General features: G+C 40.7%; 4 protein-coding genes across 8 annotated transcripts in view; all 4 read left to right on the top strand.

Moving 5' to 3' along the window:
• Window positions 1-44056, top strand: part of pias1a (protein inhibitor of activated STAT, 1a) — a 62888-nt gene extending 18832 nt beyond the window's left edge. Inside the window, exons 2-13 of the mRNA XM_039795828.1 lie at window positions 16997-17492; window positions 33158-33242; window positions 33349-33487; window positions 33724-33858; window positions 35318-35423; window positions 36726-36799; window positions 37083-37243; window positions 38421-38557; window positions 38957-39194; window positions 39713-39852; window positions 41006-41046; window positions 42962-44056. Of these exons, the coding sequence (XP_039651762.1) occupies window positions 16997-17492; window positions 33158-33242; window positions 33349-33487; window positions 33724-33858; window positions 35318-35423; window positions 36726-36799; window positions 37083-37243; window positions 38421-38557; window positions 38957-39194; window positions 39713-39852; window positions 41006-41046; window positions 42962-43324 (2115 nt within the window). The 3' untranslated portion in view covers window positions 43325-44056. The remainder of the gene's footprint in view (window positions 1-16996; window positions 17493-33157; window positions 33243-33348; window positions 33488-33723; window positions 33859-35317; window positions 35424-36725; window positions 36800-37082; window positions 37244-38420; window positions 38558-38956; window positions 39195-39712; window positions 39853-41005; window positions 41047-42961) is intronic.
• A 1562-nt stretch (window positions 44057-45618) lies between these two features.
• LOC120556401 (relaxin-3 receptor 1-like) lies at window positions 45619-50718 on the top strand. The gene has a single exon (XM_039795989.1). It carries the CDS (start codon window positions 49118-49120, stop codon window positions 50102-50104), a length of 987 nt encoding a protein of 328 aa, XP_039651923.1. The 5' UTR covers window positions 45619-49117; the 3' UTR covers window positions 50105-50718.
• Window positions 50719-58490: 7772 nt separating this feature from the next.
• LOC120556297 (mortality factor 4-like protein 1) lies at window positions 58491-70345 on the top strand. 3 transcript variants are annotated; one of them, XM_039795779.1, is made up of 13 exons: window positions 58491-58690; window positions 59149-59195; window positions 59302-59369; window positions 59517-59603; window positions 59851-59931; window positions 60141-60166; window positions 61170-61258; window positions 62390-62491; window positions 63004-63092; window positions 64147-64149; window positions 64384-64556; window positions 66457-66541; window positions 69785-70345. In XM_039795779.1, exons 1-13 carry the CDS (start codon window positions 58651-58653, stop codon window positions 69867-69869), a joined length of 975 nt encoding a protein of 324 aa, XP_039651713.1. In that variant the 5' UTR covers window positions 58491-58650; the 3' UTR covers window positions 69870-70345. The 3 variants fall into 3 exon arrangements, with proteins under 3 accessions (XP_039651713.1, XP_039651715.1, XP_039651716.1); XM_039795782.1 differs by lacking the exon at window positions 58491-58690 and adding an exon at window positions 58761-59065; XM_039795781.1 differs by lacking the exon at window positions 64147-64149.
• Window positions 70346-71761: 1416 nt separating this feature from the next.
• Window positions 71762-136758, top strand: uacab (uveal autoantigen with coiled-coil domains and ankyrin repeats b). Of its 3 annotated transcripts, none has more exons than XM_039795343.1 (19): window positions 71762-71967; window positions 102845-102975; window positions 108891-108979; window positions 110266-110330; window positions 111739-111796; window positions 112599-112669; window positions 113200-113306; window positions 114172-114353; window positions 114990-115027; window positions 115895-115951; window positions 116161-116268; window positions 116878-116910; window positions 118135-118227; window positions 119049-119079; window positions 119196-119245; window positions 119725-122439; window positions 122747-122899; window positions 124337-124402; window positions 136538-136758. In XM_039795343.1, the coding sequence occupies exons 1-19, from the start codon at window positions 71920-71922 to the stop codon at window positions 136604-136606; spliced, it is 4164 nt and encodes a 1387-aa protein (XP_039651277.1). In that variant the 5' UTR covers window positions 71762-71919; the 3' UTR covers window positions 136607-136758. The 3 variants fall into 3 exon arrangements, with proteins under 3 accessions (XP_039651277.1, XP_039651278.1, XP_039651276.1); XM_039795344.1 differs by lacking the exon at window positions 136538-136758 and adding an exon at window positions 127932-128592; XM_039795342.1 differs by lacking the exon at window positions 136538-136758 and adding an exon at window positions 125487-127239.
• Window positions 136759-144179: the final 7421 nt, after the last annotated feature.

The raw sequence follows: 144179 nt of genomic DNA, 5'->3' as shown, positions 1-144179 counted from the left end.
AAACAGTAAATTCATCAAAGTCAGTGTGCCCAACACTATTTTCCAATAAACTGTAGCTGTCAAATTTCACGGGACCCGCGTGAGTGCGGATTTCATGTCGCGGCTTTCGTCGCTGTTTATTACTTATTGAGTGAAGTAGTACTCGCCCTGTTGTTTATTTGGTTGCCATGACTTTGCGAGTGATGACATCCTGTCACTGTTCCAGTTGTTCTGCTCACCCTAGGGGGAGACAGAGCAAATGACAGTTCGCTTGAGTTCAGTAGAGCTGACAGCTCTACGACTTTATCACTTTTCATAAACAGCCGAAGGAACGGTGGTGTGTGGTGTACATAGCGGAAACCCTGTTGTATGTTTGTCCTATTTCTGATACCTTGGCGCTGGAAATTTTACCGTGGCGCACCGCCTCTATGCTATCAACATAGAGGAAACACTAGGGCTGGACCCGAATATTCGAATATTCGTTCGGTGGGTTGGTATTTGATTTAAAAATTTGACATTTGAATATTCGTTTTTTTTTATTTTTTATTTTGGTTTATTTATTTTCTGCATTTATCTCTCGTTCACACTCCAGTCCAGTTGGTGGCGGTAATGCACATTTAAGTTGGTTTGCCAACCGCCAATAAACTACAAAGAAGAAGAAGAAGAAGAGACTGTCGGTACACGATGACGCCCACTTCGAGCATTTAGCAAGCTGGGCAGAGAAGCTAGCGGCGATAAAAAGTGCGGAAATGGAAAACTGTTTCCCGTTTTTCCATTGTGATTCGGCCAGAAACTTCAACATTGTGAGGCGAAGAGATCGTTTTGGAATATAAAGCTTGGATATTACATTTCCTTGGACTCTTGGGGATTTATGAAAATCAAGTTTTGGTCAAAATACCACTTTGTTGCTGACAGGACAACGACAACAGGTATGCATGCACTCTTGGCTGCGCAGATTACGGCTGAGTTGTTTTATTTTATTTTACTTTGTAACAGTTGTGTACATGGCTGTATATTTTTAAGATTTAATGCTTTAAAGTTATAAAAACGCGCATGAGTGGAAGTTTTATCGAGGTGACGCCCCAGTCACAAAGTGTCCCGTTGACGGGAGGGTGATCCTTGAGAGGTTAAAAGTTTATTAATTCGGAACGCGTCTGGCCTGTCTATCTATATTGCACCAAATACGACACTGCACTCCCTTGTGAAGTCATTTGGATGAAAGGTTCTCAAAATAATCAACATGCAAACAGACAGACAGACACATAGAGATTCCTGCCTTTATTAGAGATAATAATATGTTCAGCCCCCTCTCTCCGAAGCTTCCAATATTCGATGCTCATTACTACCGAAGCTTCGAAGCTCAAAAAATGGTATTCGGACCAGCCCTAGGAAACACTGTTGTTGGTCAGACAAAACAAGACGTTTACAGATCTCACCTTAGGCTCTGGGAAACTGTTTTTTTCAAACAATGAATCAAGAAAATAATATAGGCAGTCCGATTAGTTTTGGATTCTGGCTACATTTGAGATGTTTTTGGCAACTACAGTGAGGTGTTTTGGTCCCAATGCATCGACGAAGCCTTTTGAATTTGGTACAGCTGTGATTTGTGCCTCCGACTGGTTTCCTCTTCATAGGTGGATAAGGCACATGGGTGTCTCATTTACACTATTGTTACCAGCCATACCAAACTGATGGCAAAAAGCTGTGGAGAATTTAATTTGGTTTAGAGGCTCAGCTGCTCTCTCTCTCTCTCCCCATCCCCCTTCTCTTTATCCCTCCATCAGTCATTCTCACCAGCTCTGGACTCAGCAAATGATCACCCTACACACCACCTCTTTCCAGTCTGACAAGAATCTACCATAGGCTACAGTACTGAGAGAGATGAGACTGTAGAACCATCGGTTAAGTCAAGCTCAAAGTGAACAATAGGACAATGGGCCTCATTCACCAAACGTTCTTAAGAACAAATGTGTTCTTAAACCCCACTTACGCAGTTTTCACGAAGATTCTGGCATTCACCAATGTTTTCTTATTTGGGTTTTGTTCTTAGGTAAGAACAGAATCTATGCATGCTCAAGAGCACTTTTTGCGCACAATTTAGAGCTGACGTGTTTGCGCAAAACAAGTAGCTATACCGTTTTCGTTCGTTCAAATTTAAAACAACATTTCTTTCCACTTTGTAACTAATTATTTTCCTTATTTTACACATAATTATACGTTTGTTTTAATAAATACACACTACTGCTCATTTGTAAAGCACTTTGAATTGCCATTGTGTATGAATTGAGCTAGGCCTATATAAATAAACTTGCCTTGCTTTGCCTTCAATTTACATCAATTATGTTAACTGGGAACCCTGCCATCCAATAATAAGTGATTGATCACGCTATCTATACGGCAAGAGTATCTTCTATGTTTTGAAATAATTTTTTTGGCCTAAATATTTCAGATCAAACCATTTCTTTTCTATTTCATCAGTTCTGCGCCCTTCCCCAGATACAGCGTTCACTGCATGAGTAACTGCGTTCCATGCATCGGTTTTATTTGCTGCTTAGTATGCACTACTGACGCTACTAAATATGATGTCTCGTTTTTCATTAACTTCTTGCATCAGTACCATACCCTTCAGAATTTCTAAAGTTCTTCTTTCTTTTGGGGTCGAGGCCTCCACCGACTTTGCCACGGCTTTTGGACATTTCTCTAAGTGTGCACACGACACGGTCCTGCCATCTCATGCCCTTTTATGGGAATTAACGGGGGGGAGCAACGGGCACAAGCTTTCAATTTACGAAGACATCGGGGATTCATCATTCTAAGAACACACCTGCGAACAATTCTGCTGTTTAAGAACACGTCATGAATCAGACTTAAGAACATTATATATATTCTTAAGAACATATTTAAGAGAAAACTTAACACCAAGATATTGGTGAATGTGGCCCATTGTTCACAGTAAACTGGCTTAATTACAAAATGCTATTTTGTAGTGCCTAAACACTACACTTTTTTGGGGTCATTTTTGTGAAGATATTTTTCCACACTGATGTTTAAATATCTTCCTCCTGTTTCTCTTTGCAGCAGTACAGTATGAAAGTGATTTGATCACCTCTCTTAAGCACAATATGTCATCGACTATATAGACATTCAAAATGAGTTAAAAAGACTTTACTGCCATACAGAGCTGACCACATCTTAGCAGGCTTACAAGTAGCTCCCCTTTGTTGAAACGCTCTGTTTCCTTGCTCCCACTAAAAGGCCTGTTCGGTTTAATCCTCTCTGGAGAGTTATGTCAAAAATACTGGCAAAGTATGAAACAGACGGCCACAACTGTGAGGAAAAAGGTGCATCTTTAGATTTAGCTGTCTTTGGATTGATAGTTGATAGATGTAGTCTTGAATATGGATAGCCACTAATTTTACAAAAAAGGTAAATCCTGATATCCTGTTTATCGGTCTGTAGGGTTGCACGATATTGACAAAATGTGATATTGCGATATTGATTATGAATATTGCGATATCGATATTAATTTAGATATTTTTAAACGTAAAATTAGAAAAGTTATGAGAAATCGCATCAAAATACATTCATAACAAATTAAACAAGTTTTCTTTACAACACAAGGTTTATTTCAACTGACTGTCATATTGGACTGGTACAACATGAATAAATAAATAAATAAATAAATAAGGACCATGTCTAACAGAACAGGACATGTTTTACTGGTTGTACAGTATAAAATAAATAAATAAAGAGTACAGGACACAACTTTTCTTTCTCTTCTCTGATTCGTTCCGTTTGGTTGTCTCTATCTATTTCTTCACTCACACCGTCACTCTGTCAAAATATGCACACACGTGGTACGCTCCATAGGGTTTGTCACGTAGTGGACCCGTGCGCTGACGTGTAATAACATGTGCAAGTGGCACGGTAACTGGCCAATGAAATGATGATCATTATAGCGTTTCAAGCGGGCTCTACATCAAGCACAACTAAGCCACACAGCCAATGGACGGGACGCATTGCTCCACAAAATAAACAAATATATTGCATACTTTATTGCGACACCTTGATATATTGCGATAACAGTATTGAGTCGATATATCTTGCACCCAAAGATATAATACTGCACAATGTGATATTGCGATAACAATATTGAGTCGATATATCTTGCACCCATATTGGTCTGTCCCAAAGTCGGCCTGCATCCCCACTAGCTGCTTCTTATGAAGTGTTGTAGTTGTAATGTAGAATTTTCTGTGAAGGATCAGCCGAGATGGAAATCTGGAATGATGAATGGAATGATGGAAATGTTAGTTCTCCTTAAAATCAAGGTTTGTTAGTTTGTACAATGTTTTTCTTAAAGTTCAGCTACAGATGTTTTGGGAAAAGGAAGCAACATGTCTCAGCAAGCATAAGAGACAAACAGCATGAGGCAGAAAAAACACTGCATCTAAAAAGCTTTGAAGGACCAAACTTCGTCCAAAAGTCAGAGCAGATATGAGACTTTTATGAACGTCTAATATGCCAGCTGTATGTCGGCACAGACCCACCAGAGACCCAAAGATGTAAAGTGTATGTTCATTCAGTTTGTTTTTAAGGTAGGCCTATGTCTTTTGTCTTTTACGTTTTACTGCTCTGCCAGTGGAGTCGAACAGGTGTTTGGTTTTCATCCTGTTCCATCTGTTCATTCCTCTATCTGATCACAGGATTTGCTCAAATTTTGGAAAGGTTACTTGTGTTGACTTTTGGTAAAAAAATAAATAAATCAAACATTTGGAGCTATCATACCTCCACAGCTGCATGGCGTTTGTGGAAGCACCCGCTCCAGTGTCATTTCATTTTCTTCTGCAGGTAGCAAGGTTATCAAAGTAAATAGCTCTTATTCTTACACACGCCTAGATATTTTTGATAAATTCAATGAAAAATAGAAAAATGCATTTTAGACTAAAATTGAAGAATAAAGTCTAGACAAGTTAGAGATGTCTAAAAAGTGGACTAAAGACCAGAATCAGTATAAAAAACAGCGAAGTGAAGAGGTTAGATAGATTCAACTTTTGGAGAAACGCGACGTCATCCTGCGGTGGCCAATCATGTAGTCTCACATTGCCAGACCTTCCTTCACAGCACTGCGGAGGAGGGTCTGGCTAGTCCACACAGCACTCCGGGATGGGAGAAAAACTTGCTCTGGTTTATTGGCATTTCTTTAAACCAATCAAAATCGTCATGGCCGGCGCTAAGTGCAGGACGGTACCTTTTTTTCCCGGTACTTTCCCTCTGCAATAACAAAAATTTATTTCAGTTGTAAAAATAATTCTGAACCTATTCATCCTATTTACTTAAACCATATTGTTATTTATGTCGAACACTAGTACAGTGCCCGTTGAAAATGTGCCTGTTTGGAATGGGCCAATTGCTTTGCCTGTGGTATTGCTGGTTGTGGAATTCTCCAAAACCAAAATGTAACCCAAAATGACTTACAGAAGGACCCCAAACCACTTAATATGCAACTCCACTGTATATCCTACTACTGACTTACAGTGTAGGCTATGTCTACATCAGAGGAAGACTTTGTACTACTGTATTTACCTGACAGAGAACGGGGCAGATTCAGAATGTAATCACAAAATATCACAATGAAAATGTGGAGTAATCAGACATTAGCCTCATGGACTCATGGCAGTGTGCTACCCACCCGGCCCTTTATGAGAGCTAATCAGCACCTATCTGCATTAATCAACCACCAGAACGTGTGTGTGTGTGTGTGTGTGTGTGAGTGTGTGTGTGGAGAGAGGGGTTCGAAAACATTTTAGTTGTCTTTTTCGTCAACGATATTGCTTGTTGATATCACCACAGTCAGCGCTTGATGACGGCGGCGTTGTCTCTTCTTATCGTTAACGAATTGAACACTTCAGCAGAGGTGTTAATTTCCATGCAGGTTTAGTGGCTTGACAGTTAACGTTGAAATAGCCTGTGGATTTGATTCGCCGGGGTATTTTGCCGACGGTAATGCTATTAGTATTATAAGTTAGCAGTAGGGGTGGTACGGTTCACAAAACCCACGGTTCGGTTCGTATCACGGTTTTAGGGTCACGGTTTTCGGTTCAGTACGGTTTCTTATTTTTTCTTTAACACTCCAGAATATACTTCAGCATATAGCTAAAATTAGCATATTGAATGCATGTTGCACAAAACGTGCACACAGTGGCAGTTCTATATTGTTTAATTTCCATATAGGTAACGTGAAATCCAAAATGTTCCCACACACCAGACTATAAACGACGCTGGCGCATCCTGCAGCTCCGGTCAGCCTCTCTCCCACTTGACATTTCTGCAGGTGACGTGACCTGCAGCGGCACCCCACTCCACTTGAGGAGCGGTCGGCTCGGTGTCTCTCAAAATCTGACGAAAATCTTTTAAACTGACCTTTGTCAATCTGAAATGAAGACAGATTCAGCAACTGCATGGCCTATTTCTCGCTTAAAATGTTTTCAGAAACACGTTTCGGTAAACTATTTTAGTACAATATGAGATCGTATTCTGAACGAGCCGCCATGACAGTCTGTTTTGAAATTTGGGACCAGCCAGACCCATGTGACGCAATCGTCCAATCAGCTGCCATGGGTTGCATTTGTCACGGCCATCCCGCTCGTCATTTCCAGTTAGTGTTTTAACATAGGTGTATAAAGTGGACACTACGGCAGTAAGAGGTTAGTGCAGCTTAACAGTGTACTGACGAACCGTGCGGTACACACACGCTCCGAACCGAGACTAGCGAACCGAGCGGTTCGGGTGTTTTTTCATGAACCGTACCACCCCTAGTTAGCAGTAGGCTACACTTAATTAACCGGACCCAGGGTGAGTGTGATGAAAACTGCGGTCTTTGGAAGGTCAGCTCCGAGATTGTCTCGCATTGCACAGCGCTGTGGAGGAAGCTCCGCGATTATTACGTTATTACGTTATTACGTTATGTTTTGCCTGTGGTGAATGTACAGCTCACAGCAACTTAATATGTTACAGTGTCTGGCTTTTGTTTGATATTTAGTGTTGGCTTTTTATTGAGTATCCTCTTAGTGAAATAATTGACACGGAAAAGCCAGTGTTACGTAGCACCTTTTTTTCCAACCTTATTCAACAGTTGCGATGTTCCTGTCAACTATCTGCTAGTGCTCCAGGAACGTGAAGAAAAGTTTGCTTGTTATATCCAGTAATCATGTTACGTTAGAAGCAGCAAAAAGTGAACCGCAGTCCAAGCCGGTAAACCTCCCCCACCCCCGCTGCTGTCCAGAGCGTGTCAACAGTCTGCTGCGTGCTGCACCAGCAGCTTACTGTTCGGCTGTTTAGTTTTATTTTTGATATCCAATATCCATTGCTGTCCAAATTGCTCCAAAATCCCAAACCCCAAGTTCAGTGGGTACCCAGGAAACCTAGTGTGAAGTAGATTGGATTGGAACGGTTCATGAGATATTTCAAAGACAGACGCACAGACACACACACACACACTCACACACACACACAGACACACACACACACACACACACACACACACACACACACACACACACACACACACACACACAGAGGCATCCCACTTTATTAGATTGATTTTACACACCACACAAAAGGACACCTCCTTCTCCCCTCCAAAACCCATCCCTACAACCCATCAAATCAAATAATTATTAATTTCTTACACTGCACTGAAACTTTAATTCTTGTATTTGTATCTTATTCTATTTTATCCTGTTTTTATTTTCTATCTCTTTTTAATTGCTCTTAAATTTTTTATGTAAAGCACTTTGAATTGCCTTGTTGCTTAAATGTGCTATAGAAATAAAGTTGCCTTGCCTTTCAATTTCCAGCCTGTCAGTCTTCAAAAGGTCATAGAGAACAATGCCTGTCTGTCAAGTGGAAGTGTAACCGCAGTGCGACTGCTTTCGGCTCGCCATTATATTGCAGCGAACGCCGTCTGCGTGGAGTTCTGAAAATTCCAAACACACTTGCAACCGCTTTACCGGCATTGCCATGACTCACTGTGACTTAACCTTAAACGGGCAATTCCGTCCGCACCTCTGCGTGTGGGTGTATCAGAGCGGAGCCCCACTCTCTGTCAGAGAGGACCGATAAAGTTGTGCTAATAGGTACCGAAATTTGGCACCGTTTGATTTAATGTGAATCGGTCCTCGGTAGTACCGACTTTATTCGGTTGGTACCCAAAAACGTGCCGGATTCGGTACCCATCCCTACAACAAACCCCATTTTTTGTTTGTTCAATTACATTTCACTATTATCCCAAGCCCTAATAGTCATACTGGTGATGACATGACCATGACAAATGGACTTAAAACAACATACTTGGCAATAAAGCCCATTCTGATTCTGATTCTGACATGTGCTTGCTTGCAGTCTCGATGGAGGCTCATATTACACCAGTCAGTAATTGGTCGCAAATTCCACCTGGCTGGTTCTGAGCGGTCAGAAAGTACAGGGAGGGACTTTTTGGGGGACAAGTAACACCGCCCAGAAACTAAAACTGAAACTTTGTGGGAAAAGCAAATAAAATTCCTTTGAGTTCCTCAAAAGGTTACCGGAAAAAGTAAACAAAAAAAAAACCCCTGAAAGTTAAAGAGGCGGCATGAGTTGGTGTTGCTGTTGTTTTCATTTCAAATTGAACTAATTGCAGTTCTGTTAATTAGAAACAAAGAAGCTTCTTCCTCTGATATTACGGAGTTTTTTCTTCTTCACCACAGCTAAATGACTGACAGTCTGGAACTCTGTAGTGAAATGGCCTGTCTTTGCGCAGTTCTGGTAGTGTTTTATTTTCTAAATGAAATTTTGGTGCAGTGGTTTACTTGCCCGAGGAAATGTCGTCATTTTGGGTTTCGTGGGTTTCAGTTTTAGCATCATATGTTGGTCAAAATGTTGCCTTTCCCGTCTGACGAAAATATCATTGTGTTGGACAAAGTGAATCCTCATCTTTTCTTTGGAAACCAACATTGTCTCATGTCGATATATTGTTTATTGACGCTAAATGTCACAGGCGGGTAAATTTAAGGCCGGAACTTTCTCTTCAGCTTTAAAAACCCACACAGGTCTGCATGCCGTGTGTGTGTGTGTGTGTGTGTGTGTGTGTATGTGTGTAGAAACTCCCCTGTTGCCACCAGCTATTCTGTTTGGGTTGTATCCCCTCTCTCTCCCTCTTTCACCCTCCTTCCTTTGTTGCAGCTTCCCGTTGCACCTACATGTCAAGTTGTTTCAGTAAAACAACACAATAGAGCACATTCTCACACAAACCTGCTTTGTTCAAACCTGGCTTTTCAGTTAAATCGAATTGATGATTGTGGGATTTTTGTGTGAATTAGCAAACATTTAAGTAATTATAAGATCATTTTCACTTTTATGTCCTCAAGAGATCAGTCGGCAACATCTAGCAACCTTGACTATTTGAATATCTCTTGGTTTTGGACTGTCAGGCTGCGAGTATACTCTGTCAGAACTGCTTGTCGGATGGTTAAATAGATTCAGAAACCACCACCTCCTCCCCTCCTGTTGACCGGGAAGATGGAAGTGTTTAGGGGCCACCTGTCCTGGTAAGAAGAAGGATTGGCTGATGGAGAGGAGGGCAGAAAAGAGGTGCTGTTCATTTCTTATCTCATCATCTCTCTCCCACCCGCTCCACTGTTTTCTCTCCTGTATTTGTTTTCCCTCTATTTTTATTTTTTATTTTTTTGAAGCCAGAGGAATGTTACACATCCGCAGTGTGGTGGAAGAGTGTGTGTGTTTTTTTGTGTGCGTCACATTTGTTTGAGCCAATGTTTGCATGGATTTGTCTCTCTTTAGTGTGTCTTTGCTTTGTGTAGAGAGAGAGAGAGAGAGAGAGAGAGAGAGAGAGAGAGAGAGAGAGAGAGAGAGAGAGAGAGAGAGGGTGGGTGTGTGTGTGTTTGAGAAAAATGGTGGGCAGCAGCTAGTGTCATCATTTTTTCACCCCCTCGTCTCTACAACATGCATATTTCATGGAACTGGTCATTTATGTTGCCAGCAGGAGTTTCTTGGCCAAACCAATACACTGCACGCATGCATGCAAGGATGTGTGTGCTGCCCAAGTCTAGGGATACTTAATAGAATAATATGGAGTTATCAAAATTATTGTTCTGTTAAAAGGTATCTCTAAATGTTTAAAAATCCACAGACAGACAGCTGCCGCCTGCATTGAGCTTCCTGCTGTACGAGCTGTCTGACTGATGTGTTTTTATAACTGCAGAGTGGTTCAGACCAAAGGCAGCAGAATTACATTCACAATTATATTTTTCCCTCCATGAATGTGCCTTTTAATGTAGCTATGTTTGTAGTGACAAAGAAAAAGAACAGGTCTATGTTCTCCTGACTGGTAAGTGTGTGTGTGTGTGTGTGTGTGTGTGTGTGTGTGTGTGTGTGTGTGTGTGTGTGTGTGTGTGGCTATACATATGCAACAGCACAAGATGCATTGTTTGGTCTATAAGCAGCAGCCTCTGCTCTGTCACTTTGAGCAGTGTGTGGAGCTTGTTTGGGGTCCAGGTTGTCTGCCATCTCCTCTCCATACAGGAACTTAACAACCGCTCGGATGATTGACAGAAAATCAATCTGCAACAATTTTATTTCTTTATTTTATTTTGAACAAAAAATAATAAATACAAAATTTAGAAACACAAAAATGAAAAACAACATCTATAAAATGTTACAAACAATATGTTCAACATGTCCGAAAAAGAAACGGGACAAACCCGAAGTTTATTTTTCCCACCCCTCATTCAACTCTAAATAGTTCCTGTATATATTATATATTTATGTATTATTATATAATTTTATTTCTACTTGAGGGTTAGTTTTTTATGTGTTCCAAATAACATAATCTTTGTTTTGCTTATAATTAATGACAATTTTTTTTACATCAAACCACCGTTTTAATGTATTCTTTTTCTGGTGTGATCACCTCCAAAAGCAGCTGTAAATTGTCCCCGGAACAGAAAATATTTGTGTCATCTGCAAACAAAGTAAACTTTAGTATGTTTGATACGCTGCATATGTCATTGATGTAGATTATGAAAAGCTTTGGACCTAAGGACCGACCCCTTTGGTACACCACATGTTCATGTATGTAGATTTGTGTTCACCAATTTTTAACAAATTGTTGCCCATTTCTTAAGTAACTACTCATCCAGTCCAATCCAACCCCTCTGATACCATATTTCTCTAGTTTATATACTAAAATGTCATGATTTATGGAGTCAAATGTTTTCTTTAGATCTATGAAAATTCCCATTACATGTTTCTTCTTGTCTATGCAATGCTATGTGATTTCCTCAATTAGGGGTTTTCACACCTATAGTTCGTTTTCTTTGGTCCGAATCAGTTGATGAGATTGTAAACTTCGAGCGATTTACCCTTGGTTTAGTTTGGTTTCACATCTGGAAAAATCCAAGCGTACTCCAAGCGTATCCAAGCGTATTAAAAAGAATGTTCACTCCTGTTATTGGTCGGATGTGTCTGGAGCGGGTGCAAGAAACTAAATACAGGAAGATTTGGTCCTGTTTGGACTAGTGCATATTTCTTGCATCTCCATGGTCAAACCAGCTCATTTCATTTAAATAATCCGACATTACGTTACTACGTCTGCTCTGGTCACCGAGAATTCCCTCTGCTCCGTCGGTGTCTGTCTCCAACTTTAGTGCCGGCTGGTTTGACCACGGATATGCGAGTGACGGAGGGCGAGCTCGACTGCTGTCTATTTCTGTGAGAGAAACATTGCAAGCTGCTACAGTTTGTATGTTCTGCTGCATAGCAGATTGCAAAGCACACCGGGCTACAGGAGCCATTAGCTCAGACTTGCGGAGTACAGTTGTTGCGGGACGAGGATCACATTCTCACCACAAACAATCAGCACCAGAGTTTGATTGAAAGCGTACCAAGACCACCTTATTGAGCAGGTCAAGTTACCGATACAAGTTAATGGTACTGCAATTTCTTCAATAACTTTTTATTATAGTCCTATCAATGTTATTCCAATCCGTGGAGGGTTTGCTTTTACACTTTCTTACCATGTTTATTATCTCATGTCTTTCCACTGCTCTAAGGAAAATAGAGCTAGGATTACTATTCCAAAGATCAGCATCCACCCCTTCTGTTGTTTCTGGATTGTTTATTAGTTCTGCCAGATCTGGTCCCACATTTACATAGAATTTGTTGAAACCATTAACTACATCTTCCATGTTATTTATTTTCTTGTCTTTTTCAATATCAAATTCTGGGTAACTTGTATTTTTATTTTTAGTTCCATTTCTAATAATACTATTTAGAATATTCCATTAACCTTTCATATTATTTTTACTATCATCTACTATTGATAATGAATTAATTGTTTAGGTCAAGCTGGTAGTTTAGGCATCTCAAATGGGAATATTTGGTGGCTGTCTTATTATTCTATAAGTAAACTGAATGTCTTTGTGTTTTGGACTGTTAGTTGGCTAAAACAACACAACATATTTTTAAAAGGGCATGTTTATGTAAAACGGGCTACAGCGAGGCCAACCTCATTTTAATGTACTGTTGGCAAGTGAAGTAATTGGTTCGACAACAGACCACAATGGAAGAAGTGGTGCTGATAGTTATTCACGTTGATGTGAAAATGAGATACAGGTTTATAAACTGCACTGCTGGGGACAACACGCAAGCTGGTGGGTCGGTCCTTTATTTTTCTGTAATCTGTCTGAAAGTATCTGGATCTTGCATAAACATGATACAAGCAGAATCTGTGACAATAGCTACATGATACACTATGTTTTTGTTATGTTCCTGTAGTGCAAAGGGTCTAAAAGTAGCTTTTTATCTTTGATAACCACAGAACAGCATCCTCTGGCTGAAATCTGCTTTTGTTTAAGTGACAAATGATGAGAGTTGCTGTACATTTTATTAGGGCAAAATATAATGATTTTTTAATTCATTTCTCATATCATCTGGAAAAGATTAGGTTAATGGGTCTCTAATTTCACTATTTGATTAATGAAAAGGAATAAATATTGCCCAACATATTACCAGAAAATGTTTTCAATGGCTTTAAATGTTGATGTTACTTGGAGCACGTATTGGTCTGCTGCACCTGCAGACACTGAGAACTAGATGTGCAAAAGTGGAACAAGTTTTACAGTAACCTGCAACACTTTTCGGGTTTCAGTTCCTTTCAAAAGTAGGCCTAACGTTCATCACGTCAGTTTTAGTGAAACAGTGCAGTTCTGTGGTTGGACCAGAGTGAGAGGATTTTATTCACATCTGGGCCACTCATCCTGAAAATTAAAAGTAGTTTTGATATGATGTTTTGGTTAAATGTTTACATTTAGATGATATTCATAGAAAAGTAGAACAGCAGTAGAATAAGCTTAAGTTTTGTTCTCATCAACATTGCAAATAACAAAGTGACTTATGACTAATGAGTGAGTTAAGGTGTATTTCTTGTGAGATTTGATTATTATGAATTCATTTTATTGTTTAAATATACTGCTACGGATGAACTATTATAAACAGTTGAGCCGTTAGAGACAGACAGATTAGACTGCTTGGGCCCAGTGTTAATTACATGAAATGTAAAAATTATTTTACATGAAATCTCTTTCAGCAATGAAAGTAGTGTCCTAGTGGTTTTGTTTTTCAAGTCTAAAAAGTAGCTGCTATGTTTAGGTCACAAAAAAATAGACCACAGCAGCCATATATGTCAATTGAAATGTAAATTAAATGCAAGACTCCAGTGTACACATATGTGGACAACACAGCACACATATTCTGTACAAAACAATTATAACTGTGTATATATAATTGATTAGCCGGAAATTGACACACTGGGCACTAAGAGCCAAACGGTGTGCTTTGTCATTTAAGGGGCGTGTGTTTGTGTGTGTCTGAGCTTTTATATCCCTGCTCTGTCATTAAAGGAGATAAAGGGAGGATGTTTGTCCAAGACATTCTTACAGGCTGCCCAGTAAGTAAGTGTGTGTGTGTGTGTGTGTGTGTGTGTGTGTGTGTGTGTGTGTGTGTGTGTGTGTGTGTGTGTGTGTGTGTGTGTGTGTGTGTGTGTGTGTGTGTGTGTGTGTGTGTGTGTGTGTGTGTGTGTTAGTCACAAGAAAGACAGCACTGAGTTCAATGTGTATACAATACGTGTCCTTGTTTTTAGCTTGTGTAATGCAGTTAAGATTGGCGATCTTTAGGTCTCACAGCTATAATTTGCCACATACTGTCCACATGGTTAATGTATGCTAATAATGGCTGTTAGATAATGAGCTGAGCTTTCATTTAAACTCTTGTTTATCAACCACCTCCACCTTAAGATAAAGAGATGCGTTACTCTTTCTATAGTCTCGCATTACCAGACCTAGCTCCACAGCTCTGTGTAGTAAGGTCTGGCTACACCACAGATCCATTCTGGGTTGTTTGCATTTCTTTAAACCAATCACAATCGTCTTGGGCGGCGCTTGGCTCCGGACGCAGCGACGGTGGCTCTGCAAAATGGTTTTGGGAAGGACCTTGTTTTGGTGGAAGATTTGCACCCCCAAAATAAAACGCCACGTGACAATTTTAAATGAAGTTAAAAAGTGTTGGTTTATTTTTCTTATGTTGCTAAGTATCTTAAACACGCTAAGACTCCAATGACTGTAGGTGGCTGATCATTTAATTCAAGGAAGTTTTGCTTCCTTTGGCTTCAACATGAATGATGACTCAATTCTGCAGCAGTCTGAGAATTTTTTTCTTTTCTAAAAATACATTCTTCCTGATCTTAGGTTTTTTCCTTTCAGGCCAGTTTTAGTTTGGTTTCTTGAATCTGTGTTTTTAAGTTGAGGTTTGGTGTGCATTCAAACTTCAGCAGTGCTGCTTCTAATTTAGGCTTTTAAATTCACACCTGGGATCTCCCCAGTCCTGTCTGTCCTCAGTCATCTGGAGAAACATTGAGAAGTGCCTTGTTTAAGGACACCCTTTAATAGTAATTACTGTACAAGTAGTAACCGTAACTACAGTCATGTTTCTCTATCTTAATCTAAGCTAAGTGTTTTATTTGATCACCTGAGCTGAGAAATTGAATTTCAGCATTTGGTGCAGCAAGTCATATGATAATTGATCATGACCTTTACATCTAAACAGCTGCAGGAAGTGATGAGTTACAGTCACTGAGGGTACAACTGTTTTTTTGGTTTTTTTTACATTTGGACAATTCGTTAGATGAAGAGCTGCTAATTCTTACTGTAGTTTGTGCCGGCCTGAAACTAACCCTTAAGTCAGTACAGGCAACACTTTTTCACATACTCTTGCTGCGGTTACTCCATCCCACGACCCCCCTGCGAGGTTCTGCCTCAGCCTCCCGTTGAGCCATGGAAGGTACGTTTTTCTCACTCCAGCACAGACAAAAACTTACCGCTGCTTCCTGGTGTCGGTGGTGTCTGTAGTATTTGCGCAGGTGCCGATCCATCTGACAGGCTCGTATACACATATTAGGAAATTAAGCTGTTCTAATACTGACACTTATGGTATGCACTGTAGTGCAATGAAAACTCTACAGTGTGTGTAGTTTTTTTTTTTCTTTTTTAAAGAAAGTGGCAGCTGTGCCGAGCTAAGGTATGTCAATGTAGGAGGGAGAGACTCTTGCTTAGAGGCAACACGCCAGCATCATCCAGATAAAAACACGGAATATAGTATTGTTGCAAATCATTCAATAATACATCTAAAATTAAACCCTCCTTTTATTTCAGTACCTCGTTAGGCTGTGACAGTGTCTTCTTCCACTGTAACTTCCTTAGCTTTTCCCTGGGGAATCACAAAGTGTTCCAAGGCCAACTGAGAGTTACGTTGCACTAACACAAAGTAGAAGGCAATCTCTGGCCTGTCGTACATCTGCAGCTCTTTGGATGCATTGCGCTGAGCACATCATTTACATACTGTGCTCCGACTGGACAGTTGTTTTCTGACATAACTGCTGTACTACGCACAAGGACGTTGTTCATTTCCTGTCGTTTGTTTCCTGAGTGTAGAATAGCTTTTTTGTTTGTTTGTTACAAGTAGTGCCATGTTGAAACAGTGTTAAATACAACAATGACGAGCAAGACTGATCGACATCGCGGTCCTGTATCTGTGCTGGAAACGATCCCCCTCTCCTCTTGTGGAGCAGACTAGTCAATCCAAGTCCTCAAATCAAAACGAGCGTGATTTGCTCTTGCCTGGTTCTTACTCAGAGGACATTTACATAAAGGTGAGCCTTTAAAAGTGTAATGGGAATTTGTCCGAAATAAGGCCCTAAGGCCTGTCAAATCTGACTCCAATTTATTAATTCCTGTGCCTTCTTTCATCGGACTTAAGTTTACCAGAACACAAGGATCAATCTGAGACGAAGAGTTCAGTTAAGAGTAGTTTACTGAGTCCAGCATAAGAGTTACAATTCAGCTGTGGGTTCACAAACAGAGACTAAGTTTCCCTAGCGACAGACATAAAGTCAGAGCTCGGTCCACCAAGTTGTCCTCTGATCTGTTCTCTCCCTCAAGCTTTTATCCTATCCTCACAGGGGGGCTTCTTGTTTCTAGGCAGAAACTGTTATCTTACATACACACACGACCAAGGTCAGGGCCTCTGTGTGGTGCAAGCTCCTCTTCTGTTCTCGCAACCTTCAAACCATGCACCTCTATACCATAAAAGCCTGAACTATTTTTGTGACTTAAGCTTAACTTTCTGTGCATCAGAAGTTACCCGGAGTACTTTCAACCACTTCCTCAATGACTAACGCAGCTCTTTTGCAACGAGCACATACACACATTTTGTTAATAAAATATTTCTACAAAAGTAAAAGGAACCCACCTTTGTGTCCTGGCTCTGCCCTTGGGATCTCTACACATCAATGACTGACTACTTCAATGATGATGTTGATTGCCAATAGAATTGGTACTTTATATCAGTTTTTTTATCCATTATGAATGGCATCTCAAAAGATGATTTCTCATCCTCTTTCTCATCACAGCAAATGGTGATGAGCCTGCGGGTGTCTGAGCTGCAGGTGCTGCTGGGCTACGCTGGACGCAACAAGCACGGACGCAAGCATGAGCTGCTGACCAAGGCGCTGCATCTGCTCAAGGCTGGCTGCAGCCCCGCCGTGCACATGAAGATCAAAGAGCTCTACCGACGACGCTTCCCCGCCAAAATGGTATCCCACTCAGAACTGGCCATGCCCGGGCCACACCACCCGGCCACAGCTGGAGTGGTTGGAGGAGGGGGCGCCGCACTGCCTGCTGGCCTGACACAGCTGGCGTACGAGGGTCACGCCGGCCACGGTGGAGCCCCGTCGCCCGCTGCCTTACTGCCCCTCTCACTGCTTGGCCCTGGGAAGCACGAGATAACGGGGCTGACACACCACCTGTCCAGCTCAGCCACGCTGCACCCGGTCCACCCAGATGTCAAGCTCCAGAGGCTGCCCTTCTACGACATGCTGGACGAGCTCATCAAGCCAACCAGCCTAGGTGAGGGCACGTCTGAGTGGGATTTGTGTGAGAGGTGGATTTAAGGGGATCGATGGTAGATGGATACATTTAATCACTATGTATGCTTTATATCTGCACTATATATCATCACACTGCAGGGTATAATAAATGAGTGCAAGCCTTGAATGGAGTGTGTGTCAGTTTAGCTGGGAGCAAGAATTTCCTTGTGAGTAATAATTCATTGACATTTTGACAGAACATCATCATCTTATATTTACGGTTCGGTGTATGTGTGTATGAGAGAAGTATTTTTTTTTTTTTTTGTAGCTTCACATAGCTAGAATTTACATGGATGCTTAATATGTCTGGCTGTGTAGCATCCCGTTGGCCTAGTGCTTAAAACACATAGAAATGCAGAAACCAATAAGGAAACTCCAAGGCACTCTCTTTTAGAAAAATACTAAGCCTTTATTTATGGCTTGGTCATCATAAATCTTAAAGTACTCCGACGCGTTTCGGCATACAAGCCTTCGTCAGGGAGTCAATCAACATAGCTGCAACTGAGCAGGGAACAAGTAATGCACGTCATCCCTCTCTCTCTGTTTCCTGTCCATATCTTCACTGTCAAACTATCCAATGAATGCAAAAATGCCAAAAGAATGATCTGCAGTGTTGTGGATATTTATGTCAATATATCATTCCCATAATAATCATGGCAGCAGTCACAGAAAACATTGACATTTGTATTTCGCTGCGGTGGAGAGGCTCCCTGCTGGTGTTGTGCTGCCTGCTAATGCATCGACAGGGCACAGAAATGTTACTGCAAAAATATCATTTGCAGATTTCCCACGAGAGTTTAGAGTAGACAGAGGCTACAGTTGGTTCGTAAGAGGTGTAAGTGAAAATATTTATAAATAAAAGCTGAATAATTTGCCTTCTCAGTTTCTCTTGTACTTCTACTTATCTAATAATGGTTGTACTTGCTCAGGTGTTTATTTCCATTCATGTCCAAGAGAGTCTGCATTTAGTCATAAGCTTGAAACCAACATTTAACAAATAGTCAAGGTTTTCTTTTTTGTAGATCTGAAGGTAATTTTGAGAGTGATATTCATCCACTGGATACATTTCAGCATGCATTATAGGTGAATACTGGCTCTTATTTGGATATTTATATTGTTACGGACTGCGATGCTGAAATTTGTTTTGGGTGGGACAAGCAACGCAGCCACATGAAGATGAACTGTTATCCTACTGTGATCGTACGTATATATTTCTTGCTGTGAGACCAATTTTACATCAGTGTGGAGCCACAGAATAGAAACGATTCTCTCCATGTACCATCAACAACATATGTTGACATTACTGCATTCATCTACACAAAGTCACACGTCTCCTAGGATACTACATTTATGACAGCCGAGACATTCATGACGAGGATGAGGAAAACTCTTTCCCGTCATTCTGTAGCACTGCTGAGAAAACAGTTCTGCACTGGCTCCGCACGACACCATCACATCTTTCCTTCCTGAACATAACTCACCTTTGTTCCCATGTGGCTACACACAGCTGTAGTAAGTCTAAAATAAGAAAAGGTCCTTGATCATTTTCAAATTGAATCTTTTAAATTGAATTTTATCTCTGGTTTCACTCAGCACTTGATTTTGTATACCAAAAAGCGTATAACATTTCTTATATACAGTAATTTTGATATAAACAAAGTGTTTACCAGTTACTGGTAAACAAGTTAATAATATTGTCAGATAACAAACTTTTGTGACTAAGTATGCAACAATCAAAGTTGAAGTTTGGAAATCCAACGTCTGCGGACAGAATTATTTCTTAAGCCTTTAACAGTCAACAACTCCGCTAATCTGCTTCATGGGGACGGTTTGGGTGTGGTTCGATCAGATTTTGTTCACAGTGGCGCGATAAACAAACAACCCACCAACTGTCATCAGCTTTTGATTAAAATACTGCAAAATCCTGATTGGTGCAGGGACATCACCTATTTGTGTCCCGCCCATTTCAAACCAACTAGAGGAACACAGAGAAAAACACAAATATACAAATCTTTCATGTAAAATAACTAAAACGGTTCCAACTTTGGCAGAAAATAGTGTGTTCATGTGCTTTAATTTAGTAACTTTACAAATATCCCAAATCTTCTCTTAATTTCATTAAGGCCCAGAGTGTAAGTCCCATGGCGTATATCCAGTCTGCCCTTTAATTCACTACTTCAGAGACTTTTAATCTTTATCTTGGTCAGATTTGTCGTTATATTAGGTGTGCATCCACCACCCGTCCTGCATTTAGCATAATAACAGCAGTCTTTGGGCTCTGGGATATATTGCAAATATATGGAAATGTCTAGATTTTCCTACATTAGCATTTTAATGGAGTAAGAGACCATCTCATGATTAATTTGCCTGCAGATGCATGTACAAACACAGCGCCTGCAGCTCTGTCATCACACCATCGTTCTCCTCTTTCCCGCTCACTGTCTCCTTCTATCCATTTCCTGCACATGTTCCATCCCTCTTGGCCTTTTTTTTTTTTTTTTTTTTTTTTTTTTTCCCCACCCCTCCCCCCCAACACCTCGTCTTCCTTCCTCACTCTGTCTCCGCGGCCATCCTCGGTCAAAATTTGCATGCAAAGTGATCATACAGGCGTACACCTGTGCCCGCAGAACACACCCTCCCCTTATTTGAATGTGAATCGCACATTCACATCATTCTCTCACACACTGATATACGCACACACGTCTGCGCATACAGTACTTTCAAAACACAAACGTACTTTCCAATAAATAATGCATGCTGATCGTATTGTTCTCAGAGAAGCAGAGAGAGCGAAAGGATGACTGAGGGGAGGAAAAAAAACCAGAGGAAGATGGTGCACATCTTTCACAAAGCTGTACATTTGAATTTGCTTATCCTTATATGAATGGAGGGCAGTAATGAAACCACTTGATTAATTGTAATCTCCCCGGGCAAACTGCGAGATTTTCTTCTCTTGCTTTAAAACTGCTGTAGTCTCCCCTCTCCCTGATCACACTTTCTCTGCTTGTTTACTTCGCTCTGATCTTCTGATTACTGATCAATCTCTCTCTCTTTTTTTTTTTTTTTTTTTTTTTTTTTTTTTTTTTTTTTTTTTCTCCCATTTTCACCCCTGTTGCCTTGCCTCCAGTTTCTCTCTCCCTCACTCTCTCATTTTTTCTGACTCCCTTCCCCCACTTGCTCTCTTGGTTCTTATGTTGGTTTTTTTTGCTGGAGAAAGCTGATTTCTTGGCCATGTATGTGCTTAACCAGGATCCTGACAGGGTTTATACAACAGTGCATGTGCATGAAAGACTTAAGTGCAGTGAAAGGAAAGATTATGACTTGTTTGGTGCGTCCTTGCATATAAAATTGGAATAAATAAGTCTGAGAAGGTCTGTTTTCACAGCTGAACTGCAGGTTATTTGTAAAATTCTGAATATAGTTGTGTGTGTTGGAACAAATGTTAAGACAAATAAAAACAGGAAATGAATGCCAAAAACAACTGTACAGTAGAAAACAGTACAACATAGCACAAGGGTTGGTTTATGCCAGTCCATTGAGATGGGCAAGATGCATATTATCTCCATATTTAAATATGGGGATAATGGAGCACAGTTTCACCGTCTCTCCTGAAAGACATGCATAGTGTTGCACTCGTCTGTACACATCTGTGTCAGAAATACTTAAATACTACAATACTTAATTCAGAATGGTATGACACATATTTTGCCTTTAACAAATATTTTGCACCCCTGCGATTTGGATATTGCGCTAGTCCATATTGCGATTTCGATAGAAATTGTGATTAATTGTGCAGCCCTAGTGTATAATGTAGTTTGATTTAATAAAGCCTTGTACATATTTGCACAGTAAGACGAAACTGTGTGCTCTCTCACTACAGAGCCAGTCCTCTAACTGTCAAACCACTCTTCAAGCTGCAGCAGCATATATCATTAATAAACTTCAAAATATGACAGCCTTTTTAGATCAGTTGGGGGGGGGGGAAGAATGTACATTCAGGTTCACAGTAACCGAAGAATTGCAGTGCATGTAAACGTTTTCAGATTTCCTGCCCGATTAATCACAGTAACCTGGTTTGCATGTAATCGTTGTTATTATCGCTCTCACACCATCTTCCTTCTCCTTTCCTGTCACCCCCCCGTGAAGTCTTGTGCTCTCTGCTGAGTCTTATCAGTTCATGGGATAAAGGTTAGTCAGCCCACAGTTTAGCCCTGCCAGTCTAAACTGGTCAACAGTCTGGGCTGCACCAGCTAGTCCTTTATCACCATGGCGACCTCACTGGTTGAACTCTCCATCATTATCCATCCTCCATAGAGAACTAGGCCTCTGTGCTCATTATGGATATCATTGTGGTGCACATGCATTATACATGATTTAATCAGCATATCTTCAGGAAAAGGATGCAAGGCCCGTTCACATTTGATGAGCGTTTCGTGCATAATGGCGTGTTACAGGGGAAGATTGCTGTGCTATTCATACAATGGAGGAAAGTCATGTGATGAAAAATGTTTAATCAGGTGTTTGGAACACAGTCATTGATTTATTTTTTTTATATTGAATCCTGAAAACCTCTGAGAAGCTAGACATCAGGGTTTCATTGTTGAAAATGGTTTTTTTTCTGCCCATTTAGGCCAGTAGGTCACAGTCATATTTGCCTTCGGTACATGTTTAAAGGCCCAGGGAAGAAAATCTATCTTGAGCTCTACATACAGTTTTGTGTAACTTCAGTTCACAGTGTACTGTAAGTGGCAGGCACAGGCAGATATACATAAACGTTAAGCAAACGCACAGCACTTTACATAAGACGTAGCTGGTCTTAATGTGAACTTTATATCTAATAATTGTGGTCTTCCTGAAACTTTCACTTATATAATTTGCTGATGAATGAGAGACTCCAAAATAGAGCTGCAACAATTAGTCGACTAATCGATTAATTGACGGACAGAAGTTTTTCAATTACAAATGCAAAATATTCCCCCGAATACTGCCTCACAAATTATGTGGATTTGATGCTTTTCAGTCTGATATGGTAGCAAATGCCAACGGTCTCCCCGAGATCTACAGCGTCGTGGCCACACACATTCCTGAACTACTGGCTTGTGTGAGTATGCTCAGCCCCACGGCACAACAGATTAACAAAGATTTGAACTTAATAAAAGCAGTGTCACACCCCAAGGGAAATATTTTAGGATTTTATTGCTTTTGTAATGGCTTTACATGTACATTTAATTTATGTTTAACAAAATGTTTTTGTTGGGCTATGTGGCCTAAGTACTGAAAGATTATTGTCATTGAGTAGGTAACGTTAGTTGTATAGCAGGCTAAAAGCGATTTTGAAGCGGTTATTTTTCATGTGAAAGAAGGATATTTTAAAGGTTGTTACATAAATTTGTATGATTGAATTTGAGGTCATTCAAATATATTGTAATAAAATAGTTCAGCAGTTCACTTATTTTTTTATAATGAAGATTTCTTTGTTTCCCTGTGACAAAAGGGGAAACAACAACAAAACATCAGTATCAGGCAAATTGTTATTTTAAACATTGGTATCAGCCCAGAATTTCACAATAGATGCATCCCTAAAATGCTAGCAGGATGTCAGAAATTGCATATCAGGTTGTTGTTTTTCGTCTTCATGACTGCAGTTGTCCTCCCTGCTGGAGTATCCTTGAGCAAGCACAGCTAATCAAGTTGTCCTGTATATCTTGTTTTGCCCTTGGATTGATAGGCAAATACGTGTCTCTTCCGGGAAACAGTGAAGATTGTTTCACATATATTATCAGCTACATACAACAGGTTATGGTGGTAATGTTCCCAAACAGCTACAGTACAGACACCAATTAAGCACCTCTTCACTCGACATCAAAACACCAGGCGAGATGTAGCCAGCTCATGATCTGACCCATGCATGATCCTGAGCAAAATCTTTATCTCCCTGTGAACAACTCGGCCTTCCCACAAGAAAATGAACATCAACAAAGGAGCCCTGGCTGCTCCGAACTATAAACGCGCTGCACAAAATGGCTTCCCTCTCTCAGAGCCTGCAAAACCTGCAGTATTTTCTTCAAGGTCGGTGCATCATCATGCCCACGAGTTGCCTGATTAGACAGACCAGAACCCTGACTTTAACTCTAAACATTTCTCGTCTCTTTTAGCTGATCTCAAACATAAGCAACACTGGGGGAGGGGTTTTCCACCCTTGTGAAACATTTACCATTGCTCTTTCGTGATATACTGACTTGGGCATGGAGTATAATGCATGAAGCCAATCTCTAAAGACACTGTGAAAGGCCTGCTACAGTATATACATTGATAGGGATAGCAGGGTTCAGCTGCCAGACTGAGAAGATGTAATGCCAGCCCTGAGCAGTCCTGTTAGCACACTGGAATGCTTTAATGAGCCCTGTCAGTATATAACTATACAACACACCTATGCCAATAATAAAGCATAATCACTGGGTAGAGCAAGTAACACTTCTGGAAAGTTTGGGTGTGGGTGTGGATGTGACATCCAGATCGACCTTTTGTTGCCGATCCTTCTAGCATTGTAGTTTTGAATTTGAGTGACGCTGAAAGGATTTGTGTTTTTGTCCTGCCTCTGTGTCTTTGTCCTGCCTCTGTCTCTTTGTCGTGCCTCTGTCTCTTTGTCCTGCCTGTGCGTCTGCGGTGTACTCCACAGAGAAAAAGTTGCGAAGCCACTAATCAGTTAATAAACTCCAGCTGGGCTTTGTTGTGCTGAAGACGGGCTACAGGGCCGAGCACATTCTCTGTAGCTTAGCTCACACATGCTCTCTTCTAAACAGAACTAAACCTAGCAACGAGGGTTTTCTAGGTTTTTACTGACTGAAGGGTCACAATCAGCATTGTAAGAATAGTCCTACTTTCCTAGAAACATTTTACTGTCCTCTAACAAGTGCTTTCAGACCAGAAGTGACCAAGCTAGGAACTAGTTCAAACGTAAATGTGCAGGGTACAAAGTCTTGTTTTATCTCTCATGTTACTGTTTTTTTTTTGCCTTCATTCATTACATGATTATCACTATTTGTATTTGTCCCCACAGTTTCTCTTGTGCTTCAAATCAGTATGCCTGCAGGGATAACAACTTTTAACTTTCCTTTAAGTTTGTAAAATGTTTAAACTTGTGCAAATGTATCTCAGTTTCACTTTGTCAACGTCACACTTAGTTGCCAGTTTAGCTCAAACTAAAGCAGACTGATGCAACAGTCCAGCAATTAATTCTACCTTCATGGAGGTTGTAATATTCAGTCTTTGTCCCAAAAAAAAGCTTTGGAGGTGTTTATTCAACTTTATGCTACTTTAAGGTGCTGTAGTTTGTGGTGCTTTACTGACAGGTGTTTCTTTTATTTTGTCCGCCCCATTTATATCAATGAGAGTAGACTAAATATTTGAAACACTTAACCCAATACAGTTCACCAGCACTACAAACTAGTGCAGCAACCCGCGATTATTGCATTAGAAATTAACCTGACGATTATTTTCTCTAATTAGAGTGGCCACATTTTAGAAACCTGTCAGACTATAGTGTCATACACCATACCTAGTAAAATGGCAACTGACTGTATGTTTTGCATCCCCACTGGAGGTCGTTTCCCATCTGTCACTCTTCTCACCACCATCTGTCTTTCCAACACATACATTTTACATTGTTAAACCATGTATAATGCAGCATAATGGTCGGTACAGCAGACAGCAGGGGTCTCAAACTGTGTACCATGAGGGACGGAGAGTCTGCACGTTTTCATGCCTTAAAGTTTGCTCCTTAGTTCCATGATAACACAATTAGCATCATTCCTGACAGTTGTAGCATGATGTCAAAACAGTTGATTTTGATTTAGTCAAGCACACAGACAGTCCATCTCAAACGTAGAAGTGTGTTCTTATTTTGTAGTCAAGTCTAGTCAAGAAGTTTTTCTATAACCTCTGTAATATCCACTTTCCACCCTTACAAACTTAAACCAGAGTGAGCTCTTATCAGCTGTGATGTACTCCATGATGCACAGTGTGAGATTTGCACTGATAGAAGCTCCTATTTGTTTATAGTAATTAGGGATGGGTGATATGGCCTAAAATCCATATTGCGATATACATTGCAGCCTCTTGCGATAACGATATATATCGCAATATATAAATTATAATGGAACCATTTCAGACCAGGTTACAGAGACCCTAAGGAAAACCAAAGAGAAAGAAAAGTAGTATGTAGTTTTGAGAACATTTATTGTTCAAAACTGTAATTATACAACATAATGTTGCAGTTATATAAAATTCAAGTACACTAGTTGCAGAGACTTTGACAAAGAAAAAGCTTAAAGTATTGGGTTTCTTTCCTTCGGTGCAAACCATTCTAAAAGGCACTACACTTAGTTAGTTTAAGTCCTTGGTTCTTAAATGCCACCCAAGATGCAGAGAACAGGAAAAACTGGTGTCTTTTTAGTTAAAGCTGCAGTAGGTAAGATTGTGAAGAGCCAGGACTTTGCCAACAAATTTGAACATCGACAACTTCTCAGTCCCTCCTCCCTTTCTGCTGCAGCCCAAACCGTCTCCTAAGCCCCTCCCACACAATGGAGTTTGACAGAACTGCCGGCATGTCAGACAACATGTTCAATAGCTAAACACTAACACAACGTTAACTTTACTCACCAACAGTAAAACGATGCTAACTAGCAGGCTACCGTTAGCCATTTCAGCATCATATCAGACCGACCACTGTGCTAACGTTACTATCATCCTCACCAACGTAGCTTTGTGGACTTTTGACTACTAATAACCAAGTGAAAGATAAATCATTCATGGTAATTATGTTACCTGTTGAGAGGAAATGCTACGTCTGCATAGTTCTTCAGATCTTTAAAATCCTGCAGCCACGCCACCTCTGAAAAGCCACTCCATTATTCACGGAGTTTTGGAAAACTTTTCTGCAGCTCGTGCCCGGGGAGGGGGGAGGGGAGAACGCTATATATGCATGCGCCTGAGCAGTGATTGACAGGCAGATAGACCACCGCTGTGGCCCTGATTGGAGAAAATCGACCGGGAGCGGTGGCATTTTGCCAATGGCACTACAGGCTGTAGGAGGTGCCAGAGGAGCTGTCTTTTTATTTTTTTATTTTTTTTTACATAATTCATGTAGTTCTACTGGATCATAGGGTCAGTTTCAGCAAATATGACAGAAAGTTAGTTTTATAAGACTTACCTACTGCATCTTTAAGGAACAGACACTGTACTGAAAATACTTTCAGTATTAGGCAAAGATGCACAGATACTTTAAATAAAAACATATTTCAAACAAAGTTTCTTACCTGCAGCCTTATATGTAACGCATTTTAGCGCGCTCGTGGGTACAAAAATGTACCATCCTGCATGTCAGTCTTGTGTTTTATTGATCAAACTAGTGCAGTGCCCGTTCAAAATGTGCCTGTTTGGAACAGGCCGATTGCTTGGCCTGTGATATTGCTGCTTGAAGCTTTATCCAGAACCACTGTACCCCAAAATTACTTACAGAAGGACCCCAAAGCACTTAGCAACCACACTGTATGCCCTGTAGCCTACTACTGACATACTGTGTACTCCTTCTTCAGAGAAAAACATTGTACTACCACAGTTATCTGACAGACGTGGCAGATTCAGACTTTACTCACAAAATATCACAATTAAAATGTGGAGTAATCAGACCTTAGCCTTATGGACTGAAGGTGGTGCGCCAATGCGCCACCCAATCTGGCCCGTAATGAGAGCAATCAGCAAATATCTGCCTTAATCAGCTACCAGAACCGGGCCGAGTACAGAGACGGACTCACAGAGACGGATTTGACTGTGCGTGCGTGCGTGCGTGTGAGCAGAGAAAGAGAGAGAGAGAGGGGGCGGAGGAAAAGGTGGAAGGCAATGCAAATAAAGAGAGCTTTTTCTTTAACTACATTTTAGTGTTGTCTTTTTTGTCAACGATATTGCGTGTTGATATCGCCACAGTCAGTGTTTAATGACTGTGGTGCTGTCTCGTCATATATTAGTGTTAAGTTAGCAACTGGACCTACGGTGAGCATGGGTGAGGGTGAGTCTGAGTGAGAAGGAATAAGTTCATTGGGTACCAAGGAAACCAAGTTTGAAGTAGATTGGATGAACGGTTCATGAGATATTTCAAAGACAGACCTCACACACACACACACACACACACACACACACACACACACACACACACACACACACAGAGGCTTCCCGATTTATTAGATAGGTGATCCAAAGTCATAGTCATACAGTATATCCAGTCCACACATACAGTACAGGCCAAACGTTTGGACACACCTTCTCATTCAATGCGTTGTCTTTATTTTTATGACTATTTACATTGTAGATTCTCACTGAAGGCATCAAAACTATGAATGAACACATATGGAATTATTTACTTAACAAAAAAGTGTGAAATAACTGAAAGCATGTCTTATATTTTAGATTCCTCAAAGTAGCCACCCTTTGCTTTTTTGATAGCGCTGCAAACCCTTGGTGTTCTCTCAATGAGCTTCATGAGGTAGTCACCTGAAATGGTTTTCACTTCACAGGTGTGCCTTGTCAGGGTTAATTAGTGGAATCTTTTCCCTTATTAATGGTGTTGGGACCATCAGCTGTGTTGTGCAGAAGTCAGGTTGATACACAGCCGACAGCTCTATTGGACAACTGTTAGAATTCATATTATGGCAAGAACCAATCAGCTAAGTAAAGAAAAACGAGTGGCCATCATTACTTTAACAAATGAAGGTCAGTCAGTCCGGAAAATTGCGAAAACTTTGAATGTGTCCCCAAGTGCAGTCGCAAAAACCATCAAGCGCTACAACGAAACTGGCTCACATGAGGACCGCCCCAGGAAAGGAAGACCAAGAGTCAACTCTGCTGCTGAGGATAAGTTCATCTGAGTCACCAGCCTCAGAAATCGCAAGTTAACAGCAGCTCAGATTAGAGACCAGATGAATGCCACACAGAGTTCTAGCAGCAGACCCATCTCTAGAACAACTGTTAAGAGGACACTGCACGAATCCACTGCTAAGGAGAGGCAACAAGCAGAAGAGATTTGTTTGGGCCAAGAAACACAAGGAATGGACATTAGACCAGTGGAAATCTTTGCTTTGGTCTGATGACTCCAAATTTGAGATCTTTGGTTCCAACCGCCGTGTCTTTGTGCGACGCAGAAATGGTGAACGGATGGATTCTACATGCCTGGTTCCCACCGTGAAGCATGGAGGAGGAGGTGTGATGGTGTGGGGGTGCTTTGCTGGTGACACTGTTGGGGATTTATTCAAAATTGAAGGCATACTGAACCAGCATGGCTACCACAGCATCCTGCAGCGACATGCCATCCCATCCGGTTTGCGTTTAGTTGGACCATCGTTTATTTTTCAACAGGACAATGACCCCAAACACACCTCCAGGCTGTGTAAGGGCTATTTGACCAAGAAGGAGAGTGATGGAGTGCTGCGCCACATGACCTGGCCTCCACAGTCACCGGACCTGAACCCAATCGAGATGGTTTGGGGTGAGCTGGACCGCAGAGTGAAGGCAAAAGGGCCAACAAGTGCTAAGCATCTCTGGGAACTCCTTCAAGACTGTTGGAAAACCATTTCAGGTGACTACCTCTTGAAGCTCATCAAGAGAACGCCAAGAGTGTGCAAAGCAGTAATCAGAGCAAAGGGTGGCTACTTTGAAGAAACTAGACTATAAGACATGTTTTCAGTTATTTCACACTTTTTTGTTAAGTACATAATTCCACATGTGTTCATTCATAGTTTTGATGCCTTCAGTGAGAATCTACAATGTAAATAGTCATGAAAATAAAGGAAACTCATTGAATGAGAAGGTGTGTCCAAACTTTTGGCCTGTACTGCATACCTGGCTTGTTTTTTCACCTATTGTATATAAGCATCATATTTGATAAGACCGCAGATTTTATCAGGTTTTAGAACATAACAAATCTGCATTAATATCATGATGACTAGCGTGTAACCCCTGATTTTTATATAAAAAAATAAGAGGAATCTGTTTTTTACTTTAAGATAAGATAAGATAAGATAAGCCTTTATTGTCTCCCATAGGAGAAATTTGTCTTGGGCACTCGAGAGAACAAGATGGCGACACATCACGCATAACACACAATAAACATACAGTTAACCAACTTACAACATAGTCACACATTTCCTCATGCTTCAATAAACAACGAATAACACACGAACAAACAACCCCCAACAACACAGCCTCCCCCTTGAATTACACAAATGTTTAGATAATGATTGCACATTTCCCGTTAACTCATGCTGTGGTGAATAACTTCTATATTGCACACTGCCCCATTGCATAATACCATGTCAAATATAACAGCAAATTATGCAACAGTACCCTATCATTGCACATCCTATAACCTCGATGTTCAGTACCAAAGTCTTATATAGTAATAGTCATACATAAATCACTGCAGCCAACAGACGCAGACACACACACAACACAGACGTACACACTCTATCTGTTATTATTCATTAATTTGATTGCAAGCGGCACAAATGAAAATTTGTACCTGTTAAGCTTACAGTTTGGTAACCTGTACTTTGCTGTACTTGATCTCTCAACTCTGCAAATCTTATCACTCAGATTAAGCAGAAATTATTTCTTTGATCACAGTTTAAATAGAAATAACCTTTGGCTTGCACTACCAAATATTCATTAAATTAATTCAGCAGACGATAGATTTCTTAAACATTAAATTGTGATTGGTTGAACTAATCAGGCCTATTCTGATCATTTGAATCATAGGCTGTGAAGTGTGCTCATGTGTCAGTGGAGGAATTGTTTTTATTTATTTAAGTGCTGGTAAACTTCGAAATTTACTCTGTTGTACATAATTGATAAAATAGTATGACAGTATTGTTAGTTTTGACTAAGGCTGGGTATGGTTTTAAAAAAACAATACCATAATGATAGTTTTTAAGATACTTTACATTGAGGAATGTAAACAAAATTCTATTATTTATTTATTTAACAGAAGCAGCCGAACTTCTCAAATGTCAAACTACTAGTTTGGACTCAACAAACAAGATCTGATGTGTTAATTAATGAGCTTCAGAGGAGCTGATAAGCAGATTTAGTTACCTTTCGACAGAGCCAGGCTAGCTGTTTTCCCCTGTTTCCAGTCTTTATGCAATGCTAAGCTAACCGGCTGCTAGCTGGAGCTTCATATTTAACTGTTATCAATCTTCTCATCTAACTCTTGGCAAGAAAGCAAAACAGCACATTTCCCCAAATGTCAAACTATTCCTTTTTATGTTGTGTAACATGAGCATCCATACAATAATTTTGCTTAAGTAAAATACAGGCAAAATTTGGCAAAATTTGCATTTGATGTCAGGTTTCAGGATTACAGTCTAATATCTAGCCTTGGTTTTAATATCACAATGTGTCAGATAAATAAAAACACTGCGTATACATCTTAAAGGTACCCAGGGCTCGGTTTACACCTATCGCCATTTCTAGCCACTGGGGGACCATAGGCAGGCTGGGGGAACGCATATTAAAACCTCATAAAGTGAAATTTTCATGCCATGGGACATTTAAATCACTGGAGTTAAGGAAGCCACTTTGGGAGTTTGTGTGTGAGTTGGGGTAAAAGTAAGTTTGTGTGTGTGTGTGTGTGTGTGTGTGTGTGTGTGTGTGTGTGTGTGTGTGTGTGTGTGTGTGTGTGTGTGTGTGTGAGAGAGAGAGAGAGAGAGAGAGAGAGAAAAAAAAAAAAAAAAAAAAAAAAAAAAAAAAAAAAAAAAAAAAGAGAGAACATCAATCAAAGCTCATTTCAATCCTTCTCATATCTGTCCTAACCACACACATTGAAACACCAGAAACAAATCCGCCTGCCAGAGAGAGAGTGAGTTATAGAGCGATAGAGAGATGATGGGGGAGAGGGAGAGTGATAGCTGGGAGGACAGAGTGAGAGAGAGTGAGAGAGCACTTTCTATTTATAGCCTGTGTGCCCGGAGAGGAGAAAGACTGTTGTTCGAAAGCACACTTGGTGCGTATGATTTTGTTCTGCAGTACACAGGCTGCCGCTCCAAAGATGGTGAAACAGAAACATGCCTTACAAATGATATACCATGTGGGTGGTAAGATGGGGTCATTACTGGGAAAATGGACGTCTGTTTGAAAGGCTGATGAAAGGAGGAACATGATTGGTCCAGTAATCATCCACTTTATCCCCCTCATTGCCCTACATGGAAAGAAATTACCTCTATGTGCTTTTTCCTGCCTGGTGTGTGTTGATCATGCAGGCACACCGATTCTCTGCTTGTGTTCCAAGCTGTCACTCACTGACAGTTCACAACATTTATTTTAAGTAATTAAAGCAACAATCAAGATTCAAGATAGACAATTCTGGAAGTGTTCTTCCACCTCACTTATGCAACCTTCAGTCCAAAAGGTTCCCACTGAGATTTGGCAATTATGTTTCACAAAATATAACATGCACACACAAAAGGAGTTCTATTTTAACAATGGTTACACTGGTCTGTTATGTTAACTTGCAGGTGTGCGGAGCACTCTTGTGGTGAATGCTAAAAGCTTTTGCTCAGCATAGAAGATTTTAGTTGGTTTCCCTTTTGCATACAACAAAATTGTTTCCTGCAGAGCCTGCGTTAAGTTATCTGTCTCTCAGAGCCGGAATAAAAAAAATATCGTTAGTGAAAGTCAATAGTTGCAAATGTGTCAGTAAAGTGATATGGCATGAAGTGTTTGCATTTTTAGTGCAACATGTTAATAAATGAGTTTTAGCAGTGCTTTTATGTTTTATTTTATTACCTTTGGACAGGAGCCAAGCTAGCTGGTTCCCCTTGAGTTCAGTCTTTATGCTAAGCTAAGCTAATAGCCTCCCACCTCTAGCTTCATCCTGAGCACAGACACAAGTGTGGAGTCCATCTTTCATCCAACGCTCAGAAAGAAAGTGAATAAGCATATTTTCCAAAAATGTTGAACTATTCCTTTAAGTACAAATTCAAAACACACTTAGGTTTGAACCCTCATAACTCCTTGTTTCATGCTAACCTCCTTCTAACATGTACACACACACTTTTCTTGCCTTTGCAAACTTGCTGTCTCTTTAATGGAGGCTGGGTTAGTACTATTTATTTCCAGCACTTCTCAATGGGCCTATAAATAGAGCAAACACACATTTTCTTCTTCTTCTTCTTCTTCTTCTTCTTCTTCTTCTTCACCTCTGTGTGAGGTGGTCTAGTTTTGACATACAGGTGCTTTTGTTTATTCCATGCCTACAAGGTCTACCCAAGAATGCTGTTTATGCAGGAGCCACTCACATTGCTGTGCCCACACACTTTTTGTCTTTGTTTCATGCTTATCTGTAGATTAAAACAGTGGTTTACTGCTTGGTCTTATTTGCACACACACACTTGGGGTCACATTTAGTTGCTATTAAAAACGTGCATGTATGTAATTTTCCAAGTTATTAAAAGAGTCTCTCCTATTAAAAACTTGGTGCATGTATGTCATTTTCCAAGTTATTAAAAGTCTCTCCTATTAAAAACTTGGTTTGTGTATGTCATTTTCCAAATTATTAAAAAAGTCTCTCCTTCCTTTGTCTCCCTCTCTCTGCAGCATCAGACAACAGCCAGCGATTTCAGGAGACGTGTTTCGCCTTTGCGTTAACGCCCCAACAGGTCCAGCAGATCAGCAGCTCAATGTAAGATGAACACTGCTCTGTCAGTGGAGGATGCTGTTTATGAATAATTCATAAATGTACATGGTTACACAGATTTGTGGTGATATATTTGTTTCCGTGCTCAAAGGGACATCTCGGGGACCAAATGTGATTTCTCAGTTCAAGTTCAGTTGCGGTTTTGCCTGTCGGAGACGAGCTGTCCTCAGGAAGACCATTTTCCACCCAATCTGTGTGTGAAAGTCAACGGGAAGCCATGTAACCTGCCGGTGAGGAGCTCCGCATTAATCACATAAGCAACCAGCAAAACATGGCTTCTTTGTTCTCCCACTGTGTAACTGAATCTGAAGAGTGACAGGCTTTTCACTTCTCTTGTTCCACCTTTTGTGCCTTGCCCCTCATGTTAGTGTTCAACCCATTTCAATAAGAATTTAACTTTAGAATATTCACAGCAAAAAGGCTAATTTTCATAATGTTCCTTCTAATTTTCATGTCTGACATCTAGGGTTATCTTCCTCCAACCAAAAACGGCGTAGAGCCCAAGCGGCCCAGCCGGCCCATCAACATTACCTCACTGGTCAGATTGTCCACCACAGTTCCCAATACCATTGTGGTGTCGTGGACCGCTGAGATTGGAAGGGTAAGAATCAAAGTGTCACGGTTTCTAACAAGGGACTCTTGACCTTTTCATAATCAGTGACGGTTTTGACAAGTAATACATACATTTATCAAGTACAATTACTAAACATTTGCTGACGAAAAAAAGTCTGAAGCTTTTGCTTGTTTCTTTTCCTTCTAAACTGAATATGTTTGTGTTTTGGGATGGTTGTGGGGACAGAATAGATACATTTGGAGATACCACTTTGGGCTTCGATGGTTTATGATGGCCTTTTTTTTGTCATTTTAAAGACTTTATGTTTAAAGAAAAATTGATCATACAAATAATTATTTGCACCCCTGATAATCATCTTTAATCTAATTTATCTCCTAATTATGCTAATTAGACAATACTATATATATATATATTAATTTATCTATATGCACATGTCTGTCTGCACATATGTCTCATTGTTACAGTATATAATGCAATATATTAATATGAACACTTAAAAGAAGATTTTGAGGAAAATCAATATGCCAATTTATACAAGTTGCTGCAAAATCTGATTGGATCTGGTACTGTCTATTGAATATCATCATGTTGTGCTTGAGTTATTGTGTTCTCGTCGAGGAGACAGACACACCGATGCCACCATGACCAAAAAAAAGTTCTACAAACCTGTAAAGAGCTAGAAAACTAGTCTAGTTTGAAAGGAATGTAGACTTACTGTAAAGCAGCATACTTCCATAATACAGCAGCTTTGAATTCAACATCTTGCCTACAGCACTTGACTGTGTGTGTGTGTGTGTGTGTGTGTGTGTGTGTGTGTGTGTGTGTGTGTGTGTGTGTGTGTGTGTGTGTGTGTGTGTGTGTGTGTGTGTGTGTGTGTGTGTGTGTGTGTGTGCCGCGCATCACATGCTTGTGTGTGGGTAGCAGTTTGATTTCTGGCTACCACTGTGTTGAGTTCTTAGAGCCAAAACAGCATTAAATGGTGGTGCAGAGTAAAAAAAAATTAAACCACAACTTCAGGGAAGATCCGTCCATATAACCCTGTATGGTCAAAATGCACACTGAGTGAAGACACTTATTGACAAAATCACCTTTTGATGAAACATTTTAGACCAAATCAATATGTTAATTTGTCTAAAAATAGTCTTTATTATTTAATATGTTGACTTATATTGAGTTGGGTGGAGCCTGACGTTCTGCAGATGGGCAGTAAAGGAACCATGGAAGTACATACTGGCCTCATATGTCATCCTTCCCTCTGTTCTTCCTAACAAATGGCTGAGCATACATGAGCATACATTCAGAGTGGTAGGATACATTACAAAGACTTCTTGCCTGCTGAAGTTACCTTGAGTAACACTGTTCAAGGACATTTTCGTACTTGGCCCACAACTCTGACAAAAAGGCAAAGCAAAACATGTCTCCAAGTGGGATTTAAATGATCAGTTGGCACATTATTACATTATTTTATGCATTCGTGTGTCCACAGAGTTACTCCATGGCAGTGTACTTGGTGAAGCAGCAGTCATCCACAGTGTTGTTACAGAGACTACGAGCAAAGGGCATCAGAAACCCGGACCACTCCAGAGCACTCAGTAAGGATGGTCAACCTTATTTTTTAGAGATTCTCTGACCCAATATGCCGGATCGATATTTACTTTATTAAGCTGATTGGGCAAATTCAGTGTTTTTACTAGTTTTTAGCACAACAATATCTGGCTTCATGTTATCTTACATATAAATTACCCATAATGAGTTTCACACAATGATGTATACACATTTTACATTTGGGTAAAAAAAGAGCACTGGTGTCAAATGAGGAATGGATATTAGTAGATGCCTTGAGTTGAGGAATTGGGGACAGAAAAAGCCATATTGTTGCATCCCAACGACCGTTCTCTGGGATATATTTTCATGCTAATCGAATGTGACCAGTGTTAGTGCAAAGCGCTAATTAGCTTGTAACGCTAGTTTGTAAAGATAGTTTATAAAGACAAAACGACGAACACCGTGTTTGAGCTATGTTACTGGTTGCACGGCGTTCGTCGTTTGACTGGTCATGACTGTTTTCCCAAGATGGCGCCTGCATGTATACGTGAACGGTACGCAAAATTACGAATCCCACTATGGCCACGCCAAGACCCGCCCCACGAAGCAGCTCGATTGGTTGGGGTTAGGCATTTGACCTTGAGTGGTTAAGATTAGGATAGCCGATTGGTCAGGGGATAGGACCTAAACAAATCAGGTTACGTTACTTACGTTCTCATGGATGCCTGGCCAATAAATACTATTGAAGGGCGGGTCTTGCCGTGGCCATAGTGGGATTCGTAATATCGCGAACGGTACTGTCTTCATAAACTATCTTTTTAATAAACTGTCTTTAGACTTACAAAGTTCTCAATGCTTCGGTTTACATGTAGGGACCCTCATTATGCTCCCGTGGAAGTGTGGTGCTATTTTGAGCCTTGTTAGTGGTATAGAAATAGCGATTTCTTTTTACTTTACCCGTGTCCTGACTACTAGCGTTAGAAGCTAATTAACACTTTGCGCTAAAACTGGTCACATTCGATTAGCATGAAAACATATCCCAGAGGACGGTCGACTCGGTACTAATGTGTTAATAACCCTTAGGTTCATTTTGCGCAGGAATTGTCCTTTAAGATGCTCGACACACATCCATTGTCATGTGATTTATACTGTATGGGAAGTGATAAAAGAAGCTTCAGGTGCAGAGGGGTCAGCCCCAGACAGCATGAGGAGCTCTTGAATACATCATTATTCGTGACCGTGATATGAAACGCGTAGTAAAGGAGTTGCAGTCTGAAATGAGAAACCGAGCATGTCTGCTGTTTGGTTCTCACTCACTCATATGTGTGTGTTTTGCTTCTTTTCTGCAGTCAAAGAGAAGCTAACAGCAGATCCAGACAGTGAAATAGCCACGACCAGCCTTCGAGTGTCGCTGCTCTGCCCGGTAAACACGCCCCCTGCTCCTCATGAATTTAAGTCAGTGTTTAGAGATTCAGGCATGCCAAGACGTGTCTGTCCATTCCTTTTCTTTGTATGTGTCTCAACATGCCGATGACTTCTGGTTGTGTTCATGTTCTACCTGTCAAATTGTCTTCTCAACCCCATGTCACGAGCCTTTTCCATGAGGGTTTGGCATGTTTGTGACAATTACGCGTGCCGTATACCCTCCATCCCTGCTCTGTGTGTCCTCCTCACGTCCTGACTAAATGTGTGTGCACACTGTGCAGCTGGGGAAGATGCGGCTGATGATCCCGTGCCGGGCGCTGACATGCTCCCACCTGCAGTGCTTTGACGCCACACTGTACATCCAGATGAACGAGAAGAAGCCCACCTGGGTGTGTCCTGTCTGTGACAAGAAGGCCCCCTATGAACACCTCATCATCGACGGGTAAGTCCCCCAGCCCGGCATCTCCCCATCCTACAGATGACCCGTTTGGAAATAGTACATTTTTACACTTTAGACGTAGAAAACACACACACACACACACACACACACACACACACACACACACAATGTGTTAATTAGTGAGCTTTAGAGGTGTTGGTATGTGGAGCCAGGCTAGCTGTTTCCCCCTGTGTCCAGTCTTTATGCTAAGCTAAGCTAAGCAACTGCATTCTGTTTCGTCATATTCGCAGACATGAGTAATTTCAATCTTCTCATCTACCTCTCAGCAAGAAAGCAATTACGTTTATATCCCAAAATATAGAATTATTATTGTTATTATTACTTTGTAAATGTTTCTATTTCATATGTATGATTCCTGACTTTTGTAGTTTTTTTTTTTTTTTTTCTTGCTAAATTTGTTATGCACCAAAATACCAAGGCTAATCCCTTGTATATGAAAACCTGCTTGGCAATAAACATGATTCTGATTCTGAAATAAGCTGTTGAGCGTAAAAGTTCATTCTTGACTTTGGAAATTGTAGTTTGAAGAAGAAGAAGAATTATCACAAAACAAACCTCAGTCAAGGTCCGATTAATCCCTTTTTTTCCGGAGCTTTCAGCTGCAACTTGTGGTCTTCCACAGCCTTTCTACTGTGCAGTCTGATGTTTCGTTTGTCAAACTCGGGTGTTAAACACCCTGACCTAAACTGACACCTTTCAAATTGTGTTTTATTTGAAGGGGAATTACTGCACTGATGCATCTCAAAATCTAGAGCTTCACAGAAGCACTTACACAACTTGTTTAAATCTCTTTGTGTGTGAGGATTGAAAATCTATCTCATGAACATCCTGTAGTCTTGAAGGTGGCTCGGAGAAGTCTGTAGCCTGCCCCTTTTGGGGAGGACAGCAGCTATAGTCATAGGCTTGGATTCATAGAAAAAAACTGTAGGTTACTTAGTTTGTAAAAGCTTTTCAAACCACTCTCGCGGCAAAATCCACTTTCCGTCATTGATGTGTATGTTCAGTATCTTCCTAACCCTGTCTCACTCAGCCACCTTTAAAGCCTGCAGGTAGTGGGTATACTATATAACATAAAAATATAGAGGTTTATTGCTTTAACTCAATGAAGCACAAAAAAATGCCAACGTCTGTGTGTGTTCGTTTTCTTGTTTATTCTCAGGCTTTTTGTGGAGATTCTCAACAGCTGCATGGACTGTGATGAGATCCAGTTCAAGGAGGATGGCAACTGGGCCCCCATGAGGTCTAAGAAGGAAGTGCAGGAGGTCTCCTCTGCTACCTATAACAACAGGCTGGATGGTGAGACATCAGGAGGGATGAATGGGGGACGGGGTGGGACAAGGAACAGGAACGGGCTGCTACTATATGAAGGCAGTGGGAGAAGCCTGGAAGTGATCAAATTTGAATTACAGAGACGTGGTGAGAAGAGAGGGAACGTGCATTTACGTCCCCTCTTTGCTTATGCATTGTCAGTTTTAATTTGGTGAGGCATCAATCACGATGCCACTGAGTACACCGCCTGTCTCCATAGTAACAAACATACTGTATCTCATGCGAGAGCAGGAAAAATGTGTATGTGTGCATTTTAGCACATTCAGCAGTGCTTTTTTGTTTTGTTTTGTTTTTTACTTTGCAGCCTCAGAAAATCATTATCGCGAGCACACAAAGACAAAGTAACTTGTCACCGCTGCTTTCCAGGTTCATGTCGGTCGTCCGCAGGCTCAGATCAGCGGAGCTCTTCGGCGTCCAGCCACGGTGGCAGCGACAGCAGCAATAGCAAGAAAGTGGAGGTGATCGACTTGACACTGGACAGCTCCGACGACGACGACGAAGGACCGGATTCACCACCTCCGCCGCCGCCGCCGCCGCTGCCTCCTCCGCCCAAAAGAGCGTGCCCCTCTGTTTCCCCGACCTCGCCACCCATCATCAACAAAGGGTCAGACACACACCCTGCAGTTTTGTATTTCATTAAATGGAAATGAGGCTCAATTTAGCCGCTCACGTGGGTAGTTATGTATAAACATGTTAAATGATGCATGAGTTCTGCACTCGAACACACAAGTTTCTTTAACTATTTCACATCAACCGCGGTCACAGTAGGAAGCCAAGAGCGCTGACTGAGAAAGCTTTGCATCTTAACTCCTTTTTGGAAAGTTAAGGTGGAAGTGGATGATTTCAAAATGGGTTACTTTCCAAAAGAAAACCTCTCAACGAGGATATAGTTGAAAAAGAAGAAAAAAACAGCAGCTGCCTTTTCTGACAAATTAAAATTCATTATGTGCATCTGTGGACCTGCTGCTTCATTTGACTTTAATGACTCCTGTGTTTGGAGGTGAGAGGAGCAGACAGCACGCCCCGTGACTTACCAAATGAATATGAGATGAGATAAAAAGCCTGATTATAGATTAAGTCTTCTCTTCATCTCTAAACCTCCTGCTATGTATCTGCCTTCAGAGTGTTGAACCTGCACCACCAGGCCTCCCCTGTGAGCCGCACTCCCAGCATGCCCGCCGTGGACACCAGCTACATCCCTCCTGTCCCCCCTCTCATCCAGGACTATAGACCCTACTACCACACCCCCAACGACCTGTCAGGTAATGACAAGCACACAAAATCAAATCAAGCTTTATTTGTCATTGCATAAATACAGTGTATCAACACAACGAAATTCAAGGTGCCGCTCCAGATCAGTGCTTTTAAAAAAAATAAAAAAAATAAAATTAATGTAACAAAGACCCCCCCATCCCCTACTTTTCACTCTCTCTTTTCTCTCTCCAACACACACTCACCCACCCACATATACAGCACATGTATTATGGGATACAGACAATTGAATGACACCCTCCCAGACAACACACACCCTCCCGCACACATACTGTACGTGTAAGATAGCAGCAGGTTTCAGCATAATAAAGAATGTTCACAAATGAAATAATGTCCAACGTGACATTCAACACACATACTAGTACATAGTAATGCACACATTTAAACCTAACTGTTAAAGTTTAGGTTTTAAACTTAAAAAAAAAAAAAAATCTTTAAAGAGGTCCATACTTACATCATTACACTCATGACACATGACCAAGTGTTGTTCAGACTCTCCTAACTTTATTTCGAATTCTACTGGACATCCCAATTTTTCTAAGATATGAAATGAATGAATTCCAGCTGAAAATTATTATTCAGTGTACTTATACATCCATAAAAGATCATTACAGTGACTTTATAAACAGTCAGAACAAGCAGATACACAAAATGTGATAAAGTCATACAGTCTAATTACTGTATTAATGAACGTTAACAGGAAAACAAAATGTTTAGAATAACAACTGACTTTTATTCTTATTTACTTTTTCTATATATATATAAAAGTTCTAATGCTATTTTTACCTCTGCCAAGGAGCTTATGTTTTCGGCTTAGTTTGTTTTTTTATTTGTCAGCAGGATTACGGAAAACCTTCTGGCCCGATTTTCATGAAACAAGGGCAAAGGAAGAACCCATTAAATTAGGCTGCAGATCCAAAATCATGGGGCGTATTTGTTAATATTGTGAGATAGAGCATGCCTTGGCGGAGGTCTGCACTCTCCAAGTGACCTTCTAGTTTATAAAATGCATCTGGCTGAAAATACCAATACACCCTCTAGCTGTGTAATAAGCCCATGGCTACGTATTTATTATGTATTTGCATCTGTGATATTGATTTTTGTTGTTATTCACTATTGACTCTGCTTGTACTTGATTTCTAGAGTTGAACTTCTTCTCTTTTCTTCAAGGCGACAATCACCAGGTACGTACAGAACAGCGCATCGCTCAATTTACCAGCTGAAACACTTGTTTTTAGCGAAGTCCTGAAAGCGTGTGACCATGGTTCATTTTAAAATAATAAAAGGGCTCTCTGACTTTACGTGGAACCAAATATTCTACCTATGCTCACCATTAAAAACAAAAGCAAAAGCTGCACTTAGTGTTCCTTGATGACAAACTTCCTCTGCGGTAAACAAAGATCACTCATGCAGAGTCAAACATAAAAAAAAAAAAAAAGAAAAGTGATATTTGGTGGAATTGTACATACAATTCCACGCAATCTGCTGGTACACAGTGTATCCGTGCCAGTGCCTGTTTCTGTCTCTGTGGGCTATTTAAGGAGACATGAGAGCAAGACATTTGACAAATGATGGTCGGCACCCGCTTACTGGTGGGTTGAATTCTCTGAGGCAGTCAAAGATGAATATAGACCTCTTCTGATTTCTGATACCCGCATTTTTTTGGGGGGGTTTCAGTAATTTAAAAATAACATTTTAAAGGGTCAGGTCTCCAAATTTACAAAAAAAAAAAACAAACATTTTCTCACTTACCTTGAAGGGTGCAATATCTAGCTGTTCATATAGTTTGGGTTTTGAGATACAGTCAGGGTGCGTGGGATTTTATATGCGCTTCACAAAGTATTGGAAAAAGGACATTTTAAAAAATTCAGCAGCAACCTTATTTCCAGAATCTGTACCCTGTTGCTCTGGTGAGACCACAGACCTCCCTGTGAACCGTTTTCATTTTCCTGAAGACTGCAGGCAGCATTTTCTGTGGATAAACAGAAAATATATATATATATATATATATATATATTTTTTTTTATATATATATATATATATATATATATATATATATATATATATATATATTGCTGCTGTTGAATTTTGCTGCTGTTGAATTTTTCATAGAGGTGGATATTTCACAACCCGGACAAATAACACCAAAACTACCTGCACAGCTGGACACCACTAGAGATTATTAAAGAGCTGATCTCAAGGTGACATGTTAACATTGACATCCTTGATGCTGACATTCATTGGGTACCATCAGGAATACTAAAGGATACTAAATTACACAAAAAGATCCTCGCTAAGAGTTTCCTCTTAATACCTGTTCACAAATCTACTGAGAGAACCCCTAAAAAATAAGAGAAGGGACCCCCGTCGCTATGGATGACATCCATTTTCGTGAGTGAATTCAATTACTATGTCCACAGTGACTGGTTGACAGAAGTCTGTGTCGGTAAATGCGAAATGAAACATGAATCAATACATAGAAGCAAAAATAGATCAACATTAACAAGTTGTGTAAAAAAACACTAACAAATGCATTGATGTTACAAAGTAAGATACCGACTCGTTAAACAGCGTTTATGTTGGCAGTGTAATATGCTTTTCCAGCTGATTGGACAAATCTTTGGGTCATTTTACATATAGCATACATTTTTACCCAAGCGGTTCAGTGATGGCCATGAGATTTATTTATTTAATTATAGCAGTTGGTGAGTATTTAATGTACACTTACTGAACTGTTAAACAAATTGATGTCTGAATAGACCCCATCATGTCTGGTTTTACTAGATTGTTGGGTTTATTAGCGAGCTGAGGGGATTCTTATTACCTTGGACACCATCATATATATGCTTTTAAAAAGTTCATTAATGGTGTCTCTTTTACAAAGCCCTCAGACTGCGGGGCAACTTTTAGTGCTCAAAATCCTCTGTGAACTGCTGAAAGACTAAAAACACACACTTTTCAGGAGTTGCTCTTCACTTTGCCAGCGAGGAGCTACTTTTAGTGTAAGGATGTTTTGTGAATACGTCCCGCGGTAACTTCAGCGGCCGCTACGTGTGAACTCACCCTTCCTCCTCTTGTTGTTTTTCTCCCGCGGTTCAGCATTACAACATGGTGATGGCAGCAGCGGCCGCCGCTTCGGCGTCAGACGACCACGAGCTGCTTCTCAACCGCTTCCTGCCCTACAGCACCTCCTCCTCCTCGTCCCAGCTGTTCCTCGACCAATCCGGAGCCTCCTCGGCCCCTTCGCTGACCGTGCCGACCAACGGGGCGAGCAACTCGGGGAGCAGCAGCAGCCTGGTGTCGTCCAGCAGCCTCCGCGACTCTCACTCCGCACACTCGTCTTCGCACTCGGGCTCCCACTCCTCCCACTCCCACCCCGGGGTTTTGGCCAGCCGGAGCAGCGCTGAAGCAGCAGTGGCAGCCATTTACGGCGGGATCCCCGACGTTATATCGTTGGACTGACTCGAGAAGAGTCAAGGCTAAACTTTGGGTCCAGCTGCAATCCAGTAACAGGCTTTTTGACTGCAGGGTAAAGTTTTGATCCAGAAACTAGACTGGGCCCCAAGTCATAAAACTCCAAACGTTTGTGGAGTCGTAATGACAAGACTGCCTCACGAAGAGCATTAATATTATAAACAGGCCTGAGGGTTCCCTTCACCAGACTGACCTGAGAACAGTACTGAGACATCACTTAAAAGGGTCAGCTGTGGACATTCTGTTTGTATACTGACTTCAGATCAGAAACCTGTCCAGCATGTGAACCCACGCAACTGCGATACTGGTACCAACCCGGCACAAGCGGCAGAGACGCTACCTGAACAAAAACACAAAGGAGGACGGCTCTTTTTTTTTTTTACGAAGACGAGGAGTGGCACCGTGTACAGAGAACAAAATATATTTTCCTCTTTTACTTTTGTATGTTAAACCGGGACATTTTCAGTCTAGTGAGCTGCTCCAATCGCTGTTTTTAAGTGGACAACTGAGGTTGTTTTGGCTTATTTTTTTTCTTCTATTATACATAGGCCTGTTGGCATTAGGGTTGCAAAGGGGCGGAAATTTTCCGGTAAATTTCCGGAAACTTTCCATGGAAAGTTTAGCTGCGGAATTTTGGAAACATTCTAATTTTGATTTACTATGGTTAGCGGGCTATACAAATAACACACATAGGTTAATAATAGCAATGGATTATGTATTTACCCCATATTTTAAAAACTAAATGTTGGCAAGTATGTAGTAGCCTATGCTGATTACTGCGTGCGTGCATATCATTGATGAATATAGGGAAGACATTCATCTGAAGTTGCATTAAATTTGGTTGTTTTAACAAAGATTATGCTGCTTTTTTTTTCTTCAACTACATTTAAGTTCCCTGTTATAGACTAACTAAGTATTATAACAAGCAATATAAAAAATTTCCCGTTACTTCCCATGGAAAGTTTCCAACTTTAAAAATTCCCAGAATTTGGCAACCCTAGTTGCAATGTGGTTATCTTTTTCTTCTCTTTTATCCAGCTTTACATTTTGATTGCATTTCTTCAATAGAAACTTTAATTCTCTTTTTCGAGCTCATTTTTGAAATTCATATTGTATTATTTCTCTGTCCAATGACAAGAACACTGAATTCACAGTTTATTCATGTCGTAATAATTTTATTAAGAAGCTTTTAAGTTATGTATGATATTTAAACTGTTATAAATATATTATATATATATATATATATGCATTCCCTTTGACCTTTAGGTTAATGCTGTGGGGAGTGTGTAGGTGGAGATTAGCCATTTCTGGTTTTTCATTTTCACTCACGACTTTGTCGGCATTCAGCATTTAGAAATGCAGACTTTTAGACTATTTATACTCGCCAATTTACAGTTTTGAGCTGGAAGAGTTTCTTTAGTTTTCCTTTTTTTTTTTTTTTTTTTTTTTGCACAATGCCAAAAATAAGATACGGTACCTATGAAAATTATCACAATAATCAAGAGTGCAGTTGAATCTGTGTGCCACATTGTTTTCAGTCCAAGTGTCCACATCCTCGGCTGGTGGATATCCAGACACTTAAACTGTGTGTCCTTCTGTCTCTGGTTTTCTCAGTTTCACTAGTTTTTTTTTTTTTTGCTTGTCTGTTAAAAAGGATTTACCGTGAAGGTCAAGCTGTCGTAGCATCGTCGGGCCTTTTACAGAGACGGCGTCCATGGCGTGTGACCGAGTTTAAACTAGTGCCTGTTTGTGTGCATGCTTCGCAGCGTGTTTTGGGATGTTTGGGTTTTCAGACTCAAAAAGAATGTCTTAAAGGGTCACCCACAACCTCTGTCCCACCTCTGTCCCAAGCTTGCTTTGAAGACTTGACTTGTGACTAGTGTCTTTGACGGTGTTGGTGTTATCTAGCGAGTTCTCTTTGGGGAAACTGCTCGCGTAAAAGCAATGAAGAGTGCCACAGCGAAAGAGGGAGATCTCAACATGCCAACTCAGACTGGGCTCAGAGCCAGCTGGTTTAAAAATACACGACCGACCTGTCTGTAGTTTGAGAACCCTACGAGCTCGTCGGTGGACGATGTGGAAGTGTCAAAGCGAGGCGGAGTACCTCGATTCAGCTGAGTTTGCTCATGAATGTATTGTACAATTTTAAGAGTGGACACACTTTGGGGAATTACGAGAGGTTGTCAGGGTCACGTTCCCCGGTGACGCTTCCCCTCCTCCTTTCCTTTTCTTCTAGCGTCCCCCCCCCCCTCCCAGTACCACCCCCCCCCCCCCCTCAGACGTCCTAGACAGGCAGCTCACTTTAAAGCCTAATTACCGACCCACCGTGAGATAATCGCTTCTGACAGCAACCCCTCTCGCCTCACATCCTGTCCCGTCCGTCAGCTACTAACTGGGAGACAACCCAAAATGACACCCGACCTCTCCTTCCCTCCCTTTCCTTTCTCTTGGCATCTTTAACTTTATTCCCCCGTTCTTCTCATGGGAACCAACCCCCCCGGCTCTCACACTGACCCGGGACAGGTCTTGCGTATTTTCTGTGTTGTGCAGTATTTTATTTATTTTTAATTGTTATTTCTTCTTATTTTTTAATTATTATATTTTTACAAATTGTTTGGATTTCCATAAACGGGCGTGTGAGTCACTGTCACTCGGGAGATGTTGTCATATGATTTTAATTTAATATGCATTTTTATTATTCTTCTCGGCCAGCAGCGCGATTTCTCAAAAAAGGTACAGTTCAGTTGTTTGTCTAGAAACGCCTCTGTGTATTTTCTTGGGAGCTGACAGGAGGAACACTTAATAATAAGGACAAAAAAACACACGGCTAATTAATATGGGCATGACTCCTGGCGATTTAATGTAGGAATGAATTCAGGGTGGATTGCATTCCTGTTCCTCAACACGTCACTGGCGTAAGTTCAAGTGATTAGTTGACGCATTACTGGATCATCAATTATTGATTAGCTCACAGGTACTTTATACATGAATTTATATACCATTAAGTTAGCTGGAATCCAGTTTTTTTTTTAATCAAACTGTTAGTCAGATAACATTGACGTGTTGCTGCAGAAATCATCTCTTGTATTGTTGGCAGGTCACAGATGGATCAGGTCAGTCAGTCGGTCCACTTTGGTCCAAATGTAATATCTCAAAAACTATCGGATGGATTACCATGAAACCTTGCACCGTCATGCATGGTCCCCAGAGGATGAGTCCTACTGACTTTGGTGATCCTCAGACTTCCTCTAGTGCCACCATCAGGTCAAAATGTTGGTTTGTCCAATACTTTAAGGCAGCAGAACTCATCACATTCCCATCAGCCTTAGCTGTACTTCATGTTAAGTGATAATTAGCACTTAAGCTAGCTAACATGCTAGACTAAGATGGTGAACATTATACCTCATAAACGTTAGCATGCTAGCGTTGCGAGCACGTTAGCACCCTGACGTGAGCATCGAGCTGGTCGGTAGAGTAAAACAGCTTCGTATTTCTATTAGAACAGGTGCTGCTTTGCTTTCAGAGCGGCTGATCAAATGCATGGGTCTGAAATGTCCTCTGCTATTATCCCTGTCCAAAGAAAACAATGTATATACATTTAAAATTTAATTTTCCTGATACTTTCATGGGTTGAGAGAAATCTCCTATTTATTACGCTAAATAAACCACTTGAAAAGCTCCGTTTAATTGGTGAAAATGTGTGGTCGCAGAGCAGAAAGCACGTTTTTCTTAGCTTGTGAAAAGTAGACATTTCAACGACGCGTGGTTTTAACAGAACAGCGATGCTACTGCACGGAACTGGATTCCAGCTAGCTCGGTGGCATCTGAATTTAACGTACGACCAAACTTTGAGTTCATTAACCGTTGATCCATTGAGTGTTCTCTCACGAACTCACAGTGACTTGATCATATTGAGGAAGAGGAATTCGTGGCCCATCCTGCATTCATTCATGCATCAAATGACCATGACTCATGTTATGTATTAGTTCTGCATTTACTTACAGCGTGTTTGTACCTCCATTATAAAGTGTCGCCCTGGCTTTCTACACCGATGATGAAGCTGTTGATCCTTTAGTTAACCATGGTGTTAGTGAACAATTGAATACCAATCACCAGTGTTTGGATGCTTGTTAAGGTGGTCACAGTTTTCTCAAACACAGTTTAATTTATTTAAGATTCTTTCCCCACGCTTGTCATGAGACGGTGCAGCAGATGAGGCACATGATGTGAGAGAGCGGACCGCGTTGAATGTGTTTCTGTTGAAGTGCTCTATACATACTGGGGTCTATATGGGATTGCCGAAAGTCAAACCCTCCCCCAACTCCCAAGTTCATAAAGTTAAGTGACCACAGTTCCACCCTGTGGTTCACAGTTGTTAGTTTTCCGAGGGAAAAGCTGGGGGAGTTTTTTTTTTTTTGTTAGAAAATATCAGATTGCATGCAGGGATGGATAAGCACAGGGCCGTTGCCATCTCAATTCCTCTCCAACTTGAGTCACACACAGATGTGAACATGTGCGGAGTATATGTAGAGCATTTTTGGCTGCAGCATATGTGTTTGCAGTTGTGAGGACACTGGGAATAAGGCCACTATTATCAGTCGTTACTCTTAAAGGTGTTTTCAAAAATCTCCACAGGCAACCGTGACGAGCAGCTCAACACTTGGCTGCCATGACCTAAATGATAGATAAAAGGGAAAGTCAACAATGTGTATATTATGTCTGTATGGAAACCTGAAAGTTCAGATCCAATCGTGGGTGTTTGATGTCCGTTTGTATGCTTTTTGTGTGTCGATTCAGAGCGAGAGAATAAATTAATTTATATATTTTTTAGAAAATGAAAGCTGTACTATTATTAAAGAAAAAAAAAAAAAAAGGACTGTGGCCAATAAAGAGTCTTACACGACAGAAATAATCTCAAAGTCAGACTCAAGTCGACATCTGCACTCACTGCCTTAACATATTCACAGGTTCTGTTTCACGGCTCCAATCCGAGAAAAATCATAAAAAGGCTTTTTCGAGGAGGGCAAGGAGAAGACGGTGTACAGTAGACCCTTGTCAGTTTGTACAAATATACTAAGTGAGAAAAAAAAAAATATTTATTACCTGCATTGGAAGACATTGTTTACTTATTGAATGTTACCTGTTTATGTAGAAAAGTTTAGATGTAATAAAATGCATTGTGCTATTTCTTTGTGTGTTTTCCCTTATTTGGAACGATGGGGCCTGGGGGAACGTGTTGACATTTTTTAACAGCCTGTTACACTTGGAAATGAACACTGGGTGGCAGTCGTTTTCATCCAACTTTCCCCCCTGCTTTGATGATACAAATCCAATTACGCACGCTCTGTCAGCTCTAGAGGGTGACTTCCTGGTTGTGACACTAGCTTTATATAACATGAACATCTGCAATTATTGACTACACTTTTATTTTTGGATTTAAAGTGATGGGGAAGCCTTGCGCTCCGAGGAGCCTGCGTTACGCACAAGCCATCTGTCCTAATGCGCGCCAATAAACACCTCAACCCCGCCATTCCTGTCATGCTGTCAGAGAAGAGAAGTGATGTTGGATGATGGTGCGCGTTGGAGAGGATAGGAGGGGAGAGGACAGCAGGGTGGGGTGGACACAGACGGAGTAGCCTAGATGGTATGGCATCATGTACTGAAGTGGCACTCCAAGATCCAGCTCTATTTGGACAGAAATGTTTTAATCTGTTTTAAGTATAGACTCCTCACTGACGAGATTATCTGTGTAAAGTGTAGCCAACGTGAGCTGCTGACATTATGAATGAAGAAAACGAGAGCGTTTGTTTGAACGGGTCACTGATGGGGCGGGAATGCTTCAGCAACCTGGAGGACATCGACGTGACCGCTGACGGGAGCCCGGTTCTGAGGTTCCTCATCTGCCTTGTTTATTCTGTTGTATGCGCTGCGGGTCTGATGGGCAACCTGCTGGTCATCTTCTTCATCAGGGTCAAACAAGAGAGGAAGAAGTCCACGGTGAACTTGTTCGTGCTCAACTTGGCAGTGACGGACTTGCAGTTCGTGCTCACTCTGCCCTTCTGGGCCGTGGACACCGCGCTGGACTTCAGCTGGCCGTTTGGAGACGCCATGTGCAAAATCATCCTCTCGGTCACCGTGATGAACATGTACGCCAGCGTGTTTTTTCTCACTGCCATGAGTGTGACCCGCTACTGCTCAGTCGCCTCGGCTCTGAAGAGCAGAACCAGACAGAAGTCCTGTCCCGCCAAATGGACCTGCGCAATCATTTGGACACTGGCGACTCTGGCGACTGCGCCCACGTCCATTTTCTCCACTGTCAGCAACGTAACTGGAGAAAAACTCTGTTTGCTGAGGTTTCCTGGTGGTCAGTACTGGTTGGCAGTTTATCACATACAGAAGCTACTTCTTGGCTTTGTGTTGCCGATGTCCATCGTGTCCATCAGCTACGTAATGCTGCTGCGTTTCGTTCGCAATCGGACTATGAAAACAAGCAACCCCAAACGGAGATGCCAAGTTACAAAATCTATCACCATCGTCGTGTTGTCCTTCTTCCTGTGCTGGATGCCGAACCATGCCATCACCTTGTGGAGCGTGCTGGTCAAACTGAACGTTGCAAACTGGGACAAAGCCTATTACATAGTCCACACGTATGTGTTCCCTCTGACCGTCTGTTTGGCTCACACCAACAGCTGCCTGAACCCGATTATTTACTGCCTCATGAGGAAGGAGTTCAGGAACAAACTGAGAAGTCTGATACACGGAGGATAATTGTTTCGGAACTTTTGAGAATGAAGTGATGACAAACAGTAACGCGAGTGCGCACGGCTCTGGAGTGAGAGAGCAGACCTGTCGCAAAGCACAATGAGAACAAGCACCATCACGTCAAGACTATTTACTCCATTCTGCTCATTGAAAAGTGGGACTTGCATCAGCGCTTCTTGTCTTTGGGGGCTTGCGTAATGTGGCTAATTTCAATAGAGAAACAGCTGTATCTGGTTTTGGGCTTCACGCGTAATTGCTAATTTTGTGTAAGAATATTACAATTATGCGCACCGTGGCACTGCGTGTTAAATAACCATTAGGTGTGGTGTGTCTCTAGGCTTCAGTAAGTGACTATGTGTGCGTAATTGCGCATTAGTGTGCTCGCGTTATAACCGAACCAGTGAAATGTTGCTGCGCGCTTTTTTTTTTTTTACACCCATCTATGAATGTTTTTGCAACCAGTGCTTGTACATTAGGTGTGTTTACCAGACAATCCCGGATGCAAACGCCACCTCCCTCCACCATCACAGGTCATGTGTTTAAGTTATTGACTACAGCGTGACAAAATCAATCGTTTGGGCACCGGAAACAACGAAATGTGTGAAATGTGATTGTTGTAAATACGCAAAAAAAAAAAATAAAAAATAAAAATGTACTCAAGTTGTCACAACGGTTAGTTTTTTTTTTTTTTTACAAATGGATTGTTCACGAGTCAAAAATATAACAGGTGGAAACATTTGTTCAGCAGGTGATAAGAAGCCATGATGATCTGAGTAACAGTGGAGGTTATGATACAGAACAAAAGTGTCTTTGACGTGCACGTTGAAACATAATGGGCTCAACCATTACTGGCATACAAAGCGGATGGGTTTTACACAGCGGGGTGTCTGTGTGTGAACACGTTCATATCAGAAACCAGTCTTTTACACATTACAGAAGCGTTTTGACTCCAGACTAACTTTTTGCCTTGGTTTCACTGGTGCGCCTAACTTTTTTTATTTAGGCGCACCAGCACAAAATTTAGGTGCACCCAAATTTTTCCTTGCGTCGCCCGTTAACGCTGAATGGCGATACACGATATATAGCTCTGTATTTTTTTTACAAAGTGGGCTAAATGTTCAGTTTTAAGTCAAAGCCACTTTTCACAAGCTCTTATTAAAACAGATTGTGATTAAAATAAAATGCAAAGACAGGGTTTCCTTTACCAGCTGCAACACATGTAAATTAAAGTTATCTGAAATAAATAGCCTAGTATATATTTAAAATATATATATATATATCTCTGAGAAAGCTCCTTCACTTCAACAACAATAACAGACTGATTAAAAGAGAAAGAGGACTCCCGGATAGCTCAGTTGGTAAATATATAGAGCGAACCTCTACTCTGACCCGCGGCCCTTTCATGCATGTCATTCCCCCCTCTCTCTCTCCTCATGTCTTCAGCTTTCCTATCAAAAAATAAATAAATAAACAGACAGACAGAAAGACATACGGAGAGAGAGGGAGAGAGGTGGAGTGCGATGGACTGAAGCGTATGCTACTCACAGAGTGACGGCTGACTCATTATGAACGGGTCCAGCACGGGCCGAATGCGCTTTGGCGGGTCGGCAGCGTTACACCCGTCTTGTGTAGGCTATGAAGTGTCTGTATCGTCACTGCGCTGCATTGTTATGAACTATGATAATGTGGCCATGGGTCACATCTCTCGCCCAGGTCCAGCAGGCTCCATCTCACACACTATTACTCAACGAACTGAAGTTAGTTGCATTTAATAACTTGTAATGTGTTTTTCGCCGTGGCGGCCGCAATAACCGAGAGTTACCAGCGGAAACACTGGTACCAATACAGGTTTCTCTCTCATACTTAACAATATACAGCTGTGTTAATAACAATTAAAACTGTAGACAAATGTCAATATGTGGACCGGCGGCGCTGCGTCTCTCCATGTTGCAGGTGAGCCGGCCGGTGTGTGAGTGAATGGGGGCGGGGCTGCGCGGAGGAGAGATCCAAACACAGGCACGGCTTTCCAGAAGGAGTGGGTCATAGCAACATTAAACCATATCGATAGAAATTACATCTCTTCGTTGGTGGAGAGGCAGCGGATGCGAGGACGTTAGGTGCACCAGTGCGACCTAGGACAAATCTTAGTCGCAGCCTTACAAATGTTGGTCGCATGTGCTCTCTAGAGCCCTGCAGTTTAACAGACCCCAGAGGTATACCATTTTGTCATATCTGACAGGCGCTTCCTTCTATCATTCCATTTTTTCATGAATTGTCAACCAATTTATTATACAGGAAAGGGAATGGGGGCAAGGTGGAGGGTGGGGGTGTGGCCTTGACCAACTGCCACTTCACTCGGTTGAAAGCCATGATGTCTCTCTCTCTCATGGGTGGGCCAAATTCTCTGGGCGGGCAAAGCAGAGAAAGGGGAGGTAACCTTGCTCCTTATGACCTCATAAGGAGCCAGATTCCAGATCGGCCCATCTGAGCTTTCATTTTCTCAAAGGCAGAGCAAGATACCCAGGGCTCGGTTTACACCTATCACCATTTCTAGCCACTGGGGGGGCCATAGGCAGGCTGGGGGAACGCATATTAATGTTAAAAAACATTTTCATGCCATGGGACCTTTAATGGTCTTAGTAATTCTTCCTGGTAGCAGCGCAAGGACGCAACAGCGCAAGGACGCAACAGTTCCCATTTTTGCAAACCATACATAATTACAAGGGAAAATATTACTGAAAATGGCTTCAGGTGTTTGGATAGGTCAGGAGGCTACAGTACAGTCCTCAAAAAGTCGCAGCATTCTTTGTGGCTTGTTGTGTTTTACACAACAATTCTATGAATCGTGGATGTGTTGATGACATAAATGAGGAAATATTAGAGTGGCAATGCACAATGCGCTCCTGGTGGAGCGGGTGGACGGAGATGTAGTGGGGTAGGAAGGGGCACAACAGGAGCAGGTGGTGCGTTTGGAGGCCCACGCTCCATGGCTGCAGCAATCCTCTCCAGACTTGAGGAGATGGGCCCGAGGAGCCGCAGCAACATCGCCACCCGGACAAGACGGGCATTTATTACTTTGCCGCATCTCGGACAGCTCCCGCTGGCGTGCGCCAGGCAAATCCGCCGTTTAATAGCAATCCGCCATGGAACAAGCGCGCCTGCTCTTAAAGGGAATGTGAGATGACGCTCTGATTGGTTTATTGCACGTTACGCCCAAACCACACCTAGCTACTTCAGACCAACCCATTTTAGATTTGCGTCGGGCGCAAGACTCATTTATCCCGCCGGTATAATAGCAACAGCGCCCGAGATCCGCCCACAAAGCTACTTGCGTTTCACGTTTGATACTTGTGTTTCAGATCGTTAAAATAGGGCCCTATGAGGTATTAAAAAGGGATTAAAAGGCAGTCTGTCAGCAGGCGTTTTCAATCAAGCTTTGATTTTGGTAAGTGTCACCTCAGTGCTTTTAGTCTTTGCTGGTGCTTCAATCAGGAGGAAACAAGGTGTTGTAAAGATGAGCTCCCTGAGAACACAATACATACAATTGCCCACAGTGAGAAAAACAACTTTCCAAGGACTGAGCTCTCCAATCAACCCCCACCAGTCCTCTTGCGTGGCACATTGTGAGTGTTTCTTGCCATTATGCCTTCCTTTTGAATAACTGCTTGTCATTGCTGCAATAAGCCTGAATGAATGAATGCAACAGATGAACAAGGCAAGAAACAGACTACTAAAGTCATGCCAGCAGAGATAAAATACTTTCTGTTTGTTCTTTTTTCCAGTTATGATGGTAAATTACAGTACACTATTTCCCTTTTTAAATGTAGTGGAGTATTATAAAGTTGCAGAAGATGGGAATACTTAAGTAAAGTATGAGAACCTGAAAATTGTACTTAACCACACAGTACTTAAGATATATTTTGTTATTTCACAGCAAGAGCATCTGCTGACTGCATCCAAGCTCCCAAAACTGATTACATTCTGTAGATGTCATACTCAAGATACATTATCAAAAATTGAAATAGTTGCACGCAGATTATAGAAATCATAACAATATATAAGAAATATTTAAAATATTCAAAATATTTAAATATTCATACATTATATTCATACATACTGTATTTAGGATATTAAAAAAAGAGCAGTAGCAGGGCACCACGCAAATAATTTTTACACTGAATACAGCAACGAAGGAAAAGAGTGAACTATGGAAGTCAATTTATCTGCACTATAGCGGACTGTAGGTCACAAACACACAGCTGTTTTCTCAGGCTTCTTCTTCAGTTCTTTCTTCACTTCATGGACCTTTTTCACAGCAGACATCTTGACTTGAGGACAGCTGAAATTGATAACCTTAAGGATGGCTCAGTTCCATCAAGTGTCCCAGTAAGTTATTTCAATGAGTCAGGATGCCCAATACCAGGGCCTTTCCTAAGTGGAATGCAGCCATCACTAATGGTTTTGAATACACCTGTGCTTTTCCTACAATGACATGTCAACATGACTGCTGTGAAAAAGGTCTATTGCAGGTGGCACTTTGTTTGTTTGTCTCTATCTCTGGGTTGCGTTCTGCTCCTGCTTTCAACAACACCTCCATTATCCAGCAGAGACTCAGAAATGCCACCACTTTCAAAACGCATTCTGCAATAGCTTTCAATAGAAAGCTCTTTGCCTTAACGTGCATCTTCTATACGCTTTGTTATGTTTGCATTTGCTATTTGGTGCTCTTTGGCTGTAACTGCTGGTATGTGTGTAGTCCTAATAGTTCAGTTGTTGTGTATCCTCGCATGTGGCTCATCAAGCTTTTTTGAAAACGCTGGGACTTCGTAACACCGAACCAGTGCGCTCCACTTGTTTTATGATTGTTCCTCATTATGTAAGTTTCAGACATATATGGAGGAAACTATTCTCAATAAAACTGAGAATTCTTAAGTCTAATTTGTGGAGGAAGGCATAACTACAATTTTAATTGAACACCTTGTTTTTATTGCAAATCACCAATGGGTGCATTTTACAAACAGATGCCTTTTCCAAGTCTAGCCCCAAAAATATATATATATATATATATATATATATATATATATATATATATATATATATATATATATATCTTTTGATAAAATTGAACTTATACTCCTTAATACTAACTTCAAACAAACCTCTGAAAAATTCTAACCTTTATTTATTTTGTCCATCTACTTATATTTTACTATGATCATTAAATATTAGCTACTTATTTATTTCTTATTCTATTTTTTGTGGGGGGTTTTGTGTAAGAAAGTGATAACAGTGAAGGGAAGACAAGTGCAGAGACACAGAAACAGCCAAGACAGAGACTTGATGAAAACACAGTGGATAAAAATAAAATACAAAAAAAAAAAAGGCAAACCATTTATTTCTATGTTTAATCTTATTACTTTTATTAATACTTGTTTGTTTCCTTTATATAAACTTATATGTTTATTTGCACTATACTTCCCTGTGTGTCTGACTGCTAAAGAAAATGTCCATGTGTTTGTTGTTCTTGGGGAGGTACTAGTTCAGTCCGTGGGGACTTGGCTCGGGAAACAGTAGGTCAACGGTTCAGGTCCCCGAAGGGACCAAGCATGGAGTGTGGACTGGTAGCTGGAGAGGTGCCAGTGCTTCCTAGGCACTGCCGAGATGACCTTTGGCACCAAACTTAATATTTATTAATATTAATAAAGTATGTCTTCTTTCTTCTTCTTGGTATCATTCTCTGTTTTCCCCTTGGTGCAATGCAAAAGTGCACTGAATCTGGATGTTCATAAAACAGGATTGTCAAAGAGGCAGAAAAGGAGTCATTAATGGAGATGCAGTAAAACACATTTTTTCGGAGTGAAATGTTAATTAAAGGGTCAAACATCTGTCATAAATGCTTTGGATATATTTGTTCTGCCTCTCTTGAGTCTTTTTGACATTGTATAATGATTATTTGCCTTTTCTCATGCAGTCCCTCGTCAGTAATCTCTACAGCAGGGATCTTCAACCCGGGGTCTGGGACCCCTAGGGGGTCCTCAGTGTCACTGCCAAAATTAAAAAATAAATCCTAAAATGAATCCAACATATTATTAGCAAATATAAATCTCCACTGGTGATAGGCTTACTGGCCTATGGGTAAGGTAGTCCCTAAGGCCATCCACAGATACAGTTCATCCTAAAGATTCACTGTGTACAGTATGTTTGACATTAAGATGATTTATAAAATCATGCCAACAATGATTAGGCTATTTTAACAGCTTAGTATACTAAGCAAAAAAGGTATGTATAAAGGCTTCAGGCTGTCCTACATGTTATTGTAGGCCCAGTTTAATATGTGACTTCATTTCATACATTATATGTATTAGGGGGTCCCTGCTCCGTCTCTCTTTCAGTTAAGGGGTCCTTGGATTAAAAACGTTGAAGACCCCTGCTCTACAGGATCATTTCATGAAGTGAAATATGTAATATTTTCCATTTTAACCGGGCTTTCCCTCCAGCCCAACTTCTAAAAAGATGTTTATTGGTCTTGATAGGGGACTTCATTATGACACTGTAGTCTGTCTGTCTGCAGCTGGTAGGAACTCAGTAGTTTTTTTTAGTATCTTGCGGAAAAACTGTACTCATCTACTTGCTGATGCAGTGATCTTCATTCTGACCGCACATCTTGGTATTCCCAGTCATTCCTGTCTTTGCTTCATTTGTCATACAACGGCAACACATAGTCAAAATGATATCAGCGCATGGATGTTAAATTTGATTTAATGGTGCAGAGACTCCCAAACACCAGTTTAAGACTACGGTGTCTACTCTACCACTCTAATAAATCATCATTTCGGCCAATTGGTGGTCTGTCATTGCTATTAAAAATACAACACAGAAGAGGGTCAAATATAAAATTCACATGACAATGAGACAGTTTACTAAGTTCAGAGTTCATGAGAAATATGTGACCTAAAAACAAGGTCAGAGGCCAGAAAAGGCTGAGAAACACTAGTGTAGTGACTCCACAAAAATGTCATCTTCATATCTGTCTGTTGCCCAACAACGTTAATTTACTAAGGCTAAAAGGCATTTGTGAATTTTGTGATTTTTTTTATATTGGCTCCTTCAGACAAATTAGGCCTACACAATGTGTGACAGGTAATATCAGATGGTGCACAGAACAGAGAAACACAAATTGAACAAGAACAAAGACCCTCTCCCACCCCCCCCCCCCCACCCTCTGCAGTCTCGAGGAAAACAGAACAAACAAACAAACAGAAGCCACACCTTGCCTAATCCCTCTCCTCTAGTTCTTGTGGGGCTGAGGTCATTCAGTCTGATAGTTGATGGTTTGGCTTTGTTAAGCGTTTGTGAATTTTGGAAACCTTTGGAAGTAGGATGATCTTACGCACAACTTCATATTGAAACCACTTTTTTCCTTGCAAGGACAGATCAAGGGTTCTGATTCATACCAGAGGGGTTGCTAAGTAGTGGCTGTTAGTAAGACCAGTAGAGTTATGACAGAATAGCCAGATACCCTCTGCAGGGCCTAGGCCTAATGATTTAACATGAATACTGGGCTTTCATACTGTAGGAATGCTCACGCAGCCTGTTTTAATGGAATCACAATCAATGGAGTTGCTAGCTGAGGCAATAAGTCCACGTGGAGCATGGTTTGCAATACATTTTAGCATGTTAACTATAACAAATTTTGAAGGTGATAATATGTATATGCAAGCTTGTTATGGTGTTATTCTGCCCCGCATTTACTTAAGTTCTGTACTTAAGTAGAAATGTTAGGTACTTGTACTCAAGTATTTTCTTTTCATGGTAATTTCTACTTATGGTCCAGCTGTAGTTTCTAGTAACTTTACATATTTTGCATACAAAACTTACTAAGCGCTTATAAAATAGAATGTTTCATCATAAACTAAACTACTTACTACTAGTACTTTAATAACATTTTCCTGATGACACTTACAGACAGTACTTTAACTTAATGCAATGTGTGTGTGTGTGTGTGTGTGTGTGTGTGGCCTTTTACTGGTAACAGAGTATTTTTTTACTCCAGCTTTTATTTTTTTGTGTTGTATTAGTAATTTTACTTCAGTAAAGGATCTGAATACGTCCTTTACCACATATATACTGTATGTAAACCATGGGGTTCTCTCCACCACTTATAGCCTACCAGACGATACCAGTGTGAGTACCAGTATTATACAATAAGCTACAGTTGAATACATTGCAATAAAATAAAATAAATAGCAATAAACTACAGTTGTATCTTTCAAATTGCATTGGGGCTTCTTCTTTTTTAAAGTCTGCGAGATATAAAACATCTAGTCTGCCAGAAAGTCAGAAGAAGAAGAGAGCTTGTCTGATCTTTGTTTTTCCGAGTTTCAGGAGGAGCACCCTGAACACACCACAGTCTCAGCGGCAGGCGGGCCATTCTTCAGCTTCTCCTTCGCTTTTGGCACCAATGTCGGAGGTGTTTGTTTGTGCCTGGAAGAAATGGACTCTGGCAATGCACGAATTTGATCATTCAGAGATCCGATCAGTTGAGTCTGTGAATGGCGCCAAAACAGGACCCTAAACCTAAATTTCAAGAAGGTCGGTACCGAGAAAAAACACGGATGTTACCGTCCGGAGGGGGCGGGTTTGTTGTTGTTGTTGATGCTGCGGCTGCTCTAGCTCGACAATAGTATTCTCCAGAGAGGCAAAAAGAGCTACAGAGCCTTTATTATTGGCCAAATATGTGGGGAATTCATTTAAAGCATAACGTTAACCAAAATTGACACATATTAAAGCGTAGCACCTTAACATGAAGCTGAAGGTGTAAAACAAACGTTAACGCCAGGCTAACGGCTAGCTAGCTTGTAATTGTATGCTATATACGAGCTAAACCTTAATTTACAGCCACTGACACACAAAATAGTCGCTAAAACCATGTCAGTATGGTTCAAAATCGATCTGAGGAACTCCATGGTAGTCTGCATTTGGATATATTGTGGTTATTTTAATGTTTTGCCCCTCTTGGTCCTCTCATTTGTTTTTGTCTGTTCTCGCAGGTGAAAGAGTCCTGTGCTTTCATGGGCCATTGCTCTATGAGGCAAAGGTTTGTTTCAGTACTACCGTTATTATGTGTTATTAGTTCATTATTAACTGCTAAACAAATGTGAGCCAACGCTTGACGCAGAACTCTGTGTGTTTTTGTGTTACAGTGCGTAAAGATCAACATAAAGGATAAACTGATTAAATACTTCATTCATTACAGCGGATGGAACAAAAAGTGAGCATGGATTTGATACAGTTTTGATTTTGTCTGTATTCCTCTTTAAGTGCTTGCCTTAGACCCCCTGCTGTAAATGAAGGCAGTGAGAACCTTCCGTTTGTACTGTGATGGAGTTTCAAGGTTTTAGGTCTTTTTCTCTTGCAGCTGGGATGAATGGGTTCCTGAAAGCAGAGTTCTCAAATATGTGGACAGCAACCTTGCGAAACAAAAAGAGCTTCAGAAGGCCAATCAGTGAGTTTCCCTTTTTGTGTAGAGGATAATAAAGAAGTATTTTTGTTAGACATCTGTTACTGTGTATTATATATTTCCCTCAAATAGCTTCAACTTTAGCAGAAGACTAACATAACTTGCACTTTGTCACTTTAACTTTGAACATGAATTTACAAGTTGAAGCATAGTGTTCTTGACAGTACAGTATATGGACTAAACATTTTAAGTGGATCTATCTAATAATCCTCACTATTGTTTTCTTCCCCAGGGACCATTATGTTGAGGGAAAGATGAGGGGTTTAGCACCAAGCAAGAAGATTGCTGCTGTGCAGCAGAAAAATGTTGATCTGTAAGTGTCCACCTTGTTTTCCCACCTGTAATAATTCAACATATTGTTAACATATCATGTAAGTAGACATAATGTTGGCCTGACAATGTATATTGAATGGAGTAATGCATGCATGTATATACTGAATGTAGTTACAGTGCAGCGGGACCACATAGGATATGTGTGTAATATGTTTTCACTTATTTTGCCTTTTTTTTTTGTCATCCTAGGAAAGTGAAAAAGGCAAAGCAGAAGAGTAAGTAAACATTTCAGCATCACATGTTAATGGGAGCTTTAACCCAAGTACATTTTCTTTTTATTATCTGAAATCAGAAATTGGGACTCAAAGAAAAGTTAGTTTACGGGTAAATCAAAAAGAAATCGCTATTTCTATAAGGTGTTGAAATTAATCAAATAATCGATGCATCGAATCGTGGACATGGACGATGCTGCATCGATAATCGGCAGGCTCATAATCGATTATTTCTGTTTACAATTTAATGTAGGCCTAACATTTCTTTTTACATATTCTGTTATGTTTTGCACATTCAGGAAGTGCCATGTGCTCAGTGCTGTAGTTTTATTTATACGATTTATTTAGTATTAGAGCACTGCAGAATGTTTTGTTTTTGAAGCTTGAAAAGCTATGAATTAAATATCCTACATAGCTTTAATAGAAAAATTTATTTGACGCATCGATGATTTGATGATGTATCGAGATATCGAATTGAATCGCTGACATGATAATCATAATCGAATCTGGAGATCAGTGAAGATTCACACCTCTAATTTCTATACCACTAATGAACGCTGTGTAACCAGTAACATAGCTCAAACAGGGCGCTCGTCGTTCGACTGGTCGTGACTGTTTTCCCAAGTTGGCGCCTGCCTGTATACGTGAACTGTACTGTCTTTATAAACTATCTTTTTGATAAACTGTCTGTACACTTACAAAATGCTTCAGTTTACATGTAGGGACCCTCATTATGCTACCATGGAGGTGTGGTGCTATTTTGAGCCTTGTTAGTGGTATAGAAATAGCGATTTCTTTTTACTTTACCCGTGCCCCGCCGACTAGCATAATAAGCTAATTAGCGGTTTGCACTAAAACTGGTCACATTCGATTAGCATGAAAACAAATCCCAGAGAACGGTCGACTCGATACATATGTGTTATTAACCCCTAGGTTCATTTTGCACCAGATTTGTCCTTTAAAACTTTCTACATAATTTATAAGTTGTAATGGGTGTCTTGTTTAGCCCCAGGGCCGGGTGAAGGCACCAGCAGCGGAGAAACGCCGCAGGGGCCGCGGAAGAAAAGGGCTCGGGTCGATCCCACTGTGGAGAGTGTATGTATCATCAGTAATTGGGAACCCTGTGGACACACATAAACATACCTACCTAATTACATAGCTTAAACGGTCCATAGGTTGACATTTTGTTTATGTACAAAGCTGGGGCAAAAAAAAAATGAACTACCTTTGTTTTAAGAAAGCCATTTTGACTATTCGGACACTGTACAGTCATAGATTCAAACCACAACTGATTATTTGACCCAAGATGCTTATATAAAACTACAAGCTGAGCTTCTTTTCTAAAGGTGTGAATGTGACGGCTGTCCCCTGTGGGCCACACTAGGGGACCACAGAGTTCTTTGTAGTGTGTCCACAGGTGAGATAAATTAATTTGTGCCTCAGAAAGCAAGAAATGTTGGCAACCTGCAGCCAGCAGTAGAATACTCATGAGCTGCCCTTATATGGATCCAGGGTCTAACTAAAACAGAATGAATGGTTACCGAGGACAACCGTAAATGTACCGAATGTAAATTTAAATCTGAATGTAACATATTGTGAAAATGTATTGCTTTATTAAAAATAAAGTTGTCCAAAAAAATAAATAAAATTGAAGACCTTTGAGGGTCGAGGCTGATTGCAGCCAAAAGAGCATTATTCTCTTCTAAACGGTCTGCTGGCAGTTTCCAGCAGCAAAAAATACGTGTTGGCATACGGGCGTATTATTGTTGAAAATAAAACACCACTTATTTATACAAGTTTATTTGGCATTCACTAATATGCATTGCATCTTTTTTGCTTTATAAATAAAGATCTTGATATAATTCCAGTATATTAAAAGAAATGCAAATATAATAGAGAAAATATCTTAAGGTGTCAAAATGATTAAAAAAAAACATACGTACACCTCCATTTAAAAAATATCAATAAGAACTAAAACTGCAATTTTTAATATTATGAAGTGAAGTCTTGGACCTGTTAGTGCTATTACTAGCGCTTTCACCCCTTTTAATTTCACCCTTAGAAAACAAGTACAATAGTTGTGGGACTAAAGCTGTGCAGTGTTCTTGTGTGTGTCTTTGAGAGGGAAATCTGAAATGTTCTCTGCTGAACCTTGGACACTGTAGAGGAGATGGAAAAATCATTGCTGCTCCCAGACACCCAGTGAAATAATCAATGTGTGCCCAGGAGGAGATGTTCACCAATCGGGTAGAGGTGAAGGTAAAGATCCCTGAAGAGCTGAAACCCTGGCTGGTGGACGACTGGGACCTCATCACCCGACAGAAACAGGTGGGGAAACACACACACACACACACACACACACACACACACACACACACACACACACACACACACACACAACATGTGATTGTTGTAGATTTAACGTAAATTTCTATATATTACAAATTCATATGGACATCTAGCTTTTAAAATCTACCTGTGATAAATTGAATCATGGAAATGACAAATTAACAACCTGTTTTTTGTTTGTTTGTTTAGATTATTTTTTGGGCATTTTCGGCCTTTATTTTTGACAGGAAAGATGAAGACATGGAAGGGGAGAGAGAGGGAAACATGACATGCAGCAAAGGGCCCACACTATTTTAGTTTTAGTTCTATTAAGACATTACTGAGCAGAATTTGCCATAGAAACTCCACTGCAATAGGTGGTAGAGTTGCAAGCTGCACATTGTTTTGAGAATATGTGGAGACAATTATGCTTTGCATTACCTTCAAAGTGAGGAACGCGGTGATGTTTTGTAAATGTTGCTGACTAAATAAAGGTTTTCTGTTGCTTACAGTTATTTCATCTGCCTGCTAAGAAGAATATAGAGACCGTCTTGGAGGACTATGCAAACTATAAGAAATCAAAAGCAAACTCTGACAATAAGTAAGAACAAGCACCCTAACTTTCTTCAAATGATGTAAAAGTAGAAAAACATCGGTATCCTGTGATAATCTGTCAAGCATCACTGCCTGTGTCCAACTCCTCATGCCACCTGTCTCACAATGTCGATACAATCTTGTGCAGTTTACCCAGGATGGTGCCACTAATGCATATTACGTACTGTTGCCTCATTAGATATCCTACTGAAATTGGACATATTTAAATACTAAATACTATAACTAAAGTATTTTCAACGTTTCAGCGAATTTACAGCAAATCATACATGCTGCTGGCCATTTTCCTAAAATATGCAGCATTCTGTAGATGTGTGGTTTCTGTCTTCCAGACTACCATTTGATTTTATTCATTACAGTAGGTTGTAAAAAATAACTTGCTAAGATTAGATACTTGCTTTAAAGGTCCTATGACATGCTTTTTGGATGCTTTTATATAGACCTTAGTGGTCCCCTAATACTGTATCTGAAGTCTCTTTCCCGAAACTCAGCCTTGGTGCAGAATTACAGCCACTAGAGCCAGTCCCACAATGAGCTTTCCTAAGGATGTGCCATTTCTGTGTCTGTAGCTATTGAGGAGGAGGGGAGGGGGGGGCAAGGTGGAGAGTGGGGGTATGGCCTTGACCAACTGTCATGCTTTGCTTGTTTTCAAGCCATGATGTCTCTCTCTCATGGGTGGGCCAAATTTTCTGGGCGGGCAAAGCAGAGAAAGGGGAGGTAACAAGATTCCAGATCGGCTCATCTGAGCTTTCAATTTCTCAAAGGCAGAGCAGGATACCCAGGGCTCGGTTTACACCTATCGCCATTTCTAGCCACTGGGGGACCATAGGCATATTAATGTTAAAAAACCTCATAAAGTGAAATTTCATGCCATGGGACCTTTAAATTCAAGAGTATGCAATAAAAAGCATAGCCAGTTTGATCTAAGTGGTGGTGATGTACGGTAAAGCAGTCGAAAAGACTACTGATTACTTATATTTTTCTTTTCTTTCATCCTAGTTTATGACAGTCTCAAGTTTCACATTTCCAAATTTCTTTCCTAGCAGGTGAACACACCAGACTGGCTGACTTTCAACAGTATTAACCTGCAGCACAGCACAACGAAAACCCAACGTTGACATAAACAAACCCAAACATGATGTTTGCTTTGATTGATTTCCTATCTCAGGAAAGTGTTTAAAATCTGTACCATTTGTGGCTCCTCAAAGCTGCGATCTCTGATGTCTCCATGGAAACTCTCTCCAGAGAAAAATGTGACTTTTTCTCTCCCTTCTACTTAGGGAGTTTGCGGTAAACGAAGTGGTAGCAGGGATTCGGGAGTACTTCAACGTCATGCTAGGCACCCAGCTGCTTTACAAGTTTGAGAGGCCCCAGTATGCTGAGATCATGGCTGAACACCCAGACATGCCAATGTCTCAGGTGTACGGAGCTCCGCACTTGCTACGCCTTTTTGGTAGGGACCCTGGACACACCGTGAAACACACACACACACACACACACACACACACATATGTACATTAGACATCGCCACATGCATACAGCTCACACACACAGGCACACACTGAGCCATCGCTTTGGACTGAGTGACTGTACTACTATTAAGTTATTTGTGATTTAATTCTTTAAAAATTCTTCTCATGCAGGTACAATGGCTGTGGGATTGAATTAAATGTTGCCGTTTTTTTAGTTCTTGTCCGTGAAATTTTCTCCACAGAAGCTTGAACACTGTGAGGCTAACAACCACTCGTATAAGTAATCACCTTGCCTTCTGTGTTGCAAGTTAAAAGGCTTGTGAAATTATGGGAGATTGTCTTCAGAGTTTCCACTATTATATCTAATGCTACATTCATTTTCTGTCCAAGATAATTCCCACTGTGGAAGCAGCAAATCAACCCTGGACCAAGCTATCATACCAATATTGTAGTGGCATTAGAGATGACACACCAACGGTTTCAATTAATACACTACAACAATTTAGTTGTATTGCTGCTCTAGACAGTGAGCAGCGTGAATAATGCATGTTACTTTCCTGTGTAGGAATAAGATACCCCACAGTAATAATCAGGTCAGCTAGTCAGTGCGACATTTTTGGGTGAAATAATCGATAATGTGTGTCTGTGGTTTTTACTGAGGTGAAATTGAACATGGCACACTAAGAAGACTCTGCTGTGCTCATAAGAGGACTTAGCTCATTTGATTACTGATGTTAATGTATAGTCAATAGTCAAGCATAATATAACAGCCCGCTAAAGAATGAATAACTGTCATTTGTGCTGAAATGTGCTTTTTACCAATGATGTCCTCATAGTGGGACAGTTATGTGAGAATGAAGCTAATCTGGGTTTCTCACCTAACCCCACCCATTTCCCACGCGCAGACGCACCCAGTGGAAAATCTGGGTGATACAGCATGAAGTATATAAAATAACACATTTTCATTCTTTGTGTCATACAATGAATTCTTCAGAGTTCACAAAAGAAATTAAACAACTGAAACATTCTAACAATGCTTATGTGTTGGTGAAGTGAGCTGATCACCACCTGCACTCTGGATTTAAACTCAATATTCTGTATGTCTCATATTGACATTCGACTCGAGTTGGGAAAGGAAAACGGTATCCTCCTCATGAAGTGTTTATTTATTTCCGTTGACACTTAATTCGATTTACTAGATTGTACTTACAAAACATACAAATAGACTGGATTATAATGACTGCTCTTATGTCTTCTGCATATGCAGTGACAAATGCAACTATAGTGGCCGACGTCAAATTGCACTAACTAGGGCTGAGCATCTTTACAATATACTGTATTCTGTGAATTAGAGATTTGCTATCTGGTAGAGATGTTACTCTATGGTGTCTAATCAGGGAGCCAGCCCTTTCATATCTCTGGTTGTATTCGGCACATACAGCAATGTTGTAAATCAATTACAAGGATGGTTCTGTGGCGATACATACAAGATTTGTGCATCAGTGCCAATGGAAACCTTGATTTGTCAGGTATTCTATTTTCTGTATTCACAAATAAACAGTAATTCCCCTTTTTGATATTTCATGTAGTTTTTCAATTGAATATCCCCAAAAAAATCTATGATATAATAATACATATCGCTATTGCAAATAAAAACAGCCTATTTTATTCATATTGACTACCTGGGCACTATTGCTTTGTTTAGGTCAAAAGCTGTGTTTAATGCAAAAAACACCTGTAGCCCTAAAACAGCTTTTACATTTACACAGTATTTAAAAATAAAAATATGTCCTGAACCTCCTTCAGCCTGCAGTCTCCTTCTGAATTGTTCCTCATGTTCTGTATGCTGTCGTCGTCTCTCCCCCCCCCCCCCACACACAGTTCGTATTGGAGCCATGCTGGCCTACACTCCACTGGACGAGAAGAGTCTGGCTTTGCTGCTTAGTTACCTCCAAGATTTCCTCAAGTAAGGTTCAACTCCCAACACACCACCAGAGACATGTTTGGCTGATTCTCAAATGTAATGTTACATCCACACACACATTAGTGCAGTCAGGCTTCCTCCCAACATGAAAATCGATTTAGTGCTCTGGAAAATATTTCCGCTGCGACTGATGGACACTCGACAGTATTTAAAGACGGACGGATCCAACGTTTAGGTACTTTTTTACTTAGAATGGTTTCACAGATGATTTATTTGTGATGTTTGAATTTTTTATTTGATAAATTATGGTGTCAAATCGAAATTCAAACAAAGCAGCACCGCAGACATATTAACAGACTGACATAAATGAGATTCTCAAGTGGTTAAATGGTGACATAACGCAACATTTAGGAATGGTTTCACATATGGAACAAGTTTTTAAATCAATCAGGATATATGGCACAGTTTGTGCGATTTTGTAAATGCAATGAAAAATAAAATGTATTCATCACGAGCAAAGGTTCTCAGGGAGCAGAAATTAGTGTCACGATTCTCAATGTTGTAAATGGAAATGAAGTCTTTTGGAGCACCAGAATAGAATTTGATATACAATTGAATTGAATATAATAGAGGCTTTCTTTTCTTCAATAATTATAATTGTATGTATGCGAGCATGACTTTGCCCTCTGATTAGTATCATTTATACTGTTAATAAACCAAAGACACCACATGCTGTAGCCTTAGAAAAGAAGGGATAAGAAACATTTGTAGAGATCAGTGTTAATGCAGTCTGCAGCCCTATATTCCCACATTTCTAAGATTTTTTTTCAAAACTAGGCCCTATGTTCCCACATTTCTTTTTTCTTAAATTTATATCAGATTTTATCCCCCTTAACCCTAAAAAATGTTGTGGGAGGATAGGGCTTAAATTGAAGGGAAATGTAGGAACACAAGACCTAATTTTGAAAATGTCCTAGAAATGTGGGAACATAGGGCCTAATTTTAAGAAAAATCTTAAAAATGTGGGAACATAGGGCTGTGGGAACATGGGGCTGTGGGACCATTGGGCTGTAGGAACATAGGGCTGACCCCAGAAAACCAGTGGCTTATCATGTCACAGACATATTTACACAGATGTATTCATTGTCATCATACACAGGTAAAGGCTATTTGGTTAAAACGTCTATGGACACCCTGCTAAATAAATATTGAAAGAAAGAAGTTTCTATACATTGTTCTATCGAGCTGTCTGACATTATGTCATTTCTTATAAAAACTTGTACATTTATTGAGGCAAACACTCAAAGTTTAGCTTTGAAATATAATAATGGGTTGTTTGTATTTCTTTAAACCAATCACAAACGTCTTTGGCGCCACTAAGTCCAGAATGCAGTCACGGTGCTCCGGCAAAATAGCGTCAAGAGAGAACTTGTTTTGGTGGAACAGCCTTGGCATTAAAATGGCTAAATCTCCGCAAAAGAAATTGCCCCATACAAAACATTAAAAGACACATACAGTGCCCTCCACAATTATTGGCACCCCTGTTTAAGATCGGGTCATGGACTTCTAAAAATTCTCCTTTTTTTTAAGCAACATAGAACCCAAATGCAAAAAAAGAGAAAAAATCCAACCTTTTTTTTAAGTACATTACTTTGGTGGTAAAAAAAAAAATCACACATTTAGAAAAAAAAAACTTGAAATCATGTGTCCCACAATTATTGGCACCCCTGATGTTAATACTTTGTACAACCCCCTTTTGCCAACAAGACAGCACTTAATCTCCTTCTATAACATTTCACAAGATTGGAGCACACAGAGAGAGGGATCTTTGACCATTCTTCTTTGCACAATCTTTCTAGATCATCCAGAGTCCTGGGTCCTCTCTCATGCACTCTCCTCTTTAGCTCACCCCACAGGTTTTCGATTGGGTTGAGGTCTGGGGACTGAGATGGCCATGGGAGGACCTTGAGTTTGTGACTGCTGAACCATTTTTGTGTAGATTTTGCCACATGTTTAGGATCATTATCCTGCTGAAAGACCCAGTGACGACCCATCTTCAGCTTTCTGGCAGAAGCCATCAGGTTTTTATTTAAAATGTCCTGGTAGTTCAAAGCATTCATAATGCCATGCACCCTAACAAGGTGCCCAGGGCCTTTGGAAGAGAAACAGCCCCAAAGCATCACAGATCCTCCACCATACTTCACGGTGGGCATGAGGTGCTTTTCGGCATACTCATCTTTTGTTTTTCGCCAGACCCACTTAGAGTGTTTGTTGCCAAAAAGCTCAATCTAAGTCTCATCTGACCAAAGCACACGATCCCAGTTGAAGTCCCAGTGCCGCTTAGCAAACTCCAGACGTTTACGTTTGTGAGTGTTAGTGAGAAAAGGCTTTTTCCTTGCATGCCTCCCAAACAGCTTGTTGGCATGTAGAGAGCGTCTGATGTTTTTTTTTGAGACTTCGTGACCCCAAGATGCCACTCTTTGATGCAATTCTGTGACAGTGAGCTTAGGACTTTTTTTTACTTCTCTTACCATCCTCCTCACTGTGCGTTGTGGCAAGATAAACTTGGGACCTCTTCCAGCCTTGTTTGTCACTGTTCCAGTTGTTTTAAACTTCTTAATGATTCCTCTGACTGTAGATACGGGCAAGTTAAGGCGAGTGGCTATTTTCTTGTAGCCATTGCCTGACTTATGAAGGTCGACACACATCTGCCTTACTTGAATTGTATGTTCTCTTGTCTTTGCCATGTTGACAAATGGGTAAGAGAATTAGGACTCTGTGTCACGTCATATTTATACCCCAGGGAAACAGGAAGTCATGAATTACTATTTAAAAGTTCCTAGATACCCTGACCAACTTTAGCAACTACAGAAAAATATATTTAAAAAAAAATCAATTAAATTTTTCAGCGGAATTGTTAGGGGTGCCAATAATTGTGGGACACATGATTTCAAGTTTTTTTTTTCTAAATGTGTGATTTTTTTTTTTACCACCAAAGTAATGTACTTAAAAAAAAGGTTGGATTTTTTCTCTTTTTTTGCATTTGGGTTCTATGTTGCTTAAAAAAAAGGAGAATTTTTAGAAGTCCATGACCCCATCTTAAACAGGGGTGCCAATAATTGTGGAGGGCACTGTATCAACTATGTGATACAACTTTTTAATTCTTAAAATAATGTTGTATATTTTTTAGACATTTGATGGTAATTGGATAGCAAGCATGACGCTTTCAGTAATCACCATTTCTGTCCCACGCCAAGATGACAATCAGTTTGACATTTTCTTCAGGTACCTGGTGAAGAATTCCTCCACCCTCTTGAGTGCCACTGATTACGAGGTCGCGCCCCCAGAGTACCACCGCAAGGCTGTCTGAGAGCTCTCCGGCACCTCTCCCACACCACATGTACTGTAAAATAACCATTACTACCCGAGTGCAAACTCGGATGAGATTTTTCACTTCAACTGATAAACTTTCACAAAGGTCTCAGGAGCTTGTCACAGTTAAGAAGTTCAACAACAACAACACATTTAGGAAACCTTTTTTTATGCTGACTCCTCTTTTCTCTCCCTTTTTCCTTTTTATTTCTCACTTCTTTGAAAAGACACAAAAAAATGATTTTCCGTCGACAAGTTTCCACAAGCAGCTGTTTGGTGTTTTTGTGCATTCCACCTGATAGATATTTGTTACTGTTGCATGTTTGTATTTATTAGTGTTTCTTCTGCCACATGAGGTGCAATTTATTGCTGGACCACAAGGTCAGCACTCAGCAGTTGATGTTTTTGTATCCGTATCGTTTTTGTATTTGTATCAATTTGTAAAAAAAAAAAAAAATGTTTCTACACAATCTCTTCATTGCTTACTGTGTTTTCTTCTTATATGCAATCTTGTACATTATTTGTTGTCATCACTGTTCTTTCAAGATGCATTTTGCAAAGTGCCATAAAATAATGAAGGAAAGTCTCACTGTGGCAACGATGTATATGGTTTCATATCTGCAAAAGCATCCATCTTCCATGCATGTGTTTAGTTAATATATATAATAAATATATATATATATATATATATATATATATATATATATATATATATATATAAAATATACAATTGTGAAATTGAGGTAAAAGTAGCAGTAACTCAGTTTAAAAAACACAATTAACTATTTAACATGTTCAGTTGTAAAAGTATAGAAATGTTGAAGTAATGGTCCCTAATCAAATTATTAAAATATTTGTACTTGTAAAGTACTTTACTTAAGTACAACTTTGAGGTAGTTTACTTGTACTTTATTTAAGTGTTTCCATTGTATGTTACTTTATACTTTTACTCCACAAAAATTCAGAGGCAAATATTGTTCTTTTTACTCCACAGCTTTATTAAAGCCTGCTAGTTATTTCAAAGATTCCGATTATTAATACAAATATATATAAATGAATAACTATATATATATATATATATATATATATATACACTTATAAATGATAACATATGATTAAAGGTTAAGCTACCAGCAGTATATATATATACGTTTATTAAAATGAGCTCTACCTTTACCAGCTGCAACATTAAAGTGATGTAGCCTACACTCAATGCATTAAAAAATATAATCCAGTAATAAATTATTCTGAAATGGGCCATTCTGCATGAACACTTTTACATTTGTACTTTAAGTATATATTTTGTAATGCAAATAGATTTGCCCTTTTTTGAATGCCAGACTTTTATTTGTAACAGAGTGTTTCTACACTGATATTGCTATTTTTACCTAGGTAAAAGATCTGACATATTTTCTTCTAAAACTTGGGTTAGACCATGGGTTGGACTAGTAAGTATTACTGAGTGTAAGGTTCATGACTACTAAGCAACCACAGTAGAGTAAGCTAGGTGATCCGTGGCACAACAGACAGGTAACTAGGTAACAGACAGTTATTAAGATAATGTTCATTGCAGGTGTTATTTCCAGGTTGCGGACAGTTCGGTAAATAGTTTACATTTAGGTATTTACTGTAAACAATGATACCAGGTTGTTTATAGATTTATAGGTACTTTTTCCAGGTGATTCGGTCTTCAGGTACGCCTGACGTCACGCCAGGTTTTTCCTGCCCTGTCTTGTACTGTCTCAGGAAGGATGGCTCCAACTTCTCCCAAACGACACTTTACAAGGAAGTCCCGCCTTCCGGCGTCGCCGATTGGATCAAAAGTACTAAAACCGCTTATGCTTCGGTTTGATTGGCTTCACTGGTTGTCAATCAACGTGCGAGCAGAGTTTGTGGTTATAGGCGTCAGGTGAAACTCCGCTCACTCTGGAAAAGAGGGGACAGATAAAACTTAGTTCGTCTGAACTTTTTGGAAAGTTTTATACTATTTATGAATTTAATCACCAAAGGATACTTATAATACTGGAAACCAACCAACACGTTACAAGATGAAGAGCCTGAAGTATCGATTGAAAAAGCACGAAGTTAACATCACAGTAAGTCGAAAACTATTGTTTTTGTATTGACTAAGTTTTGCTAACAGCCCCGTCTCTTATCATTAGATGTGTCTTGATCAACGATGCTAATGCTAGGCGAACAACCACGCTAACCACGGCGGCTGTGGTGTGGTCGGAAAATACATCGCCAGCAAGTTTAAGCACCTGCACCCCGCGCGTGTGGTGGATGTGGCCTGACACTGTTTTACTATACTGGATGCATTCAGGTTCTTTTTTTTATGTTTTTTTATGGCCTAAATGTAGAGCAGTTGACGGTTGTTATTCACAAAGCGCGGCAGGAAAGAAAGCTCCTTAAATCAGTGCATCAAACTCCTGCGGTTATCACTGGAACACTAGCTAACTGTGGTGCTTTTTAACCCAGGTTTCTATTGTGTTTTGTCAAGACATTGGGGGTAACCTCACGACCCCTTGAAGCTGGGGTTTCAAATTTGGACCTTTTCATGAACGCAGCTCACCTACGGTCGTGAGGATGTGAGTTCTCCATTCGGATGAAGGCTGAGTCCAAAATACATTCGGTTACCAGTTTATTCAGTACACCCAGCTCAAACTGATGCAGTCTCTCTAATACAACAGTGGTGGAAGGAGTACTTGGCTCATTTAGCCTACCTACAGTGCCACGGTCTAGAAATAGGCAGGGCTTTCAAAAGTTTACTTAAATAAAAGTACTAAAGTGTTAGCATTATTCAAAATACCCTTAAAGTACCAAAAGTAAAAGTACTCATTATACTCAATGGCCCATTCAATAGATTAACGTATGTATCACTTTAATGTTGCAGCTTGTGAAGGTGGGGCTGATTTGAATTACTTGTATAACTGTAGCTTAATCTATAATGATACATTATAATTTATGTTAATATTTTGTATTAATAATCTGAATCTCGAAAGTAAGTAGTAACTATATGTATTAAATAAATTGGAACTTTATAGTCTCTTTTCGGAGACTTTGCTCATTAATTCCAGAATGATTTATTCCACAACTGAACGGTTAATGCATCTTTTTTTTATATGAAAAGCTATAATTTTACTACTGTTAGCCCCAACCATCTTGACTCCCAGAATGCAGTGGGGTGAGTGAGTCACTAATCAGAGGCTGTCTTCCTGAAAGTGTCAGATCGATCTACAAATGCACTGTGCAGTGATGTCTGTGTGGATGTGACCCAGTGTCATTGCTGATGTACATCCTCATATCCTGTCATATCTATAGCCCGCTATTATATTTGGTAGCACCCAAAATGTGTTAGTTTCGCTACTACATATACTAAACATGGAACGAACGAGCCAAAATAATGATATAACAGCGTAAATGTAATCAATAATGCATAGATTCTCATTTGTGCGTTTGGATAGTATTGTAAGGCATGCACCAAGGGTCGCATTAAACATGGATGTTTCATTTTTATTGTGTTTTTACATATCTTATTTGACTTATTGACAGGGAAATGGACAGGGAGTGATGTCAGGAGAAAGGCAGCTCGCTTAGCCAATAGATAACACTAACCTGAAACAAGTGTGTGTGTGTGTGTGTGTGTGTGTGTGTGTGTGTGTGTGTGTGTGTGTGTGTGTGTGTGTGTGGTGTGTGTGTGTGTGTGTGTGTGTGTGTGTGTGTGTGTGCACAGTAAATGAGTGTGATTTGGCAGATGGATAGATAGATAGATAGATAGATAGATAGATAGAAACTTTATTTCCCACTGAATTAACATAAACTGGAAATTCAGTGTATGTATCTCATAGCAGACAAGAAATGCATTGGAGATGGCACAACTAACTTTTTGGATAAAAGTGTATGGATTTTTTCTGGGGGAAAAAAAACTAGATTTTTAAAATTTATATTAGTTACAGTCTTTGTTTTTGTTTCCCCTGATTGCCAAGACTTAGGAGAACAATATTCAAAAGCCAAACGTCTCGTTCATAATTGTTGTCTTTTTGATTTCAATACATTTCTGAGTTTTGATATCCGTTTAGTTGTTTCTTTTATCTTTATAGTCATGTAACAATTTATATTCATGTGATATCTCTAGCAGCATACATACCCTGATGGCCAAGGTTGTCCTGAAAAAGAATATGTCTATAACTTGATTGTGCACATAGGGTTAAGGTTATACAAGCATCATTACACAAGGAAACCAGCTGACACGAATATGCCATGAAACAAAACGGCTTGGGCCCCAGAGGGTTAATAGACAGTCATTGCAATTCTGCACAGTTCAACATGCAGTGGGTGTTTGCCACTGCACTCTGTTTTCAGCTTCCAGCAATTACCATGAGAAAGGCACAAAGCCAGAGGACCTGTGTGGTAAACTTCTCCCCAGGGAGAAAAAAAAGCCTTTCAGCAAAGAAATGGTATTGTATTGTGTTGATGGTTGTGTCAATCCTTAAGTCAGAGGCAGCCATTTAAAATTCATGCCCTAAAAAACCTGTTTTTGCCCTGCAGCATTTTCTGTACAATTTGTTTTCAAACTACCTCAGGGAAAGCTGGAGGTAAGCTGTGTTGAAGAAACATAGACATGAAAGTTACACAGGCCTAAGTGATGATTTGATAACATTCCTGTTGCATCCCTCTTTGCACGCAGATACCAAAGGAGAAACTAACAGATGGCAGCACCCTCACAGACATCACTTGTATAGGTCTAATCTCGTTTTAAATGTATTGAAAGCTATCTTAGTTCTGATTTGTGTGCTGCTAAAGGCATAGTTAGTTATCAATTATCCTTACATATCGGATCATCACCGCCTGTTAAAGCTCCAACCTGAAACCTTTTAATGTTCATAAAATCTGATTAATCGTCTCAGTCAGCGAGGCATTAGATTGACAGCATCGCATCTTATTGTAAATGTTTTTAAGTGCATTCTTCCCTGATTGGTACTTAATCCCTGGGAGGTGAACTCACTGAGACCTTCCTGGTGGGGTGACTAATAATTAAGAAAAACACATCTGTGTGGGAGAGAAAAGGGGAAATTCATTTCCTCCATACCAGCCGTAGATTAAAGGCAGGGTGAGGTCTGTAGTTGTGGCTCAGGGTTTTCAGGCAGGGCTCCAGTTTCTGTTATTCTCTCATGTAGAACACTTGTTTTTGTGTTATGGGTGAACTGAATTACAAGCCTTGTCATGTAATTGCCATACGTTACCGATGGAAAGAAAACGTTTGTGATTCATGATATGTTTTGACGGAGACAAATATATGACCAGGACTCATAACTAATGATTATTTTAATGATCAATTCATCGGTTATCGATTCATCTGTTGTCAAATGTGTTTCGTGAATAATCAGTTAATCGTTACATAAAAGTTAAAAATGTCGATCCCACTTTCCCACAGCCCAAGGTAATGTCTTAGAATCTCTTGTTTGTTCAACCAACAGCTCAAAACTCAAAGATATTTAGTTTCCAATTATATCGGTGTTTCCTTTTAGGATTTTTTTATTTATTTTTTTTAGCAGTGGGGGCAGGTCTGTCTGAACAACAACGTCGCTGCCGTCGCCACCCCTCCCCCCTGCCCCCCGCCCTGTCGGCAGGATCATTTAAAAGGCAACCGCGACTAAATTTTTTTGTACAGCCCTATTTCTGATACCGTGGTGGCAGAAATTTTGCTATGGTGGGCCACCACTACAAAAACAGAGGAAACACTGTATAAAACAGAGAAAAGCAGAAAATCCTTACATAAGAGAAGGTTGAACCAGATATTTCTTGCCTTTCGTTTTTTAATTACTCACAATTCATTGAATATTAAAATAGATGCAGATTTATTATCGATCAACTAATTGATTAACCGCTGCTGCTTTAAGCAGTAGAATATTCCCTATTTTTTTCTTCATTTCAGCCATTTAATGCACAAAAAAGGCGTTCATGTTTAACCATTATTAGTTTTATGAGTTTTTTTTATAGATTTTGGCAATACATTATATAATCAGAATATACATGGATATAGATAGGAAAATTATTCTTCTGCCAAGCAGATCTTTCAACATAAAAACAAATAGAAAAAAAAAAAACAGGAGAAAATGTCTAGATAAGAATGTCCTCGGCAAGATTAAGATCAAATGAATCTTAATCTGGTTGGACAGTTGGACAACATTCTTCAAACCCCTTAGCTGGCCACAAACCCACATTTTCCAAAGCAAATATGTTGAAAATGTTTCAGCCTTTAGCAAAACTTGGCGGTTATTCAGAGTTGTATTTACAGAGACGGGCGCACACAGTAGAGCTTCTGGAGGAAAATAAGAGAAACTGGATTTCCTGGTTTGTTTTGAGATTAGTCTGAGCTGTTGCACACCAATCCAACTTGTTGTCACAGCAAACATCTGTTTTGTTAGTTGGGGTACTCCACTGTGTTTTGTGTGTATGCCCCCCAAAAAAACACTAAAATAAGACAAATCAGCTGGTTCATGCAGTGAAGGAGTTACTGTACCTGTCAGTCATCTATTCAGCACCACATGAAATGATGAGGTCTTTCTAAAACGGATTCATCCATAGCCTTTCCAGAATACAATAAGAAGCAAAACTGTGGCCTGGCTTTGGAAAGGCTTGTGTTATGTAATTTCAGAATATTTTTCTCGTTCCCAAGGTCCAACTCTCAAGGGCCTTAGTTACAGTCTGGAATATGAATAGGCAGTTCTGCCATGAAATGTTTAGTATCAATTCCCCGTGCGGTATTGATTTGCCGAGTTTGTGTCCTACTTTTGATAAGAATGAGACAACAACAAAAAAAGAGTCTGGCTAAATGTCTATAAAGAGCTGCGGGTGAACGCAGTTATCATGAGTTAGTTTTGTTTTATATTTTGCACATCCACGTCATGCACTCAAGCACACAGGCCATGCAATACACATTTTTCCACTGGTTTCACTATTCAGTGAGTTTGCGGCAGTAGTGTGCAGAGAAGTGTAACTACTAGCTATGCGCCTGAAAGGCAGTCAAGAAGTCTGCAGGCCAACAAACATGAATGTGTACAACATTTGAAATATTGTTTTAAATTGGCTTTGCATATGTTTTATTTGAATGGAAATGCACTCAACGTGTTTGTTAGAGCTGGAGGCTGCACACAATCCATTTGGGTGCATAACACTGAATGTAAACATTACCTTGTTTACGAGAAAACTACACGGGATACATTTGACTTTTTCCTTCTAACATAGTGAAAGGGTAGTGACATTTGTTGAACAATTTGGCTAATAGGTGTGGGCGATACGATGATACATATGCTATATACGGTGAGGAAATACAAATTTGTATACCATTTATAACTTGGTTATTGATTTAAAAAACAATTGTCTTAAATATTTCTGGTTGTCTGAGATTATCGTGGGTAATGTTGCAAAGCAATGAGATGGACTGTTGGAAACATTGATATATCTGTGATCATCCTACCCTGGAAATCCAGAGTTCTGGCGACAGCACAATTTGAATTTGCCCAGCGAGTCACTCTGGCATTGAGTAACGTTGCTCATTAACTATGCCCTTGTAGCCGAGCTGCACCAATCACATTGGTGTACAGTACAGGCCAAAAGTTTGGACACACCTTCTCATTCAATGCGTTTTCTTTATTTTCATGACTATTTACATTGTAGATTCTCACTGAAGGCATCAAAACTATGAATGAACACATATGGAATTATGTACTTAACAAAAAAGTGTGAAATAACTGAAAACATGTCTTATATTTTAGATTCCTTAAAGTAGCCACCCTTTGCTTTTTTGATAGCGCTGCAAACCCTTGGTGTTCTCTCAATGAGCTTCATGAGGTAGTCACCTGAAATGGTTTTCACTTCACAGGCGTGCTTTGTCAGGGTTAATTAGTGGAATCTTTTCCCTTATTAATGGGGTTGGGACCATCAGTTGTGTTGTGTAGAAGTCAGGTTGATACACAGCCGACAGCCCTATTAGACAACTGTTAGAATTCATATTATGGCAAGAACCAATCAGCTAAGTAAAGAAAAACGAGTGGCCATCATTACTTTAACAAATGAAGGTCAGTCAGTCCGGAAAATTGCGAAAACTTTGTGTCCCCAAGTGCAGTCGCAAAAACCATCAAGCGCTACAACGAAACTGGCTCACATGAGGACCGCCCCAGGAAGGGAAGACCAAGAGTCACCTCTGCTGCTGAGGATAAGTTCATCTGAGTCACCAGCCTCAGAAATCGCAAGTTAACAGCAGCTCAGATTAGAGACCAGATGAATGCCACACAGAGTTCTAGCAGCAGACCCATCTCTAGAACAACTGTTAAGAGGAGACTGCACGAATCAGGCCTTCATGATCAAATAGCAGCTAGGAAACCACTGCTAAGGAGAGGCAACAAGCAGAAGAGATTTGTTTGGGCCAAGAAACACAAGGAATGGACATTAGACCAGTGGAAATCTTTGCTTTGGTCTGATGACTCCAAATTTGAGATCTTTGGTTCCAACCGCCGTGTCTTTGTGCGACGCAGAAAAGGTGAACGGATGGATTCTACATGCCTGGTTCCCACCGTGAAGCATGGAGGAGGAGGAGGTGTGATGGTATGGGGGTGCTTTGCTGGTGACACCGTTTGTGATTTATTCAAAATTGAAGGTATACTGAACCAGCATGGCTACCACAGCATCCTGCAGCGACATGCCATCCCATCCGGTTTGCGTTTAGTTGGACAATCATTTATTTTTCAACAGGACAATGACCCCAAACACACCTCCAGGCTGTGTAAGGGCTATTTGACCAAGAAGGAGAGTGATGGAGTGCTGCGCCACATGACCTGGCCTCCACAGTCACCGGTCCTGAACCCAATCGAGAAGGTTTCGGGGTGAGCTGGACCGCAGAGTGAAGGCACAAGGGCCAACAAGTGCTAAGCATCTCTGGGAACTCCTTCAAGACTGTTGGAAAACCATTTCAGGTAACTACCTCTTGAAGCTCATCAAGAGAATGCCAAGAGTGTGCAAAAGCAGTAATCAGAGCAAAGGGTGGCTACTTTGAGGAAACTAGAATATAAGACATGTTTTCAGTTATTTCACACTTTTTTGTTAAGTACATAATTCCACATGTGTTCATTCATAGTTTTGATGCCTTCAGTGAGAATCTACAATGTAAATAATCATGAAAATAAACGAAACTCATTGAATGAGAAGGTGTGTTCAAACTTTTGGCCTGTACTGTATCTGACGTAGGCGGGCCAGAGGTGAGCTAAACGGATGACGACAGTTATTACTCTACCAGTTAGCTCCGCTGGTAGCTAAGCGTACGGGGCTCTGGATACCACACCCCGTGTATTGTTGTGATTGGTCGTAGTGTTATGGTCGCAGTGAGATTTTCAAATGCATGCTTGGTGCCGCCCCTCGAGTTGGGCCATTTTCATTACTCAATACCAGACCCTTAATCTTTTGGATTTGGTCTGGATTTCCAGGCTATGATCATCCAACAGTATTAGTATACGTTTGAGTGTATTTATTGAGCACTGGTACTGTCAGTACTGGGTTAGTGTTTAGATAAATGTTGGGAATGTGATGGAAACTGTTATGGTTGGGGCACTGTTACCGTGTAGTAACATACAATTATTAGCACGGTCTTATTTGTGTCTCACTAAATCAGTCCTGTTCAACTTCTATCTGTGGACATGTTGTTACGCTGTTTGTATGCACAACTAACAGAATAATGGGTTGTTATTAACTGGTATTGCTAACAATGGCTGACCTGGCTAGAGCTAACCCCACAATGAAAAATCCGACTTGTAAATGGAATGTATTCAACTCGGATCGTCATTCCCAGCTCCGGCTTCAGAGTTCAGAGTAAATGGAACGCACTTGTACTCGGAGGTTGTCTGAGTTGCGAGCTCGGAAATCCAAGGTCAGGTGGCGTGTTTCTGATTTTGCCTTCGGAAAATCCGACTTCCGAGTTCAAATGGAACGCACTATTATGGTCTGACCAACACTCAGAGAAAAGCATTATTCTAAATGAAGATGATTTCATCTGTTTCTTGATGGACTGCTCCCATAATATTCTTGTGTTTAGTGTGAGTAACTGCCGTTTGTAGCATTAGGAGTGTATTATGTATTAGCATAATGTCATTAGCCTGTACAGCGGTTGAATTGCATTGTGACACACTCAGATTGGGTGTTTTTATTAAGTGTGATTTCGTTTTTTTAGCAAACCTTGGTTACTAGTCTATCAAGAAACCAGGCAGCTATGAACAGTGTAGGATACTCGTAGGGTACAGATTTGATCATTGGCAAATTATCAAAGATGTTTTATCAATATTAATAAAGTTATGAATATGGTTATTAATAACTTTATCAAATCGACAAACAATCAAAACGGGGCACCACCCTGCAAGTCAGGGACCAATAATCAAACTGTGGAACAGTCTCATTTCTGTAGTAATCCTTTAAAAGGAAACAAAGGAAGGGGTGAACTCGAGCATGGACCTGTATTCACCAGCAATTATCACAATAAGTACACAAATAATCACCAGCAACTGCTAATTAAGTATAATCGAATTTATTAACGTCACAATTATCAGTAGCCAATCAATAATCCTTCAATAATAAAACGTATATACTTTTTACAATATCACAACCAAACAAAGGTGTGTGTGTGTGTGTGTGTGTGTGTGTGTGTGTGTGTGTGTGTGTGTGTGTGTCTCAGTGTCAAATTTTTGGTTAACATCAATGTTTAACCCCCTGCTTGGTCCCAACAACAGTAATTTGACATGAAAGGAAAAGGTAAATTGTGGTTCTTGTTGGAAAAACTGTAAAAATATATTCAACTACCTCACCCCCTTAGCCTGGATGCCAGCCGAACCTAGCCCCGCCCACAACATTCGAGGTCGGGAAGTTCGGTCTGGAGTCGCTCCGTTGAGAAGCAATTATTGCCCGAACAGGATCTGTTCGGACCAATCAGATTGTCGGACAGATGATCAACAGTAACGGAATCAACCACGTCACCAAAGAACGCTTGGGTTGAATTTGTTTACAACAGGTGGCATGCCACGTGTAGGTAGATTAATTATGTCTGTGTAGATTCCACCATCGCATCTGTTATAGAATATATCGACAGCACATTAATTTTAAAATCCTCAACCTGCCTGTCTCAAACCAGCTGATGGTGTGGCTGCGACTCAGCTGTTCAAGTGGCAGAGGCTGGTTTTAGAGGCTTCAAAACTTTTAAAATGATCATTAATCCATTTTATTTCTGCGTTACAAACAGCTTTACGAAATGGCAGAGTTTTAGACGGAGCGGAGCCTTAGTAGCGTTATATGGTGGAGAGAGATAGAGAGAGACTGAAAAGAGGGAGCGCCCAGCGGTGCTAGAACAAAGCCGTGAATCAGAGAAATAAAACGTGTTTTCGCCGATTCATCTCTAGAAATGCGACTGTAGCGAGCATGTCACTATCACTAACGTTATCCACATTTATATTTACACGCAACAAATGATATATCCAGCTTCAAAAAAGTCTAAAAGTCGGAAGTTAGAACGAATGCATTGTGCAAAGAGTGGTTGCTATGGAGACGATACACAGTGAGTTCTGTTGCTCTGATTGGTTGTAGGTCTATCCAATGAATGCAGAGGAATTTTCTTACCTGGTTCGGTTGGAACACGCCCCATAATCACAGCCTAATGGAGCGGTTTCAGACTCACATTCTGACTAGAATCTGAATATGACCATGTCAGGCTATCACCCCCTCTTACTCTCCGGAACTACCTTTAGCCTATCTCTGTCATACGGAGTCTTTCCAAAGTCCATTGTTTGTATAATAATTAATTATGAAATAATTAATTGTGTGGGAGATGCGCACAATAATTCTAATGTACCTGTACTGTGTATTGTACCTGTGCAAATGGCAATACATCTCTTGAATCTTGAATATATTCGCTATTGTGCCATGCACAAGTTGAATTTTGACTTTTTTTTTTACACATTTTTACTTGAGTTGGAGGAGCCCAAACAAACAATGTTCTCAACGCTTTCGTTAAGGTGTAGAGCCCCTGGTGATACTTCGGGCAAAGTTTCATATTGTGTCGAGCCTTCTTAGTGTTTTAAAAATAGCTATTTTGAGGCTAGCGTAAAAGTGCCCCTACCACTCCCATTCAAAAGGCCATTTGACCGCGAGAGTTACGCTTTAATACGCCAGAGCTAGCCAAACGAGCCTCGCTAGCGTGTGCTTTTGCTAGTGGCACAAAGTACATCAAGAACTCGAAGAGACATACCGAAATCACCAATGCTATTATACGTATTATTTGGCCAAAGATATGATGCCTATCCACACAGTGGATAAAAAAAGGCTTCAAGAAGCTTCTGAATGAACAAGACAAATGGTACCAAATCCCATCCCGCACCTATTTCTCACAGGTAGCTATCCCAACTTTATAAACCGTGCAGAAAGGCTGTGCAGGCAGAGTTTGGAGTCGGAAAGATTAAATATTTTTCATCCACGACCGACCTGTGGTTCAGCCGCACTTACGGAACCGTACGTCTCACTCTGCACTATATTGTTGTGAATCTATTTTGATGCATTTTCCCTTAACTTTTGTAATTTTAGGTTTAAAAATATTGGAATTAATTTTGATATTGCAAAATTCATAATTTGTCGCAATATCACATTTTTGTCAATACCGTGCAACCCTAGTTGGCTGCTGCTCACACTAATATCAATCAATTTATGTCAGACTTGTCATTATTTCTGTCTGGAGGAGGTATATCATCACCTCTCTTAAGGCTGTTTTATCATCCACTTGCATAGGATTTAGGATAACATTAAGATAAGATTTTGGACTTTCATTTGTAAGAGTTTGCTGTACGCCTGCACATTGTCCTCCTTTGTGTTCCTGATCACAACCCTCAGCATACATTAGGCATTGGGCCGCATACTGGTTCAAGGTTTGAAAAAGTCACGGTTTCAAAACCACAAACATTTTCTGTCATACCGTTCCTAAAGTGCAGTTTAGAAATCCCTCTCCCTGACAGTGTGCAGTGTGTTTCAAAATAAAATACATTGTGTTCAATGGAACAAAAGGTGTTGTTTTTTTACCCAGACATTTCAAAAATAATACGTTCATAGCTGTCATTGTTATGCCGTGAAACCGTGATATTTTTGCTGAAGGTTATCCTACCGTCAGAATCTCATACCGGCCCATACCTAGCAGGCATCCTCTTCAGGATGAAATGTGAAAGCCTCCCTCTCCCTTGATGTGGTGTTACAGTATGGGAGGTGTTGATGATGGGATCGATGAGTCATATAGAGTTGGACTGTTTTGTTGGGAAGTCGTAACAAAAGAAGGGTGGGGATGGGGCTGGGAGAAGGGAGTATAATGGCTCCAAGCATTTGGCAGTGATCACTATCTGCTGTTTTAGTTGTGTTTTAGTGATGAGCTCAACACAAATGCATTCTTACAAACTCTGTTGTTGAATGCTAACGTGAAGTAGAATAATGACATTAATATCGTGTTGGGAGGATGATTTTTAAAGTACTACCTATACTATAAGCCTGGTGCTTAGGGTTGGGCATTGTTTGGATAGTAACGATTCTGATTCCGATTCTTCCTTTCGATTCCGGTTTTTATCGATTCTCGATTCCAATTCTTTGAGTGGTGGAGTTGAAACGGGTCACATGATTATTTCACAAATAAGAGGAAAGTTTTATTTTGATTCAAAATAGGTCAAAGTTTGACGGGGCTTTTACAATGTAAAATAAAGCCACGCTAGAGCGCCGCTTACTGTGCTCCACAGCTGCAACACAACAAGCGCCTGGCAGCTACGGAAACCAAAACTTGCACATTTTAAATTTGGAGCCCATGATCAGATTTGAAACCAAATCCTCCAAATGATTCCAATGGAATCGTAATTTTTGAAAAGATTCCAACTAGGAATCGGTTCTCGATGCCCAATCCTACTGGTGCTGTCATCTAATCAACCCTGACAGCCACAGACCATCAATCAGACCGATCAAACAAGACAGTGAGTTGGAAAGTCTGTTCTAACAGTTCTTTTTAGCTACATTTGTAACATTGTTAATACAATGCAGTGTTTCCTTTTTAGGATTTTTTTTTTTTAGCAGTGGGGGCAGGTCTGTCCGAACAACAACCCCCGCCAAATGTTTTCCGTATGAAACGGAACTGACCCTTCGCTGCAACACAAACAAATATATTTATTAACCTCTATTCACACACAATGAGGCATATTTTCAGTTGTGATTGAACTGTATTTTTTGAGGAACTGTAGGGAACTTAACATCTACAAGAGGTCTACGCTTAGAACGGACCCACCGCGGTGACGTTTTTGGTGGAGCTGTTCGTTTAATAGTCGACTCTGAAGAAAGCGAACGTTTTGACATTAAACTACATCAACACAACAGTATGTGGAGTTAAACTGGACGGGCCCATTAACCTCTGAATAGTTCTACTTGTTAAATTGCAATGTGTTGGCAGGATCATTTAAAAGGCAACCGTGACAAAAAAAATTTTGTACAGCCCTATTTCTGATACCGTGGTGGTAGAAATTGTCACTGACATGTCTGTCACTTAGCCGATGACGACCCTTAGAAGATTGTATTTTATGCTACTTATATTACCATTTTTTGATTATGCTGATGTTAATCAAAATTCTTCTAAAACCAATGTTTCCCCTCTTAATGCAGAGTACAATAGCCTATGTAGAGTTGTCCTCAGATCTCCTTTACTTGCATTCAATCTTTGACATAACTTTTAACATTGCTTTAATCCCCTATTTTGAGACTAATTGTACATGTTTTAAGTGAAATTAATGAACATCTGTCCTTGGCTACTTTGGACATTTAACGGTTGTATTTATTTACTATTTTTGTATCATCAGGTTTTTTTTTTGTTTGTTTTTTTTGTCGTCACTTTAATGTTGTTGCTTTGATTGTTTGTATTATGTGTAGGACCCCTCGAAAACGAGAGTGTGACCCATCTAAAGGGGTTATCCTAAATAATACATTTGCGTATACATTTAAACGTACAATATGTAACTTTCTGCCACTAGGGGTCTCTCAACCAAAACAATGGACGGTAAAACTGGACTTTTGATGACGTTGGGAAGTTGCGTGGAATTATGGGAGTTTGAAGTGTTAAACACCTTCGCTGCCAGGACGTTCGATGCCGGTTGTGCAGCAGCAGAACATCTCCCAGCTGCCCGGAATTATCTCCCCTTCACTTTTCAGTAATTTTAACTTTTCGTTTTGGTGCTTAACTCACCTTTTGTCGGGTTAATTTAGCTAACCGTAAAGACAGCTAAATGCGAAGGGGGGAGAAATTCGGCAGGGAGGAGATTTTCAGCACATACACCGGTAGCGCTGCGGAGATGTAGCTAACTCTATGGATGGCCGCTGTTGTGACTCGGTGCCTGGTCTGATATGGTCCGTTTCCCGACGTTTAATTAAACTGCCGTTAGCGTCGTAAGCACCAGGCACTGGAGATAAGTTCTGGCTGGGGGGTTGCTGCAATAAAAGTAGCTGGCTGATAGCTGACTGGGGCAACGATGATAGCTAGCTAGCTATATGTCCCGGGCTGTTGTCAGCTGTCATCCCCGACTGAGTCTCGCGCCCGGGCAGTGAGGCAGACAGACCGGGGTGTGTGCTAGCTGGCTAAATTAGCATTAGATTAATCGTCTATCTATACAGTTAACGTTGCTAGTGAAGTTATTCGTGGGTTAGCCCAGTCCTGTTAACTGTGGTCGAAAACAGTCATACTAAAGCGTGTTGAATGATGTTGTAACCTCATAATGTTACCCACAAAGCATTAGCATCAATGTTAGCTACTTGTCGATATTGAACTTTCAAAATAAATAAGGTATCTGTTGTATTACTGTGATAAAAAGTGGGATGTAATTAATCACAAAATGATGCTTTATGGCCAAAAAAAAGCAGTATTATGGTTACAAGTATTTTTTTTCTGTGACATTGTATGATTTACAATTACTCCTGAACGTATCATCTTGGTGCTGACGGAAGTTAGGGTAACTGGAGGGTGAAAGGTTATATGACGCCACTGATGGGCGACTAAAGGAAACGTGCCATGTCTGAAAATAAAATAACAGATTTCTCTGGGTTTGAAATTTGGTGGAAACATTTGGGATAGTGTAAGAACACAACTCATACAAATATATAACATAGGTATGGTCATTTTTAGACATTTTAAAGCAGAAATGTTACATATTGTACCTTTTAAGACTGCTTTCACATCATCAGAGAAACAGCCTCTGGACAAAATGTCTGCTGAAGCAGAATTTACAAATAGGCAAGGTTACAGAAAGATAAGAAGTTGGTTGATTTATAATAAACAGTACTCTAGTGTGAGAACTTGCATCCTCTGAACCCCTGAGGAATCTTTCACAAGCCACTGAGCAGCGTTTAAAGCCCAGAGTACCTACTTAACGGTATCAAGTAGAAGCCTCCTTCAGTGAATTTGGGCTCCAACTTGGAGACACCCAGCAGGCGTTCTTACCGCTGTGCTGGTTGGGTTGAGAAGTTCTGGGATTTGAAAAATCCTCTTTTCCTCCCTTTTCTTCAGTATGTTTTTGCGGTTTGGGCTTGAGTTGGTATAGACTGAATGTTTCATTTGAGTTAATCCTCGGTCAGACTACAAGGCCTTTCAAATCTCCTCTGACAAGCGCCTGTCAGACTAAATTACTGGTCTGCTTGCTGCCCTGTCAGAAAAATGTTCAAGCTATACAATGGAGAAAAGCACACATGAATACAAGGATCACACTGTACCCAATTTAGTGATTCAAACACATTTTTCTATTCAACAGTGAACTGTAGTTATAAAACTGCTCTATTGTCTTCATGGGAGCTAAAGATTTCATTTCTGAATTGGCATTATCCAGAGTCATTTGATCCAGTCATGTTGACCTTTCATACCATTTTATGAGATGTATACCAACTTATTTTAACCTAAATAAATGTTTAATCTGTGCTTTCATATGAGTTTATGAATTGCATTGACTGAAATGACAGCAGTCACTTCATCAAAACTAGTGAACCAAACGCTTGAAGTAAAGAGAAACATTGGCATTGGCAGGCAAATGGGCGGAGATGGTAAATGATGTTGTCACTGTATGAATTAGACTAATAGTTTAAAGCTCTGCTGGTGGCCCATAGAGCTTGACAGTCCCGCCCATAGCGGGTTCCGGAAGTATATTACAATGCAATTTCTCCATTGACAATTGGAGTATAAGCCATAAAATCATACCGATGGTAGACTTAAAACCAGCATGCCGACATGACTAAGCGATTTTATATGCTCATATAGACGCCAAAAGTTCATGGGGCACCAACCTTGTTTTGAGATAAATGTCTCTTATTTGTAATGTCTTGGATAAGAACTTCATTACCCACAATCCCACAGTGATGCCTCCGATTGGTGGAACTCATGCTCGTGAGGAGGGGGAGCTGTCAGTACCCGATCTGTGCTGCCTGCACGATCCGTCATGCGCGTGCGCAAGATGATAATCCTGTTTTAGGAGGATTTACGACATTGCATGAATCACGATCTGTTCCACGCTTCTGTCGTTAGCCTTCACCGTGAAGCTAACGTTAGTTTAGCTAACAGCTCATTCGGCTAACCGCTGGCTGACAGCTTGATTCAGTCTAAAATAGGGATGCACCGATCTGACTTTTTCAGTCCCGATGCCAGAGCTTTGTGTATCTGTCGATACCCGATACCGATCCAATACTGTTGTTGAATTAATAATAAACTGTATACCTTCCACCTTATACCTTCCTTCCACCATGTGGAAGAGACAAAGGCACCAGACCTTCCTAACCTTACTTTCCTAACGAAGACAAAATAACATAGATGTAATGTATTGAATTCTTTATTTGTTATTTAAAAAATGATTCAGAATCGAATATATAATGTAATCAAACATAAATAAATTTAAATAATATAGGTTTATAATGGCTTATTCTACTGTCAGGAGTACATAGAATATCACACAAACATGTCATGTTTACTAAAAGTTTTGATTACTAAAGGGTTTGGCTCCAGATTATACAATAACTTTATATGAAGGAGAATCCATTAAACACTTACAGAAGCTAAACTATTTTTATTGTGCAAACTGCAAAGTAGTAAAATAAACTCAAATCGAATGAATAGCCTACACATACAAACAACTTTAACATTGTTTCCCTTTCAAAACAAAATAGTTGTAAGCTAGTACTGTATAACCACTACCTTGGCCATAGGTAAGTTAGGTTGTGTGTTTTGGTGGTTGTTGTGGTAGGGGGGGGGGTGGGTGTTTTTTTTTGTGTGTTTTTTGTGTTTTTGTTTGGGGTTTTTGGTGTTGGTGGGGGGGATTAAAAAAAAAAAAAAATTAAAAATAAAGTTATAAATGTTTTTTTAATGATTTTTTAAGAGGGGGGGGGGGGGGGGGGGGGGGGGGAATAATAATGTTATTTGGTGGTGGAAGGAAAAAGAAATTAAAATAAAAAAAAAAAAAAAAAAAAAGAAGAGAAAAAAAAAAAAAGGAGGGGGAAGAAAAAAGAAAAGGTTATTTTTTTTTTATTTAAAAAAAAAAATTTTTTAAAAAAAAAAAAAGGAAAAAAAAAATTTTTTTTTTTTTGATTATTGGTAGTTAGACTGTACTGTGTTTTTTTCCCGTAGTCGTCGTCAGTCTGGGGGGCTGTCGGCGTTCATTTTGGCCGACCTGACATGTTCAGTCGCCGGCAGGGCAGTCGGGACTCACCCGGAAATGGGGAGCGGAATGAGGTCACTAGAGTCTCTCAAAATCTGACGAAAATCTTTTTAACTGACCTTTGTTGATCTGAAATGAAGACAGATTCAGCAACTGCATGGCCTATTTCTCGCTTAAAATGTTCTCAGAAACATGTTTCAGTGAACTATTTTAGTACAATATGAGATCAGAGTTATGGAGATGTATTACGTCTCGTCTCTTCAGTGTGTTCTGAGACACTTTTTGGACCAACTCGGGGAGACTGTTGGCCGTCTGGTTGTGTGTAACTGCCTTAAGGCATGGTCTTAAACTCTTTTTATATACGGATTTTTCCAGACGTCAATGGGAGAAATGAATGGGAAATTTACTTCCGGAACCCAAAATCTCCCGGAGGAGGGGCGGGACTGTTGAGCTCTATAGAGGCTGCAATGTTAATCAAACCCCACAGTGATATAGAAAAGCCATGTTGTTAGGGTTTGTGAAAAGCCATGTTGTTAGGGTTTGTATCTTAAACTGGTTTCTATCTTGTGTGCAAAATTCCCATTTTGGCTAGACGGTAGTGCATCTGGAGTGTCTAAATGAAAATGGTCCATCTTCTGGGGAGCATGAATGCGCTCAGTGAAGCTTGTTTTACTCTAGACGGGGTTAATAGAGTCCAACTGATCAGGCCATTAATTATTGATCCACAATACCTATTAACATTCTTTTATTGACTTTGTGATTTGAGCGACAGCGGGAAGATTTACCTTTGTTTCCTCAATGATATGAGACTATTCCGTGCTGTCACTGTATTTACGATGTTCCATTCACTCTGGTAAAGAACGGTGAGCAGAAGGTTTGCAGTGGAAATGGCTTTGCTAGATGTGAGTTACTGAAAGGGGAAGAAAATGCTTTTGTTGTATTTACTCCAAACAAATTTCTACTGCCATCACGAACATGCTGACCGATTACAGGGAGCCTATGTCTGAGGTATGGCATAAAATCCTGCAATGTGGAATTATTAATACGGCGGTCGTGAAATTTTGGCCAGATGGTGATTGTTTGGAAAACTCTAGGGGTCAGCCATAAGGTGTCCATGATATGTGTGTGTGTGTGTGTGTGTGTGTGTGTGTGTGTGTGTGTGTGTGTGTGTGTGTGTGTGTGTGTGTGTGTGTGTGTGTGTGTGTGTGTGTGTGTGTGTGTGTGTGTGTGTGTGTGTGTGTGTGTGTGTGTGTGTGTGTGTGTGTGTGTGTGTCTGTGTGTCTCTCTCTCTCTCTCTTCCCCTTTTTCCTGTAATCTCACTGTATTTGTTCACATAGCTGGTTGACTTATATTCACTGTGGGAGGCAAACTCTCAGACAGGATCAGCAGAAGTATGTTTTAGGCTGGATGTGCTGTAGAGTAGCGTGACGGTCTGTGTTTTTAGGATTAATGTCTGGCTCCATGGGGGCAGCCATGAGGTCATCTCAGCAGTGTTACCCGTGTGTGTGTGCGCGTGTGTGTGTTTTTTAAGTTATAGGGGAGCTATGCAGTTGGCTGACTGTATGTGTAATACTAAGTGTGTTGGATTGGTGATGGAGGGATTACCAATGTTGGGGGAGGTTGTCATGTGAGAGGGGGCTGAGTTTATTGACTGTCTTTGGGTGGGCTGCAGCTGATTTCAGCCATCTCTCTCTCTCTCTCTCACACACCCACACACCCAACACCCACACACACACACACACACACACACACACACACACACACACACACACACACACACAATGTAGTCAGGCATGCTGAGCAACAGGAGCACAACGATTCTGCTGATAAGGGACAAACTGATGGGAAAGGGCTCACACTAAGCCTCATCAAGCTGTGTGTGTCTGTGTGTCTCAGCTGTCTGATTTGTCAGAAACTTGAGGTCAGTAAAACCTTGTGATACATTTTGAGAATGTCACACAGTGTCCTCTGTAGATAGGACAGCATCAGCATGAGAAAGATACAATTCAGGGCTCAACGCTAACTTTTTAAAGTGGTTGCCGGCTTGGCAACCAGGCATCAGCTTTTGGTTGCCATGTTTTAAACTGCCTATATTTGGAGCAGTTAAGTTTTCATGTGACTATACCACACATTTTAATAATGTTGCAATATAATTTCCCATCTCTCTCAAATAGGGGTGAAACGGATCACAAAACTCACCGATCTGATCAGGGTTTTAAGTCACTGGTCGGATAAATTTTTCGGATCAGCACAAAAAAAGGGAGGAATTTAAATGATTATTAAAAATGTAATAATGATAACTTTTAACAATAATAACTTCTTTCACCAGTAAATTGCTGTTAAAAGACAAAAACAGATGAGAAAAGGATATTTTACAATAACTATGAATGCACCACTGGTCAGTGAATGCAACATTTAGTCACGTCTGTGTTTTTCAGACAACAGCAGTGACCGGTGCTAGTTTGTGTCTTTTAGCTCATAGCTTTAGAGGCAGACGGTTGTATGTCCCGGTGTAGGAATCCTCCACAGTGAAATACAGTCACCCACTACAACGTTTAGCTGTCAGCATTTTAACCGTGTTTAATCCAGTTATTATATATTACTATATACTATTAGCATTAAGTTACGCGCTGCTGCCGTGTAACATTAGTGTGTTAAAAGCGTTGACTAATTTTTCGCGCGTCGCCCTTACAGGTTGGAAGCGGAATTGTCCATTACATTACATTGTCCAGTTCATTCGAACTTACAGATCCGCTACCCGATCTGGCAAACTTGCATAATGTAATGTATTGGACAGTTCCGCTTCTGAGCTGTAGTGGGACCGAAGCGGGAAAAGTTACCTAGTGTTGCTTTAACACTAATAACATGTTACACTTGGCAGCAGGAAACGTTACCAGTAGCTAGTGTTGCTTTAACTAACGTGACATGCAGCGATGTTCTGTTGCCTTTTTAACATCTGTTTCGGAGCATCAGAAAGCAGCCCAGACATTTAGACGAAATCCACGGTGCTATTCCGTCCGGTAGATACCATACCATATTAGCACCGGATTTTAACATGCGCCGTTAACGTGAACAGAAAATTGCGTTGCCTGTATCTTTTCACGGGAAATGCGCATGTGTGGAAAGCGGTCGCACAACAGCTGAAATGTTGTGTTGCGCACGACCATAGTGTTTAAACTTCACGGCGACAACCAAATAAAATATTGACTTCTTTTGAAATAAGATTTTCCAGTTTTGTAAATTTTGATTTGTTTTTATATATTAAATACAACATAACCATTGAACAGGTGGTTGCCAAAGGGGGCAACCAGAGGCCACAAAACGGTTGCTTTGACCGTTACTGTCGAGCCCTGCAATTAGTGCCTCTGTTTTCAACACCAGCGCTGGCTTCTTCTGTTGAGTGAGTTTTGATGAGAAACACAAAGTGCAGCAGAGTTGACCGTGTGACAGAGGGTGATGTGACTTCTAAAGATCCGCATATATTAAAGGCATTTTGAGATGTGGAAGGGGACTTCTCCAGAAAAACCTGCTTACTCAGAACTTGGTCATAGGAAAGAAAAGGTGGAGCACTGATTTGAGTTGTCGAAGGGGCAAGTCAATACCTGCTCTGTGTCTATCTGATAGTTATCGAACACAATGGGAGTTAAATGCGGTTTTTAAGAATGAAGTACAGCAGCTCAAATGTCATTTTCTACCCTTTTAAATGTTTGCCTTTTTCATTTGTCTCTTTACATATAAGATGTGGCAGTTGTGATTGCAGGGAATATGTTAACCACAGTGTGTTGCACAACTGAAGGCATGCTGTATAGTGGTTATGGAAATGTAACCGCGGACTAAATTATAGCAAATTTAAGTTACATTATTGCATTGAGCAACTATTGTTTTAATACATTCCATAAGACTATTGTTTTCGTCGACTACTATTTCAGTATGTGCATGTTTTTACACAGCCTTATCCATTTGACCCACCCTCCAGTCACATTCCTGTGTGTGTGTGTGTGTGTGTGTGTGTGTGTGTGTGTGTGTGTGTGTGTGTGTGTGTGTGTGTGTGTGTGTGTGTGTGTGTGTGTGTGTGTGTGTGTGTGGGTGTGTGTGTGTGTGTGTACTTGTGTGTGTGTGTGTGTACTTGTGTGTGTGTGTGTGTACTTGTGTGTGTGTGGTACTTGTGTTGTGTGTGTACTTGTGTGTGTGTGTGTGTGTACTTGTGTGTGTGTGTGTACTTGTGTGTGTGTGCGTGTATTTGTGTGTGTGTGCGTGTATTTGTGTGTGTGTGTGTGCGTGTACTTGTGTGTGCTGGCCAAACAAGCATCATCACTATTTGTGCCCAAGTACCAGCATGCCCAAAGAGCTCATCATTTAACCAAATATGAATGTAAGACAAAAGACACCCTAATGTTGCCTCATCATTTTCTTGAGGCGAAATAAAAACACTCTTCATTCTTCACAATTTTCCTTTCAGCCACACCAACATTGAAGTAACCCTGACACATATGAACACAGGTGGTAGACACTCCAATATTTCTGTCTGTGACTCTTTCTCATAAGTATTCCCTTATTGTCTCTCGTGGCACTGAAAATGCTAATTTTAATAGTTTTTTTTTTTTTAGGTCCTCACTAGCTGATTGGAAATAATTTCATAGCCCCACGGCTCTCTGTCTGCCCTGTTCTTTTCTTTTATCTCCACATCAGACCAGCTGCAATAATATCAGCCGAACCAGCAGCCGTCTGCAGCCAAAACCCACAGACCTGCTTGTTTTCAATTCTCCCGCTTCAGGACATTGTTATTTCAGTGATAGCTATTAAAATGTGTCCGCTAAGCTGCTGACATTTTACAGGAAATTGGTATTTTAACCTCATAGAAAAGCTACAGGACGGTTTCATAGTGATTTTTGCTCAAAATTGTTTGGAAATTAGTTTTCTTTTTAAATGCTTCGAACTAAAGATGAATGCCAGCATGCTAACGTGTTCACAGCGACAATGCTAACGTTTAAACTAAGATGGTGAACATGGTAGAGTGTAAACATCCTCCTTAACATTTTTTAGAGGAAATATCAGTGGATCACTGAAGTTGTTACAATTCATCCTCTGGCATGGCCAGCCATTAGCATGGCTAAACATGTAAGGATGAAAATACAGTTTAGGTGTACATTTTGGTTTCTTAATGTAAGTGACATCTTATTGGCTTTTTCTTTATATCAGTGTTGACATGTAACTTACATTTCCACTACATAGTAGAGCAATAGCTAACAGGTTTGCTTCATTTAAATGGAAGATATTCTGAAATTGGAATCAAACATCTTCCTGCCATGAAATACACACGAGTCTTCTGCCAATTTCATTTCGTGAATCTAATTTGTATCGGAATGATTCAGACTTCAATAACATGCAGTGCACTTTCTAACCATGTTTTTAGAATAATTGCATAGTGTTCCCCTTGGAGTCCCCTTTTGAAGTTTTCTTTCTTCTGAGGTAAAACAATTAGTTTTAACTCAATTCTTCAATAGGCTTTACAGGACTGAAAAACTAAGTGGTTCAGTATTAATCCTCCAAATCCATTTGGGATAAAGGCCGTAGAGATAAGAAAGCATTACCTTAAGAGGTTGTTTTTTCCCCCCAGATTCAATAATAGACTTTTCAGATATCAACAACCGACAATGGAGTAGTTTGACATATCTCTCATGAATGACACCATTGTCTTTCTAAAACAGTTTTTTTTTTTTTTTTTGGAAACTATGCTATGGCCTTCCTGTTTTTCATTATCCTGTGGAGACTTTACTGGGGAGTTGGCATGGGCCAAGGTTCACAGGGTTTGGGCAACTGGAAAGCCGATCTCCCTCCTAGGCAACGGGTGTCGGAAGTAGAAGTAAATGGTAAGGAAAGGCTTTGCCCTGTGGGTCATAAGTCATCTAAAATGGTGTGACCCAGCAGCTGGACCTGGAACTAGTCTCCATTTTGCATCTCTGGCCAACACAAGTGAGGATATCTTAAGAAGGTCACCAGGAAACTCCCAGTAGTCCACTTTACCACATGGGTTTTATTGTGTTTTCAACAGGTTTAGACTTGACTCAAGTATCATAACATTGTCCTGTTATCAGTTTTTGAGGTCAGCCTGTTTTAGGCAGACTTACACATTCTGCATAATTGTTTTCTATTTTCTTATAATTGACCTTACTGTACTGTTAGGGATGTTTTTAATCTTCTTGTATTCTTCTCTAATTGGTGCTTTTCTGCAAACTTGTATGACTCTTACTATGCAACTGCAGAAAACAGTTGGCCACACTGGTAATGATTTAGATGGGTCATAGTACAGAGGGTGCATTCTGGTGCAATCAGTAAATGTGTGTTCTATATTTGTACTTAATTTAGGTCAGTTTGTAGAGATTTGTTTTTACTTTGGGATTTAGTTTTCTGTTAGCCGGTGTCATGGAAGCCCAATAAATGCACATTTACTGAGATTTAGATTGTAAAACCGTGAGACATGAAAAAGTCCCAGGCTTTAATGCTATTTAATAGCCACTGATAATGACATGATGGATGCTAGTTTGTAATTTGTAATTTAGGATTTTGTAATATAGGAAACATTTTTTTTTTATTTCATCATCACAAATTAAAAAAAACAAAATTTGCTTAAAATGCTCTTGACGACATAGGGGTTTGACTACTGAACTATTTACAATGCAAAGAGCCAAGGGATTATCTTGTACAGAAAAAAATCTAAACAGTGAAGACGACCGTTGGTCACCCTGTCCGCTGTGTCCCAGGATACTATAGACATTGGTGAATTCTTCTGTTTGCCACCAGAGGGCGTGTCTGTCTGTTTGTCCTCCTGTATCCAGTTCACACTCTGCCCAGCAAGAGTGGTCCTGTGTTTAGCAGCTACCCAGATATGCAGCGAGTGCCTCGTGTACATACCAAAAACAGAGTGCCCCTTTCCTCTTGACACCTGGCCTGAGCCATCAGTGGGGGGGGGCTTGGCCCAATCCAAGAGGGGCTTTCATTCTGAAGCATCAATTTACCTGTCCCCATACTGACAGATTGACTGACTGCAAGCATGCTATAGCTTGTCACTTTCTCACCTCTCCACTTGTTATTTTACACATTTGTTTATCTCACATATTCTCTCTCTTTCTCTCCTCCTCCACCCTTTCTGTCTCTGCCCCTGAGGGGTTTTACTTGCACTCTACATGCCCAGACAGTTGCACAGTTTACCACTTCATGCACAGGACTATCGTCACAGATTAGAAGGTGGGTGGGGGGGTGTAAAACTGCAACTAACAGCAGTCCCAGAAAAACCCTGTGGCTTGGGGTGGCAATAGGACGGTGGAGAGGGGTGGGGGGCATTGTCCTTAACAATCTTATGGTTCCCACTGAATTTATAGTAGCTGCCGTCCACTACTTGGCAGTTATTTCAGGAATGACTGACTCGACAGAAAACAAGATGTTTTTTTTATTTTTTTTATGGCCAATCACTAACAGGATATACTTGTTTCTTAATGGATAACCGCTTTGACCAGCATTGTGTGTTCCTGCTTTGTTTGTTATTTTAATTCCATTCTCGGGTGGCAGTTGTGACTCAGGTCATTTCTACAGAATTCTGTTGCACAGTTTCTGGTATTTGAGCTCTCTTCTAATTAACACTAGTCATGTTTCCATCACCGTATTTTTATGCGTATTTGGAAGTATTGGGAAATGTTGATGGAAATGGCAAAATTCGAAAAAACTTCCTCAAATTGAAAAAAAAAAAAAAAAAAAAAGTATGCACGCTTGAGGTGGTTTTTGCCTTTTTAGAAAAAGTATGCACGCTTGAGGTGGTTTTTGCCTTTTTAGAAAAAGTATGCACGCTTGAGGTGGTTTTTGCCTTTTTAGAAAAAGTATGCACGCTTGAGGTGGTTTTTGCCTTTTTAGAAAAAGAGTTAATGCGCAAAACAGGAGATGGAAACCGCTTTGCCGAATAAGTTGTGACGTAGCGAACATGTAACTCACATGACTATAGTCCCGGCATCCATCAGATGGGGGGAGGATCGGGATATGGGTCCCAGCCAGTGCGCCGTACACTTGTGGCACAAGGTGCGTAGTGGAGTTGCGGTGCGCTATAGCCGGTGCCTCAGCCACGTCGGGTAAATCGACGATTTGGTTCAACGGCTTGACTCGTATGGCCCTGCACACCGCGTCTACACAGCTGTGAACGGTTGTCTCGCTGACACCAAATGGTTCTGCCACAACCCTGTGTACTGCACAGGTGGCCATATTGTACAATGCTACCTCCCTCCATTTAGCCAAAGAACTTAGCTTCTAAATTCTTTGATTTAGAAAGCCAGTTTGCAATCTCCAACCATGCGTAACGTCAACTTGTGACGAAACTACGCTTTGCGTAGTCTCGTTTATTCGCTCTAAACCAGTTGATGGAAGCGCTTCTAATTCGCTTTTTCATTTTTGTTCCTTTTTTGCGACATTTTAAATATTCACTTAAAATTCGATTGATGGTGAGCCCACTAGATGGGACTCTCTCTTCAACAAAGGGTTGAAAACGCACTGAATTGCCATTCCTTTAAACTTTTTCTTTGAACAGAGAGCGCCATCTAGTGAGCTCAGAAAATAAAGAAAATGGTTCACGAAGCTTCATTTGACCATCACTACTGCCAGGGTATATTGCACCAATAAATCAGCATGCCACTGAGATATTTACACAGCATGCAGCTGTTTTAATGTCACAAACTGGTATCTCTGGGGATAAACAATAAAAAATATATACAGACACCTGGTGTCATCTTTGGGCCTGCTCATCAACTAGAAGTAAAGATTTACGGCTAAAAAAAATGTGGTGGGTCATCGGAACGTCTCATTTTCTCACTTGTAGTTTGAACTGGTTTAATTGGTTTTGTGGTGTATTGGTGTGTTTTGTTAACCTCCTACAAATCCTCAAATAAACCAGGCAGAACATCATAAGTAAATCTAGTTATTCAGATCAACTGTGTATTAGTGCAAATTGGTGCAGACATTCATGCCCCACTCAGGATAATCTAGCACCACCATCAGGTACAAATGTTTTATTTGGACAATGGTTTATGAGCAAATGCCTGCAAAACTGACATTTTCACCAGCCTCGGCCGTATGTCGTGTTTAGTGCTAATTGGCAAATGTTAGCATGCTTACACTGTAAACTAAGTTAGTGGACATGGAAATATCAGCATATTAGCAGGCTGAGGTCAGAATTTGGCTCAAAGCACCACTATACCTAAGTATGGCCTCACAGAGCATGGCTGTGTTAACTCTTAGTCATATCTTGTCAAACAGGTAATTTTTGTATTGCGTCTTATTACGATCTCATATTGTGAACACAGATGACAGTGCTGTGCTAACACACTAAATGTACATAGTACACAGTGTTTCCTTTAGGATTTTTTTTTTTTTTTTAGCAGTAGGGGCAGGTCTGTACGAACAACAACAAAAATTGCTATTTCTACACCACCAAGGCTCAAAATAGCACCACACCTCCACGGCAGCGTGACGGTCCCTACATGTAAACCGAAGCATCGAGAACTTTGTAAGTGTACAGACGGTTCACTAAAAAGATAAGTCTACAAAGACTGCACCGCTCACGCACACAGGCGGGCGCCACCCCGGGAAAACGGCCACGACCAGCCGAACGCCGAATGCCGTGCTTGAGCCATGTTACTGGTTACTGGTTGCACGGCGTCCGTCGCTCGACCAGCTGCGGATTTGTAGTTTTACAGTAGTAGATGGTAAAAATCGATTTTAAAAATCATCACAAATAAATCACTATACATACTTTTTTTTTTTTTTTTTTTCTGCCCCCACTTTTTACTATGGAATTCCATCTTTGCTTATCCACTGACAGTGTTTCCTTTTATATACAAAACAACAATTGTGCTGCTGTGAAGGGAATTTTGTGCTAAAACAGTGGACATTTTTGCACAGAATGCACAAAGTGACTTCAGCAACCAATAACTGAACTTGTCCTTCAGGCATCTTGGGTTTCATCCCTGATTTTTAAAGTACTAATAGAAAAGGAAAACAAGTACTGTAAAAGGTCTGTACCTCTAATGTGTATCCACCTCGGCCTTCTAAAATTTCAAAGGTTTACATTTCATGACATAACGTCTCTTCACAGATGTCCCCTACGATCAAAACCAACCCCGTAATGATAATCTCCGTAACTGCAGTTTGACATTGGACACCACTATCCCTTGACATATTGGCATACAGCTTTATGTTTTGGTCTTGGCTTCAGCCCGTTATCCGATGACCGGTTAGATATTTGCTGCTGATGATTTCATCGGTGCGGACATTAGAACCCCATTAGTCTGGCCAGGGGCTGAGAGAGGCAGGAAACGGAGGTGTTGGAAAGAGTTACAGTCTGTAGACAGTGATGGAAAACCTGCACTGAAGATGACAACGGTCTCGGACACCCAGAATAATCTGTGTGGACAGGTAGACGCCTAAACTGGCTCATCCAGTGTCAGGTGATGTTTTGTCCTCAAGGTCACTGCGCTAAAGTAGAAACTCAATAATGTGTTTGTTTCACTTGCACGCAACTAGGCTTGAATATTGTTTTAGCTTCACAGCGTACTATGCTGTGTAATCAGGAGATAGCTGGACAACTGTTGGATGGATTACATTTGGTACACAAATTCAAGTCCTACTCAGGTTGAATTGTAAAAACTTGGTTATCCCTTAACTCTTCACCTGTCCGTGCTTTGGTTTAGGAACTTGCAAAATAAATGGCATTCCCATCAGCCTCAGCTCTACTTTTAGTTTGGTGCAAATTACAGTAAACTACAATGTTGCTTATTGTAAACATTATACTGTTCCTGCTTAACATCTGCACGTATGCAATTTAATTGTGACTATGTTAGCATGCAGATGTTAACATTAAGAGAAACCTTTTGCAGCGTGGTTTGTCTTTTGCACACTAAAATATAGAGCTGGGCAATCTGTCGATATTATATAGATATCGTGATATGAGACTAGATATCTTCTTAGATTTCGGATATCGTAATATCGTGATATGACCTAAGGGTTGTCTTTTCCTGGTTTTAAAGGCTGCATTACAATAAAGTGATGTACTTTTCTGAACTTACCAGACTGTTCTAGCTGTTCTGTTATTTGCCTTTTCCCCACTTAGACACTATGTCCACATTACTGATGATTATTTATCTAAAATTTAAGTGTGAAGATATTTTGTTGAAGCAACCCTAGAATATCGCCATCGAGGTGGGTGGGAGACATGCAGGAAAACAGTCACAGGTTGGATTCGAACCCCGGACCTTCCTGCGTCAAGGAATAAACCTCTGCATATGTGCGCCCGCTCTACCAACTGAGCCAAGCAGCCACCCTGAGCTCATTAAGTTAAAATAATTGTGACACACATCCATGCGTTTGAATTTGTTGTCATCATTCCAGCGAAATGAAGGTAAAGCCGGGAGATACATGGACATCATATTGACGTCATGATATGAAACTAGATCTCGTCATGTGTTCTCGTCATCATCTTACCGGGTCTTAAACGGCTGCAGTTAAGTGATTCAAGTTTAGATCATTTGACTGCTCTGATTAAAAAGAAAATAGACACCATATCCACAAAACTCACAAATAGTTTAGATCCCATATTTGTATGAAGACACCAATAATCAATAATCCCTTCTAACATCAAGTTATACTTTCTATCGTATTTGATTGTCAGTAAGTGAGGGACTACTGCAAGGGCCACTCTTGTTTGTCAACAGCCATGTTATTAACTAGAACATTAACAGATTCCCAAACAAATGCATACACACACCAGCACACCCATGTGAGATATTTACGTCACCAATGTCCAGTATGCTGTGTGACTAGGTGCCATTTTGGCGCCTTTGTCTCTATGCTAGAGTGAGCAGCTTTCGTAAGTTGACACCTACTTCTTGATATACGACATGTCATGCGGAGAAGGTCTTTTTGCATGTTTGTGGATATCGGTGCCGCTCTGTTAACGCCAGTCTGGCAGCGCATAGTAACACGAGGCCACAAGGAGCTGATGCAGTATGTAAATTAAACGGGTCCTTGGGTTACTGTTTCTGTACCCTTTTTTTTTTTTTTTTTTTTTTTCTGTGATGTTTTTCCTAATAATTTTTTTTTAAAGTTGTGCTTTTGCAATGTTAGTGGGTATTAGTGTAAGTGAGGAGGCAGTGTAGTTGTGTTTTTTTTTTTTTTGGTGGTGCTGCAGTCTCAGACAGCCAGTTGTAAAAAGGGCTGACATCTAACCTTGCTACCGTGCAGCTAGGATCAGGGGGCTTTGGAGCCACACCACCCTCTTTAGATACATGGGTTAACAGCAGCTCTTGGCCCAGTGAGTGTCCTGTGAGGGTCAGTGCCAAGACCACTTCAAATGTGCAAACCATAATCCCCCCCTCTGACATTAATATTTTCAGATGGAGGCAAGCAGGGGGTGGCAATGTAAGCAAGGTCTTTTTGGCTGGCCTTGTTTCATGCTGGCAGTGGCGATAGACACTAAAGCCATTACTCATGGTGCAGGCATGTCCAGAATGTATTCTTAGCCCCTGTCTTCCTATCAGTCACTACAGAAAGGTTGGAGGGTCAAAAAATAAAGAGGTAACCAGTCTACAGGGCTGTCTGCACCACCGCTGTTTACCAGGGAGGGGGTGATATTTTAAACCTGGGAGAGCTCACATATTTACCCCACTGAGCCTGCCTGACTTGCCATTTGGTGGGGTGAAGACTCTGGAGACCGCTGCTAGAGGAGAGGAGAGAAGAGGCAAAGAGAGAAGCTCTGTAGTTGCTGCTTGTTAAGCAAGTAGCTTGCAGATTTCACATATAGAAAACTGTCCAGAGAAGAAGGAGGAATCAGTATCAAAACAAAAGAAGACTGAGTTGAACAGAAGGTTTGAGGATAAAGGCGAGAATAGAGGGGGAGTCACTTGGGGGAGGCGAGAGGTAGCCAGGCTGAGCTGACTTTTTCCCCCAGAGGAGGAGTTGCAGTTGCCGGCCAGGGCAGGTCCCAGGGCTGGAAGGGCTGGCCCTACTGCTTCTCCACCTCCATTCCTTCCTCCTTCTCCTCCCTTTTAACTATCAACCAAACTGCTGTGCAGTGATGAACTTACAGGCAGAGCCCGTGAGCAACACAGGAATGCTTAGAAAATCCTGTCAAATAAACTTTTCTGCCTCAAGTGAGGGGAACTCCAGAGGTTGAGCCTTTCATACGAGGACCTCCAGTGCAGTATAGACTGTGGTCTTCTCAGCCATTCTTTTGTTGCACTCACTGGTTGAGTGCACTGAGAAACTGAGAGGATTTCTTTCTTTTTTTATACCCTTTTTTTTTCTCTCTCTCTCTCTCTCTCAATTTTTGTTTTTGTAAACCGGAACACTGGCAACCTTTTCAGTAGCACGTTGCAAGGACCAGCTGCACTCACCCAGGATGAGCCGCTGGCTGAAATGCACCTCTATGCACTTTGTAGGTATTTATTGGTAGTAAATTCAGTTTGTCACCGTAATCTATTTTGATGGTTACCGTTGCTGTTGTTCTTATGCTTTTGTCTACGAACTGAATTACCTGAAAGTGTGCTTTGACAAAGTGGTAATGCAGTGAAGGAATTCTTCTTGAGGCAAATTTGGACAATTGTCATCGGTGGATCAGTTTGGTGACTCATTAATTGCTTCAAGTAGATGTTCTCAGAGTGATATATGTGTATGGATGAATTCTTTTCTTATTTTTTAATGTCCGTGCATTGCTGCTGTGTACACAATTGAGTGTGTTTGAATCTCAGTTAAGCTTAACATTTTTGCTTGTGTTCTAGGTTTATTTTTAACCTCCAGTATAAAACACCCCACTTAACTGTGCTTTCCAGAAGCCTTAAAAGTACTCTGTTCCCATGCTTTGTAGCCATGGTGGTGGTGGTGGTGGTGTGGGGGGAGGGGGGTAGTGAATCTGCAGCACAGCACATTCTTGGCACATTCTTCATTAACTTAAATCTATTAGTGTACGACAAAAGGAAAAATTAGATTGTCAGTATGTCGGTTGTTTTTTGTGTCAGAAATGGACTTTGTGCTTCCTATGCACACGTGTCACTGTTGCATTTATTAGTCCACAAAAAGAACTGGAAACCCAATATATGGGTATTGTACTTTACCTTTAAACTAAGTAGGTATTTGGTAAAATATTTAACTATTTGGTTTGAGAAATCCTGTCAAACATACTGCATGTCTGATAGTTGGCTGTCATCATTGTCAGAACACAGACTGGAACAAGTATGATGATCGGCTGATGAAGGCCGTGGAACGGAGCGAGGTGGACAAGGTGGCTGCTGTTCTCAGCAAGAAGGGCATCATCCCCACCAAGCTCGACGTGGAAGGACGCTCAGCGTGAGTAAACACAGAGACACACACACACACACACACACGCACACATCCAGGTTCAGTATGTTGAGATATGTAGTTTTCTTGGTACTATATACCGTGCCTTTTTTTTAATCTTTCCAAATCTAAAAATGCTGAGCATCACAAATTCCAAACATTGTTGTGGTCTCCCCACCACGCCTTCCTGACCCTGTTTCCCAGATAAAGCATCTACAGATGGGAATTTCTTTTCAGTTACAGTAGGTCACCCTTACTTAAAAATAGTTTTACCTCTTGCCTCCCAGGCTGCCTTCATGACCCCTCAAAAAAAACAACACAACAGTCCTGCCCCGACCAAAATTCCCCATGGCTATGGTGACCCTGTTGCACATTTCAACCTTAAACCTTCACCCAGCTGCCCTGCATCTGAAAGGCATTGCGGTTGCATATGTGTCCATTTTTACATCTTAAAATGTCTCTTTCAGTGTCCATCTGACTGGAGGTCAGTGTCGGAGTTGGTATAAAGAATGTTTGCGGCCACTGATGGCTTGACCACATTGGCTAGAGGCTGTTTTTGTAGTCCCCACAGGAAATGACTCCCTGTAAATTCAGATCAGATCCACTGTGGTGCTCGCAACACTAAGTAATACATTTTGGCCCAGCTGCAGGCTATTATCAGGATCAGTTGACATCTTGAAGGACCATGTTTTGTATGGTCCTTCAGTGGGAACCTCAGGGTTTGGGTTGTTTTTGGCTGGATTTACATCCTTCACAAGGTTTCATTAGAAGAACAGAAAGATAAGTATAAATAATAAATGTAAGGTGTGTAGGGAGAAAAGTAGGTCAACCCAGTTGAAACTGATGTTGCATCTTGATCGTCCAACACCACAGATGTTTAAGGTATCTCATACAGAGCTTTTTTTTGGTCTTATTAAGGATTATAATAGCATAATGGAAAACAATGTTTAAAAAAGTTTGTCTTATTGCTAAATGTAACCAGATTCCACCAGCATTTTGGGAGGCCTGGCGCCCTCTGTTTAATCCTTGATATATGAAGAACTCCCTGGGGCCTGTTGCACAAAACCAAGATAAGGGATTAAGCCGGGATATTCCGGTTATCCTGGATGAATTTAGCTTTGACTTGGTTGCACAAAAGCAGGTTGAATTAAACCCAGCCAAGTAACCATGGCAATTTATTCTTTGCAGCTAGCCTGGTCCAGAGCAGGCTAACAGGCAGGCTAAGATTAATCCTGGAGTCTGATGTGTTAAATCAGCTGACGCTCTGATCCGAAATAAACGTGTTTAACAGTTATTCCGTTGTTTTCTGAATGTGTTCTGCTTCATTTTATTAACATGCATTACTTGTCACTATTGCTGTCACGAGTTTGATTTAAATCCTACTACTGCAGTTGTTGAGATGGTAATGGTAAAAAGTGGGACGATACGGAGGGAATGGGCTTTTCCTCAGGCAGGGGGATCCTCCCACACCGTGCAGCGGACTCTAAAAGCGGACTTTTAGCATCAATAACGACGACAATGGCACCTGATCAAACGTCCTTTTTTTTACCAAATGGGAGTGAGAATGTGTTGGAATGCCACAAAGCTTCTTAATCATTTTATTTTGGGGCTGTCACTTGTCATCTTGGGAGTGAGGGGGAAAAAAAAAACATGAATAATAATAGGCTACATTGTTTTACAGATATGCTTACAGCGTGTATTGAAGTCACTTCTTTTTCTAGTTTTTGTCCAGTCATGCTTGTTCTGTATGAACATTATTTGTAGAAAGATATTTAGAATTAGACATAGCTTATGGAGATTTGTGCATATGGTTGTAAAACATATTCTCGCATTATGAATAAGCTTTGAAATTAAGCCTAGTCCTTATAAATTTCCCAGGAACAAGAATTCCTTTTCCGCTCACTTTTAAGGCGTAGACTAAATAATAATACATTTTATTTATATAGTGCTTTACAGGCTACTCAAAGACACTTTACACTAAAACCAGCACATTTAGCACATAAAAACAGATACAGCAATAAAACCAACACATAAAACAAGCATATTAAAGCAATTTTTTTTAAATCCATACGTATTCAGTCGGTCCGCTATTGTCTGTCGGGCTTTTTTTCCGTTTGATAACAACAGCCGTATTTCCCTTTTTGCATATTATATGTTTCACCTCCTCGTAAATTTCCATTAGAAGCTGCTGCTCAGCGGGTGAAACATGTGCTGCACGCGTCTTTTCCATTTCTGCATCAGTAAATCTGTGATCCATACCGTGGTCTATTTAAGAAAGCCGTGAACGTGCACTTATCCCAGCTATCTACTCCTGGCTTGACATAGCTTCACCTACTTATCCTGGCTCGGCAAACGTGCAACCGATGAGCGGATCACACTAAGTCAAGCTGCGCTTTTTTCACTTATCCTGGATTTCTTTATTCTACTTTTGTGCAACAGGCCCCTGGTCTCTGGCCTGTGATTCAGGTTTATTTTGATAAAGGCTTTTTAAAGCCTAAAACTATGGAGCCACAGATCCCAGAAGCAAAGGTGCTGAGTATTTTCAGCAGGGTGTAAAATTCTCTCGTGGCACCATTGCACAGACCAATGATTCTATACATTCGTGCATGTGAATAATCTTTCATTAAATTATGCACACAACCTGATAAATGCCTGGTCTCATAATAAGGTGCGAGAAGTTTTCCGAATTGATTGACTGTAGAGATTGTTACACAGAAAAGCAGGCATCATTTAGTTTCCATCTGCAGGGTGGACAGACCACTACTAGTTAACTAGAACATCAGAACATGGAACATTTATGGAAAGAGGTCACGCGTTTGCCAAGTATACCGAAAACAAAAGTGAACCACAAATGCAACTCAGCAAGACTGCTTATAGTTCAGTGGGCCACACACAGACCAACACGTGTCTGTGGCTTTCTGGCCTCTGCAAAAGCCAACAAAGGAATGTCGAATGGCGATGCCTTCTAATCATAGACCTCTGTGGGGAAACTAATTACAAACTGTTACCCTCAATATATAATTTGGTGTGCCTTGGATTAGCCTTACTGTGTTCAGCTAATTAATTCAGCTCTAACTGTTCTATCGCGGCTTCCAGCTGAGTAAACAGTTTACATCTCTGCCATGGCATTACGCTGGATCCCAGTGAGGTAAGCCCACCCATCACACCTGCTTGTTCTGTGCAGCGGTGATAGCTAGCTGCCGAGGGCTTAGCAGCAAAACAAGTCCACATGACAGCACATCACTCAAGACAGCCGCTCACATGGCCCTGCAGCATGAAACTGGCACTGGGTAAAGATACTGCTGCATGCCCATTGTTTGTCAGGATTAGTGGTAACAAATTTTGTGCTCAAGTGTCTTTTTTTTAATTTTATTTTTTTATAATAATAGCAAGCTGTGAGTTTCACAGTTGGATCTGCATGATGCGGACCCTAATCTTATGACGGATTGAGAACAGAATTTCAAGTCAACTACACCATTTAAATGCCTTCACATGCTGTGTTGTAGAAAAACATCAAAAAATTAAAGATCAGCAAACATGGACATCATTAAAAGGATTATGGGGATTAATATGTTTTTTATTTAAAGCTGCATTGATAGATTTATGGCCACTGGGAGGCAGAAGAGCTTCAAAACAAGATGATAGATGCAATACTTCAATACTCAACAATCCTGTTTCTGTCAACCTGATGATCGAATATTCACTCTCTCGTATTAGCTGGGGTTTGTTTTCCACCAACTCGTGAGAATCATGAGCGTCTTTAGCCCGTTAAATGTTTGGCTTTCTTCACCAACTAGTTGCTGACTTTTTTTTTTCTGCTGTTTGGTCCTGACATAACATAGAGTGGGTTAGTCAAATTCTTATTGCCAGAAAAAAGTACTGCAGAATTGGGTACTAAGTCAGTATGGGTTCATCATGAGTGACCACTTCTATAATGCACATACATGCCCATGTGAATGTACCAGAGGACTTGCAGACTTCTCAAAACAATGTGCAGCGATGATTGGGCAGGTGTGACAGAAATAATTTAGTAGTATTTGAAGCTGCAGAGGCCACTGTTGTGCCTTTAGAGACACACATCATGCACTGTATATGGTTTAGCTACCAGCATATACTCTCTGGTTTACTCTTCCCTGTCCGCTCTCTAAAAATAGCAACCATATCCTGTAAACTGTCAACCTGAAAATCGCCCAAGGAGCAGGTGTGAAGATGAAATGACATGTGCTCTCTCAAAGCCAGACCATTAGTCTCTGTCCCAAAACTGATCTCTAACCATTTTACTGAGGTCTCCAGGCAGGTGAGCAGTATATATCCACAGAGACCATGATTTGTGTTTGGTCTGTGTCAGACGTTTAACTGTTTTGTTGGTTTGGCAATTTATGTTAGCGGTCTAAGCTGTGCCGACCAAAGTCAACTATTTTATGCAGGACTATTTCAGTGGGTTTAAGTCCCCCTAAATCTTTGATTTCTTGCATATAGTTACAATGTAGTTGCAAATACATGATTTTTTTTTTGTGTAAAACATCTTGGTAGCTGTTTGCGCCACTCACTGTCACAAGACTCATTCTTTATTCTTCACGAAGTTGAGAAGTAATCCACTACCCCCAATTCAAGTTTGTAATAACCGATTTCTCTGTTCCGAGACATTCATCAGTTACCTTCACTTATATCTCCCTAACTGGATAGCTCTGGTCTGCTTCCTGTCTGCTGCTTGCCCCCGAGAGGTCAGGACCCTCCACTGCTCCCCAGAGAACCAGCATCTCCTGGCCATCAACACGGCTTTTAATACCCGCGGCAGTGTTGAGGTGACAGCCTAGCTGTCTCCTTGGCAGATACCTCGGGCTTAGTGTATAAACAGGTTCATGTGGCTTGATGGGTGACAGACTAAGATTGGTTTACACACAAGTGCTTTCGAGACCTTCATGGCTGTTGGTGGCAGTGCTGCGGTGGGTTTAATCAGAGAACGGGAACAGGAATGTTTCCAGTCGAAATTGGCAAACACGTGCAGTGGGAAACTTAATTGAGTAGGTAATTAACTAGGGAATACGCCAACTTTGTGGCAATTAAACACACGTTGGTGTTGACATCACATTTCAAGGTTCATTTAGTAGCTGGTCTGGGGCTTTCAATTTAATTACATGACCCTCATTACGAGTTTGACAGTTGGCATGGAAATTCAATTTTCTTTTTTTTTTTTTTTTTCTCAACATTTTAGGGAGTTCTTGTCCCTGTGGGCTTAACAGTTGAGTTTCAAGGTCTCACAACTGTTGTTTCCAAGTTCAAGAATGACCTTTAGAAACTCATGAATAAAAATATATTCTGGTTAGTGAAGTGGCTGATAACTCGTATCGTTTGTTACCATGCAGGCCTTTCAGTTTTATCACATTATGCAAACAAGACAGTGGACATATAGGCAAAACTTTCATAAATGTTGTCATTGTGTAACAGTAAGATTATTCTTAAACTTGACCTCTTATCAACATAATATTCCTTCAATTTTAAAGTGCTAAGGGTAGTGACTTCATAGCCAAAAAAAAAAGAGTAGGGGACACAGAAAGCAGATAATGACTTCCTTTTCTGGCAGGTTGCCTCTAATATTTTTAAATTATCATTTGATAGTGCTCACGTATACAACAGTGAAGCTGATACAGTACAAAAACTCTGTGGAGCTCTTGGTTCCCTTGGAGTCATTACAGACTCTGAGGTTTCTTGTTATTTGCTTCAAGAATGCTGATCTTGCTGATAGCATGGAGCCAGGCGTCCACTGGCAGTCCCTCTCTTGTCCTTAAGTTTCACCCTCACCCCCCCCCCCTTCCCTTTACACTCTATCACTTTTTCACTGGCCCTTCTCTACACCATGGTGCCTACTCTTGGCATCTCCCTCCGTCTGTTTTCCTTTTTTAATTTTTCTTCTTGTTTTCCAGGTTTCATTTGGCTGCAACGCGAGGACACCTTGACTGTCTTAATCTCATCCTGGGACACAGTGTTGATGTCACTGCGAGTGATGCCACTGGTGAGTACAGGTTGGATGAAAGCAGTACACTGGAGTGGACTGCTGCAGTTACATACTTTTGAGGTTTGAAAATCTTGTCCACCCCCCATTATATCAATGAGGGTAGACAGGGTTGATAACACCTCGCAGTATAACACAATACAGTTGAAAAACGCCAAGAACATTTGGTACACTTGGTAAACAAACCGAGAAGCATCGTTTTTTTATTTAGATGTGGACCATCTACAAAGTCCTTGGCAAGAGTTTGTGTGTTGCTTTTGCTATCCACACCGCACCTTGCACTCGGTGGGATGCCATTTTCACATTACAAATTAAAGCAGGTTAAGGTACTCGTGCAAGACCACGTTTCCTACTTTGAGGAAGGAGATGAGGATGGAGTAGGCAGAAATTGGTCCTATTAGTGGTCTGTGTAATCGATAACTAGAAGCGGAGTGCTGCTCAGCATTGCCATCAGAAATTGAGATGTGAAATTAGGCTCTATAATGAGCAAGAGACATACTTTCAGAAGCAATTTAGACAAAAGGTTCAGGCAGCGAGGCAAAGTTGGAAGCAACATTTTACACTTACTCTTGTAACAATAAGCAGCAGTTCTAATTTGAGTTTACATTTTTTTATTTTCACCTGAATATGTTTGAATCTCATCCATTTCAGGATGCAAATATTGTAGGTTTGCTTTAATGATTTAATGACTAACTGACCAATGATATATTGGTAAGAAATCTATCAATAAAAATGAAGCTATTCAACCTCAACAGTCAGCCAGCGAAGAAAAGATTAAGAAGTAGCTTCAGAAGTCGATATTTACTATTTATAAAAGCAAATGTAGTTTAAACAAATTAAAAGAATCAATACCAAAGTAGAATTCTTACCATCAGATAAGATAATGGAAATGTATCAGCATGGAAGGGTTCCCCAAAAAACTCAATTGGACATATATGGACATACTTGTCGCTGTGACATAGACTGTGAAGGGAATTTGTCAATCGATATTTGGAGAAAATTAGCAGAACAATCAACTGAGTGATGTATTCTGGCTGCTTGACACAGAATAATATTTGAGTTTAATGGCATTGTCTTGATGAAGTGATACAAGCGGAGTCATATGTACAGCAGTTATTTTTGCTTTTGCAGTTTGCCACAGTGCGTCTATTGACCTACAAGTAGCATCTTACAGGGACTCGTTGAGTGATATTTGCAAATTGCATTTGGCTCTAAAAATACATACAATGCAAAGCCTTGATTGGGAATGGACTTCATTTTCTGATTGCTGCATTTATCGCTTTCAGGTAAAAGTGCTCTTCACCTGGCTTCAAGAAATGGACATTCTCTGTGTGTGCAGAAACTCTTGCAGGTAAAGTGCAGTTGTCCTCCCTGTGATACTCAAACACGGTTTGTGCCGATATTTACTCCTGTGAGAAAGCATGCCAAACTACAAGATTATATCTCATATTTTAGGGTTGTTTGAGGGTTTTTTTTTTGTTCAGTGTTTTTGCCCTTCGTGTTGGTGTGTTGTGTATCTGCACACTTGTATCTATGTTCCACAGAGCAGCTTCCCAGTCACTGGCCAGTCAGAGCAGTTCCCCTCTCAGCTCCTTTAAATAATTATTGCCAAACAGCTCTGGCAGCCGAGCCCACAGTAGGCCCTGTTGAGTCACCGTGCCCCACTGGGGGATTTATGTGTTTACAATCAGGGGGCTATCTCTGCAATATTGTGCGCGTTGTAGCTCTTCCCCCTGCCCCCACCTCTTTCATGGCAGTGATCTAACGGAGGGTGCGGCTGTTGGCAGGGGGGTTGTCAGTGGTGTTGACAAGCATACCCTCCTGCAAACCTGCCGCCCGTTCTTGGTGCCGTCATCACACCAGACATAGCAGCTGGACACCAACACCCACCACCTCCACCACCTCCACTATCTCCCTCCGTCAGCCCAAACCCTCAAGGTATAGGATACCCCCCCCCCCCCCCATGCTCCACCGTCGGCTCCCATTGCCGTTCTACTCACCCCCTCCCCCTCTTCGCTTTGTCATTTGAGCTTGCTGCTAATTTTTGGCCCTTGTTGCTGGAGAGAGTTGGGTTTTTATAGTGGGGGGGCCAGAGAGCTCGCTGGCAAGCTTACCCAGCAACATCAGGCCCCTGTTAGCATTGAGTCCTCAAGGCTTTCATAGCAGGCCCTCATCACCACAGTGGTACACTCCAACCAGCTGACTTACTGGGTAGAGATGTCACACGCATATCAGCACAGCGCCACTTGGCCTAATTTGACCCGCCTGCTGTTGCCCCTCAGGTTCCACTGCCAACCAGTGGACACACATTTTTTTCTACACACAACTACAATATTGTAACATAATCAAACCATTACTTAAAAGAATTACTTTCACTCAGGTGTAGATTTGACCAGTGGTCTTTCCTCTGTTGGAGTAATTGACCAAATGTAGCATCTTTGTAAACTAACCAATCTGCTTCCCGTCAACAACTTGATTGAGTTGTTAATTCAGATTCAGATTTCTATTTAGCTTTTGAAGCCACTTAGTGACATTATGCCATGATACTTTACTATGTAAGAATCATTCCATGTTTTTTTTTTTTTTTAATAGGATTTTCCGAGTGGGGCTCTTAGATATGTATTCAATGTTGTACTTGATTATTTTACAGATATACTAATAGATATACTCGACAGGGATCCAGAAATATTTCAGCACTAGTGAGATCATTTGCTTCACTTGCTTCTGTTGTTCCAACTTGTGTTTGTGTTCATTTACAGCACAACAGTCCAGTTGGAAATGTGGACCTACAAGGACGAACAGCTCTACATGATGCCGGTAAGACTGCTCTTCTATTCTATTATATTATACAGAAGTACTGGCTGTACTCTAGTACTGTAGGGCTTCTCGATTATGGAAAAAAATCATATCACGATTATTTAACACGATTACTCATTGACTTTTGGAAAGATGTTGCAATTATTGAATTAAAAAAACGTAAAAACACTGAACTGTTAAATTTCACTTAATACTTTTTTTTTTCTCATTCAGAACACAAGACAAAATAGGAATTTACTTGCAAAACGTAATGTGCAAAATAATCTCGATTATTCTGTTTTTGTGATCATTAGGAGCCAAAATCGTAATCACGATTAAAACAATTGATTAGTTGCACAGCCCTAAGTATAGTTCTTAGTCTAAAGCTGACTCTATTCTACTGTAACTGTAAGGAATAGAAACAAATTTTCTTAAATTACTTGAAATATTACTTACTCATTGCTTTGTTTTATCTTACCTGTTCAGACACACTGAAGCCTCTGTGGCCTCTGTAATTATATTTATGTAATGTCTAGTTACTTGATTAATTTCAACTTTCTGATTGATAAACTACATGTGATAACTGTAACTGTACTCTACTCCAATACTGACTGTACTCTGCTCTAGTACTTTAGTATAGTGCTTTAACTATATTTTTATTGCATCAACAGAGATTCCACAATACACAAAATATTGCAATGCAATAATGAAAACCTGGCATCTGTCTTGATTTTAAAGAGAATATTTCTTTAGCTTTTCAGCATTTAAACCAGGTCCGCTCAGTGATAAATGGGATGGGTCGTTTGTGCTTTTTTACTTCCAGTCATGGCCGGCTGCTCCTCCAGCGTGAAACTTCTCTGTGACAGCGGAGCTTCTGTGAATACCACTGATTTCGTGAGAATTTTATTTTTTTCACTTCATTTCACACGTGTTGTAATGGTCTTTTCATTTTCCATGTGTTCAGTTGTCATTGTAGAAAAGCATTTGAATCTCCTTGCTCCTTAAAGTCGTTCATGTCGTATAAGGTCAGTTAGAGCAGCTGACCTGATGACAGCAAGAGTCCCAGGTTAAGAGGTCCCGGAGGTTTGGCCTGCTAAGTAGCCTGCCTACAATTTTAAGCGAGAACAAAAATATATAGTTTTTATACCAACTTTTGTATACATTATATATTCTAGTGTATTATCATAATTTGTTTAACATGTGCAAATATATATATTTTTTATACCTCAACCTCAAACCAGATAAAGACTTGCACACCCCATCTGATCTTTGCCGCCCCCCTAAGGGGTCCCCGGACCCCAGGTTGGGAACCACTGCACTAAATCTTAGTTTAGGGCCTTTGTTTGCTTTGAGGTGAGATACAAATAGATTTTTCCAATTTTTTGTGGATGGATGTACAATGTCTTTGTTTTGTTCATCTCCAGGATGGCAAGACACCTCTGGTGCTGGCAACCCAGATGTGTCATCCACGTATCTGTGAGCTGCTGCTGGAGCGAGGGGCGGACATCACCATCCGGGACAAACAAAACAAGTAAGAGACATCTGGCCTCGTTGTGTTTTACCTTTTTGGTAGGCTTGGCAAATCTCCATTTTAATAATTGGAAGTCTGTGTTGCTTACAAAAGGCAGCTTTTGACAGATGGCAGAGGTTGATGACTTAAACAAGTTGCTATTTGTATTTCTATAGATTTAAGATTCCTTTTATTTATCATTTTTATGCACCACATAAAAACAAAATTGTGTTTCACACATCCACAAGTCAATAAATAAGTAGGACAGAAAACTTTCAAATTCTAATCCCCGTCTTTCTTACATTAACATCAAGTCACAGAGAAAACCGGACGTTCTGTGCTAGCTAAGGACATTTATCAGAAAAGAAGTATTCCTGAAAGGGCATTGACCTTATGCACCTTGCAAAGAGGACTATAGAAACATTTTAACAAAGCTTAGCTGCACAAGCAGGTGATGAATATCAGTAAAGGTAGAAATTGGGAGAAAAAAAAAATCATTTGCAGTACAGTTGCCTGACTTACATGGCATACTGGAATCCTGGAAACTGTTAATATGATTTTAGAAATACATGTTTTGCCTGACTCATTTACTATGGTTTCTCAGCAGCATTTATAACACAAAGCAAAGACCGTCCTTATACATTTAATAAAAAAAGAACTAGATTTGACAAGAGGAAGAGTTCAAGGGTAAAGGTGACAAGAACAAGACAACTCAGCTCAGCTTCCACAGCCCTGAATGTTTCAGCAGCAGTTGAACACAATGCACAGTAAATTGTTGTTTTTGCCACGATTTTTAATTTGACAGCCTCATTTTCAGTGACACAATTGTTTCATAGCTAGTATGTGCGCGTTCTCGCTCGTAAACTGTGCTTGTCGCCCCCTTCAGGACGCCGCTGATTCTGGGCTGCGAGTACGGCTGTAAGGATGCAGTGGAGGTGTTGCTGAGGAGCGGCGCCGACATGAAGGCAGTTGACAGCTTGGGTCACGATGCATTTCACTACGCCCGCCTCAGCAAGAACCTGGACCTTGTTGCGTTGGTCAAAAGTTACCTCGACCGAGCCACCAGAGGTCAGATGGCAAAAACCGAGTGAAAATAAAAGAATCTTGTAGCAGCTTGTTTGAAATAAATACACGAAGAGCATGATTAGCATGATCGTTGATAGCAACAATCGCCCATCAGACCATGAAGGAGATTTTGATGAAGAGTAACAAGCTTGCTTTGTTCAAGCTGCATGACATTATTTTAAGTATTAATTATGTGACTGTCAAATGCAACCGCAAAGTGTGGCACATTTTGGCTACACTTTGAAAAATATGTCAAAACCATAATACGTGCAGGGCAAAGACAGCCGATACCCTGATGCTGTTTGTTAACATATATTTTTACCCCGTTTTAGATCTGCTATAGAACCTCGAATTATTGTCATTGCAGAACGTAAATATTCTGTATGATTTTTATTTTCTAATCTTTATACCAGTAAGTGTTTTTCAACACTTCTCACAGTATCTTTAGCCATAGAATTGACTTTCACAGTTATTTCCTGAATCCATATTTCTCTGATCTATTTGTTGTGCTTCTTGTGTGCATTTCTTTCGTGGAACATGTTTTAAAGAAACCGTGTACTGTGAACATACCTGTTTTTGGCAAATCTTGATAACATATGGGAAGAAGTCTGAACGTGCTGTTTTCTCATGTTGTTCCAGATAAGGAGGCTGCAAAGATGGAACAGTGGAAGCGACAGGTAATCCTGCAGCATTTACTCTGCTGGCTCACATCATCTATTAAACCCCACCTATAGCGAGGAGCAGCTGTTGTTCTCCAAACTGCTTTACATTTTTCAGAGGACCTTCATGTGTTCATGTGGCATGATGGTAATAACGATGAACTGAAATTTGGCGGAGCCATTTTGTTTCCACAGTCCCTTTTTTGTTAAAAGATGACAAAGGTCAAGGGTGCTTGCATCCCAAAGCCATTGTTGACATTAATAACTCTGTATCCTTCCTGTCCAGCATGCGAATGCTAAGACACTTTGAAGTCTCCCGATTCTGCATTTTCTTCCAGTTGTTCCACATTTCAAATCATTTTCTTTGACTCGGGACAGCCTTTTCTATGTTATCTGAACTAGAGTGCGGATCGGGCCGCGTCCGACAGATCAGTAACCGAGCCCAGCCTGAGCCCGACACAGTTAAAATCTCAATCTAAAATAGTTTTTTCTCATACTAATGACACATGTACGTTTTGTAGGAAGGCATTCAGAAATGTCAACAGATGAGCGCATCAGCGCACACGGGGCAACAAGTTCACGTTAACACAGGCGCGCGCACCTAACAAGCTTTTTTAAATTTAAAATGTTGAATGCCTTATCGCGCTGATGTGACCGAGCCCGACCCGAACATCATTTCTAAATATCTGTCCAAACCCGGCCCGGCCCGGCTTGGTTCGGGTATCCATCCTCTAATCTGAACCTATAAGGTACTCACTGCCGCTGACATGTACATGACTGCCATCTAGTGACTGTAAGTGAGTGTTGTTCCATACGCTTTCATAGCCTGTGGTAATGTTATAGCTTCAAAACCTGGTTGTAAAAAAGATCCTGTCTCATTCTCAGCATTCAGTGGAGAGAGCGGAGGCAGCTGAGGTTAACAAAAGGGATCAGATCATACACGTAAGTGCTGTTTAACTTCAGCCTCCCTATTCCTCGCAAACACACGAGCCGTTTACGTGCGAGTGTTGCGAATGCTGCAATTCACTATCAAAATCAGTGATGAAGACATCCATAGCCATAAAGTACTGATTATTACTTCTTTTTTTAGCATTTAGTAATTGTATTTTGGTTGTAAGCTTTATGGTTTTATTTGTGGGCGTTTGTTTCAGGACTTGGAGAGGCAGAACGAGACCATGCAGGAAAATCTCAGGAAGTACCACCAGGATCAGAGAGCCCTGTTAGATCAGGTCAACATGCTACAGCAACAGCTCACACAGGTAAACCATCCAGCAACACAACAAGAGCCACTTAGCTCGAAAATACAGTGCAGTAGAGTAAAACCCTCCAGGCACGCTTGTCCTTTACCACTGGCTTTTTTTTTTTTTTTTTCTGTGGGTAAGTAGATGTGAGGGTCCCAAACTAGAGGTCTGGGTGCCACATATAAGCAAACATACATAATAAAAGCTGAGTTGAGTCAAGCTCTCTTGGCTTAATGTCATCCTTTTAATATCAGGGATTGTGTAAAAATGTTCTAATCACAGAGGAGTCTGAGCAGGCTTTTAATGCTGAATGCTAATGTAAATTATTCATGATCAAAGGAATTTTAGTGGCGTATTGTCAGTTGTTAATTACACAATTGACTGTATACACTTACACTGTTTATATGACATAGCCATATTTATTCTGCTCTTATAACACTGCAATATATTCTTGTCCTGCCTGTGCACCACCTGTCTATACTTGAATATCACATTGCACTTTTTTGCTTTTTTTGCACTTCTGGTTGGACGCAAACTGCATTTCGTTGTCTTTGTACTTGTACTCTGCACAATGACAATAAAGTTGAATCTAATCTTATATATAAAATCTGTTTTATTCATCTGCAGGAAAAGATCGCTGTGGAAGACACTCAGAAAGAGGTATGAAAGCACAATTATTTATTGAACATTGTGGGCCTTTTTTCACAATTATCTCAATTGTTTTACTGGTTACATTTGTTTGAAAGAACCTTACACTGGATGCACGTTATAATCAACATAACATTTAATATACTGTAGTAGCAGTCATGAGTGCAATGGGGAGACAGTGTCAAATTACTTTATGACCTCTGAAACCTTAAAATAAGAGCAAATGGAAAATCTGGAGGATGTTGCTGGTGCTGTATCAACACAGAACTGTACATGTGGAAGGGAAAAGGAAGGTAGCACAATCTGAAATGCCACTCGATTGTTACTTAATAGCACTAAATAACACCCTGCCCAGGCCACACATTCAGGATGTAAGGTCAAGTGATCTGCCAATTCACCATTTTGTAGTTTCCTTAAACAAATCTAAAAAGAAATGTTGGTTCCATTGTTTTAGTTGGAAAGTAAGGAAAGAGAGACTAACAAAAACGAACAAAAATCTATGAATCTCAAATGTCATCGTGCATGTACACACGTTGAGATGTATGCTCTTGTATGTATCATGAATGAGACCCATTCTGTTGAAAGTTGCTACTTGTTGAAGGATGATGTGTACAGAGAGATCTGGAAGTCAGATTTTACTACCAAGAACTCCCCTCTTCATAATTTATCAAAAATGAAAACAAATTCACTTGTTGCTAATCGGCACTAAATGAATGAAGTCCAAAAAGTAACAAGTAAAGTCAATTTTGCTCCAATCGCCTTCACTAAGCTACTTTGATACTGTTTTTTTTCTTTTACATGAAGTACCTCCAGAAGTGACAAAATTATAGCACAGGGTGTGGCCGGGTTGGGTCACTGGGTAGAGCAGGCGCACATATACTGAGGTTTATGCCTCGACGCAGAGGTCCAGGGTTCGAGTCCGACCTGTGCCGATTTCCTATGTCTTCCCCCTCCCTCTCTCCCGTTTCTCACCTAGCTGTCCTGTCAGTTAAAGGCGGAAAAGCCCCGAAAATAATCTTAAAAATAACGTGGCAGGCATTATCTGCATTTCTCAAAAGATGTGACAAAAAGATCTAAATGTATTTTTGAATAGTCAGCATAATTGCAACTGAAGCGTTTGTATACTTTTTTTTTTTTTTTGGTTAAGGGAGATAAACAAACTGTATTTGCCATCCCTTAATCATCAGTCATGTATTGATCTGAAAAGACCTTTTGATTTTCTCTCTATTGAATCAGAAGGAGCAGTTGAAGGTGTTACTCAGTGCCAAAGAAAGAGAAGAAGGAGCTCGAGGCCTGGAGACTGTCAAGGTCCAGCTCCGGAGTACATTGGTCAGTGACTTTATTCTTATCGGATTTCTACTTTGAGCCTTTAATCCTTAAGGAAATGAATGCAGTGAAGATTCTTTTTTTTATCTGTATACCTTTTTATATCTATATTTGGTATTCGGTTCTTCTCAAGCTGTAATTTACATTTTGTTGTCCTGAGAAATCTGAAGTCTGAAAGCCTTAAATTGACGTTGTGTGTTAGTAAACCAACATTCAGTTGCCGGTTTATTAGGGACACCTAGCTAAAACTAATGCAGTCTAATATGACAGTCCTGCAATAAATTAAAAAAAAACATGAAGGTTGTATTGTTTAGTTTTTGTATCGATTCAGTTTATGGTTTATTTGGAACCTGTAGTTCTGTGGTGCTATTGAACTGTTTAGCATTATACTGACATGTTTTTTTTCTTCTTCTATTATTTTGTCCACCCCATTTATATCAAGGAGGGTAGGCTAAATAACAGAAGCACCTCTACCCCAAAAATCACGCAAGTGAATCAAACGTCTCTAAAACAGTTGCTTTGTTTTGTTTTAAACAAAAAAATAACATTGCAACCTTCATGTAGAGAGATATGTTGCAGGACTGATGTATTAGACTCCATTCGTTTGAGCCAAGTGTACCTAATAAACTGGCAACTGTGAGACTGTGAGACAACTGTGCTTTGAGAAAATGCTTGATAAATGTAGCGAACATTACGGCAAGTTTTTTTAAATAAATCAGTGCTGCTAAAACATTCTACAATGTGTTGTACATAAAATATATTTCAAATCTAAAAAGTCTCAGGTCATCCATTTGTAATAAGAATGTTTATGTCTGTATTCACAGGGGGACTACTCAGGGCAATCTGTTATCAAAGGTAAGCTTCCTTCCATGTCTTGAATCCTAAAGAAACTTTTGATATCATTATTTCAACCGTCACCTGCAGAGTATGAGGAGGTTTGAATGGTACGTTTTTACGCTGTTGTCTTGCAGGTAAAGAAAACATTTTGGTCAAACAAGCTCACAGCCTGGATTCTGATCAGGTACGTTTTCACCTGTGGAACGGTTTCACATCACCTGCAAATGTTTAAAACGCAGCGTTTAGTAGTTTGGATCGAGGCAGTCCGTGTCAACAATGTAAATGTACGGCATTTATACGCTTTTCTAGTCTTAACAACTACTCAAAGCACTTTTACAAAGTTCAGGAACCATTCACACACATTCATACACTGGTGGCGAGGCTGTAAGCCCTGCAATAGTGTGCTTACAAGCAGGACATGCGTACAAATTAAACTGCTTATACATTATTCAGATGCTGATTTGGTTTTCTTTCTTTCTTCTTAAATTATAACCAAGAACGAGTCTGTTCTGAAGGATTACAAATCAAAGGAAAGAAAGCTAAGGAACCTTTTTCTGCATGTTATCACAAAGCAGTCAACACCGATTCTGGACTAAAGTAGCTGGCTTTCCATGAAAATGCCTAATGATGATCATTTAATAAGTTTTTCCTCTTTCTCTGCAGATGCTCCAGAAAGCTGTCGTATCACGTTCACTGTCCAGACCTCCAGAGAAAAGTCAGCCCACTGTAGGCTGGGACGTCTCTGCTGAACTGGATGCACTCCGGCGTGAACTTGAGGCAGTCAAGAGAAAACAACAGGCAGCAGAGGACGAGACGGCACGCCTTCAATCTGACCTAAACCGTAAAAACCAAGAGTGCCAAGAGCTGGCTCAGAGCCGAGACACCATCCAGAAACAGGCCGACCAGCAGGTTCAAGAACTGGAGGACGCCTTGGGGGATGTCCAGAAGAGGATGCTGGATTCTGAGGGTAAGGTCAAACAGCTGCAAGCCCATGTAGTCGCCGTTAAGGAACACTTAGGAGGCCAGGCGACAGAAGAACTGCGTGCCCAGCTCCAGGACATCAAGGCCAAGTATGAAGGTGCTTCGGCCGAAGTGTGTCGCGTTCGTAACCGCCTCAAACAGAGCGAGAAGGCCCTGGAGGAGTACAAGAGCAGCGAGAACCAGCTAGCAACAGAGGCCGAAAAGCTGAACCAAGAGCTGGACGCTCTGACTGCGGAAAGAGACGAACTAGCAGAAACCCTTTTAGAAATGGAAACCCATTTGAAGGAGACCCAGACTAAGCATGGCAACACAGTGCCAGCTGAGAAGTTTGACAACATGAAAAACCTGCTGACGAACGCGGTAGACGAGAAGGAACGGCAGATCGCCGAGCTGAGGGAAGACTACGATCGCGTGCTGGAGGAGGTGGCAGAGCTCCACCGAAAGCTGGACGCTCCGTCATCCCAGGGAGGCTCGCGGGCGATGTCTGCTGAGGAGCAGCAGAGGATACGGGCGGCCCTCGAAGAGCAGAATGAGTCGCTGAAAAGGAAGCTGGTCGACGTGACTAACAAAAGCCAGGCTCTAATTAAGGAGGTCGGCGAGAGCGAGGAGGAAAGGGATATACTACGAGAGCAGCTGGATGAGATTAACAGCAGGATTGAGAGCGACTTCATACCCGTGAAGGTGCACGAGGAAGCCCGGAAGAACATGGTGACCGCTTTGGAGGAGCTGGAGGACAAACTGGTGGAAGCAAGCGAACGTTACGGAAAAGCAGAGGCACAACTCCAGCAGCTTCTGACCGAGAGGCCCACGCTGCAGGAGAATATCTACAGTCTCCAGAGCGCAAGTGCGAGACACCAGAGTGAAATGGACACTCTGAGATCTCAGAATGCCGACCTGGCGAAGAAACACGAACTTTTGCAGAGGAAATGGGAAGACAAAGATAAAGAGTGCGCCCAGCTGACCGCGCAGAGCCAGACTCTGAAACAAAGCTTGGAGGCAGAGTATGTTCCCAGACAGCAGCACGAGCAAGTGAAGATGGAGTTAAGTTCCACCTTAGAGAGTGTTAAAGCTGAGATGTTGAAGTTGGAGGCCAAGGGGAAAGAAAGTGCGGGAGAGTTGAAGAACGTGAAAGAAGCAAATGATACGTTGAAAGAAAAGTTGGAAAAAGTCCTGTCGGAGATGAAAAGGGACTATATGAGCGTAAAAGACCACAAAGCTATCGCAGACAAGTTGAATGCCGCCGTGGTCGAAGCAGAGAATAGAGCAAACGAAGTGTCTGGGATGTATGCGTCGGCTCAGGAGGAATCGGTAAAGCTTACCCAAGAACTGGAGGCGCAGAAGAAAGAACTTGATACCATACAGGAAGCTATTCAGTCCAAGTTTATCCCACTGACGGCGGCCGAGGAAAAAGAACACTCTCACAGTGCCCAGGTGAAGGAGTTGACGGTCAAACTGTTGGAAATGGAAGAGAAGTATAACGCCGAAAGGTGTGCCAGAGAGAGCAACGGACAGGAGAAAGATAAACTCAAAGTCGAGATTGAGTCGGTTCGACAGAGACTCGACTCTGCTGTGGTCACCGGTGAAAAGCACAGGAATGTGGAGGAAGAGCTCAAGGGTAAATTTGAGGAGTTAACTCAGAAGCTGGTCAGGGTAGAGCAGCAGCACAAGGAGGCAACACTTCAGAATGCTGATCTTCAAAACCAGAACGCCCTCAGCAACGCTCAGATCCAGAATCTCCAGGAGCGTCTGAAATCGGAGTTGACTCGGATAGCAACGTACGACGCGGAGCTCAAAGCCCTCCACGACGCCATGCAGCAAGCGCAGGCCGACTGCAAGAAGGCAAGAGAGGCTCAGCAGGAGGAGGCCCAGAGGGTTTGCGCGTTGCAGAAAGAAGTTCAGGAACGCTGCGGGGAAGAGGCATCTCTGCTGCAACAACAGGCCAAGGCCAAGGATGCCCTGGAGGCTGAGGTCGCCAAGCTTCGATTGGCTCTCGGCGAAGAGGAGGAGAACAACGCCCAGAGGGCCGAAGACGTATCGGCCCTGCAATCTGAGCTCCTTCAGGCCACGCAGGCCCTGGAGGAAATTCGCTACAAGGAAGACCAAATGGACCAGCTGAAGAAGGAGAAGCAGCAGCTGGAGGAGGAGGCCGCCAACCTGAGCAACAAGCTGCTGAGCCTGGCTAAGGAGAGTGAGGAGGCCCATCGGGAGGCATCGCAGGCGAGGGAGGGCGAGAGCAGGGCCCGGGCCGAGACGGAGGCCGTCCAGGAGAAGGGCCGCGCAATCGAGAGAGAAATTAGGGAGCTGAAAGAGCGATATGACGAGTCGCTCAGCACCATCTGTGATCTTCAGAGGAGGATTCAGACATCAGCTCAGCAGACTGAAGCCAAAGACAAGAAGGTAGTAAAATGTTTTCAACTTTGCTGTCAGTCATGGGTTTATTATATAAACTGGAATGTGTGTTTGACTATAGATAGAGAAAAAAAAAAAAGTGGTAATATACTCCATTGAAAAGTATTTGTGTGTCTGTTTTGGCTTTGTGTAGATTTTGAAAGAGTCAGATTTTTACATGGTTATTGTAATGAAAATATGTTAATGTATGAATATTAACGGTGTGTGTGTGTGTGTGTGTGTGTGTGTGTGTGTGTGTGTGTGTGTGTGTGTGTGTGTGTGCGTGTGTGTGCGTGCGCGTGCGCGCGTGTCTCAGATCACAGAGTTGCTGACAGATGTTGAGCGATTGAAGCAGGCGCTGAACGGTCTGTCCCAGCTGGCATACACAAGCAACGCGCCCAACAAGAGACAGACGCAGCACATCGACACACTCCACGGCCAGATCAAGAGCCTACAGCAACAGCTGGCTGTGAGTGGATGTACACAATATCATGTAAACATATGCATAATCTGCTTTATATTTCTACTTTTTTTATATATTTACCGCACAGTAACTTATCTTCTTGTCATTGACTGCCTCACTCATAATTTCTTAATTTCACCATGTATACCTCCTTTATTTGATAAATAGGGGTAGGGATGTAACGATTACCGGCATAACGGTAAACGACGATAAAAATGTTGGCGATAACAATTACCGTTTTCGTTTAAAATATCATTATTATCACGGTGGATTACCACGGTGTGGAAACCGTGGGTTTAATCCTTCCCAGCTTCATCCGAGTCTCCTGAAGTTGCCGCGCAGGCGCACTGCGTAGCCCACAGCGAGCGTTTCTTGAAGTTGGAATCATGGTGGAAGGAGCAGATGACAACGCTTAGGATTCAGGAATGTTCCTGACAAACAAGCTGAGCCCTTGTTCCTTTTTGATGTTAAAAGTTGCACGGTTGCAAGGTTTTGCCTATATTTTTGTAATATAATAAACACTGTTACACTTTTTGACAACCATTTCAGCTTGTGTAGGCCTATCAGTGCTTTCAGAACATATCAAACACACTTTTAAACCGCTCTAATACCAAAAACCGTGATAATTTTGGTCTCTATAACATGAGGTTAAATTTTCATACTGTTACATCCCTCAATAGGGGTGAAAATTAGCCTGGCTCCACCCTCCCATGTACAGCTCATTTTCATTTCCCTTCAGTACTACGTCTGGGCTCGCAGTACAGTCTTGGGTTTTCTCCTTCAAAGTTTTTGGCGGTCCAATCAGCGAACAGAGGGAGCGGCTGAGAACGCTGACTTTGAGGCCGTGCGCTAGAGTCGCGGCGGAGAAAGATGCGAGCGAAGCCATTCGGTCCGTTGTGGCAACGCCGGCAAATATCCAGAAGTTAAAGCCCGAGCAAGAACAATCTTTGCTGAGTTGCGTTGGTGGCCGTGATGCTGTGGCCCTCCTCCCCACCGGGTTCGGGAAAAGTTAGATTTTCCAGCTCGCTCGGTTAGCGGTGAAGGAGTTGGCTAAGGCTAACACTAGCGATGCTAATGCTAAAAGCCTTGACGGTCTCCCCTCTTGTTGCACATGCGCATGACATACGTCCCGACCAAACGTTAGCGACTGGTTATGGCAGATCCAGAGTGGCTCTGGGCAGATCCAATAGTTTTAAACTTCAACAGAGTACCCCAAAATAAGTGCTGTAGTTGAATCTTGCCAGCAAACATGACTCAAAATTACAAAAAAGAAACCGTAGAAAAACATTCTTATCCTAAGATTTATGTGTAGCTGGAAGATTCATAATAAGGTGGAATTAGAATTTAGTGACCGCACCATGACAGTATTTTTTACTGTCATGGTAAAAAAGTAGTTTGTCCGAAACCGTAACCACTTCATGCCTTTCTCCTGTGCTCCCTAAGGATGCTGAGAGGCAACACAGGGAGGTGGTTTCAATTTATCGAACTCATCTTCTCAGCGCAGCACAGGTAAGTTCCTCTCATTCATCTCTATTGAACATAAGAGTTGTCGTTTTCATTCCCATGAGTGGTCCTAATTAAACTAATTTAGGGTCCGTTGTTCAGACAGCTTCTTGATAACCTTATAGAACCCTGACAACAACTCTGGCTCCCAGAGATTCAGCTTTTGTGGCAATCTTTGGTCATCCCCGGCCAACACTTTTCTGATTTTGATAACTAAATTTGTTCTAAAAACCTCCCGTTACAAATGTTATTGGCTAGTCTTACATTTCTGCATATGGCAACAGAAAGTAATGAAGAACAACCTGTGGGTGCCATCACAACCGCTGCAGCACACACACACACACCCAGAGAGAGAGAGAGAGAGAGAGAGAGAGAGAGAGAGAGAGAGAGAGAGAGAGAGAGAGAGAGAGAGAGAGAGAGAGAGAGAGAGAGAGAGAGAGAGAGAGAGAGAGAGAGAGAGAGAGAGAGAGAGAGAGAGAGAGAGAGAGAGAGAGAGAGAGAGAGAGAGAGAGAGAGAGAGAGAGAGAGAGAGAGAGAGAGAGAGAGAGAGAGAGAGCCGACAGTGCAGATTAAAAGAATAAACGGTCATACTTGAAAACATTGAATGAGAGAAAAAAAAAAAAACATCTTAAAGATATTTATAAAATTGCGTCCATTTTATTGAGTCACGGCTGTGTTATTGTAAAATCAAGATCAACCAACTTTTAGTCACCATCCAAAAGCAAGAGGTACTTCATATGTTGACACGGCGGTAAAATGTGGTGTGAAAGCCTGCTGATTATTGATATATGATTATTTGAGGCAGCCATTGCAGATGGGTTGGGAGCATGTAATGGTAACTCCTATTAGTTGGAAATCCTGTGGGAGCAGGCTGCAAATTAATTCATCAAAACGGAGGGAAAAAAATGGTACAAACAGCTCAAATTATATATATAAAAAAGAAAATATGAAGGTGTAAGTGCACCGTAGCTGTCAGGAGCTGAAGCTTAGAATGATCTGTTGTGTGAGGAGTTGACAACCGATCCTTCAAGGAAGAAATACGATCCAGCTGGATTAACTGAAGCCCCTCCTGACTGTGTTTCTGTCGCAGGGCCACATGGATGAGGACGTCCAGGCCGCCTTACTACAGATCATCCGCATGAGACAGGAGTTTGTGTGTTAAAGCTTCCTCCAACAAAACAAAATGCTACCTGCTGACTCAAATTCACCAATCTCACATTTCCCGCTGCAGAGTTCCCCCGCCGTGGCCCCTGTGGGTGCCCGGTGTGCGGCAACATCTCCAACATTTCTCCAAACAGGCTGCTCTGAAATCCTTTTATTTTATTTTTTTTATTTTATTTTTTTGTAGTACGGCTACACTCGGTTCCCAGATATCTAATTCTCTGTGTTGTGGGTAAAAGTGAATAACCTGTAGATTTTTAGATACAAATATGTTATTTCAACTTAACTAGAAAGCTCATTTTACATCAAAAATGCCATTGTGTCAATTACTGTATCAAACTGACCTGTGAAATCATTTTTGACTTCATGAGCTACATGTACAGCAGGAACATTTTCACAAGATCTTACAGTGCGGTATGTGAAAGTGTCAAATCTATTTTGAATGGTGCAAATCTGCATTTTCATGCCGCTTTGACTCATTATATTCAGTGATATGGGGAGTTATTTGACATAGTAGGGCCCTTTTTTAATAGATTACTCGCTCTTGAAATTCTCAGTTGAAATGTTGAATGGACATCAACACAAAGACCACTTTTCACATTCCCACCTGACAGCTCTCATACAGTGTATTTTCGTATTTAACAGCGATGTTTGCTCAAATTTGAGGGATGGGTTCAAATTTTCTCAAGTGGACTTTTTAAAAGCCTGAACCTCTGAAATAGGTTTTGCTTGTTGTACTTATTCCTCTTGTTCATACTGGACACTAAAAGTCGAGTTATTGATCGCTGTGATTTAACTGGCAGTGAAGAGACATCGTCCTTACGTGATTATAATGTAAGATATGAAAAATTCAAAGCAATTTATTTGCAATCGTTTAACCAGAGCTAATACGAGGCTTCAGCAGTATGAATTAGTCTTATCAAGTGGGTTTCTTTCAAGGTTACAATCTTTGTTTTTCAGTATAAAATTCCCTCTTTGTGTTTCCTTGCTGAGACGCAGGGGCATCACTAAAGAAAAAGAGCATGTTTTGCTCTAAAATGTCTTTTAATTTTGGAAGTTACCCACAGGATTTGTCTCTCTGTCTCACACAAAGAGGACTGGGGTTTTTGTCCCCCGTCTCTTCCATTGAAACAGCCTTATTAGGAAATCCCTTTATGTCCGGATTGGACAGAAGGAATGATTACACATGTGGGCAGTATTTTAAGACAGACTTGGGGGGGGGCAGAAAAGAAAATGTGAACCTGTCCTTTTTAACCTCGTTGATGTCCACTACTTTCTTGAGACGTTCTTGATGTCTTGGGTCTCTTCACTCAATTTGTGGCGCAGTTATCATCTCCTGGAGGTCCAAACTAGCACACGTGTTTTCAGAATAATCCAAAGATTAAAGTGCTCATATTATGCTCATTTTCAGGTTCATAATTGTATTTAGAGGTTATATCAGAATAGGTTTACATGGTTTAATTTTCAAAAAACACCATATATTTGTTGTACTGCACATTGCTGCAGCTCCTCTTTTCACCCTGTGTGTTGAGCTCTCTGTTTTAGCTACAGAGTGAGGCCTCGCACTTTTGTACTATCTTTGTTAGGAGTCGCACATGTGCAGTAGCTAGGTAAGGACTGCTAGCCAGTCAGAAGCAGAGTATGAGGGCGTGGCACGCTAGCAGCTAGGCGAGCATTATGACGTGTTACAAAGTGACGCACGTTCGTAACAGATGGTAAGTCCCTTTGGGGGGGACTTTGGGCTTTTTCACTTTGTAAACCTATAACATGCACAAAAAAAGATATATATATAACACAATAAAGGAAAGGGAAAACGCCAAAAAGCATAATATGAGCACTTTAAAAAATATGTCCTCCAAAAAACACTACTCGCCATTTTGGTATATAGATGGATAGTAAAGTGACAGATTTGGGAGTCATGTCACTCACACAGTCTGGTTCCATAAGTCTGGACATGCTGGCAGGATTTGAGTCATGGAGGAGGGGGAGCGGGGGGGGGGGTGGAGTGGAGATCTCTTGCTGTGTCCTACAGTTTGCAGTGGCACGTCGTCCTTTTGTTGAAACCAGAGTGTCCTCTAGTGGAGAGACTTGGCAGGCCAAGTTAATAGAAATTGTAATAATCAGTGTGGCCCAGGGGTAGGCAGTTGTTGTTTTTTTGGAAGCTGTAATAGCTGCAACACTTGGGAAATGTATTATAAATCTTAAAGATAAGTGGGAAATGTGAACATCAAATCACTAAACGATAGAGCTTTATCTATTTATATCTGTTGCTCTGCATCACTACATTTAAACCAAACCTCTTTTTAAAGACAACTGTCCCAGCTGAAGCTTGACTTAATATAAAACCGTTTTTTTTTTTTTTTTTTTCCTGCAGCAGTGAACTCTCCCAAAGCGAGGCCTGCGTACCCCTGAGCCAGCTCTTTGTGACTCTTGATGGTGTCGTGTAGTGGTGTTGTGATTGTTGAGCGAGTCTCTCATGCCTTTACACTGATATATTTTTCATAGCTTTGTACTACTTTAATTACTGTACTACAGTGTGACAATTCTGTAATTCAGCAGGTCTGGAAGTGGAACGGCACAAAACACGTTCAGGTGTAACCTTTACTGTAGGAGGCCGTGACGATAGATGATGAAGAATAGAACCGATCCCTTTATTTATGTAGACAGACAAAGCCCTTATTGATTAGTTATCTGAAGCACTCCCGTCTTTACCTTCCAGCTAACACACTTTACCAAGAAAAGTTCTCGCGCTCTTGTTTTTTTTTTTTTTTTTTTTATATATATATATTTTGGCCAAAAACTCCGATAGTTTAGAAAATATCTTTCATTGTGTTATGCAGATGTTAGGAATTAACACTTAACTATCTTCCCTCTGCCATTAACATAGACTATCAATTGGATCCCGTTAAATCCCTAAATAAACAGTATATTCTATACCGATCCATTTAAATTGGTTGATGTCTTTGACAATAACATTTGTGTTTTGTGAATCAGTAATACAAAAATCAATAAAAGTGCCTAACATAGAAAACGTTGTTTGTGTCCGTGTATTTTTTACTCATGACTTCTGCCAGTTTTTTTTACTCCAGACTGTAATACCTCAACAACTATGGGATGGGTTGCCGTGATATTTCGTAAAGACATTGGTGTTCAGACCCAGAGATTGAATCTCGCTGCATTTGGTGACCTCCTGATTTTTCATCTAGCACCACAACCACCAGCAGCAGCAGCAGCATGTCAACGGCTGTAGACCTTTTAGTCTTATTACGTTAAAGGCCCTAAACGCCTCTCTTCTCGATCAGCTTCTTACTGTGAGGAATAAAGGCCTACATGAACACACAACTGTCTGCCAAAGTCGGAACAGATTGCGGGGGGGGGGGGTTGTTTCCTTGTGTTGGCCAGACGACGGTCAATCAAATCTGATCAATGAACGACGATTAGCGGTTTGTTTTCATGTTGCTCATTTAGTCATGAATATTTAACATTGCAGAGAAACGCCAAGTGCTCAGGGGGCTTTAAGTTGCAGAGTAAACGTGTGCTCTTAGCTCCGAGCGCTCTCGCTGGCTCGAGGAAACGGCTCAGTTCATGTGGTTTCACTTTAAGTACAATCAACCCAGGAATGAGAGCGAGTAGCTCTTTGGCATGCGGCGCTCCCTTTTATCTCTGAGCCTGTGCCTCTATTGATTTGTCTGTTGGTCTTTTTTTTTTTTTTTTTCCTCTTGACAAGATTTATTTTTCATTAAAGGCCTTTTCAACGGGATGCTGAGAACAGAGGTCAGGACTATTTCTGTTCTCTCATTTCAGATAAATTCATGGCATGCTGCACAGTTTTTTTTTTTTTTTTTTTTTAAAGTACAGCAAGGTTGAATTGCCCCCCACCCCCGCCAACCAAAAAAAGAGAGAATCATTAATACATGCTTCAAGCTGAACTTTATGAGTAAGAGCTAATCCATCCCTTATCCCATCCTCTGTTCACACAAACACACAACACGCACACACCCTCTAATTGATACAAGACTTGTCCTGGGTTTGATTTCCTTCCGAAAAAAAAAAAAAGCTAGCCGGTTTCAAGTTAGCCCCCCCTCCTCCTGCTCCTTCCTTGGTTTTATGATTCTCTTTTTTTTTTTTTTTGCGGTCTGCACTGAATAAGCTGTTCTCAGCAATTATGGCAAATACAATTCAATCTGTCGGTAGATCTGTCTTTAATCTCATTTCCAGGGTCCTAACCAGTCCCATACATCCACTTGCGGCCATTTGGTTTACCATTGTAACCCCTTTCCCCGCCGCAAAGAATCCCATCTTTTATAAGAAATTCGTCATCCCGAGAAGGATCAGAGACTTTTATTTACGTTGGAATGAGCCTCGGCCGTCCACCGCATGCCTCGTGAGTGGTGAACTGGCTGAGGAAGCAGGCGGGTGGTTATATACACATCAGATACACGCCCACATCCTTGCTTCCAGTCCTCTGAGCTGTCACGAACGTTTGTTATCCGACGCAGCAGTCTGCCACCTCTGCCGCGCTCGCTTCCTGGACGAGTTGTTTCGCATTGTTTTTCATACAGAAACTGAGAGGCCTTCTTCTCGTGTTTTACAGGAATTGATAACTTCTTGTTTTGACTACCTGTCACATGGAATAGCATTCTCACCTCCTTTTTTCTCCTCTGCCCTCCCTTTTTATTTTCATCTCCTGTGCGGTTGTTTTCACTCTTCCTCTCCTACATGGCAGGATTGACCTGCTTGGCGGCCCCCCCCAGGCTGAATATTCACTGTCACCAGGAGCCTACATTACCCACAATGCAACTCAATCGGCAACATTTCTCAGATTGTGTTGCGTTACGTTAGCAGCAGCTAATGTAACTTCAAGGTCTGCATGGTAAACTTAACTTCTTGCAACTCCACAGATATTTATTTGACTTTGCAGCTCCCTCTGGACCCACAAAAGGGTCATAAAACTTTATTCACATATGCAGTAGTACTCCGCGACAACAGTAAACACAATGATGTGTAAAATCAGCAGAGTTCACAGCACACTGTGGATGGTAGTGTCATTATGTTATACCGAATACTGCAAATGTATTAAGGAAAATGCACCGTGTGAGCACAGTATTAACTGAAAGTTGATGTTGTATTTCAGTGGTGTAAAATTCCCCCCAAAATGTGCAAGTAATGAAATTACCAAACAGGACACTGAGGACACTATTTTCTTTTCCTCCTTCTTCTCACTGCTTCCTCCCTTCCTGCTGTTTTACCTTTTTTGTCTGTCATCCTTCCTTCCTGGTTAATTCCACAGGTCAGGTCAGTCAAGAGGTCTGTGCCATATTTGTCTCCCTGGTGTAATTGCTAACTATTTCTCTGTCACTAATAGGCCATTACTCAGGCAGTGCCAGCCAGCCAGCTTGCGAGGCTACACTGGGGGCAGCGAACACGAGGCCAGGGGCCCCTCGTTTTTTTTCATTAGTCCCCTGAGGAATTGAACTACTCTTGGCTCCAGGCCGAGACAGGCGAGGCCCCTTTAATGTTTTTGCAGAGGTCCAGAGCACTTTGTTGCCTCAATAAAGTTCATTTATGGGATAATAAGGCTCTGGAGGACACATGGTGCTGATTTGAGTTGAATGGTTTCAGCATGGCTCACATTCCCAAAAGCGAGCTCGGTCTCTTCCATCTCTTTCTTTTATTTCTTTTTCTTTCCCTACTTCTCACCTTTCTCTCGCTCCTCACCTCACATCCCCCCTGTACTCTTTATCCACCGTCATTTATTATTCCTCTTTCTAACGTTTTGGCAGTGTAACCGTCTGATCCTAGGTTGACCTGGGATTCGCACACCTGGGAATGAGTAGCAGCGAGGGGGCAGGAGGCCCTCTCTCATTTCCCAGGATTTATTCCAGAGCTTGGAGGGGAGAAGGTAGTGGGGGTAGATGAGGGAAGAGAGGCGATCAGAGGAATGAAAACCCTCAAGCCTCAAGCCTCAAGCCCTGGCAGGAGGATCAAGCTTTACATCCCAAGACTACACCAGAGCCGATTACACGCCAAGACTGTGCCAGAGCCGAGTGTCCCGGACATTTGTACTTCAACATCTGCATCAAAGGTGTGGAAGTACTTTGTACATGCATGGGATACATACGTTGAAACAGATTCCTATACTCTGAGGATGGTTCAAAACACACACACACACACACACGCAGATGGATTAGAAACAGGCCCGACATCCCCTTCCTTATATCCTTTTGGTTATTGCACATGAGGCTTACGTGAGTGTTGGCCATCTTTCCCTGAAACCCAGTAAGGACATTGTACACCACCGTATGCTAAATGGTTTCATCTGAGTTCAATGTTTTTCTTTTTCCCCTCATTAGTATTGGGTTAACCACTAATGCTTAGTGTATCTGCTCAGCTTTTCTTCCTCCCTTCATTGACTTAGCGAGAAACAGATGGGGCCCAAACCGCCACATCTCCCTCTCCCTTCTGACTGTCATCCTTCCCACCACTTCTTTTACAATAATCTCTCTCTTTCAAACGGAAAATCGTCCCGGTTTTGCCTGTCTGCTCGTGGCGCAACACACCAGACAGTGTATGTGGTTTAATAGGATAAGGCTTTTGAGGTTGCCTGGTGCTTGGAAACATGGCTGAGGCCACCTCTGGCTGCTTCAATCATCTTAAAGTCATCGGGTTAGGCCTGAGGGTGTTAGCTTGAGCTTGTTAGTGTGGTTGGAAAGGGCTGCGTTTGATTCCATGATGAGGACTGGATGAAAAGCTGCGAGTCTGAAGGAGTGACACTGATTTGATGTTGGCGTTTGGGAGCCACTCCATTTTCAGTTGTGGTATCATGGGATGGCACGCTGGCTGGGTAGCCAGTTCAGCCGAAACAGACCACTGACACGAAGGGTGGCTCAGTGATACAGTGAAACTGTTACATATTACTCAGGCTTAACATAGTAATAGAGAAGTGAGTGGTGTGGCTCTTTGACTTTCCGCAACAGTGCTCTATTTGGGAAAAGAAAGTTCTTGCGGTATTTGAATGTGTCACTTCAGCAACCTTTGGGCATTTTAACCAGCAGAGACCCACCATTTGTGGCAGTTGAATATTTGGAAATGTGTGGAAATGTAACTCACTGTAAAGCCATATTTCTGTTTGTGTATGAATTAAACAATATTTAGTGGTGCTAGTAAGCTAGCGGGTTTCCAGTCTGTATGCTAAACTAAGCTAATCACCTCCTGGCTAGTGCTCTTTACTAAACACACAAACATCCGTAGGATTAATATGAAGCTAATGCTAGCAGCCGGTTATCTTAGCTTACCATAAAGACAAAATGGACACATGGAGAAACAGCTAGCCTGGCTCTGTCTAAAGGTAATATAAAATCCACCTACCACAATATCCAGTATATTGTTAGTTAAATCTGTAGACAAACTGAAAGGTAAAAACGTCATTTTGTTGTGTTACTAGGGTTATTCGTGTTGGACTGTTTCTTGGCGAACAACCGCTGGGAGCCTCGGCTAATCTAGGCTGGGCTAGGCTAATCACTTCCTGGCTCCAGCTTTGTACTAAACCCAACAGACATTAAAAGTGGAATACATTTTCTCACCTAACTCTCGGGAGGAAAATGCATCAGTGTCAAAAACATTACTTTATTATTAGCCAAAAGATCACAGTGGGTGTAATGAGTAGGTGCTTAAGATATATAGCCTATTGTTTGCCATTTTTTTGCCAAATGCTCACAGGAAATGACACAGTCATGCATCATTGGATAATTAGATTGATTTGTGTTTGAAGAATGCACAAACAATATAGAAGTTCAGTGTTCTCGAACAGAGCAGTCACTGAACGTTTTAGTAGAAAACCGACTGAGACTAATTTAGAGCGTTGACTAATTTGCAGCCTCTTGCCCAACATAATTTGGTTTGAGCTGTGCTTTGTAGTGGCTTGATGATGATCTAGTGGTTCAGGGGGTTCATTTCCTCGACAGAGCTGGGATTTCAGTAGCCAGCAGGTCAAAAGGTCAAGCGCTCAAAGCCTCTCTCTCTCGTCTCAGCCGCGAGTTCAGTTGCTGAGTTATCGTCACGTTGGATCGTAGATATTAACGCAGTCTGACTTCAAATCAGCTTTATAGGGCGGAGCCGGTGGTTCAGAGCTGAACGAGTTATGCAAGGCTATATTGTCACACCATCTCATTAGACTTAAAAGGAAACTCTTTTCTTTGGGCAGGAGTTCACAAGATGTAAACAGGCTGTAAAAACGGGCACATCTGTATTCATTTTTTCCTTCCTTCCACATTTGGTAATATTTAGTCAACATGGCTTAGAATGAAGAACTATTCAGGGTACATTTAGCCAAATACATTAAATACTTAAATCATCTGCTGTAAAGGTTCACATGAAACCATGTTTTGATTGGACTTGATCAAGTTGGAGGCATGTGCCTTAAACAAAAATAAGTTTGCATTTGTGCTACTTTAGTATGTGTTCTGTGTCAAAGTGCTTCGACATTTTCAGTGGTGTAAAGTATATAACTAACAACATTTACTTCAGGTACTTGTCCTTTACCTAAGTATTGCAATGGTAGGTTACTTCATACTTGTATTCCACTACATTTTTACTTCACTCCATGTATTGGACATGTTGTAATTACTTTGCAGATTAAGATTGTATTTTCAAACCGTATCTTACAAAACATGATGCAACGTTATAGAATCAGCTGTAAATCAGTACATTAAGTAGTTCAAATTCACTCCGTCTACAACATCAAAATGCCGGGTGCCACTTGCTAATTGCACTTACTACACGCTTCATGAGTTTAAAAGTTGTAAATGATGGCTTTATAAATATTTATTAAATTAAGTTGTTCATTCATGATTTATGCCATTATAAGTGACTTTCTTAGGGTTGCCAGGTTGTCATAAGGAATATTTTTTTTTTAAAAAAAAAAAAAAATATATTGTTAGATATAAATATAAAAAGGGGGTTATAAAAAAAAAAAAAAAAAAAAAAAAACCCACAAAAAAAATTACAAACAAATTATTAGTAATGTTATAAGAAATGTTATTTCATCATTAGTTTAATATGAAATATGTAATATGAAGTGACTAATCCACACATATAGTTTATACTTTTTCAATGGTTAATTATTTTGTAAACGATCTTTAAAAAATACTTAATATGATATAAAAATGTTGTTTGTAACAATTAACTGTTAAAATGACATAAATAACAGCATTATTTATAATTTCTATATTAATTATCATTTCATTGTTTGTTAACAGTAACATAACTTAACTAAGGTTAGAAAACTGTCATTGTACCCTTTCTTAGTGATGGTTATTGTGGTTTTATAGTGCTTTTTGTTGGTGATTATGCACATAGTTGACCAAATATAGTACAGGAGCATCAGCTTTTCTACCTGAAAAAAACTACATAAACAAATAAAAAAATGATGAAATCCTAATTGGTTGTTGTGATGTTCAGTGGCTGGCATCCTCATTTAATCCCTTACTCTAACCTTTTGATATTCAGGCAGAAAAAGACGAGCCTCGCCACTTCCCCCGTCATAACGTCCACCCCCGCTGTGCAGTAGCCTAATTTAATTGCTGCCCCTTTTTTCTTCTCCTCATTAAGGTAAAAACACGTAGAAATACAGTGTTGTCTTCAGACTGTGGGCTTGTCAAAGCGTTTGTCTTTCTGTGATCTCAGCCTTGTTGGGTGATGACTGCCTCTTTGTGTTTTTGATGCAAATTCACAATGATCGGAGGTTTCTGGCATTCCAGTATCTAATCTCATGGGAAATGCTCCTGTTCACCTGATCAGGGTTATTTGGCTTTGACAAGCTGCAGAGGTGTGTGTGTGTCTGTCTGTGTGTGTGTGTGTCTGTGTGTGTGTGTGTGTGTCTGTGTGTGTGTGTGTGTGTGTGTGTGTGTGTGTGTGTGGTGTGTGTGTGTGTGTGTGTGTGTGTGTGTGTGTGTCAGTGTGTCAGACCTGACTTTCATGGCCTCACTTCAGAGAGAGCTTTCCCTTGGCAAGATATCTTGCCCTTGGTGAGACCAAAGGGAAATATTTATAAATCATCTGCACAACAAATATTGAATTCGACCTGAAAGGTCAGAGCCATTCAGATGGACACCCTCGCCAGAAATGTGCAAACACACCTCTAAGTCTGCCTGCTGACCCACCAGAGCGTCCCCGGAACCACATCTCTGGCCCACTTCTATATCACACACACCATTCAGCCCTATTAATACCAACATGCTCCCTGTGGGATTGTGAACTGCTGCTTGCTGGAAGATCAAATGTAAACATCTGGTACTTCAGCAATAAAACTACTTCCAGCAGTCTTTCTTCACCATGCTGCATCTGCTTTTTGTTGTTGCTGTCTGACCCATTTGATTCGACTATCACTGTACTCATGTGAGTTCTAATGTGAGTTCTACTTGAGATGGGCATGAAATTGAACTGTAACATGCCACTTGTTACTTAATATTCCCCTAAATCTGTTGTGTTATGGCAGCCCATCAATAACTTCAAAGAATTTTCTATGGAGTGGCCGGTTTGGCTGAGTGGTAGAGCAGGCGCACGTATACTGTTTATGCCTCGACGCAGACGTCCAGGGTTCAAATCCGAACTGTGACAAATTTCCTGCATGTCTAACCCCTCTTTCTCACCTAGCTGTCCTGTTAAAAATTAAAGGCGGAAAAGCCCAAAAAAGAAAAGAAAAAGAGTTTTCTGTGGGGGGGTTTTCCTACTGGAATTGAGAATGGAGGTTGACAGAATTTCTGGATTTCTTTAAGCTATCGAGCATTAAATCAAGCAAACTAGAAAGATAGTACAAAAGATATGTTTGTACTCAAAGAACAGGGTTATTTTTTTAGAACAAGTGGACATTTAATGAACAGAAGGATGTGTTAAGGTCAACTGTAGATTGGTTTTGAAATGTGTTTGGGTTATCCATAAGAGATGGAAGAGATTTGAGTCTACTGTGTTTTGTCTCTACAGCAAGGATTAACAAAGCCAAATCACCTGTCAGCCTATGGGAGAGCACAGCAGCACGAATATCAGCCTTAATGACCCCAGCCCCACAAGAACTAGAGGAGAGGGATTAGGCAAGGTGTGGTTTCTGTTTGTTTGTTTGTTCTGTTTTCCTCGAGACCGCAGAGGGTGGGGGGGTGGTAGAGGGTCTTTGTTCTTGTTCAATTTGTGTTTCTCTGTTCTGTGCACCATCTGATATTACCTGGCACATATTGTGGAATTTGTTATCTGAATGATAAATGGTGCTAATAACAATAAAACATTGATCTAAGAAAAAATACAATGATAAGGTTTCAATTTATATAAATAAACTGGAAACAACTTCAGACACCAGCTGAAAACATTTTGGTTAGGGGAATAAAGATGCACCAGCACACAGTCTTACTTCTTTACCATATTGTTCCTCTTTGTGCAAGATAATAATAAGTACTGTATACTAGTGATTTATAGAAACATGCACCCTAATGTGTTACAGACTGGTGTATTTTCCGCTTAACATGGCCGTGGACACGTGGAAGGAATTGGTATGCACTCGTGGGGGCGTATGGCTGTCCGCATGGACTTTGATGTGTTTGAGTTGTAATTTTGTGCATTCAGTGCAACAATATCTAAATAGTGAAGTAAATCTGTTTTGATTACACTCATAAATACAATATGTTTAATATATTCTTTCAATATTGTTGCACTTAATGCACCCAATTACAAGAGATAGACCCAACGAGCACAAGTTCATAGAAAAGGACGATCAGCCCATGGTGTGAAATATGGCAAATTACAATGTCTGCAATGCGTGTTCTCAACACATTTGTCAGTTAAAACCAACAAAATTACATTAACTGCCAACATAATGGAACTCATAAATGTGTCATAGAGTCTATTAAAAACTAAACCATTACATTTTATTGTATAGTTTAAATTCTACAATTTATCACAAAGTTTTGAAAGATACTTAATATGTCAGGTTGAATTATGAACAAATGTGTAAAAATGCAACCAATTCATGTTATGGTGCATCCACAAAAAATAGTGTGTGTGTGTGTGTGTGTGTGTGTATATATATGTGTGTGTGTGTATATATATATATACATACATACATGCATACATACCATATGGAGTAGGCAGATAGAAAAAATAGCTACTTGTGACATATATACCTTCAGTGATGTTTTAAGGTTGAGTAAAGTTTAAATTTTTGTGTCAGAACTGAAGTTTACATTTTGAAATGGTAGAAACTCTGTGAACAACTGTGAATTACCAGAAATGTGATTGTAGCAACCTTAAATGCTAAAATTGCAACAACAAAAAAATGTGTTTCCTAAAAACAATACAATGCAGCCAGTATATGAGGACAGATTTGTTTTGTATCTGTACTCTTGGATTTGAACGATGAGGAGAAAGTTGCAACGTTCAGCTCCAATTAAAGGGTCTCCACAGCCACATTAGATGAACCATGTAGAAGACTGTTATTTGTAGATGTTACGCCCCCGTTGTAAAATGAGCTACAAATTCTACAACTAAAATAGATAAAGAAGCACCCCTGAACACAATTCATGCTAAAAGTTCAGTTGTTGCAGCACAGGGACAGCAATAGTGAAAATAAATAGAGAAAGTAAAATAAATAAATAATACGGTATGATGAAGGTAACAATGAGGTATATAAAAAAAAAAACTAAAATAGGAATTGAATAAAAATAATAGAAAAAATATAGAAAATGATACAAATAGTTTAACTCTACATAACATATGTGGGTTTAGTGTTATGTTTAGGTGAGTTTATGATTGAAGTTTTCAGTAGATATTGTATTATAGCTGCAGCGTCAGTCTTAACCAGCAGATGACAGCGTATCCCCATCTGTTCAGTGCTTTATGGAGGCGAGATCCCTTCTAAAGCAACAGAATGAGTGGGCTGATTTCACTAAGTGCCACTCCCCTCAGAGAACGTTGTGTTTTAATGTGAGCGAGTCCAGATCAGGGGAACCAGCATCCATCAGTGCCGCTGTAGGCGCTAAACCCTTTCATTTATTTATTACATTTTCATACGTTTCATCATTTTTGTGCAACATATCCTGCTTCTTGCATGCACTGCTGTTTCAAAATCTGTGACTTCTTGGTTTCATTTTTGAAAATCCTTTCGGATGACGCTTGTTTTTGACCTTTCACAGGCTTCAGACAAACATCAGACGGTGTCAGGATGAAACCGACTTGCTTTGTGGGTGTACATAACAAGGCCACCTCTGTGACAAATTCACTGGAAAAAAATATGATTTCTGGATGCAGGAAGGAAAGGAGAGTGGCTGTGGGGAATTTTAAAAGAGGTATTGAAGAAAATGAAAAGAGATTTCAAGAGTTCTCGTTTGCAGCTCTCGTGTAATTGCAGCCTGTCGGAGGACCTGACTGAACCCTGACCTCTCTGCCAGAATGAGGAAGTGGTTAGACAGACTCGAAACAAAGACGTGGTGCAGCTGAGTACTGAGAAACTTATAGTATTGTTTTAGGGGAGTGTAAGTGTATGTTCCCTTTGAGGTAGTCTTTGTTTTTTGGCACGGCACCTCCTGTCACCACAGTGGATCATCATATCGGCGATCAGGCAGCATGTTTTTGTGTCAACCTAAACCGCATCTGCTCTTTCTCAAAAAGCGAGTGGCCTTATTCTCTGCCTGAAAACTGTGCTCTCGTGAGACAAAAAGTCCCTCAATCGCCCTCATCTCTTTTAGTCAACTGCTGTAGGTGAAGTGTGGATGGATAAACCAGGCTGCTGCTCCATTGCACTCGGGCAGTTTCGCGCTCATAAACGCAGTCAGGGCTCAGTGAAAGCACGCTCATCGTTGAACTCCCGCCCTTCCAACCCCTTCGTGTTGTCCTACCAAAATTCTCTCTTTTGCTCTGTGTGTGACACACACTCAGCAGTCTGGAGGGGCATGCCAGATGTCAGTGCTTCGTCTTGGAGCAATTAAACCGGTTGTTATGATGAAAGAATGTATTTGCCATTTGTTTCTCCTGCTCTGGTCTAATTGAGTGATTGAGATCTTAATTAGATTGGCTCTCTTTTTTTTTTTTCACCTCCATTGTTTCGCAGCCTCTTTAATCCCCCATTTGTATTTTAACTTTTAACTGTTGAAGTTATACCTCTGTGTTTAAGGGCTTCTGTGCAGAGCTGGAAAGCAGTTAATTACTGCAAAACCCACTGCAGTTCCAGGAGCAGGGGAATCCTTTTCTTAAATTTTTTAGATGTCTGGGTGTTACTCTGTACTTTTGTACCAATTAGTTAGACCGTCTGCACTTTGCACATTTTACTTTTTAAATTCTTATTAAAGCAGCAGCAATCCATTTTTAAATTAACAGTGGATCACGAGTATATGTCAAAGGGGTCACTGGTAGTGACAAACCCACAGAGAATTATAACCAGACTCTCAGTTCCTCTCAGCTCTATGGAGCATCTCGGCATCTTTCACCTCACTGTTTTGGTTTTCCGGCCTGCGACTTTACTGTCTTGGATCAGTTTCACTGCTCTAAACCCTTTCTCTGCTGCTAATAAACCCACTGTATGCTACCTGCCCTGCACCGAATGACAGGCAGACAAAGTGGAGCATTTAGATGTTTGCTTCAGGAGTTGGTGGAGACCAAAACAAAACAAAACGGTGAGTAAATATTGGACTTATATTCATCAGGTGGACAGAAACATGACATCAAATGTATGCTAATGACGCTCCATATCGGATAGATGTGAAAACAGGCAACTGTTTGCTAACAAGTTCACCATATCAACTTAAAGGACCTGTGCGTAGGATTTAGTGGCATGTAGCGGTGAGGCTGCAGATTGCAACCATCTGAATATCCCCCTCCCCTTGACCCTCCCTTTCCAAGCATGTCCGATAGGCCTCTAGGTAATGTAAAAACTCAAAAAGCCCTCTCTAGAGCCACTGTTTGGTTTGTCCCTTCTGGGCTACTGTAGAAACATGGCATAACCTGCTCCCTGTTGATATGAAGGGCTCATTCGAAGCTAATCAAAACTCAGCGATTGTTAGTTTCAGGTGATTATACACTAATGAAAACATAATCATTATTATTATATTTAATTTATGCCAATAGATCCCCTTAAATCCTACACAATGGCACTTAAAAAAAAAGTTTATATACAGTATATCAGTGTTGTGTTTGCACTGCCCCCAAGTGGCAAAAAAACAGTTATTGCAGGTTTAAGCAAGTAAGAACTTAGTAAGTTATTTATATAGTTTGTTTCATATACACTCATAAGTACCTGTGAGTAAATACATTATACTTAATTCATTGAGATACTTGCAGTGATTAAATGTTATGTGCAGTAGAACACAATGATTTTTAATTAGAAAGTGATATCACCATCTGTGACAATGATATTGTTAGATCATGCATAAAATCCGGATGAATTTGCTGTCCGCTACATAACCATAAATTGATTATTGTTAAAAGTTAACTCATGGAAGAGTTGAATATGAAAGTTTATGCTAGACCCTGGGAAACAGTAGTTGGACCATCTGTGAAAAGGCAGGGACCCTGGACAAGAGACTGAATCCACACTGGAAACATCAGTCCAAAACAAGACAGGGAAGGGGTCAGAGGGCACCAAACAGGAGTCATTGAAAGACCAGATACACCAGTATTTTTTATTTTGTCAAACATCTACATATCGTTTCTAGAAAAACTAATCAGCTCTGTTTCTACAACTGCGTACAGCTTATCTCCATGCAAATATTTGTAGAATTTAGTGCCACATACTAATCATTGTTTTGGATTGGAGGTGACTGATGATTCAGTGTTGCATCGGTCTTGGCAAAGGAGAGGGAATCATGTCCACAAAATGTGTCCACAATGCCTCAGTTTCCTGTCCCATAACATCTGCTCAATTGATTGTGAAAAATACTAAGCATGGTGCCTTGTGGTTAGAGCATCCATATGTGGAAGTAAACACTGTTTGTGAGATGATGTTGCCCTTCCTGAAATGGCCATAAGGAAGTCTTTCCAGTTCAAGATTTAAAAAAAAAAAATTGATAATGATGCAGTCTTTCCCTCGCCATGGCAGAAGATTAGATTTCTCGCTCTTGTAGCCCGTAAACAGCTCTCTGTTCCAGAGCCTTGCAGAGACTAGCCAAGTTGTTTTGCATTCTTGTTCTTGGCAGCACTTGGGTAAAAGCTATAAATTATTTATCCATTGGTTGTTAGCAGAGATACTCTGGATGCTAATAAACTCCTGCGATGTTTGATCTCCTCGGTACCTTCGTGCTGAAAATAGTTGATTGTGACTGTACTGTGCTGTAGCTGCATTTCAAAGGAGCTCCTTCATTTTCTGCCTATTTGTTGATGTGTATAGGCAACTGGTGCATGTTTGCTTTGTTAGGAAGTTAATAAAGCCTTCAGATACAAGCGATGAATGAGTAAAGCTTTGGGATATATATGGGTCTGACAACATGTGCGTGTTCGTGAATACTGATTTCTAGTAGTTACCAGGTTTTTGCAAAAGACTACTTATTATCAAACCAATCATAGATAAAATAAGACAAAGGCAGAGAGGCGATGTTATTAAAATATGTTCTGAACTGCATGTTGTCCGCTCCTGTAGACACAAGCTTAGTCTTACATAATGTTGCATGCATAATGTTTTTAAAGTGGGGAACGAGGTTTAAAACTATCATTGACTTTAGTATTGACAAGTAAGTATTATCAAAATGCTGCATAAATATTTGGTGTGTATTACATTATTGACAATGCCAATCAGTTCTATCAGGATGGGAGCAGAGGAACCAGAATAAAAAAGAACTTTAATGCAATACTAGAAAGTAAGACAAATACAAATACTGCATCTACTACAGTAGCCTAGTTACTTTTAAATAGAAAAAAAAAACATGTTATGCTTTTATGATATGATGCAGTACTATACTACTAATTTGCCCAATAGTATACAAAACATCTAAAATTGGCTCCACATTGATGAACATTAAAATGCTCTTATTTGTTAGTGATTAAAACAGAATAATATATTCTATAATGACACACTTTTAAAGGAGCTATTCTGCATACTGTTGATACTTTTTTTTTTGCTGATAGTACTGTACATGTATGTCATATTTTGAATAAGAAACTTTTACTTGTAGTGGAGTATTTGTAAAAACCTGAGCTGCACCGACCGCACAGCGCTGTGGAGATAGGGCTGGCGATGCGAGACATTATGGCCATCTCTTTTCCATTGAGTTACTTTTAAATAAGAACAGCGCACCGCAGGAATGTAACGGTCGCTCCATGTCAGTATGTGTGGTAAAAGGGAGTTTTGCACTACTAGCTAGCTAACAGTAGAGGATTAATTTCGCTGCTGTTTTCGTCTGCATCCTTGTATTTAAAAAAAAACAAAAACGGCAATTACCTTCCAGTCAAATGTGCCCACTTAATGTCAAAGTGAAACAGATAATGATGACCATGTGAAAAGAAGACAGCCGCACAGAAACTACGCCATTTAAATGAAGCAGCCGCGTAACGTTAACGGGAGCTAGCTGCGTTAGCTTTCTCATTGCTAGCAGTGATACAAGGTGGAGCCGTGGAGGAGATGTGAGTTTCGATGAACATACAACTTCACAAAATGACAGTAAACTGTTGATATGATCTGACGCGACGTAACTACTCCGAAACCGGATCTTTGACAGCTCAGAAGAAGATGAGGGAGCACAGGTGAACAGAAGTGATTTAGCTAGTTAGCCACCTAGCTAGCCAATATATCGAGCTAATCCTAACGTGGATGACAAGAAGTCCAGCGGGAAATTTGCAGGACAATGGTTACCGCGTTTTCTACCATGAGGGAGGACCGCCTTCACCTTCAAAAATGGGTAAAGTTAGGTGGTGTCAAGAACACACCTTTATTCTTTCTCTTTGCTTGCTCTTTGGTAACGTGTGTTGGATTTTTTTTCCGATGTTGTAGTGATGCAACGTTAAATTACACATGACTGCATCAATAATTAGAATCCAATAACATACATTATTCAGTCGAAATTGGCAATTCTACATAATGAGTACTTTTATTTTTGGTACTGGTATACTTTTGTACCCTTACAATTTGAATGCCTGACTTGTAGCTAATCCATATGCAATGGTTATATTGATATGAACAGGTGGATTGTGCTGGCTTGGTTGGTGATGGTTTGTTTTAGGCTTACTTAGCTAGTAGGCCTATCCTAAAATGTAAAACTTCCAGTACTGTGGTACACCCAGCTTAAACTAGTGCTTTCTAATATACCAACCCTACAATAAAATGTTTTTTTGTGGAAACAGTTTTGATTAAAGGCTGCAGTTGCTGTTGAAATGCGTTACAGTAAGAGGTTGTGGTTGATATCCATTGTGCATTATGATGCTGTTGTTTTATATGTTGGTGAAATTTTAATACTCTTGTTTGAGGATTCACGCTTAGGTAGGCTATGTAAACATTACTGTTACCTTGCACATAGCCCATCAGATAGGTAGTCAAATTCACATTTTTACAACAAACTGCATATTTAAATAAGCTGTATTGGGTTTGTGCAGCTTGCTGTCACCTTTTTCACAATAACTACGTAACTAATGAGCTTTTGTTCCATGCTTTATGTGGCGG

Source organism: Perca fluviatilis, chromosome 3 (assembly GCF_010015445.1).
Source record: "Perca fluviatilis chromosome 3, GENO_Pfluv_1.0, whole genome shotgun sequence".
Taxonomy (NCBI): Eukaryota; Metazoa; Chordata; class Actinopteri; order Perciformes; family Percidae; genus Perca; species Perca fluviatilis.
Note: the sequence above shows the minus strand (reverse complement) of the source record. Positions and strands in the feature narration are given on the sequence as shown.

Coding starts and splice junctions, on each gene's coding strand:
- LOC120556401 (XM_039795989.1), top strand. CDS start 49,118: ATGAATGAAGAAAACGAGAGCGTTTGTTTGAACGGGTCACTGATGGGG.
- LOC120556297 (XM_039795779.1), top strand. CDS start 58,651: ATGGCGCCAAAACAGGACCCTAAACCTAAATTTCAAGAAG. Junction 59,932..60,140: donor CAGCAGAAAAATGTTGATCT/GTAAGTGTCCAC, acceptor TTGTCATCCTAG/GAAAGTGAAAAAGGCAAAGC. Junction 62,492..63,003: donor TCATCACCCGACAGAAACAG/GTGGGGAAACAC, acceptor TGTTGCTTACAG/TTATTTCATCTGCCTGCTAA.
- uacab (XM_039795342.1), top strand. CDS start 71,920: ATGAAGAGCCTGAAGTATCGATTGAAAAAGCACGAAGTTAACATCACA. Junction 102,976..108,890: donor GACGTGGAAGGACGCTCAGC/GTGAGTAAACAC, acceptor CTTGTTTTCCAG/GTTTCATTTGGCTGCAACGC. Junction 124,403..125,486: donor ATCTTCTCAGCGCAGCACAG/GTAAGTTCCTCT, acceptor TTTCTGTCGCAG/GGCCACATGGATGAGGACGT.